This window comes from Equus przewalskii, chromosome 1, assembly GCF_037783145.1.
Source record: "Equus przewalskii isolate Varuska chromosome 1, EquPr2, whole genome shotgun sequence".
Taxonomy (NCBI): Eukaryota; Metazoa; Chordata; class Mammalia; order Perissodactyla; family Equidae; genus Equus; species Equus przewalskii.
Window position 1 is genome coordinate 91,824,404 of NC_091831.1, and position 126,107 is coordinate 91,950,510.

The following is a 126,107-nucleotide window of genomic DNA, read 5'->3' on the forward strand; positions in this document are numbered from 1 at the left end:
CTTTATTTACAGTCATACACTGCATAATGATGTTTCAGTCAACAACAGACCACATATACAATGGTCATCCCAAAATAATCAATAGATTATTTTGATTATATTGATACTAGATGTGGTATTTTTCCACCTCTGGATGGTATTGCCAAAATTAATTTCATGACACAATTGGAAACATTAGTTACATTACCAAGGCTTGAACTGGAATATCATGTTTGAGAGAGATGTACATAGACTCAGATATGACCAGACAACTTTAAGGAACTGAGATTAACTTTATGAAAGCCAATAAAATCCCTTTAAAAAAAAAAACACACCAGCTTGGTAACTTACTTACAGGGATCCCAACAGCCTAACCAGGTGAATAAAGAAAGTCACTTTCTGGCAGGTACTGGAACCTCAAGAAGAGAGGAATTCACCCACATCTACAGGTATTGCAGGAGAAGTCTGATGGCAAGTATTTGGCTTGGCACCTTAGCCTTGAGAAGCTAAGTTCAGTCTAGAGATTCCTTATGAAAAGTTCCAGCAAAGCAAATTTTAAAGAACCTACGTGATCAATCACTATTCTTACTCTACTTATGTAAATAAGCCAAGTTTATTGAAACTAGACTTCTTTTGCAAACAACATAGTTTTAAGTTGACTATCTTTGGTAAAAACAAGGGTCATTTTAAAGAGAAAAATTAATTTTCAGAAGAACTATAATATACACTTGTGGATATTAGATTCTAACGGTGTTAATTTTCCCTGAAGTTTTGTTATTTATCTAAAAACTGGAATAGACCCTAAATTCTTCCAGTTTCCTTCAATATTTTACTACAACTCTCCAAATTAACATTTCCAATTTCCTCTCATGTTTTTACCTTGGAATCATTAGGAAATAAAACTGCCCTTTTCCTGAAGCCCTGTGAACTGAAGCTGAACAACTTGATTAAAACTTAAGAGAGAGGGGGCTGGCCCCATGGCTGAGTGGTTAAGTTTGTGCACTCTGCTGTGGCGGCCCAGGGTTTCACTGGTTCAGATCCTGGGCGCAGACATGGCAACTCAGGTCAGGCCACGTTGAGGTGGCATCCCACATGCCACAACTAGAAGGACCTGCAACTAAGATATACAACTACATACCGGGGGGATCTGGGGAGATAAAGCAGAAAAAGGAGAAAAAAAAAAAAGACTGGCAACAGTTGTTAGCTCAGGTGCCAATCTTTAAAAAAAAAAAAGCTTAAGAGGCAATAAATTGTAACCAGGGTGAAACCTATCTGTAAAATGATCAGCATCAGAATCAGCATCAATCAGCATGGGCAGTGGGTACAAACTAGAACTTGAGTGTTACAGACTTGTGAGCTGTGTGACCATGGGCAAGTTATTTAAAAAAAGAAAAAAAAAGTTCTCACCACAAAAATAAAGAAGATAACTACATGAGGTGATGATTGTACTAACTAACCTTATTGTGGTAATCATTTCGTAATATATAGGTATATCAAATCACCACATTATACACCTAAACTTATACAATGTTATATGTCAATTATATCTCAATAAAGCTGGAAAAAAAATTGTTGAGGGCACTAAGAGTTAATAAAGAGAAGAGAGTATAAGCCAGAATTTTGGTTCCAGATCCAGAAGTGTTCCTCGTGCCATTTCTGGTGTATTGCCTGAATTTGACATTAGAAGTTGTGGCCTCATCTGTTCTGATAGATGTTCTTTGAAACAGTTCAAAGTTATCCATGATATTGAAGGAGATCAGAATATGCCACCTCAAAATACATGACTTTGGCATAAGGATTATTGCTGGAGACAGAAATTGGTACCAAGATGGGTCTGCACAAACAAATCTTACTAAAATACTCATTATTTTCCACTTGTTTCCCCATATGCTTACCTTCCCACCATTTACCACCCCTAGAAGCCCAAACTCCTCTTCCTTTGTCTTGTCACTTCTCCACATTTATCACCCTTTGTTAAAATGGTATATAGGCCCCAAGGTCTACGCTTCTTTGGGGTCTTAATTTCTTTTCTTTTAAGGCCTCGATGCATGTAAAAATTTAAATATTAACATCAAATAAAATTTGTATGCCTTTTCTCCTGTTACTCTCTCTTTATCAGTTTAATTTGCAGGCCTCTGTAATGGAATATAAAAGGATAGAGGAATAGCTTTTTCCTCCCCTACAATTTTTCTAGGTCTGCCCAAAGATAGAACACTCTTAATGAAAATATATCAAATCTGACATTACAACTATTCTAGGACATTAATTAGTAATCCAACTGGCAATTAGTTTTAATTTAGACAAGATATGAAATGCCCAAAAAGAGTTCAGTCAAACAATAGAAGATCCTCAAATGAAAAATGAATCATGGTATTTGTTGGAAAATTAAAATAATTTTGAATTTGTGCTATCCATAGTTATTTGGTATGAACTGTTGCTTGCTACTAAAATTATTAGAAGAAGTTTATTTTTAAAGACTATTTCACTTTTAAAAGGATTAATTTTTTTAATTTTAGAGAAAGTGTTTTTCTAAATCAAAAGAAATTGCATATGAAATATGCAACGAAGGGTGATGGTCCATAAAATATTAGGCTATCAGAACATAGAAACAAAAGAGGGCTTGCATGATTCTGAAGGAGAGGATTTACTTACAAACAATCCTAAAAGTAATTTCTACGGAGACCACTTTCTGGTCAAGGTCTGTCTTTTAAAGAGACATTTGAACCAATCAAGCAATATACTGCCGTTTTTGGTTTTCTATAGAATATCTCAACATTGAAAAACATTTTAAAAGAACTTAAGAAATACTATATATATCCAGATATTCCTTTAGGAGATGACAAAAATCGTGATGTTAATATTAACAATGTATGATGAAATTAAAATATTTTTATAATACATTCTGTAATAATGATCATTTTATATATGCAACCCCATTGTTGCATATCATAATATACATGATATGTAAAATTCTTGGTTTGTTTCCAAATCTAGGTATTGCTTTGAGAATATTATTGGCAATTATAGTTGTCATTGCCCAAGCAGAGCAACATTTCTCAAAATTGAAATAATTTTTTAAAACTATCCAAGAACTACAGTGACATATTACAGACATTAGTAATGTCTAATTACTAATTATTGACCCTACCACCAATAAAGTGCATGTTATGTAAATCTTGACTTTGCTGAAATGAAGGCAAGGAAATAAATGTTATGGAATAAATATAAAATAACTGATTAATAATGTATGCCTTTATTTTATTATTCACACAAACATCGCTGGACCATCATTAAACAGCCAGACATGCACAATAATAAACTCGTCATCTTTGATTTTTGCCATCTTTCAATCACATAAAGACCATAGCTGCTTATACATTTTTTAAATTTTATCATTTTGAAGTTACATTTGCCAAAGTAGGTGGGCAGAATAGATTTTATCTAACAGTCTGTTAGCTTGACTTATAACTTTTAAATATTTTCATATGATATGTGGCTTCAATTTATCTTCTTGACCTGGGTCTCACAAATATTAGGAGCAAACCTGTTTAAGAATGAGCTGAAGAGCAGTATTCTGTGGACATTTGTTTGGGAAAAGTTGATGTGTAGACATTGGCGGTCATCAGTACTGTTGCTGACGCCCTTTCCATTTCAGTTTGACTTACTGCCAACATCCTTTACTATTATTTTTCTTTCCATCAAACCTTACTTCCTCCACAGTAATTAGTTTCATAGATTGATTTGTTGACTTCTCTCATATCATCCATTATTAGCTTAAAAGCCCTTTGGTCCTATGGTGAGTTCCCGGGCAAACAGTGCTGTTCATTTATTACTCTGCATCGTCATCCAAGATCCCATGGTTGTGGCATCTTTAAGCCTCAGAGGACTTGTATGTGTTGCATGTGCCACTATTTTGTATTTGGTACCTGTGGCAGACATTGCTAACTGATCACAGAATCTTTCCTACTGGTCCTGGATGTAGTTTAAAGACGCGTTCTCCTACACAGTGTTCCAGAGAGCCATTACTAACAGGTTAGAGTTGGCACAGTTAGTGAAATCTATTTGCCATCCCCGGCCTAAAGCTTGGTCAGGTCTTCTGCTGGGCATACAGAAGTGAACGAAATAGTCTCTCCCCTTGCTAAGTTCAAAATTTATTGGTAAGTGGCCCTTAATGATCTGGAAAAGATTCTGTATACCTTCTCAAAATTATCTCGCATGCCTGAAGTCACTTTGAAAGCCAGAAATTCCCTTCACCCTTGAGGGATTTGTTCAAGAAAAGCAAACATTAGACATAAAACCACTTAAATGGGGTTGACTTCAGAATTTTTAAGCCATAGTCCAAAAACCCAACATTCCTTTTTATTTTGAAAAAAACTTTATTCAAGTATAACAATTATAAAGACGTGAAAAAACCTGTGTATAGTATGGCTAATTATCATAAAGTGAACACACCTGTGTAAATACTGCCCCAGATGGGAAAAGAACATGACCAGCACCCACAATTCCCCTGTGCCCATTCCCAATTATTTTCTCCATCTTGCTTCCCCAAGGTAACCACTATCCCAACTTCAAATACTATAGGTAAATTTTGAACTTTTTGTAAATGGAATCACACAGTATTTATTCTTTCATATGCCTGGCTTCTTTTGTTCAATGTTATGTTCATAAAATTAATCCATATTATTGCATGAGTTGTAATTATTCATCTTCATTCCCATAAAGTATTCTATTATATGACTATTCCACAATTTATTTATCCATTCTAGTGTTGATGGACATCTGGATTGTTTCCAGGTTTTGACTGTTATGAATAAGGCTTCTAAAAAAAACCCTTGCACCTGAGTTTTGTTGCACATATGTTCACATTTATATACCTAAGGAGTGAATCACTTTATCTTAAACTTTAGTGGTAATATCCTTAACTTTAGTAAATAATGATAAATTGTTTTCCAAATTGGTTCTACCAATCTATACTTCTGCCAGTGGTGTTTGAGAGTTTCAGTTACTCTACGTCCTTGCCAACACTTGTTAGTACTTTTAATTTTAGCCATTCTAGTGGGAGTGTAGTGGTAGTTCATTGTTATTCTAATTTGCACTTCCTTGATAACTAATGATTTCAGAACCTTTTAATTTGTTTCTTTGCCATGTGTCTCACATCTTTTGTGAAGTGCCTGTTCAAGTTTTTTAAACATCTTTCTTTTGGCTTGTTGCTTTTTCTTTGATTTGTAGGCATTCTTTGTATATTATGACTACAAGCCCCTTGTTTGTCTTTTTACTCACTTCTTTGGTGTTGTCTTGGCTATTCTTGCTTCTTTACATTTCATATAAGTTTTAGAATCAGCTTGTCAATTCCCACACCAAAAAAAAAAGTTCTTGAGATTTTAATTTGGTTTAATTGGAATCCACAGATGAATTTGGAAAGGAATAACACAATTATAATATTGTCTTCTAATCTATGAAAATGGTATATCTCTCCATTTATTTAGGTCATCTTTAATTTCTCTAAATAATACCTTATAGTTTTCTCTGTAGAGTTCTTACAAATCTTTCATTAGACTTACTCCTAGGTAGTTGATGTTTTTTGATGCTATTGAAATTGGTAACATTTCTAAAATTTCATTTTATAATTGTTTATTGCTGGTATATAGAAATGCAATTGAGTTTTTTTCAATATTGACTTTTTGTACAGTGACATTGCTGAATTCATTTATTAATTCTTATAGTTTATCAATAGATTCTTTTAGACTTACTACATACATAATTATGTCACCTGCAAATAATAGTGTATTTATTCTTTTCCAATCCTTATACTTGGGGTTTTTTTCTTACCTTACATCATAGGCTGAGAATCTAGTACAATCTTGAGTAGAAGTAATAGCATATATCCTTGCTATTACTTGTTCACAATCCTAGGGAAATTTCCAATATTTCACTATTAAGTATGATGTTTGTGAAAGATATTTTTATAGATACCCTTTATTCTATTAAGAAAATTCCTATCTATTCCTAGTTTGCTAATTTTTTAAATGTAAGCTGAATTTTATAGTTTTCCTGCATCTCTTGAAAAGATTGTGTGATTTTTCTCCTTTAATATATTAATGTTGTAAATGACATTGATTGATTTCCAAAAGTTAATCAACCTGCATTCTGGATTAGATTCAAATTTGTCATAATATATTATTCTTTTGATGTATACCAGGATTTGGTTTGCTGATATTTTAGTTGAGATTTTTTTTATCTATGGTGGTATGTAGCTTTCCTTTCTTGTCTTGTACTTGTCAGGTTTTGGTATTAAGATTGTGCTGGACTCATAAAACAAACTTGGAAAGTCTCTCTTTTTCTATTCTCTGAATTTGTGTGAGATTGGCACTATTTCTCCCTAAAATGTTTGGGATGACACACCACTGAAGCCATCTGGGCCTGGAATTTGCTTTGGGGGAAGAATTCACTTACAGATGAAATTTCTTTTTTTCAGTAGACTTAGGACTATTTGCATTTCTCTTTCTTCTTGTGTCAATTTTGGTAACGTGTTTTCCTAGTATATTGTCAGCTTCATCTGAAATTTCAAATTAATGGCATAAGGTTGTCCAAAATGCCCTTTTTATTATCTTAAATATCTGTAGAATTTGAAATGATGTCCCCTTTTTCATCCCTCATATTTGTTATTTGTGCTCTATTTCTTTTAATCAGTCTTGAAGGAGGCTTATCCATTTTATTAGTCCTTTTAGAAAACCAGCTTTTGGCTTTTTTGATCCTCTTTGTGATATATTTTTATAGTTTATTAATTTCTTCCCTTTGTTATTTCCTCCCTTCTCCTTTTTTGGGTTTACTTTTCTGTTCTTTTTCTAAGTTCTTGAGATGGATGCATAGATGATTGCTTTTCATCCTTGCCCCCTCAAATATATGCCTTTAAGACTCTTTAATCAGCTTTAGCTTCATCTCGCAAGTTTAGATATCTTCTTTCCTATATTATCCAATTCAAAATAGATTTTGATTTTCATTGTGACTTCTTCCTTGACTCATATGTTATTTAAAATTAGGCAACAAAAATATTTCCAAATGTTTGGGAATTTTCTAGTTTTCTTTTTGTTATTGATTTCACAGCTTAATTCCCTTGTGGTCAGAGAATATATAATGCCTAATTTTAATCCTTTGGAAGTTGTTAGGACTAACTATGAGCCGGCATATGGTCACTTTTGGCAAATATACCATGTATATTTGAAAATAATGTGTATTCTATATATATCTGGTACAGTGCTCCAAATATATCAATAAGATTATATTTATTACTTGTGTTATTCCAATCACTTACAATCTTACTTTTTTTTTTTTTGCCCACTTCTTCTATCAGTTCTTGAGTAAACTGTGTTGAAATCTCCTACCATAATTGTGGATTTGTCCTTTTCGTTCTGTCAATTTTTTACTTTATATACTTTGAGGCAGTTTTATTCATGTATACAAATTAAGCACTTTATTTCTTTCTAGCGAACTGGCTCATTTATTTTTATGTAATGTCTCTTTATAGCAGCATTTCTCTTCGGCGGCACTATTGACATGTTGGGGAGGATCATTCTTTGTTGGGGAGGTGTGGGGAGTGCTGTCCCGTGCGCTGTAGGATGTTTAGCAGAATCCTTGTTCTCTACTCACTAGATGCCAGTAGCTTCCCCACCTCCCACCCCTGTCATGGCAGTCAAAAATACCTCTAGACCTTGCCACATGTCCACTGGGGTGAAGAATCACTCCTGGTCAACAGCCACTCATCTACAGTAACGCTTTGTGCCTTAAAGTCTATTTTCTCTGATATTGGTAAAGCCAGTTTCTATTGGTATTTGCAAAGTTTTTTTTTTCAATCATTTTACTTTCAACCTTTCGATACCCTTACTCAAGATGTGTCTCTAGTAAGCATAAGGTCGACGGTCCTTTTAATCCGGTCTGACAAGCTTTTAATTGTAACTGCAGTATTTGTTCCTTTTACCTTTAATGTGATCACTGATACGTTTGGGTTTAAATCTGCGATATGACTATTTATTTCACATTTAATCCACTGTTCTATGTTCTTTTTTCTCTCCTTTCTTACCTTTTTGGGTTATGTATTATTTCACTATTTTGTTATTCCCCCCATTAGTTGAGCATTCTTTTATTATTCTTTTAATTGTTGTCCTAGAGATCACAACATGTATCTTTAACGTATTTAAAATGTAATACATTAGTACTTTTGCCACTTTCTGTATTATCTTAGGGCTTTGGACTTTTCTACTCTATTTACCTCAATCTCACTTTTTGTGAATTTTTATTTCTCTGTATATATAATCCAAGTAATTCATCATTATTTAATTTCATACAGCCAATGTTTACTTAGATTTATTCAAATATTTATTTTTTCCATTGTTCTCCATTTCTTCCTGCTTCTCCCTGCTTCCATATGGGTTCATTTTCTTTCTGCCTAATTAACTCCTTTTAGTACTTCATTTAGTGCAGGTCTACTGTTACTGAATTCTCCAGGTTTATGTTTATCTAAAACTTGTCATTGTTTCTCTCTTATTTGAAAGATAGTTTGCTTGGTTTAGAATTTTAGGTTGCTGATTATTTTCTTTGTTACTAAATCAGCTATCAGTCTTTGCTGCACATTTGAAGAGCTTTGTCATCTCTTTGTCTATGGGTTTCAGCAACTTTACTAATGTTCTTGGGTATGGCTTTCTTTGGATTTATCATGATTGGTATTCAAAATACTTTTTAATCCATTGCTTGATAGCTTTCATCAGTTTTAGAAAATTCTTGGCCATCACGGCTTCAAACATTGCTTCTGCTCCATTCTCTCATCAGGGGATCCATGACTTTTTCACCACATCTCGTAGATAGAAAATACCTAACAAATACTAACCAATAGGACGCTGATGTGGCTCTACCATGTTCTTTTCTGTTTTTTCCTTCCTTTTGTCTCTCTGGGCTTCGGTCTGCATGTTTCTCCTTTTCACCTATCTTCCACATCACTAGCTCTCTCTAGCGGTGTCTAATCTGCTATTAAACCCTGCTTCAGTTATCTCTTGCTACATAACAACCCACCCCAAAGTTCTGTGGTGCAAAATAACTGCCACCCTTTACTTGCACGATTCAAGCTCCAAGGGGACAGCTTGTCTCTGTGCCACGTGGTGTTGGCTAAGGTAGCTTAACTGGGGTTGGAGGACCCAAGATGACTTCACTCCCACGTCTAGCACATCAGTTAGGGGGATTGAAAGAGTTGGGACTTGCTGGGTCTCTCTCCAAAGTCCTTCATTCTCCAGGGCCTGTCTCCTTCCACGTGCCCCTTCCCCCTCCGTACCAGCAGGGTATTTAAAATTATTTACACGGTGAGTTGGGACCCCAAGAGGGTGAAAATGGAAGCTGGTATGCCTTTTAGTGCCTGGGCCTAGAACAAGCAAAGCATTATTTCTCCCACATCCTTCACTCCACGTCATAGCCCTTCAGATGAGTGAAGTTAAATACCCTAGCTTCCCCAGGCTTCTGCAACACTACTTCATCCGGCATGGTTTTGATTCCCTCACCATGCTCCTTGTTCTCCATGGCTCTCAGACCTAAAACAATGACTGGCGCATAGCAGTACTCAACAAATGTTTGTTCAATAAATGAATGAAGGAATGAATGCTGACTGTTGACCCAATGCACCCTTCAATGGCATAAACACTAATCTTGGAACAATACTGGCAAAGATGGCAGACAAATCTGCCAATTCTTGAAGGTTTTTATGTCATCTATATCTTGAAACACCTTCCTACAAATAGCTAGTAACTCATTCAGATTCTCCGCTTTGCTCCTCAGCCCAGGACAGGACAGTGAAGGAGTGAGAATGAGAACAATCTCAATGGAAACAGCCTTTGGACTCAGACTCTCAGGTAGGAGAATTCCCAGGACCTGGAACAATCCTTTTTCCTTCCCAAGTAAGATCCCAAGTGGCTCACGTAGTGTCTTCAGAGACCATTAACATACGTCTGAGGTCATTATTGGGGTGCTCTCTGCTTCTCTACTTGGCGGCCTGAGTACAGCTTCTGCTGTTACCCACCATCACTCTAGCAATGCTGGCTGACTCCAACCTTGATCCCTACCTTGTACCATCATGGCCCACGTTGACTTTATAGTGCCTTTGGGCAACCTAGAACTCCGATGCTCCCATGGAGGTGGGAGTTCTCTATCTCACCACAAGCAGTATCTTACAGTTCTTTTATTTGACTCTCAAGAAGGTGTCAATATCTTATAGCCCTTTCTCTTTCAAAAAATGGGAGACCAGTTCCCCTGGGACTGGGTCAAAGACTTTGAGAGATATCTTTAGGTGCAAAAGTAGTAGAAATGAACTCTGAGGCAAAGCCTAGGGAGCTCCCTTCTGACGTACTGATTGTGTGTGTGTGTGTGTGTGATTAACACCAAGTTTTCCTGACCCCTTTCCACAATTGTTGTCATCACACTATGTTAACAACAACAAAGATAACAATAGCAACTAACATTTAATGAGTGCTTACTATGTGCCAGGCACTGTTCTAAGTGCTTTATATGTATCATCTCATACATAATTTGGGGTGGAGGAATAGATTTTAGGCAAATAGATTTAAGCACCCATCATGGAATGGGTGAATTTGGGGGACAAGATTTGAAGGAACTGTTAAAAGTTTGATTAAGAAGCTGAGTCAAGATATGAAAGGGGAAGGTGAAAGCAGAACAAGGTCAGTAAAACGTGGGGATGTGTGTGAGTGAGAAGAGTGGCAAAAAATAGATCAAAGAGCCACACTCATGGAGAAGTAGGAGCCCATTGGGATTTGAGGATGCTGAAATCAAAAGTGATCAAAGGAAGTTGATATTATCACCATTTGCGAATGGAGTTCTTTCCAAGTTTCAGAAGTAAAATTAATATTCTATTTTGATACAGCAAACAGACCAGCTCTTGGGGCCACATTGACTAAAATGAACTACATCAGACTCTTTTAATGGTCTTAGCGGTATCTCTAAAGGGTTACTAATATCTGTTAAATATTTGAATAGAGCATTGTTCTGGAATAGCCACAGGAATAGTCCTTTGCATAAAAGTGGAGGAACCAGTCTGGAAGCTGGGTCTCCAGTGAAAGCCACAAGGCAATGCTTCATCCCGGGCAAAACTGTGTTGACAACATAGTCTGCATCCAACCTGGCTGCAGAGACAGACGGGCTCTTAGCCAAGCACATTAGGAGATTCCTGACGACCAGTCAGAGGGAGCCTATACGGGGATTCCGTGTGTGTTGTTAAGTCTGACTTGGTGGAGCCTGAGAGGCAGGCAAAGGACATGTGCTGGGCAGTCAGACCAGGCTCAATCGGAAACCCGAAACCCAAGACTACAGTGGGCGAAATCTCCACATTCTCAAAATAACCAAACCCCAACAATTATCCCTTCTTGGGCCTCCGTCTTCAACCACTGGATGGGTCCTTCTCATTACAATCTCAAATTTCCCCAAGCTTTAAAAACCAGCCAAACAATCACAATAGAACAACTCTTCCTTCGTGCTTTCATGCTACTCTTTCTCCGCTGCTGGGAATGGGTTGTCTACACTTCCTGCTTCCACATTTTCACCTCTCACTCACATCTCAAGCCACTGTTCTCTGGTTTCTTCCCACCACCATTTCTGGGGAACAGTTCCCAACAAGGTCCCCAGTGACCTTTCAATCACCAGACTCAATGGCCCCAGCTCCTTCCTCATCTTACTTGACCTCCCTGTGGCATCTATCTGGACACACCCCTCCTTCTGGAAATTCTTTACTTCTTTCGTTTCTATAGCACTACGCTTCTCTTCTTTTCCTGCCTGACCCTTAAATGTTGGTGTCACCTGGCTCCATCCTCGGCCACTCCTTTTCTCATCCAACAGTGTCCTGGGAACCTCCCTCATGGTTTCAGCCACCACTTGTAAATTGACGTCACTCAAATCTCTCTATGTTCAGCTTTAACTATTTCTCTCGGCCATATATCAGCTCTCCACTAAACATCTCTCTCTGGATGCCCCATGGAAGTCTCAACACGCTAAACCACTCATGGTCTCATCCCCAAACTGCCCATTCTTCATGGATTTCCTCACCTCAGTGAGTGTCAGAACTCATCATCCTGATACTTAGGCCAGAAACCAGGGAAGGGTCTTTGACTCCTCCTTCTTCCTACCCCCTTGCCACCCAACGAGTCAAGCCTTGTCTGAGCCCTCGTCTTCTCTCTCCTGGTGAGAGCCCCTCAGCTGAGCTCCTGCCTCTAGACTCACCCTCAAATCCACCCCCACACCGGCCACCAGAGTAACCCATCTAAACCCAAATCATGAGCATGTCTCTCCTCTGCTTAAAGGCCTCCCATTGCTCCCTACTGACAATCCTTCCCCTCTCATTTCTCCCCTCTCTCCTATTTCTCCCCTAGGCCCCACGGGGAGGCCAGACCACAGGGGGCAAGCAGCCAACAGCTAGGACTTTGGCAGCTGGTCAGAGGGATTTGGGTTTGACTTAAGAGGATACAGGAACCATTTGCAGGTTTCACAAGCAGGGCATGATGGCATAAGGACATAATGACAGGTGCTACAAGTGGGAGACACATTAGCAGGCTGAACGTTTGTGTCATCCCAAAATTCATATGTTAAATCCCAGGGCCCAATGTATTAGGAGATGGGGCCTTTGGGAGGTGATAGGTCATGAGGATGGAGCCCTCATGAATGGGATTAGTGCCCTTATACAAGAGACCCCAGAGAGTTCCTTGCCCTCCTCCCTGTCCAACCTCGTGGAAGGACACAGAGAAAAGACTGTCCTCTATGAACCAGGAAGCAGGTCCTCCCCAAACAGCAGAATTGCCCGTGCCTTCTTCTTGGAACTCCCAGCCTCCAGAACCGTGAATAATAAATTCCTGTTGTTTCTAAGTCACTCAGTCGATGGTATTTTGTTATAGAAGCCCAAACGGACTAAGAGACGGCTATTACAACTGAGGCAAAAGGACCTACACTAATCTACAGTGAGAAAAGAGGAAAAGGCGAACCTGGCGGCCTGGTGAGGAAGGATAAACATCTAAGTAGGAAAATCAAGAGATGCAAGGAGTAAGCAAATGCATCAGCAGCGAATGTCAAGCAGTATTAAAAAAGTAAATAGTCCACAGCAAGTCTGGACTTCAAAGCCCCGTTAATGGAAGCCCAGCGCCAAGGAGCAAGGGCAGGGGTACACACACATACACACACACACACACAATTCTACAGGGCAAGTGAGGGCGGCAGATGCTTGAAGAAACCGTAGCTTCTATAAAAGGGGGACAGGCACGAAAGCCGAAAAGAGGGGACAGACCCAAACAAAACCTTTCCTTGTGACAAGATGAAAGCCACAGAAAGTCAGTTACACTCAGGAGCTGCGCCCGCTGACCTCTTCAAGACGGCCTTCAGGGTGATGAAAGAGGCAGCATTCATTCATTCATCCGGCAGAGTCAAAAAAACGTGGTCCAAAACCTTGCCAGGATGGGAAACAAGTGACCTGTTGGAATAAGCCCCTTTCACAGATTTACAGGCCTACAAGACCCACGCATAAAGAAGCATGACCGCTTATAGACTTCGGAGTTGTGCAGATCCAGGTTCGAATCCCAGCTGCGCCGTTAGGCAAACGAGAAAAGCTCCCGCGAAGCCTCTTGCAGAGCCCGCCCTGGTGGATCAGCTGCACCGTCAAGGGCAGGCCCGGGGCGAGGACCCCCCGGGGTCGCCGGCTCCAGAGCGGGGCTCCTCCCAGCAGCCTAGTGTCCCCGCGCAGCCTTGCCGGGGCCTGCAGAGCCTTTGTGCCCCACTCACCCGATTGCGCCCGCAGCAGCGGCCCGCGGGGGGCGGCCGGGCGGGGGGCGCGTCCGCGGGAGGCAGGCGTGGACCCGGGAGGCGGGGGTGCACTCAGGGGAGCCCCCCAGGGTGGCGCGGCCGGGCGGGGAGGGGGCGGCCAGGTGGTGATTGGCTGGGCTGCGGCTCGCCGCTCGGGCCCAGAACAAAAGAGAGAGCGGGGCGGCGGGGCATCCCCCGGAGTCGGCGCGCCCGCCCGCCCGGCGCGGCTTCGGTGCTGGGGGAGGACGCGCCCCCAGCGCGCCCGCCCGCCCGCCGAGCAGCCCGGCCGGCGCGCTCGATTTCTCGGCGAAAGGCGGCCGTGCACCTAGGAATTAACCGACCGGCGCGGGCGGGGAGGGAGCGGGGAGCGGGGCGGGGGGATGCGGCGCGCGCGCGAGAACAATAATAAGATCGTGTTTGCGGTCGCTGCCCGAGGAGGAATTCGGGGGAGGCGCGAGGCCCGGCGCTCGGCGCGCCCGGAGCCCGGGGGGGAGGCCGGCGGCCGCGGCGGCATGAGGCAGGCGGCGCGGCGCCTGTGAGCAGCGCGGCGGCGGCGGCGGCGGCGAGGGCCGAGCGGCCGGGCCGGGATTCGCGGGCCGCGGCGCCCCCCGCCCAGCTCGCGCAGCCGCCTCGCCGCGGCCCCTCGTCGGAGCGGCCGGCCGGCCAGCGCGAGGCCCGGCCCGCGGGGTGGGGGGGCGGCCCCGGCAGCTGCGCGGCGCCCAAGGACGACCGGGAAGGGGAGCGGCCGCGATGGCGCGCCCGCGGCCCCGCGAGTACAAGGCGGGCGACCTGGTCTTCGCCAAGATGAAGGGCTACCCGCACTGGCCGGCCCGGGTGAGTACGCGGCGCCGCCGCCCACCATCTTCCTCGCGGATGGCGCGCCCGGGCGGCGCGGAGGGGACGCGCCCGCGCCCGAGGGCGGCCATCCTGCCGCGACGGCCCGGGGCCCCCGCAGGCCCGCAGCCGCCGTCCTGCAGCCGAGCCGGCGGGGTCGGGCCGTTGGTCACCCGGGTCCCTGCCGGACGTCGGGGCGCGCGGGGCAGATGGCCGTCCGCGGCCCGGCGGGTGTCCTGGCGAGGGCGGCGGCCCCTCGGAGGCCGGCGGCAGCCCTGGGCAGGCGTGCGCCCGGGTGCCGGCGCCTCCTTCGCCCTCCCGACTTGTTGAGCGTCCTCAGCGCGATGGCGGGCGCTCCGCCTGCCCCCGCCGCGTCCCGGGTGCCTGCATCCCTGCCGCCCATCGCTCCTGGAAGCCGACGCCGGATGGCCGGGAGCTGGCCGCCTGGCCCTGGCTGGTGGGACCAATCGGCCCCTCGTGCCTCTTCACCTCCATATTTGTTTTAGGTCGGCTCCCGAACCTCATCCTTGGCCTCCCGCTCCCGTCCACAATAGCTGCCTCCTCCCGGGTAGCAGGGTTGTCGCTGGGCTCTTTTCTCTAGAAAGCATCTGCGTGCAACACATAGCAGGCAGATTTCTCATTAGGCCCTGTGAGTGAGGAAGAGATGCAGCACTAAGCGTGTGTGCTTTGTGTTTCAAAATAAATCCCTTTGACTTTCAATTCTATAATAGTTGGTAGTTAATTGCTTAAATAACAAGGATCGTGGAAAAGGAGGGTCAGGACGTCTTGGAGACGACGTTGGTATCCTCGAGGAATAGAAATAGGCTTGGGAAATAATTGGCATAAATAGGAATGTGAGCTCTAAAATGTATCACAGTCAAGTGAAGATAGCAAGACTGAAAAAAAAATACAACCATTCACAAAAGGAAGTGACATCATGGGTGGCCAGACTGAAATTTAGTGAAGTTGAAGTAATGGATGGGCATTATCACTTTTTTTGCAAAATGGAAAGGACACTGGGCCAGGAATTGGGGGACCTGGTTATCTGGTCCGGGCTCATCATTTCAACTGTCTGAATATCCATTTCTGCAACTATAAAATGATCATGGTTAGGGTTCCCTCCAACACTAACAACCTCAGATTTCAAGTGGAAAAAACAGTTATTCAGGTTCCATTAGGCTGTGCAAATAACTTTCCTCCACATCTGAACTATAGGTTGTCCTCAAATAAGGCAAAGTTTTGATGGTAGCATAGCTGGTTATTTTTATACGATAGTGCCATATTGCTTAAAGGGGCAAGATTTGTGACTTTAGGGGTCCTTTATGGAATCCTTGAGTATATTTGTCAAGTGAGAAACAGCTATAAGGCGCTTATGTTTATAGATAGTCAAAAGTGATTTAAGGGTTATCATTACCAGTTGGTCATTTCCTTGTGACACAGTGCCATTGTTTAATCTTACCTTTGAAAAATGTCTTCCTAGAGTCAAAAAGAAAATAGACTTAAAAATTTCAGGAACATGTTGTTTGCATAGTTTGGCCACCTGTACTAATTTTGGAACAAAAAAGTGCGGCAAAAGTGGTCCTAGTTGTATGTCTAATTGTACATAAAATTTCTAGAAGTTATAATTCCAAACCAAAGCAAAATGGAAAATAAAATGAGCAGATGAAGTCAATTAGATTGTTAGATAAGATAGAATAAATACAAGAAAGAAAAATCTCTGTCTGTTTACATTTAACTTGACCTCCTCAAGGAAAGGACCTGTCTCTTTAAAAAAAAAAAGGGGGGGGTTATTTTATAGTGAGTGGCATGTTGCAATTTCCAAGGAAAGGTAAATGTTGGAAAAAGAAGAAAAAGATATTTGAGTCCTTCCTCTTTGTTAGTTACAGTACTGTATGCTTCATATATATTCTCATTTTCATCCCAATTCTGTGAGACATTATCCCCATTTTACACCTAGCTGTGGCTTTGTAGATGATAATCTTATAAAATACTCAGAAAAAAGTCTTACATAGTCAAATTTCAAATATTGTCACTTGATAACAAGGCCAGTCATGTAGGGGTTCTGTATGGCCCCAAGGAATACAACCCAGGAGGAAAAGCCTGGGGAGACATGTCAGTTCAGGCTGTGGGGAGGAGCTTTCTCACAGTCAGAGCCGGTCCATGCTGGTCCATGCTGGAATAAAGAAACAACTTCCTGCCCTGGGGAAGAGGTTTAGTCCTAGGCAGCCCCTTGGGGGGAATGTGGGCCGAGAGGATTCAGACCTCTAGTAAGTTCTGTCAGGTTGGATTCAGCTTTTGGCTGTCACGGCGGGCATGCTCTGAAGTCCTTCTAAGTTTCAGTTTACTAGTCTATAAAATAGGGGTAATTCCCGCCTCACAGATCAGTGTGTGTAAAAGCACCAAGCAGTGATACTTGCATGTTCCTACCTTTTTTCCTTTCTAAATTTCTCACTTTTCCCCTGGATCGCTACACTATTTTAAATTTTCAACTCTTGAGTAGATTTATTTTTTCCAACATTTTATCATGAAAAGTTTCAAACGTATAGAAAAGTTGAAAGAACTGTACAGCGGTCACCCATGTATCTACCACGTAGATTCTACAATTAACATCTTACTGTACTTGCTCCATCACGCGTTTGTTCCTATATCCATCCCTCTGTCCATACAGCAGTCTGTCTTATTTTAATGCGTTTCAAGTGAGTTGCAGACATGACTCTAATTTACTCCTAGACACTTGACTTCAGCATGCATATCATTAACTAGAGGTCAATATTTTTTATAGATCTTTTTTTTTCCTTTTGAGGTAAAATATACATAGACTGAAACACATTTACGTTAAATGTACCATTCAATGAGTTGGACAGATGTAGACACTGGTATAGTAACAAACCCCTACTGAGACATAGGATGGACCAGGACCTGCGAACACCTCCGCCTGCTGCTTCCCAGCTTATCCTGTCCTCCTCCCTGTTCACATGCGTTATTTTAACACTAAATAGCAGCTATTTCTAGTGGAGTATACTTTATTATATATAACTTTAAAAATTAGACGTTCATCTATGCCTCAGGATTACCCAGCTTAATACTCAAAAATACTTATATTAAAACAAGAGGCTCTGAGCCCTGTTGGTAAAAAAAAAAAAAATGTGAGCATGTATCCCACATATGTGTAAATTTACTTTAAAATTATATATATATGTGCTTTGTACTGTTACATACATTATAAAATAAATACAAAAAGGAACTAAAAGGGATGACATGATATAAACTTTTATGTTTTAAAGTTCTTATTGGCAAAATATCATTAATAGTAATAGGTTAAGTCCATATTTTTAAAAGTATTAATTTGGGGGCTATTTTCTGCCTGCTTCTTGTGTGATCTGACTAGATGGTTTCTATCTTTCCTCATGTGCTTGTGCTTATATTATTAGTATTATCTTTGTAGGACTCCTTTTAGCCACTTGTTCATTTGGCAAGAATTCACTTAGCAGTGGATGTTCCATAATTCTGCTCACGGGCACACAAATGGCAGTAAATCACAGCTTGCCCAATGTGAATGAATATAACCGTCTGAATAAGGACACTAGTGTCAATTTATGTATTAAATATTAATGAAATTTACTTTTTAGGTAAAAGAATAAGGAGCTATTTCTTCCCACACTCACCGCCCCCTCAGTCATTTTGTGTGTCCTCTGAGGTGGGAGCACTCTGCCTTTGTTAGCCTGCTCTAAAAGATGGAAAACAAAAAGTGATGCAGAAAACCCAAAAGTCTCAGAACTCTTGTGTTTCAATGGAACTTGTTTTTGTTGTTTTTTTTTGTTTTTTGAGGGAGATTAGCCCTGAGCTAACATCTGCTGCCAATCCTCCTCTTTTTGCTGAGGAAGACTGGCCCTGAGCTAACATCCATGCCCATCTTCCTCTACTTTCTATGTGGGACGCCTGCCACAGCATGGCTTAGCCAAGCAGCGCCCTGTCCGCACCCGTGATCTGAACCAGTGAACCCCGGGCCACCGAGAAGGGGAACGCGTGCACTTAACCACTGCACTACCGGGCCGGCCCTGGAAGAGCTTTTTTAAATTTAAAAACTTTATATGAGAACGCTCAACGTTGCTAGTAGGAGACTAAATTGATAGACTCACTTTGGAATACTAGGCTGATCTACTGTAGTTAGACACGCCTACCTCATGGCTTAGCAGTCTGTTCTAGGCATATACCCAAGAGAAATGAGTGTTTTTGTCCACCAGAAGCCTTGTACAAGAATTCTCGTACATAGCAGCTTTATCCATGATAGCGGAAGACTGAAAACAACCCAGATGTCCATCAACAGGAGAATGGATAAACAAATTTGTAGTATATTCATGCAGTGGAGTACTACTCAGCAATAAAAAGGAACAGACTACTGATGTCCACAAAAATATGGATGAATCTCAAAAATAGAAGGTTGAATGAAAAAAGCCAAACACAAGAGAGTACATTCTGTGTGATTCCATGACAGTCAAAAACAGGCAATACTAACCCGTGGTGATCAGTTTGTGGGTGTGGAGGTGGCGGGGTGGGGGGCCCCTGACTGGGAGGAGGCACTGGAAATGTCCTGTACTTGAGCTGGGTGGAGGTTACGTGGGGTGTCCACATGTAAAAATCTGTCAAGCTGCACATTTAAGATCTCCCCTCTACTGTATGTGAGTTATACCTTGATTTAGAAAACACACGCTTTGTATGAGATGGGGACGAAGAAGCAGCTAGGACTCCAAGCTGCTTCATGGGTTGAATTTCACCATTCTTAGCTTTCAGTGAGAAATATTTTTCCTCTAAGCCTTCAGTCTTACCAAGCTGCATCTTCCTGTTCCGTTTCGACTATTTTAGAGGCTTCATTTACGACTTTAGAGCTTTCTCGTTAGGCTTCTTTTTAGCTCTGGTCTCTGTCTGTCTTGCTTACTGCCTTAGTCTTCTATTCCTTTCATACCAAATCAGTGCTCAGCATATTTTTGATCTATCTTCAACCTTTCACTTGATGAAACAAGAATAAAGCATTTGACTTACCATTCTATGACAGCTGGAAGAGCTGGACTCTTCTTGAGCTTTTATTGAGCACCTGCTGTATGTAAGGCACTGTGCGAGGTGTAGTTCTCACTTTTCTACCAACAGATTAAATTTGCAGCAACTTAAAAATATGATTATAATTAAATAATTAAAGTGTTTATGTTAAATTAATGTAAATTCTGGTTGGGAATCCTTGGTTTCTGATCCATAGCGCTTTCAATTTTTCTTGCCTTTGACAGTAAACTACTAAACTATGAGGCTTTATTTCTCAAGACCAAACTATATATTTTCAGGGAATCACTTGGGACTGAAATTCTTTTTCATCTCAAAGTAAGATGTTTATAATCTTTGTTACCTTGGCCTGAATCCGAAGCAGTCCATCATTTGTTCACTCCTCAAGTAGGTGGCACAGCTCACGTGGACTTTTCCCCAGGGACTATATTCTTGTTGTCACAGAACTAGCACATCGTCTCGTTTTCTTCCCTTTAACCCTGGGAGCAAATACTTAAGCTATCTGCTTAAAACTTCAACTCTCAATTCCAAAATGTACGTTTACCATTGCTCCCATTTCAACAAGATGGATCTGTATTTCTGGCACATCCCCTTTGGAATGCCCTAATGACTACTATTTCCCCATGATTTGGAAAATATTGTTAATTCTCTGAAGTCAGGTTTCCTGATATGATTGTTTGATTCTTTTGGAAAATGACTGATGGCTTAAAATTATATGTGACTTTATTGAAAATATCGTTAGCATTAGAAAAACATTATAGACTAGTAAGTACAGTAAGCACAATAGAGGAAGAGCCCTGTTTAGTGGAGAAAGTGATCATCTATCGTGGAAGAATCTCCAGATGTTAGAGTGGAATCTAGCCCACTTGATACGGTTATCAGCTCGCTGCACAAAGGCTTCCTAACCATTTTGAGCAGAGCTCCTGAAGACATGGTCTGTGACTGTTACCTGTCAGTAACAAGATAGGTACAGAAATTGAGAGTAAGAGTTTAGAAATTTTTTTTAGCAGTTTGATAGAGTAACTTCAGGTCTTGGAATCTAATCATTAAAAAAATGAGGCTTGTATTTGATATGTCTTATTTTTCCAATAATTCATCTTTAATGTATTTTATAAAAATGTCAGTCTGCAACAAATTAGAAAATAAAACTCGTCCTTGAGCACAGATAGAGTCGCAGTGCTGACTGTGGAGGACTTGAAGGTCAGCAGTGGTCCTTGCACCTCAAATGGTTTGCTCATGCCGTAAACTACTTCAGCTGTCGTTGACTATTTAAAAGGGAGGATGGATTGACATTCATGCTATAAATATTAATTTCACCTGTGTAAAAAATGTGTTACACAAGTAATGTTCATTGTAGAAAGGTTACTATCCCCGTAGTACCTAGTTAGAAACATCATGAATACGCACCTATATTTGTAGGTATGCAAGTCTTGTAATATATACAGTTTTGCATTCTTTTTTCCCCACTTAAACACTATGTCATGACTTTCAGTAGTGATGAATACATTTCTATATTATTTGTAACAGCCATCTGGTAATTTATGGTATGGACCTATTTATTATAAACAGTATCCACTTCCTATTGGAGAACATTTAGATTATTTCCAGTTTTTTACTGTAAAATAATACTCTGAGAAACGTTCTTTTAGCTAAATCATTAGTTATTTCCTTAAGACAAATCTCTGGAAATTATATTTCTGAGTTAGGGGGCATGTGCATGTTTTAAAACTTTGGATTTATATTGTTACATTGCCCTCCAGAAAAGTTTGACTCTCTTACCCAGTAGCAGAATAAGAGAATATCTGTTTTCTCCCATAGTCATTAAAAGTAGATGATTCAAATTTTAAAGAATCTTTGTCATTTTAGTAAACACAAATATTAATTGAATTAATTTCTTTGGTTACAAGTTAGGCTGAATATATCATGTGTGATATATATGAAATCGTATATACGTGTCTTGATTACAAATTAGGATGAAGATATATGATAAAACTACTAAGAGATATATATCCCTGTAAGAGAACCAAGATTTAGCTTAAAAAATTCACCTAAGGTCACACACTTAATAAGTGTCTAATCTCAGACTATTAAGAATGCCACAAGAATGTAAGAAATGTGACATCAGATTAGGTGAAAGGACTGAAGAAGCATTTGGCAGTTATGTAAGAAGAGCATGCATATATATATATATATATATATATATATATATGGGGTAAAAGTTGCTGTAAAGCTGGCAATCCTAAGTCAGAGAATGTAATTTTTATTATGTAACATTTATTATATTATCTTTCTTTAGTCTATATCTCTTTGAAAGCCATTTGACACAAGGCAGTATAAAAAGAAATAAGACAGTTATGCAAATGGAGAAAGCAGAGACCCATTGAAGTTGGTCTGAGTGAAGAGCGTGGTGTTGACTTAGACAGAGGTTCCAGATCATTACGTGTGAGAGAGCGCAGCACCTCGACCCTCAGGGAGGGGAGTCCTGAGAGTCGCTGGTTCAGTGGGGCCTGGAAGCTCCGTCAGAACCCCCCCTCTCCCCTGTAGCTTTCCCGTCTGCTGCATTCTCAGTCCTCATAACAGCATTCTCCTATGTTCTTTCACAGCCATTCATGTATTTAATCTCCTTTCGGCTGGTTAAAATAGAGGTAGTAATTGAATTTTTCTATTATATCTTCTTACCTAAACAAGAATTTGCTGCAGCTAGGTAAATAACCATGTGTGGTCACAGAGAGCCACATGGAGGTAAAGAGAATGAATAGTAATGATTGGTAAGCACAGGCCTTTAGAGTGACCCCCTCCAGATTTCCAGGCAAGATTCCCGAGATGTTGGAAAGACAACTAGACCAGGAGTTGGAAGACAAGCACCTCATTCCACCACTGCTTGGTTTGTTTGGTTTGGGCATCTTTTTTATTGCAATGTCTTTGTAAAATAGGAAGGATGGTAATTCTTACTCTTTTCCTTCTTTTTTCCTAGAGATCAAATGCTAAAATGTACATGAAAGAACTGTTTGCTAATTAAGTCCCTAATAATTACCTCCCAGCAACACCAGACTCTGTCTTATAGAATGCTCAGAATCTAGTCAAGTCGCAATATAGTCAGCCCTCGGTATCTGCAGATTCGACCCTTGGCGGGTCATGGACATGGTACACGATCCGCAGTTGCTTGAATCTGCGGATACAGGCCAACTAAGGGACTTGAGCAACCACAGATTTTGGTATCTTCAAATTTTCGTGTCCACGGGTGGTCCTGGAACTAATGCCCCTTGGAGAGCCAGGGACAACTGTAAATGCTTTAATGGTTTGGCGGGGTCTTTCAGCAGTTTCCTTGTGGCTTCATAATAGTGAATTGGCTCTAGGCTCTGGGAGTTATGGGGATTTCCCATTGTGCCCCTCCTTCAGACTCCTGAGTGTGGTGGGCCATTTCTAGAGGTTCCACACATCTTCGAGATTTGGGGCCAGGCTAACCTGGACTGTGTTGGCATACGAAGGGGGTCCGTGAATAAACTACTCTTCCCACTTGATCACTGAGACTCGAGCTCTGATTGGATGCTCTCTGATTGTAGTCTCCAAGGCCACCCAGACGTGGAGGTCCCAGTTTTCCGAAGCATAGGGGAGTCAATAGTAGCAACACTGCCTCCATGGGGACTGGACAAGTCTTGATAACGTAGCAGTAACTTCTCAGTTTCTACTGCAGAATGTGTTTAAGATGAGAGTTGTAGAAGTGATAGGTTCAGTCAGATTCAGGAGTGGTTAGCAAATATAAAAATGAGTTTCACAGAGGACTCAAAAATTTTTACGTAGAGAGGAGCGTCAAAAAGTAAACTCATGGCTTTGGATTTCTTTTTCCTTTTTCTTTGTCACCAAAGTAGAACTTTTGTCCTAATAGCATCTTTAGTTTTGGAGGAAATGCATATTCAGAGCGATATTACAAGTTCTCAGTTCATTTTTTCAGAATGAGCATTTGTGGAATGGATTGAAAATTAATTCCCTCTAAAACTCTGCTTGACTTTTAAAATGAGACCAACTATTTTCAAACAAGGCATAACTGTTCTTCTCTCCTTCACTGGACCGCTCCGTGAGGGTTAGGTCAGTAATTTTGAAAAAGGCTTTAGACCTTGGAAATGAGACGCTATTGCTGATTCTGATGCAGACTAGTCTAGTGGCTTTCAGACTCTTTTGACTGTAACTCAGTAAGAAATGAATATTAATTTCATACACACACACTAGAAAAATGTTTTCACCAAACCGTACTCTATGCAGTGCATTCTATTTTTATATTTCATTTCATATAAAATCAGGTTGCAACTATCTAAATCAGTTTCACTACCTACAGTATGAAAAGCACTGGTTTGGTCTCTTAGGCCAAAGGGTTAATCTCTATGAGTTGTATGTGTTTATATAGAACAGTAGTTGCATTTTTGAGATGAGTTAACAGTCTTGAGCTTTTTATTCTGCTGTAGCCACAGTCTTACTTGAAGGTCACATGGACATAAAAAATGAAAACTAGATTATGTTAGGTCATTTAACCATCCAGGCCAGTATTTCCCTTGATCTCAAAAGGCTGGGTATATAGATCAAATATTTCTACTCTCATCTTTCTTCTTATCTTTGAACTGCAAATGTATGTACAAGTTTCTTGAAACTAATTATAGTTTCATATATATGCCTTCTTGAGGCTAATAAGCTCCGTACGTTTGCTGACTACCCAGCTGTGCACGCTGACTCCGTGGTACTCCCTGGCTGAGGATGCTGAGGCTCAGGGTTCTTGGGTCTGTGAGACTGGACTGTGGAGGTCTCAGGATTGAGGGTGAGGGGCTTCTGTGAAGTCCAGAAGACTTCTAAGTGGGGCGGGTTTGTGGTACCCTCTGAGGCAGATGTAAAGTCATAAGCCTAACACATTTCTAATGGTTCTTCATTTCCTTTTTAATCGCTTTTTGTCCGACGAAGAGAGATTTCTCTGCTCTTATCAGATACTGCGGTTTCAGTAGAGAGAACCTAGTATTGATGATAGTCAGGCTTTCTTCAATTTCTGAAAAAGATACATTTCTGAAAAGTTATCGTAAGCACAGTTTTATATCTCACATCTGACTGATTGACTCACACAAAATAAGTATACTTCTATTAGAAAATAACCCCATTATACGAAGTGAAAATATCTGGGAACAAGAGGAATAATATTAGATTAATCTTTGTGTGATGCCAGGTGTCCAGGAATCGGGTGGTTGTCCAGCCCAGCCTTTGGTCGCTGCTCTTGCTCCCTGGCCCTGTCTGTGTTGTGTGGGGTGGCAGGGGGAGCACAGAGCCTTTGATAGAGTCATGAAACATGGTGGTCTCCACTCTTCATTTTTAATAAGCTCCTTGTCTGGGGCAGAGATGTCTTTAACTACAAGGGATCAGGTGACCCAGAACAAATGTGTCCCTTGTTTTTATATTGTCATAAAAGCAAATTGCAGAAGTAGAACAGGTCCACAAGAGGGGCAGGTGGAGAAGTCGGTTGAAGTGAAGTGGAGATGGCAGTGGTTGGAGACTCCTGTGCGCCACCATGACTGCTTCTCATTCAGTATTGCGGTCAACTCTGAGTGAGCGCAGGACTTCTCCACTTTCTCTTGGTGTGCCGCCACCTCCTGGCTTGCCCCCTTCCTTATTAGCCAAAGTCGACTCACGTGATCACTTGAACGCTTCTCCTCCAGTCTCCTCGTTACTTTGATGCGTTCACCCTACAGACGCCTCCTGGGTCATTCTTACAGTCTGTCTTCTCTGCTCGAGCACATCGTCCACGGGGACCAGCTGGCCACAGTCACAAAGCCGCGCGGACTGGGGCTGCTCCAGGATTATTTCACCCAGGTCCTCAACGCTGCTCGGCAGTCCTTGTCCTTGCCCTGGGTCAGCTCCTTGTCCATTCTCCTCCCGTGTCAGTACATAGTTTTACTACTCTCTTCCAACTCAGCTTCCTGCCCCTCATTTTCAGTGGATTACTTGACCTTCATATTTTATATGTTCATCTTCCAGATGCAGTGGAAGAGCAAGAGCTTTGTGGCAGATGAAGCCATGCCTGCATATTGCCGGGAGCCTCAGCAGATGAATGACCTTAGTTAGATTGCCTAATCTCTTAGCCTCACGGACTCATCTGTGAAATGGAGACAATAACGCCTTCTTTTCAGGGTCATCTCAAGGATTTTGAGCCTGGAGTTTAACAGAAGATCAAAAAATGTTCATTTCCCTCTCCTTCACCTCTTCCCCATAGTCCTTACTAAGACCCTCCTCCTCTTGCTTGACCCCTCTCTTTTCCTTCTTCCCTTCAACAGTCAGTAAATGCTTTTTGGATGTTTGCTATGTCCCAGGTACTTGACTGGGTGCTGGGGTAAAGAAGTGGCCTAAACAAAATCCTTGTTTTCAGATACTTTAAGTAAGTCACCAGCCTCTTCCCCTCTGCGGCTCTCTCTCTTCAGACTGGAAATAATCCTCTCTCCCATCTTTCAGGCACGGCTCTCTCTGCTTTCCTTGGTAGCCAAGCTTCTTAAATAACTGACCTTACTGTCTCTTTCTTGCCCCTCTCCCAGAGGTCAGCGTGACCTGCCAATCCAAAGAACACATTTCAGTCCTTATTTTGCCTCTGTGTAATTTAATACTGCCTTTTCAAAATTCTCTTCCCTTGGCTTCCCTCATGTTTCTTTTCTTTCTTTTCTTTTTTTTTTTTTTGAGGAAGATTGGCCCTGAGCTAACATGTGTTGCCAATCTTCCTCTTTTTTTTTTTTCTCTCCAAAGCCCCAGTACATAGTTGTATATTCTAGTTGTAGATCATTCTAGTTCTTCTATGTGGGATGCCTCCACAGCATGGCTTGATGAGCAGTGTGTAGGTCCATGCCCAGGATCTGAGCCAGTGAACCCTGGGCTGCTGAAGCAGAGCACACACTTAACCACTCGGCCGTGGGGCCAGCCCCCCATGTTTCTTGTCTTGAAAAGTTCTTCCTTCTTCCATTTCTCTGACTGTGCCTTTGCAGGTTCTTGTCTGACTTCAAGTTACCATTCTTCAGAGTAATATCTTTCAAACCTGGTTCAGGCCCAGAGTCACCATTGTGAGCTTCAGATCCATCCGTCCATTTACCTGCTAGACAGCTCCATCTAGCTGTCCGTTGGGTACCACAAATTCATTGTCATAACTAATCTAGCCGCCACTCCCCACTCAAGTATTCCTGTTTTAGTGAAAGATTACTGTCTAGTCCGTCACCCCCCAAAATAAAGACCTCAGATTATCCTAGATGCTGCTTTTTCTTTGCCTCCTACATCTTACTGATCACCTAATGATGCCAAGATGGGCTGTGCAAATGGAGGCTGGTGGTAGTTCTGCTAGAGAAAAGTGGTGTGAAATTTGATTTGTCACACGGCCCAGGGCAATGTAAGGATGCTAAATGCAGAAGCACCTGAGGCATATTCATGTTGTAAACAAGATATAATTTCAGCAAAACCCTATGACATTAAATTAATATTATTAATTGGGGTTTTATTGGTGTCATCGTTTTACTTCTACTTAGTATATAAATTTGCCTTGGTTTTACATGTGATTATAATAGCACTATTGTTATATTTGTGTGCATTTCAGAACATGATAAAATTTTATAACAGCAGGGGGTCTGCAAGATTTTAGTCCCTTTAAAAATGATTACTTTAAGATGCCACAGTTTGAGACCTCAACGAACTAGAATGAGTTCTCGACAGTGAGGGATCTAGAAACAAAGACATAGAAGGAGATACTTAGAGGTTTGAATGTCTCGTCAAAGAAGCAAAGATGAAAGAGCTGTGACATTGGTCTTCAAGTATGTACAAGGCTCTCGTATGAGAAGAACCAGGAAGCATGGGGAGCAGGAAGAGTGTGTGCTTTGCAGCCAAGGAGGTGTGGTTAAGCCCCACCACTTCCTGACTATGCCATCTTGGGCAAGTCACCTCCCCTCCCTTAGCCTCTGCAGCCTCTTGTCTGAAATGGAGGCGGCCTTACCCACCCACAAGGCTGTTGAGAGAACTTAGTCAAACCAAAAAGAGAACTTAGTTAAAAGTACCTAGCACATGGTTGAAACTAAACAAATACTACTTCCTTTCTTTCTTTGACGGTTTTTAAAAGGGTAGAACTAGAATTAGAGGATAGAAATTTTGAGGGAACTGATTTAAGTAAGTTTATTTTAAGGAAGAACAGTTAAGAAGGAGAAAGTCTTAGATTTAATTTTTCGGAGCTTATGTGCCATTAATTCATTTAATCATCACTGTAACCCTACGCTATAGGTATTTAACTCCCCTTTTACAGATGAAAACACCTGAAGTGTAGAGAGGTTTTAAGTATCTTCCCTAAAATTGCCCAGTTTCAGTAAATGATAAACCAGGGGCCTGACTCCTGAGCCCATACTCTGAACCAGTGCCTATATCATGGGCTTTATCTCTGGTAATGCACGTTTATTTATCCCTTCCGTCCACAGCCACTTACTGAATGGCTGCTCCCCTCCAGGCACTGCCCAGTCTGGAAGCAGAGTGCAGAGCCTGACAAAGAACCTACCTGCGAGTGGTCTTTCTCTAAGCAGGAAGATGAGTGGTTGAGTGGTAGGGAGTGCTGGCGGGTAGAGCATGTAGAGAGGGTCTCGCTGAGTTTTGTGTAGACTGTTCCGGAAAGCCTCTCTGATAAGACGGCACTGGGACAGAGACCCGAAGGAAGTGAGGGAGAGCGCCACGTGCACGTAGGCAGAGGGAAAACAAGCTTCTCGTAATTAATCTTCTTGTTAGAATAACTTTTCTTACCTGTCTTCACTTACTTCTTTTTCTAGGTTGACTTCAGTAGCTCCTTGAGTTTCAAGACAAATCTCAATGGGACTTTAGTTTGCAGTGATTAAATTATAAATTAATATGAGGAGAAATGACACTTTTTCCAATATTGAGGCATTCCAGCCAGAAAGATGCAATGTTCTCTTTTTTTCTATCTCAGTAAAATTTTACAGTTTTCTTCATAAAGGATCCACACTTTGTTTTTTTAACTACTAAGTGTTTGCTAGTGTTGCTGCTTTTATACATTGAATTTTGGTTGGCATCATCCTTGACTTGGTGGTTTTTCTTACTCTCCAAATCTTGGTGTCCTCTCTGACTTCATAGTTTTTCTTAATCCCCAAATCTAGTCTGTTGGCAAATCCTGTCAATTCTGACTTCGAAGTTTACGCAGAATCTAACCACTTCCACTGCCACCATCCTCATCTAAACCACCGTTATCTCTGAACTGGGTTATTTTAGTAGATTTCTCACTGATCTCCCCATTTCCATTTTTGCCTTCTAAAAGTCTCTTCTCCACAGAGCAGGCATGGTGATGCTGTTAAAGAGGAGTATAGATCCAGCTTCCTCTCCTCCTTGCTCTGCTCCGACCATCGTGGCCTGCTTGCTGTTCCTCGAACATGCCAGTCATACTGCCGCCTCAGGGCCCTTGCTCAAGCTCTTCCCCAGATATCTCCCAGCCCTTTCCCACATCTTTATTCAAATGTCTCTTTCACAGTGAGAAATTTTAAACCATCCTGTTTAAAATTACAACCCTGTCTTCATCCTTGACTCTGTTTTATAGCTCTTTTTACATTCTCACATACTAAGTAATTTGCTTGCTTATTATAGTTATTTACTGTTTGATTTGCCCCCTGGAGGGCAGGGGTTTTTGTCCCTTGTTCATTGGTGTATCTTTAGCACCTATAACAGTGCCTGGCACACAGAAAATATTCAGGAAATATTTGTTGAATGACTGAATTCTATCTTTTTCTTTTATATTTTCAATCTAGTCTTTGGTGATCCATGCCAGAGCTTTTTGCTTTTACTTATTTAGTCATCCTGCTGTACTTTCATTCTGTTTTTCTAATAATTTACTTTTTTTTAATCGTATGCAAATAATGATTCTTTTGTTTTCTCTGTTTCAATATTTATGTTTGTTGGGAACTGGAGTAGGAATTCTCTTAATACATTAACTAGAACTTTCAGAAGACTAAGGTTAAGCATTGGAGATAGCTGACAACCTTGTCTTGTTCTTGCTTTTTAAGAATACATCTCATTTTGTTACTATATATGATTTTGGCTGATTTCAGATAGTCATTGTCATGTTGAAGTATTCTTTTATTCTTGTCTTTCTAAGAATTCTTATCAGAAATGGAAGCTAAATTTTGTCAAATGCCTTTTTTACCATCCATTGTAATAATCATGTAAGTTTTCCTGTTCGGCTTTTGTATTAATTATATAAATAGATTTTATAATTATAAATATAAAATTATAATTATAAATATAAAATTATAAATAAAAAATATAAATTATATAATAGATTAAATAGTGCTCACATACCTGCAACACAGCTTACTTTGTCTCAGTCTGTGTGTCTGTGTGCACACATGTGCCTATACATAACACATTTCTCTTTTTGTTGAGATATAATTCAGATAACATAAAATTCACCCTTTTAAATTGTACAATTCAGTTTTTTTATTATATTCACAAGGTTGTGCAACCATTACCAATATCTAAATCTAAATCGTTTTTATCACCCCAAGAGGAAGCGCCGTATCCGTGAAGCAGTCACTCCCCATCCACCTCTACCCCGACCCATGGCAGCTGCCCATCTACTTTGTCTCTGTGAATTTGCTTATTCTGGCTATTTCATTTAAATGGAAGCATAGAACACGTGGCCTTTTATGTCTGGCTTCTTTAATTTAGCATAGCATTTTCAGAGTTCATTCGTGTCGTAGCATGTGTTAGTACTTCATTTCTTTTTTGGCTGAATAACATTCCGTTGTATAGGCATTCCACATTTCTTTGTCCATTCATCGGTTGATGGGTATTTGGGTTGTTTCCACTCTGGGCTGTTATGAATAATGCTGCAGTGAACATTCGTGTACAATTTTTATGTGGACTTAGTGTTTTCAAACTCTTGGGTATTTACCCAGGGATGGAATTGCTGGGTCATATGGTAACACTTTGTTTAACCCTTTGAGAAATTGCCGTGCTCTCCTCCGAGGCCGCTGCACCATTTTACGTTCCTAACAGCCTAACTGTCCTGGCTACAGCCTTCAGTCACTGTTGAATAGAGGTGGTCAGAATGAACATCCATATCTTGTTCCTGATCTTATGGGAGAAACTTTGTCTTTCACCATTAAGTGTGATGTTGGCTGTGGGTTTTTCATAGATGCCCTTTATCAGGTTGAGGGCGTTTCCTTCTAGTCCTAGTTTGTTGAAGGTTTTTATCATGGAAAGATGTTGGATTCTGTCGAATGCTTTTCCTGCACCTGTTGAGATTATCATGTGGTTTTTGTCTTTTGTCCTATTAATATGGTATATTATATTGATTGATTTTCATACATTAAACCAACTTTGCATTCCCAGGATAAAGCCTCATAGTCATGGTGCATAATTCTTTTTATATGTTGCTGGATTCTGTGCTAGTATTTTGTTGAAGATTTTTGCCTCTCGTCATAAATGATGTCAGTCTGTAATTTCATTTTCTTGTGGCGTCTGTATCTGGTTTTGGTATCAGTAATACTGGCCTCAAAAAATGAATTGAGGAGTGTTCCTACCTCTTCTATTTTTTGAAAAACTTGTGAAGGATTGGTATCAATTCTTTAAATGTTGGGTAGGATTCACCAATGAAGCCATCTGGCCCCAAGTTTGTTTTATGGCTAGTTTTGGGTTTTTTTTCCCAGCTTTATTGAGATATAACTGACATAAAAGGTTGTGTAAATTTAAGGTGTACAATGTGAAGATTTGATACACTTATATATTCTGAAATGATTACCACAGCAGGGTTAGTTAATGCCTCCATCACATCACTTAATTACCATTCCTTTTTTGTGGTAAGAACATTTAAGATTTGCTCTCTTAGCAAGTTTCAAGTATGTAATACAGTATTGTTAACTGTAGTCACCACACTGTGCATTAGATCCCCAGAACTCATTCATCTTATAGCTGGAAGTTTGTATCCTTTGACCAGCATCTCCCCATTTCCCCCACCCTCCAGCCCCTGGCAACCACCTTTCTGCTTTTTGTTTCCATGAGTTTAATTTTTTTAGATTCTTTGTGGGTAGTTTTTGGATTACTTGTAGTAATTTTTTGATTACTAATTCAATCTCTTTACTTGTTACAGGTCTACTCAGATTTTCTGTTTCTTCTTCAGTTGGTTTCAGTAGTTTGTACATTTCTAGGAATTTGTTCATTTCATCTAGGTTATCTAATTTTTTGGCATATAGTTGTTCATACTATTCCCTGATAGTCTATTTTTATCCGTACGGTCAGTAGTGATGCTCCTCTCTTTCCTTCTTGATTTTAGTAATTTGAATCTTCTCTCTTTTTTTTCTTGGTCAGTCTAGCTCAAGATTTGTCAATTTGTTGATCTTTTCAAAGAGCTAATTTTTTGGTTTCATTGATTTCCTGTATTTTTCTATTTTATTTATTTCTATTCTAATCTTTATTTTTTTCTTCCTTCTCATTGCTTTGAGTTAGTTTGCTATTCTTTTTCTAGTTTCTTAAGGTAGAAGTGTGATCCTTTGTAATACAGGTGGGTGTACACAGCTGTAAATTTCTCCCTAAGCACTGCCTTCACTGCATCCCATAAGTTTTGGTTTGTTATGTTTTCGTTTTCATTCGTTTACAAGTGTTTTCTAATTTCTCTTGTGATTTCTTTGCCAATTGGTTATTTAGGAGCATGCTGTTTAATTTCTACGTATTTGTGAATTTTCCAAATTTCCTTCTATTATTTATTTCTAATTTCATTCCATTGTGATCGGAGAACATGCTTTGCATGACTTCACTCCTTCTCAGTTTGTTGACACGTGTGGTCTGTCCTGAGCATGTCCCCTGTTTACTTGAGGAGAATGTGCTGTTGGAGGAGGTGCTTTGGAGATGCCCACTGGGTGTAGTTGGTCATGGTGTTGTCCAGGGCTTCTCTTTCCTTTTGGTCTTCTGTCTAGTTGTTTGATCCATTATTTCAAGTGAAGTATTGAAGTCTCCGTCTATTATTGTTAAATTGTCCATTCTCCTTTCAGTTCTGTCAGTTACAGTAAGTCTGTGGTCTGAGTGCTTGTTGCAGCCTCGCTGGTTTGGTGAAATGTGTGGTGAGCTTTCCAGTTCTTAGATGCTCTAAAATAGTTGAGGTGCTGTAGTGAGCAGTTATCAGTGACTTGAAAGAACTCACCTTAAAACCACATCGGGCCTGGACACCTTTTGCGGGTTTTGGGGGCACCTTTTAAATTAATTAACTGGTTATTGGTTTATTCACATGTTCTACTCTTTTTGGATCAGTTCTAGCCATTTTTATTTTCCTAGAAAACTGTCTATTTCATAGATATCATAAACCTTCTAGTGTAGAGTTGTATATGTACTATTCTAATTTTTTAAGTCTCAGTTACTATAGTTACATCGTCTCATTACTAATTTTATATATGCTTTTTTATTTTTGTCAGAAAATTACATTTGCCAAAAGTATGTCAGCTCTATTGGTATTTTTTCCCCAAAATTCTAGCTCTTAATTTTTATTTCTCCCTTTTTTTAAGTAATCAATTTTCCTATTTTTCTGCCACATCATTAATTTCTGATTTTATCTCCATTACCTTTCCCAAGTATATTTTTCTTTTCTTCTCTTTTAAACTTCATGAAATAAATTCTTAGTTAATTTCTTTGGAATTTTTTTTTGAAAATGAAAAATTTTAAAACTATGCATTTTCACATTTGACTTCAACATATAGATTTGGATAATTGGTGTTTTCTAGTCATTTTCGCAATAGATTTTAATTGTGATTTTCTTTTCTTGTATGGCCCAAGAGATATTTAAGAGAGAATTTTAGGAGTAATTGGTTGAAAGTTTTTGTATAATGTTTTATTGATGTTTTTTAATATGATTACATTGTAGTCAGAGTATGTATCCTTTAAAATTACTTTTTAGGGGCCAGCTCAGTGGCCGAGTGGTTAAGTTTGTGCGCTCCGCTGCGGCGGCCCAGGGTTCGGATCCTGGGCACGGACATGGCACCGCTTGTCAGGCCACGTTGAGGTGGCGTCCCACATCCCACAACTAGAAGGACCTGCAACTAAGACATACAACTATGTACGGGGCGGGGGGTTGGGAAATAAAGCAGAAAAAAACCAAAAAAGATTAGCAACAGTTGTTAGCCCAGGTGCCAATCTTTAATAAAATTATTTTTTAACTTATCGAGGTTTCTTTTGATATGTGATCAACTTTTTAAGAATATTCTTTGTATTCATGAAAAGAAAGCTTCTGTGGGATTCAGTACTTAGAGATGAAGAGGTATCTCTACCATACCTATTCTATTTTTACGTATCTCTCGTGATAGTTTTTACTATTTATTTAATAAATTTCAGGGCCTCATTTGGCACATAAATGTTTATGACCTCTAACTACAGGGCGGAGCGTACCTTTTGTCACAATACAGTCATGGTCACCTGACAGCAAGGATCCATTCTGAGCAATGCGCCATTAGGCGTTTCGTTGTGCAGACGTCAGCGTGCACTTACACAAACCTGGGTGGTACAGCCTCCCACACATATAGGCTTCGTGGTAGTAATCTTCTGGGACCACTGTGGTACGTGCGATGCGTCATTGACAGAAATGTTTTTATACAGCATATGGTTGTATAGTGACCCGACCCACTTTGTATTATTTCATACTTTTCTAGCTCGTAAGTTATAGTACTTTTTCTGATATTAGCCTTGTAACCTGCTTTTATTTTTGTATACATTTTGCTGATGTATCATATCCAGCCTTTTACTCATAACTTTTCTGTTCTAAGATGTCAATTGTATAAACAGTAAATATGTAGCTTAATGTTGGTTTTTGACCACCCCTAGGAGATTTTCCGCTTTTCTAATTTTCTGACAGTCTTCTTCAAGATTTTATCTACTTTTTTGGGTAGTAGTCATGCTTCCTGGTTTTAAACAGATGGTTGTGTAACATTTCTTAATTTTTGTCATTGAAACTTTCCTTTTTTTATTTTTCCAGTTATCGCCGTGTGAATGGGGCTGTGTGAATTGGGTAACACTAGTGTTCTGCTGTCATAATCCCGTTACGTGTTTACGGAGTATATACTCTGGGTTAGTCTCTCAGGTGGACTTAGCATTATAAAAATGAGTGAGACATGACCTGACCTTTATCGAGCTTGAGCTGGGTTAGGGAGCAGAGCATAGGTGGACAGAGGAACAGAATAAGAGTGAGATGTGTGTAGACAGCGATGAGCAGATTTTCCTGTCAGAAGGCAGCTAGACTAAATGAACAAGAAGTAACTGAGACTGACCAACCCAGAAGGAGCATGAAAAAGAAAATATAGATGGAGACCTTTTTTATTGGCATTTCATTACAAAAATGCTGCGTTTCAGCCCTTTTCTGTCCTGGGACCTTGACACGCAGGTTTTAGAACTGCCTCTCTACTCTCCTGTTATTTGTTACAGGACTGTGTGGTCTCGCTCGTTAGAGGGAGAAGACGCTGCATCCTGAGCGAACCTTCCTTTACGTTTTGTGCTATTGCTGCTTCTCTCCTTGCAGACAATTTTGAAGTCTTTAATGAAAAGTTAAACGATAGTACCTCCTGAGACATAAGATTTAAGGTGAATTCCAGTGTTGTAGTTGTTATTTTGGGGAGATGGATGAGAAATCTAAAATGACTTGCTCAGAGTGACAAAGGAAGTTAGTAGAAAGAACTGCACTAAAATCTGTTGCCCTTTTTACTCACCTCCATGAGGTGAGAGGGATAAGTGAAAAGAAATACAGAATTCACGGTAACCATTTTGACAATGAGACAGAAACCTTGATTTAATTTAGAAGCTTTAAAGCTCAGGTAAGAGAAGACTTTACACCAGCTTGGGATGAGTTATTTATGTGCTCATGATAAGTTTTTTTCTTTTTATTTGTGGCAAAATCAATAAATTAGCCAAATAGAAGACAGACTTTGAAGAGCATATATATAAAGCAAAAGAAGTGGTTTAGAGACAAATATAAGGGAAGAGATGATAATTAAACATCAAGTATATTTCGGAGAGAATCAGCTTGCTAATAGCATGAATTCTGGAAGAAGAAAGGACAGATGGTTCAAAATTGATTATCAGAAGTATAATAAAGGACATTTTCTAGACTTTAATTTTTTAAAAAGACCTAACGTTGGAAATAGATAAGACATCACATTTTAGATTCTGAGACATTTTGGTTAAAGTCTTATATCATATATTAAATTTATAATTCTGTATGCTCCCAATCAAGGAGTGGGGAGCAAACGGTATATTAGTTTGTCGAGATTCACAATAAACTGTTGGGGTTTTGATTGGATTTGGATTATATCTATGGATTAATATGGGGAAATTGACATCTTACAATATTAAAGTTTCTAATCCACGAAAATGGTCTGTTTCCCCATTTATTTGGCCTTTCTTAAATGTTTTAATATTTTCTGTACCTATATTAGATATATTCTTAGGTGTCTTATACTTTTTGCTGCTGTTAGAAATGAGTGTGTGTTTTTAAGTTATGTTTCCTTTTTGTTGCTGTCCTTTGAGATGTATACAGAAAGGCAGATAGCCAAGACAAGACATTTCTGAACAAGAGGAATAAGGTGGTGGGACTTGTCTCATCAGATATCAAAACACAGAATTGTTCAAATAGTAATTAATAGTAAATTAAGACAGCATTTGGCTCAAGGAGAGAGAGGTTCACAGCACAACAGAAAGATTACTCAGAAACTGGCCCACAGATACGTGGAAGTGTGATATGTGACAAGGGTGGCGTTGCAGATGGGGAAGGGGAATACGGGGAGGCTATTTTTAAACCATGCTAGCATGATTCATTATCCATATGAGTTAAATATCCAAATGGGTTAACCATATAGTACCTATATGAAATCAGATCCCTGTTTTACACTATATACAAAAATCAGTTCTAATAGATGAAGTGTTTTAGGGCATATGGGGGAATACATTATGTCCCTGGAGTAGGGAAGAATTTCCTGTTAAGACACAGAAAGGACTAGCCATAGAAGGAAAGATATATAAACTGGAGTACATTAAAATCAAGTGCTTCTGTTCAGTAAAACAATTCTTTAATGAACTTGCAAATATATAAGACACAAACCAGGAGAAGATGCTTACTATACACAGAACCGACCAATCTTTAGTATACGAATGAATAAGAAAAAGACAAAACAGCTCCATAGAAAAATAGGCAAAAGATGTGAACAGCCATTTCATAAGACCCATAAATATATGAAAAGACGCTCGACCTTATTAACAGTTAGGGAACTGCAAATTAAGATCATAATGAGATTGCCCAAAATTAAGAGATTTACCAGTATCGTATGTTGGAGAGCATGTGGATCAGCAGGAACTCATATATACACCTGAAGGAGTGTAAATTAGTCTGGCCACTTTGGAAAGCACTTGAACTTGACATTGTGAAGTTGAATTTTGCATACTTTCTGACTTGGCATCTCTAATCCTAGTTGTACATTGTAGGGAAACTTACATGTGTGTACCGGAAGATGTTTACAAGAATATTCACACCAACACTATTCATAATGGCAAAAGAAACTTGAAGATAACCCAAATGTCCTTTGGCAGAGAATGGAAAATTAAATTGTGGTATACTAACATAAAGATATTCAACAGCATTAAAAATGAATGGACTACAGTGATGTCTTGGTTACTTTCAGTGTAATCAGGCTAGCTTTGCAATGGTCAGTGTCAAAAAATAATAAAGCAACGTTCACTCATTCTTTGAGGAAAAATTTGCTGAATTCCTGCTCTGTGCCAGGCCCTGTTTTGGGGGAGGGGATTTCATGGTGAACAGGATGGGCGCGTCTTCTGTCCTCACAAAGCGTATATTTTAGTCTGGGGCGGGCAGGTGAATAAGTAAGCAAGCAAAGCAGTCCGTGATGGAGTGTAACCACAGGAGCTGTGAAATAGAAGCAGAGTAGGAGGATGGCGTATGATGTGATGCTGTGTGCTTGCATGTTTCTGCGTGATCGTCAAGGTTTTTCTGAAAATGACACCTGAGCAATTGAATGTTCTGTGGGAGGGAGTGGTACAGCTCTCTGGGGTGAAAGTGGGAATGAGATGGCATAGGCATGTCCAGGGAAGAGCAGGAAGGCAGGTGAGGCTAGTACAGACTGAGCGAGGACTGGGGGGAGGGGCGGATGAGTCCAAAGAGACAGGCACAATTCATATCGTGGGGCTTTATACTTTTAGTAATGAGTTTAGAATTTTTAAAAATATGGAAAGTCATTGGAGAGTTTTGAGCAGAATGACATGATCTGACTTATGTTTAGGGTCTAAAGAATTGATTTGTTGGGGGCAGAGGTAGTGGGTAGGGAGGTGGAGGCACAGGGCCCATTTCGGAGGCTGTTGTAGGAGTTTAGGCGTTAGAAGATGATGGAGTAGATGAGAGGGCTCAGCAGTGGATGTGGAAAGAAGTGGTTAGTTTGGTGATTTATTTGGGGGCATAATTGAAAGGACTTGGTGATGGATGAGATGTGTCTGTGTGGGAAAGAAAGAAATCAATAATGACTTCCAGGTCTCCAATAGGAGCAGCTGGTTGGAAGGTGATGCCATTACTCACATTGGGAACACTGAGAGATAAACAGGTCAGGCCACAAGATGAAGAGTTTGCTTTTAGACTTCTTAAATTTGAAATGCCTATGAGACACCCAATATGTGAGTCTGAAGCTCAGAGGGGAGGTTTGGAGTTTGGCGGTAGAAATGTGATAACTCAACATATAGATGACATTCAAAACCATGGAATTGGGTGAGATCACCAAGGGAATAAGTATAGAGAAGAGGAGCTATGAAAGGAGACTAAGAAGTGGATGGTGAGAAAGGAAAAAAAATATCAGGAGAGTGTAGTGTCCTGGAACTCAAGAGAAGATGTTTCAATGGACTTATTATATAGTGGAGAAATATATTTGCAGTAGAAGTTATAGACATCAGGTTAATATTTTACAAATGAATATAGTAAAAAGACAGAACCCTGTAGAGAAATGCAAAAATGATATGGATAAGTAGTTCACTGAAGGGCAAATCCTAATGGCCAATAAACCTTTGAAAAGATGCTTAACCTCACCTTAATCAGGGAAATGCAAATTTAAAAGAGCGATAATACCTAATGCTGTCAAAGATTGGAAGGGTGGTCATTTTCATACCTTGGTAGAAATGTGAATTATTAAGCCTTTTTTTAAAGCAGTCTGGCAATATCTATTAAAATGAAAAATACCTCTAATCTATGATGCAGCCATCTCACTCCTGGAAATGTAGCTCATGGAAATAGAAGCACCAGTGCATGAAAGTCTAAGTATGTTTACAGTAGCCTTTTTAAAGGGCAAAAACACTAAAAATAAGGTAAATACCCATCCCTCAGGGAAAAGTTGAATAAATTATGAGTTATCCAATCAGTGGATTATTATACAGTTGTTAAAAATAGTTGTTAGATGTATGCCACTTGACTTCAAGGACTTTTCATAATGCAGAGAAGTTGATAAAATATGATTCATTGTGTGTGTGAGAGAGAGAGAGAGAAACACAGGAGCTCCCCTCCCTCCAAAAAATCTTTTGCCTTGTATGACACATTTGTATATGAACATAGAAGCATATTTTGTTAGAAATAAAGATCACTTGGGGAGAAGTAAGTCAGAGGGAGGGTGTGGGGCACGCCTCCACTCACCCACTCGCTCAAACACACACACACGTCTCTGTTTAAAAGAAAAAGGGTCTTCGTGATAAAACAGCTTCTGTCGCATATCCCATTTATGTAAAATATATGTGCATGTATATAAAAGACATGAAAAGATAGTCACCAAAATGATAAGCCAAAAGTATAATTAATTTTAAAAATAAAATGCTAAAGTGGGATCTACTTGTCACCATTTTTTTCTCCTTTCAGTGCTGGTTCAGATGGAGAATCTTGATATTGATCAGATAAATTCAATTTTCAGATAGAATAAAGACAATTTTAAATGAATTTACAGGATTTTTATAATTTTATGCTCTTCATTAACTTCTGTTTCAACATCCATGTTCCTTTTGCTATCTTAGCTTTAGTCTTTAATCAACAGTTTGTTTTGGCTATAAACCAAATAATATGAGACTAAGAATAAAAATTAGAACAGATGAGTAGTCAAATTCACAAGCAGCGAGCTGTGTTCAGTTGAGTGATAAACCTACTGAATATCGAATCATAAACACACTTACCTGATATCTGTTACTACACATATTTGCTTAGTGGGTACAAAGAGGCTCATACTGTTCATTTTTAGAGAGAGAGTATTTAAATTGTTGTATTTATTGATTTTTAAATTGAAATGGAAACAGACATCATGACTGTCATTGATAATGCAAACTTCTCAGGAGACCTGTGGGTTTGGAAACCGCCGTTTATGAAGTGTTGGTCTTAGCCCAGCTGCTTTTCTCTTAAGCCTTGTGCTCACGCATTGCTCGGTACTCATCTTGACCTGCCCCCACCTTTGCTCCTTCTCCCTGTGATTTAGCTGCTCTGACTTCTTTCTTTCCTCCTTTTACTTTTTTGAAGCTTTGTTTTGCCTGTACTCTCTCTTCAGGCCATTCTGTGACCACAGCATTGCTCCTGTCCCTTTGGATGAAGTCCTGTAACTGTTGTGGTCACTCTGTGCTGATAAAAAGTCCTCAGATCAGCTCTGGTCACAGAAGCAGACTAACTTCAGAAGGTCGTGTGGTCAGTCCTCTGTATCATTCAGAACTTCTAGCTGATGCCAGAGCGTCTCCCTCCCAGAGAAGCTCGCACCTCCTGAAGGTCAGCCACCACAGTGGGAAAGAGGGGTCAGCTAACTTTCCTGAGCTCGCCTAACAAATCGACCGCTCTCCCACTATTCGGCAGCCCTCTGGGCTTGGAGTGGGGAGGTGGTAGCAGGAAGGCTCTTACTCCACTGAGAGCTCTGGTGAGCCAGTGATGCTGTCTGGCCTTGGCAGTGTTTAGAGCTAAGTGTTCTGCTCATGAACTCTTTTGTGGTTCCTTTGGAGCTACCCCATATTAATTATCTTTTGCTACATAACAAATTACTCCAAAATGTAGTGGCTTGAAACAACCCATATTTATTATTTCACAGTTCCTGGGGTCGGCAATCCAGGTGTGGCTTACCTGACTGTCTACTCTGTCTCTCTCTCAGCATCACAGTCATCTTACAGCTTGACTAGGGAGTGGATTTGCTTCCAACCAAGGTCACTCCAGTAGTTGTTGGCAGGATTCAGTTCCTCGTGGGTTATTGGCCTAATGACCTCATTTCTTCAGGGGCTGTTGGCCAGAGCCCTGCCTGGGTTCCTTGCCTCGTGGGCTTCTCCATAAGCAGTTCCTGTTATGGCAGCTGGCTTCCTCAGAGCAGGCAAGCAAGCAAAACGGCAAGAGCCACAGATGGAAGGGACAGCCTTTTGTAACCCAGTCTTGGAAGTGGCCTCCATCACTGATGCCATATTCCATTCATCAGGAGTAAGTAACTAGACCCAGCTCAAGAAGACAGGATCACACAAGGCCGTGAATACCAGGAAAAGAGCATCATTTGGGAGCCACTTTAGAAGCAGCCTACCACTCCGTCCCCAGTATTCCTGGGATTATCCCACCTTCACTTCTCTTGATGGAGGCAAATGTATCTCTCTTCTGAATAGTCACTTATTACTCCCTCCTCCCTGGACATCTTCACGGTACATTTCCACCTTCTTCCTGCTGTGGTCCCCTCGCCTCCAGATGGCCCTCTTGGACAGGATTTGAGACCACCCCATACTGTCTCTAGTTAATGGTCCCTGGAAGACTTCATCTTTTACCGTGAGACACTCCAGGAGTGTAAACCAGTCACATTGTGGTCACCACCCATCCCACTCTGTCATCAGAGCACCTAACCAGAGGGTCCTGTGCCCTTCCTCAGGATTTCTCAGATTCGAGTCAAACGCCCCTCTTCTGTGACTCCCAAGCTCTGGAGCACGGGTCTTAAGCTCTTCACGTGGTCTTGTTGAAACTTCTTTCCCAAAGTCAAGGTACTTGGGGAAGGGCAGCTTTTTCCAAAAATCCTCTCCTCATCTCCATCTCTTCTCTTGCCTTCTCCAACCTTTGCTGCTGTTGTTACACTAGATCTAAAGTTTATACGGGTTTTTGACCACACTCTACAAGTCTGGCCTGGTGGTTACCTCATTTTGGAGTGTGTTATCTGTTGTCTTGGCTCGTCAGCTGAAACTGACACTCAGGTAGTTCCATATCAACATCCTGCTCCGTCCGCTCTTTGCCTTCTTCCTGCTCTGGATAGTTGCTTACAGTCACTCTAACAAGAAAAGTGATTACTACCTAATTCATTAAACCGAACAGTAAAACACAATGAGAAAAGATGAAAGATTAATAAAGAATGGGAAAGAAAAGAAGAGAGGGAAAGCACTAAATACCTTATTTTGTTTCAGATTGAAATAGATAAATATTATCTTAATATTATTGTGTAGATACTCTTGTTTTAATAGTGTTCTTGATATATTTGAAGTACTTTTAGAATTAAAAATGAAGTATTTCACTTATAATTCAGAGAAGAAAGGTAAACAATGAAGAGAGAAAACAGATATAAAAAGGTAGACATTATATTATGAGCATAAATGGTCTTCATTTGGATTGATAAATAAAATCCAACAATATAATGTTTATAAGAGACTGAGCTAACGCAAAATAATAGAAGGCAAAAATTACCCCCAAATTGGAAAGATCTGTTTATCAAACTTAAATAAAACAAATGGAGAGATGGTAGGAATTTATATCAGACAAAATAGAATTTAAGAGGGAAAAGGCAGGTATTGCATGTCATTTTATGTTGACAACATAAAGCCCAATGAATGAAATTAACATCAAAAGTAAAAGATGTGCCCAAATTGGCAGAAATCTTGTGAACTGGATTCACAGATACCTGAATTTAGTTTACATTATTCTCTTCCTTGAAATTTTTTTGGTGAGGGAGGCAGGGTTTGGAAGATCTGAGTAAGGCAGTGAAATCTCTCCCCATTAAAACATACTGTTTAACATTTTGCATCTAATTAAGGAAATTTCCCTGGAGGAGGGCCAGCTAAGAATTCCTACAGGGGAAATGGGAAAGGCTAAGATTCCTCAAAGACAGTTTCCTAGAAATTCAAAGAAGGTTTAGAACTGGAGCCTCATCCCAGACCCCCTCTGCTGTAGCAAGAGGTGCTCTCTGTCCAGTCGGGCGAGGCTCTCCTGGACTGAGGCCTGACAAGGCCGGCTCTCTTAGGGAGAGTCATCCTCGGCGGATGCAGACGGCAGGGTCCGATAAATTTAATCATCCAGTTGTTCTTTACTTAATAAAAATTCCGTTCTGCAGTTGTTGTTGTTTTTTTGAATCAGACTGGGGCAAGCCGTATGCATCTGTATTTTTCTTTTTTTTTTTTTTTTTGAGGAAGATTAGCCCTGAGCTAACTACTGCCAATCCTCCTCTTTTTGCTGAGGAAGACTGGCCCTGAGCTAACATCCATGCCCATCTTCCTCTACGTTATACGTGGGATGCCTACCACAGCATGGTTTTTCCCAAGCAGTGCCATGTCCGCACCCGGGATCTGAACTGGGGAACCCTGGACTGCTGAGAAGCGGAACATGTGAACTTAACTGCTGCGCCACTGGGCCGGCCCCTGCATCTGTATTTTTATTGGTTTACTTTTTAAAAAAATAATTAAGATTTTGTTTTTAATTTCAGAAGAAATATATTTTTATAACTACCGTTCCTACTCCACTGAGGTAACTAGCATTGATAGTTTGGTGTGTACCCTTCCTGATGTTTTCCTGTGTTTATACAAGTGCTTACACACACACACACACACATGGTTTTATGGAATTACCATTTTTTATTCTACAGCTTGCTCTTTTCACTTGTACTTGATATATTGCTAGTTTCCAAGTAGATACATGTAGATCTTGCTGTGCATATGCTATAGTATGGCTGCACCATAATTTAATTAACCATTTCTGCACGGATGGCCCGTTAGTTGTTTCCTTTTTTGGCAGGAGAGCTTCAGTGAACATCTCGGTTGTTTGTCTTTACATACTCGCGCTCTCCTTTCTGTAGGATAGATTGGTTCCCAGAAGTGACATTGTTAGGCTATGTGGTATGTATTTAATTTTATATGATATCATATCAACTTCTTAAATGTTTGTAGCAATTTACATTCCTAGTAATCATTTATATGGATGCTCATTTCCCTACACTCACTATTAGGTACATTTCTAGCTTAAAAGTATAATTCCTTAAAACCACAGAAGTAATATGAGGGAAAATATGGGAGAATTTTTTGGTAATCTTGGAATAGGAAAGGCCCTTTAAGCAAGGTGCAAACCCATAATCCACAAAGGAAAAGACTAATAGCTTTTGCTATATAAAAATTAAGGATTTCTGCTGACCAAAAAAATGCTGCAGATGAAATCAAGACAAATGATAAATAGGTAAAAACGTTTGTAACCTATGATGGAAAAAGGACTGATACACACACACAAAAAAAATGAGCTTTTACAGATCAACAACAAAAGACCAACAACCCAGTAGAAAAATGGGCATTGGGTGTGAAAAAGCAGTTTATAGAAAACATAATACAAGTAACTTTTAACATATGAAAAGATGTTCATCACCATCTGTAATTAAGAAAGTACACATTAAATCACTATTTTTCACATAGCAAATGTAGATGAGGCAAGTTGATAAAACCCATTGTTAGAGAAGATAGAGGGATGCTGGGACTCACGTCGAGGGAAGCATCAGTGGTGCAGTCTCTGTAATTGACAACTTGGCGGTTTAAAAATTCTCTTTGGAGTCATTTTTACCTAAAGTATTGTATGTAGATAGTTTTAAAAATCAGCCTCAGCTTGTAATGGAGCACAGCAGTCTGCCGTCACATCTGAATTTACTGACTGGACGGTATCAATAGACTTTGCATCTTAAAAGACAAAGATATAACCAACTTGTTAGATTACTCTCATCCTCTCTCTCCTCCTACCTATTTTTACCAAAATATTGTTAGGAAAATTTTGAAACACACAGAGACGTTGCTGTAGAAAGCAAATGCCACACGCCCACTGGCTAGATTCTACAATTAACATTTTGCTAGTTTGTGTTATCACATTTCTGTTCATCTAACAATGTATCCATCGATCAATCCATTTAATTTTTTATGTATTTTACATTAATTTGCATATATTATTATATTTCACTTTAGCCTGCATATAATTAACTAAAATTTAACATTTATTTAATTTTTGAGGTAAGTTACATACAATGCAGGCATAAATCTTGTGTTCCATTTGATGAGTTCTGACAAATTTATACCTATGTAATCGAAACTCCTATCAGGATATGAAATATGACCATCGTCCAGAAAACACACTCATGCCTCTTCCCAGTCAGTCACCACCCCCGCCCTCCCCCAGAGGGAATCACTGCTTAGATTTTTTCACCATAAATTAGCTTTTCCTTTTCTAGAGCTTCATATAAATGAAATAATGCAATATTCCATTTATACAACATTGCAGTATTACTCTTTTATGTAGGGCTTCTTTCATTTAGCATAGTGTTTTTGAGATTCCTCCATATTTTTGTATCATTAGTACCTCATTCTTTTTTATTACTGAATAGTGTTCCCTTGTATGAATATCGTACAGTTTGTTTAGCCATTTTCATGTTCATGGACACTGGGCTGTTTCCAGATTTTTGCTGTTATGAATAAAGCTGCCAAGTACATCCTTGTACAAATGTTTCTATGGACAGATGCTTTCATTTCTTCTGGGTAAATGCCTAGAGCATTGTAACAGTTTGGTATGTTAAAAGATATCCACAATAAAGATAAACACATAGATAAGGAGACCAGATGAGTGGTTACCACAGGAGAAGAGGACGAGGGGAGGGCAAAAGGGCTATAAAGGGACACATATGTATGATGACAGATGAAAACTAGACTATTATTGGTAGTGCACATGATGCAGCCTACACAGAAACTGAAATATAATAATGGACACCTGAAATTTATTGGCAATGTTAGAAGCCAATATGACCTCAATAAAATAAAAAATAATAAAAAAAAGATACCCACAATAGATACCACTTCACACCAACTAGAATGGCTAAAATTAAAAAGACTAGCCATACCAAATATTGGTTAGGATGTACAACAACTGGAACTCTCATTCTTGCTGGAGGGAGTATAAAATGGTGTAACCACCTTGGAAAACAATCTGGCAGTTTCTTACAAAATTAAACATATGTAATGTTATTACCCAGTAATTCTACTCATACATATTTATCCAAGAGAGATGAAAGAATATATGAAAAAAATGTACAAGAGTGTTTATAGCAGTTTGATTCACAATAGCCAAAACTGGAAACAGTGCAAATGTTCGTCAGGAGGTCAGTCGGGGATGCAGGCAGTGGCATACTACTTGCCAGTATAAAAGAATTAACTGTTAATAGGAATTCATCTCAAAAACCACTTTGAGCAAAAGAAGCCAATGACCAAATACCTATCCTTTTTTTTTTTTTTAATTTTAAGTTCACGAAGAGGCAACACTGATCTCTCGTGATGGAAATCAGGAAAGAGGTTGCCTGTGGTGGGTGGGAAATACTGGCAGGGAGTACGAGAAAACTGTCACGTGACGTAAATACCGTATTCTAGATGAGGTGTTGGTTCTGTGGGGATATGCATGTATCAAATTCTCATTAAATAGACACTGATCTTAAGTGTATAATTTTGCCTCAATAAAAGTGAAAACCCTAAAAACAAGTGTATTTTGTACCTGTTGAGAGTGTAACCTGTGTGGACAATGGTTTGGAAGACTGAAGGGGTGGGAGGAGTTGGGGGAATATGCCAACTGTGTAGACATTTCAATGTAAAATGGAGGTTTAAATGAAGATCTTATATGAAAATCATAAACCAAACCCCTCACCTTTTACTGTTCAACCTGAGTTTTTCCAGTTGTCAAAGACTGGCTCTATCCGAGGTGTACCCTGAGGATGAGTTAATGCTCCTCCAGAATCAGCAATATAACATACTAATGAGGGACCTCAGTAAATCATCTGGCCTATCCCCTACATAAAGCCTACAATAAGTTAAAAGCACTGTGTTCTGAGTATATCATGATCTCTCAAAATTATGTATAATTCTTTTAAAGATAAAAATGTCAAGGTTTTCCAAAGTTTTGTTGAGTAAAAAACAAATTTTTTTTTTTTTTCCTGAGGAAGATTCGCCCTGAGCTAACATCTGCGCCAATCTTCCTCTATTTTGTGTGTGAGTCACCACCACAGCATGGCTGCTGATGAGTGATGTAGATCCACGCCTGGGAACAGAACCCAGGCTGCTGAAACTGAGCACACCGAACTTAACCACTAGGCCACAGGGCCAGCCCCCAAAATGTCTTTAAATATCAACTAAAAGGTGATGGTTTTTCTATACTTGAAAATAATTAGGGACTGGTTTTCTAGAGATCTTTCGAACTGTTATTTTGGAAGTTATTTCCACATGGTCATGTTTGCTGTTCTTTTAACAGAGTGTTACTTTCAGATATTAAGTTGGTCAGTTACCTGTTTATTAAACTAAATGTGCTTGCAGTTAAGAAGTTGCTCCCTTTCTCCTGTGTACATTTCCTTTTCCACAGTGTGCTTTCCCCCTACCTGCTGGAGATTTGTTGACTCGTTTATAGACTTCTGTCTATCTAAAGCCATTTTCCTAACAAGATCACAAGCTTTTTTCCCCCTCTGTGATTTAACCTCACCTCATTAACTTTTAGAGCTAAAATGGGCTCTTTTTCTCCCCATTTTTTGTCAACTAGCCCCAAAAGCCCTTCTCAGCATATTCAGAGAGCAGTTTGCTTGGCTTTCATGTTTTCTTTTCTTAAGCATAGAGCCTCCTTTGTGTACTTACTTCATGGTAGTTTTCCTGGTGGTCTGTCACTGAAAGTGTCCCGAGGCACACCCTTCTCCTCTCCATCACAGCTGGGTCTCAGTCCTCCCCGTGTGCCAGGTGTGGGCTCCTCAGGTGCTGGGCCTCGGGGAGCGTTGGCGTGTACCCGGCCGTCAGGCCCGCTCCACACAGCAGGGCTGCTGCAGAGCCCGGAGCGAGTTCCCTCCCAGAGCTCATGTTCTGCTGCGAAGGGAGAGTGACGAGAATCAAAGCAGAGCAGGACAGGGAGGGGTGCTGCTCTAAGTTGGCTGTAAGGGCAGCTCTCGGACGAGCTGCTCCTGAGCAGAGACCTGACAGAGGAACTGACATTGCCGAGGGAGGGACCGTGGTGTCTGCCTGCCTCTGGCCCCTAGGACTTCTCACCCTCCATACCACCTCACTCCCGATCACCCAGACTCCTGCCGTGAAGGAACCGCACAGACATGTTTGAGTCACCGTGTGGAACCCCCCACCCCCGGACCCTGACCAGATTCCCCTGATGTTGTTGCCTGTCGGTGTTTTGATCCCCTCCTATTCACCCTATCCATGAAAGAGGGATTCCCACTGTATGGTTATGGGAATGGCTCAACACACAACACTGCCCAGATGAGATGCACACAGTGTATTAGTTACAGAAACTGACATCCCAGAAGAGGACACCATGGGCCGCGTGGGGTTGCACTGAGGATCAGAGTGAACAGCCACAGGCAGTGGGAGGCAGGCTTTGTAGCATCAAGGGGGTGGGGTTCCCACAGAGGATGTGACGGCTTGTTTGAATAATTCCAAGGGCTGGCAGGGAACTGAAACCTGCTTCTTAGGGATAAGTAGAAACTGTGCCTGGTCCCTTTTTGATAAGGAGGATGTTTTGGCTAGGGACCTTATCCACAGGAACAGAGAGAGCAAGAACACTTGTGGGTAGGCCATTCAAAGCCGTCCTGATTTTACTGGCTATCAAGGCAGCACATAATGTTGAGCTTTAGGCCTTACACCACAATCTGAGCCAAACCATTTGTTTCCCAATGAGAACTCTGAACTCAGCAGCATCACGAGAGTCATCAGAGAAGACTGGATCACTCGATTAGGATAGGAACTTAGATATTTGAGAATAATGACTTAAAGTAACAATATAATGGTTTAAATTAACATAGAAGATGATAAACCAATTTTTTTTAAAGAACCTTGACTGTTTAGCAAGGAACTTTTGTAGTTTGTTTAAAGACAAGTTTAAGGATATGACAGTCACCATCAAGTCCAGAAGTCACTCTAGTGAGATATGGCATCTCTGCTGTCTACACAGATTATTCAGAGGGTTAAGAATAACCTTTTACCACCTTTTGTTAAGAGCAAACAGAATACTCCAAGACCAGTTTGTTATTTTAGTAGAGAAAAACTAAATTCTGGTTTTGTATTAATAAATATTTGACCTTAATGGATTTACAGGCTTTCCCTTTTTAATCCTATGAATAAATCCATCAAAACTGAGCCCGCTTGGGCAAAATTTTAGTATTTTGTTGCTTATTTTTAGACTCTTACTTGCAATTATAGTCCACGGCAAATAAATTTCCGTTTCCACAGACCTTCTGTAGCTTTCAGTATTCACCCAGGTTTTGTTCTTCATTATCCTCTCTCACATTTTAGAACAACCCAGATACTTTACTTCAAGTACAGAAGTAGTCTTCCCCGTTAATAAACAAACACGCGTCCTGTGACCTTGCACACATAGTCGCACTTCTGTGCCATGACTGTGGTAGCCTCAGTCTCCGTACTGACTATAACCTCACTGAAGGAGCTGACTTCTCTTTCACAGAGGGTGACAGAATGGAGAAATTTTTGTCATGTACAAGTGTTTTAGCAAACCAGCCAGGCTCCAGGACATGCATCATACCCATATCCTTTCTCTGCCTTCTTAAAGTGGCAAAAACAGCCACTATATAACAAATAAAAATTAAAATCATATATATATTAAACTACACTTGGTGACCATTGTTTCAGTGTTGCCTTACTTAGAAATTATTCATGGATGCGAAGATTATCCATTAATTAACTCAATTTAATATTAGTCCAAAGTCTTAAAGTTAACCATTGAAAATTATGTTTAATCTAACATACCACAGGACATAATTACTCTTGATAGAGAAAAGTTTGTCGGAATTCAAGTTTACGTTTTCCTTAATCTTAAACATTATATGAAAGTAATATTAGCTTATTGGTAGCCCTATTTAAGAAGTTCAGAAGTAATTAGTGTCTTTGTGAGAAAACAAACCCAAATTTTATTTAAAAAGACAAAACATTTACCCTCATACACTGCTGGTGGGAATGCAAACTGGTGTAGCCACTATGGAAAACAGTATGGAGATTCCTCAAAAAATTAAAAATAGAACTACCATACAACCCAGCTATCCCACTACTGGGTAGCTATCCAGAGAGCTTGAAATCAGCAATTCCAAAAGTCCCATGCACCCCTGTGTTCATTGCAGCATTATTTACAATAGCCAAGATGTGGAAGCAACTTAAGTGCCCATCAACTGATGATTGGATAAAGAGAATGTAGTATATATACACAATGGAATACTACTCAGCCATAAAGAAGGATAAGATCGTCCCATTCACAACAACATGGATGGACCTTGAGGGTAATATGTTAAGTGAAATAAGCCAGACAGAGAAGGACAATGTCTGTATGACTCCACTCATATGAGGAAGTTAAACATGTGGACAAAGAGAACAGATTAGTGGCTACCAGAGGAAAGGAGGGTGGAGGGTGGGCACAAAAGGTGAAGGGGTGCACCTACAACATGACTAACAATAATGTACAACTGAAATTTCACAAGGTTGTAACCTATCATTATCTCAATTAAAAAATAAATAAAAAGATGAAACATTTGCTTTATTACAGTCTACAATGATTAAATCCAGACACAGAGAAATAGCTGTTTTTAAGCCAGAATTAGTAACCATTTGTTCAAGAATTTACTTTGATTACTTAAATTTGGATTCTCATGTACAAATGCATCTGATGGCTTCCCTGGTGGATTCTACCAGACATCCCAAGAAGACTTAATCCCCATCCTTCTCAAACTTCCAAAAACCAAAGAGGAGCGGAAGCTTCCTAACTCCTTCTACGAGGCCAACATCACCCTGATGCCAAAACCAGACAAGGACAAGAAAAAATTACAGGCCAATATCACTGATGAACATCGATGCAAAAATCCTCAACAAAATACTAGCAAATTGAATACAACAATACATTAAAAAGATCATACACCATGATCAAGTGGGATTTATTCCAGGGAAGCAGGGATGGTTCAACATCCACAAATCAATCAACATGATGCATCACATTAACAAAACGAAGAATAAAAATCACATGATCATCTCAATAGATGCAGAGAAAGCGTTTGACAAGATACAGCATCCATTTATGATAAAAACTCTAAATGAAATGAGTATAGAAGGAAAATACCTCAACATAATAAAAGGCCATATATGACAAACCCACAGCAAATATCATTCTCAATGGAGAAAAACTGAAAGCTATCCCTCAAAGAAGAGGAACCAAGGATGCCCAGTTTCACCACTCTTGTTTAACATTGTATTGGAAGTCCTAGCCAGAGCAATCAGGCAAGAAAAAGAAAGAAAAGGGATTCGAATTGGACAGGAAGAAGTGAAACCCACTATTTACAGATGACATGATTTATATATAGAAAACACCAACGAATCCACCAAAAAACTATCAGAAATAATAAATGAATTCAGTAAAGTTGTAGGATATAAAATCAATGTATAAAAATCGGTTGTGTTTCTATACACTTAATGAAGTAGCAAAAAGAGAAATTAAGAATACAATCCCATTTACAATTGCAACAACAACAAAAAATTTCTAGGAATAAACTTAACCTAAGAGGGGAAAGACCTGTACGCTGAAAACTATAAAACATTGTTGAAAGAAATTGAAGAAGACACAAAGAAATGCAAAGATATTCCATATGCTTGGATTGGAAGAACTGACATAGGTAAAATGTCCATACTTCCTAGAGCAATCTACAGATTCCGTGCAATCCCTATCAAAGTTCCAACATTTTTCACAGAAATAGAACAAAGGATCCTAAAATTTATATGGAACAACAAAAGACCTGCATAGCCAAAGGAATCCTGAGGTGAAAGAACAAAACTGGAGGTATCACACTCCCTGATTTCAAAATATACTACAAAGTTATAGTAACCAAAACAGCATCGGACTGGCACAGAAACAGACATACCAATCAATGGAACAGAATTGAGAGCCCAGAAGTAAATCCACACATCTATGGACAACTAATTTTCAACAAGGGAGCCAAGAACACACAATGGAGAAAGGAAAGTCTCTTCAATAAATGATGTTGGGAAAACTGGACAGCCACGTGCAAAAGAATGAAAGTAGACTATTATCTTACACCATACACAAAAATCAACTCAAAATGCATTAAAGATTCAAATGTAAGACTTGAAACCATGAAACTTCTAGAAGAAAACATAGGCAGTATGCTCTTTGACATCAGTCTTAGCAGCAAATTTTCAAGTGCCATGTCTGACCAGGCAAGGGAAACAAAAGAAAATCAAACAGGACTGCATCAAACTAAAAAGCTTCTGCCCAGCAAAGGAAACCATCAACGAAACAAAAAGACAGCCTAAAAATTGGGAGAAGATATTTGCAAACCATTTATCTGATACGGGTTAATATCCAAAATATATAAAGAATTCATACATCTCAACAACAAAGAAACAACCCAATCAAAAAATGGGCAAAAGAGGGGCCAGCCCAGTGGCATAGTGGTTAAGTTCATGCACTCTGCTTTGGCGGCTTGGGGTTCACGGGTTTGGATCCCAGGCATGGACATGGCACTACTCCTCAAGCCTCAAGCCACACTGTGACAGCATCCCACATAAAATAGAGGAAGATTGGCACAGATGTTAGGTGAGTGACAATCTTCCTCGAGCAAAAAGGGGAAGATTGGCAACAGATGTTAGCTCAGGGCCAATCTTCCTCACCAAAAAAAAAAAAAAAATTGGGCAAAAGATCTGAACATTTTTCCAAAGAAGATACACAGATAGCCAACAGGAACATGAAACGGTCTTCAACATCACTAATTATTAGGGAAATGCAAATCAAAACCACAATGAGATATCACCTCACGCCCGCCCATCAGAATGGCTATAATTAACAAGACAAGAAATAATCAGTGTTGGAGAGGGTGTGGAGAAAAGGGAACTTTCATACACTGCTGGCAGGAATGCAAACTGGGCAGCCACTATGGAAAACAGTATGGAGATTCCACAAAAAATTAAGAATACAAATACCATATGATCCAGCTATTCCACTGCTGGGTATTTATCCAAAGATCATCAAAACACGAATGCATAAAGATATATGCATCGCCTCTATGTTCATTGCAGCATTATTCACAATAGCCAAACTTGAAAACAACCTAAGTGCCCATCAAGGGACACTACATATATATATATATATACACGATGGAATGCTACTCAGCTATAAAAAAAAGATGAAACCTTGCCTTTTGTGACAACATGGATGGACATTAAGGGCATTAGGCTAAGTGAGATAACTCAGACGGAGAAAGTCAAATGCCATGTGACCTCACTCACAAACAGAAGGTAAAAACAGCAGACAGAAGACAGTTACAGAGGTCAGATTGGTGGTTACCAGCCAGGGCATGTGTGTGGCAATGAATGGTAATTAGTCTTTGGGTGGTGAATGTGTTGTTCTCTACACAGAAATTGAATATGATGATGTACACCTGAAATTTATATAATGGTGTAAACCAGTGTTACCTCAATAAAAAAAAGTGCATGTGAGCTAACAGTTTCTGTGAGAAGGGTTTTTCCTTAAAAGGCCACCACATTTAATATGGTATGGTACTCCTTTAATAAAAACAGAAACTTTCATATTTATATATATTTTTTAAATATTAGGAAAACAAACAATGCACTGATGCATTTTTGCAACCTTCATGCAAAAATCCTGCAGATTTAGAGAGACTCATGTTAATCACAAGAGACAGAGGCAACCCGTCAACAGGAACCACAGCAAGAGGGTGCGATGTCTTACAATGACTTACAACCAGAGTCAGCTGGAGGCTTCTTAAAATGCTGACTCTTGGGCCTAACCCCAAAGTGAGTCAGTCGGTCTGAATTCTGGACTGAGAACTGGCATTTCTTTTTTTTCTTTTGCAGGGAAAGATTCACCCTGAGCCAATCTTTCTCTTTTTTCTATTTTTTTTCCCTCCCCAAAGTCCCAGATGTGGTTGTGTATCTTAGTTGTAAGTCGTGCTAGTTCTTCTCTGTGAGCCACTGCACAGCATGGCTCCTGACAGACGGGTGGTGTGGTTCTGCAACCAAGAAGTGACCCTGGACCAGTGAAGCCGTGCGAGCACTGAACTTTAACCACTAGGCTATCAGGGCTGGCTCAGAACTGGCATTTCTGAGGAGTCCCCAGGTGACAGTGCTGGTGAAGGTCCAGGGAGCCTTGAGGATGCCTCCCTCCAGGCCCAAGGCCATGGAGCCGTGGCCTTGTGGACTCCCAGGGCTGGAGCCTCGGGTTCTAAGTGACCTGCCCTGTGTGTCTCTGCAGTGAGCAAAGCAGACAAATAAAGAACAATAACAAAAAGGGCACCGCATTTAAAGTATTCTATATTCACTTTTTTATTTCCTGAGGATTCTTAGGTTCCTTTAGGTTAGATTTTTGTAAGTCTTATTAATATCTATAAACCAATAAAAACAGAGCTCTTTTAAGAGATTTATATCTAATTTGTTAATACCCTTTCTAGAAATAGGACAATGTTTCAAACGCACACAAGAGGGTGAAGGCTCTCGAGTGTGGACCCACAGGGAGCTTGCAGCCTCAGGTCTGAGAGTTCAGCTACAGGTTAAAGAAAACAGAATACACGCAGGGATCTGGCCATCGAGGGCTTTTCTTCTTGCCAGTAGAAGCAAGATGTATTCTACAAACCAAAAGATTAATGCATGGGTTCTTCGCCGCGTCACACCCAAAGGTCTCCATCACCCCGTCCTGGGGAAGAACACTGTCTGCGAACCAGAAGCAACCACACATAGCCGAGAGCCAGAAACAGAAGTCAAAACACAAAGTCGGGAAAACAGAAACAGTAGCAAAACAAAAACTCTGAAGATAAAGTTCTGTTGCCACTGGTGTTCACTCTAGGAGCCAAAAAAAGACCCACCGGCTCCTGAGAGGTGCACGCTCCCCAGCTCGGGAAGCTGTCTCCACTGAAGAGCTCAGCACAGGTCCCGGTGCGTCCAGGCATAGTCTTCAAAGAAGTTAAAGCGAAGCAGTGAAACATGAGGTGTGCACGTCAGCACGTCATTTAACACCTCCACGAGGGAACCAGCACGCGGATAAGGCCAGTTACTGGGTTTGACGATATTTATTATAGGGCGCGTGAACTCAAACACCCCGAGGGGCCAGGCCCGCAATGTAAAGGAGGAGAGCGGTCGTTTACAGCGTTGTCCAGCCAGGGTGAGGGGCACACACCTGTCTAAGGTGTAACTGTGGATCTGCTTGTGCTAATTGTTGCCTTGTGGGGATGCGGGCTTAGTCTAGCTTATCCCTATCTTCAATATTTTTTTCACAGAAGCTGTTAATCTGTATTTTAATGTGAGTCTTCCAGTTTTAAAGCGTTGATAACTAATTCAATTTTTAAAAATCACTATGAGCCAAACAACACATGTCTTCAGGCCAGAAATTGTCCGAGGGCCATCAGTTTGCACCCTCTGCAGTGGACATTAGTTATGTGACATTATGGCAAAGGAAGATTTAAGCCGAAGTTGTGTTTTTGTTTGAAAGAAAAGTGTGAAAAGGTTTTTTAATGTTCACTTTTAGTTTTCTCATAAGAGTGAAGAAAACATGATGCGATGGTGTTTTGTCAACTAGTAATTCAGTGTCTACCACATACATAAACTTACCCCTTTGCATTTTAAGTTCTATTTTTTTGTTCATTTAAAATATGTTCGTTTTCTGGAGATCCGTTTCACAATGATGCGAATATTCTTAACACTTCTGAACTGTACATTAAAAATAGTTAAGATGGAAATTTTGGGGTTTTACCACAATTATACATATATAATTGAATTTATTCAAAATGAAATTATTCATTTTTCAGTTGTCTTTGTAGGGTAGCGTTGATTATAACACATACAAGGTTTTCACAGAAGTTGTGTAGTAGGTAACGGGAAGCCTGCAGACAAGGAGCGACTTTGAAAGGCTGGTGGAATGGCCTTGTCAAAAGATCGGGAGCACTGGAGTAACGGAACTAAATACAGTAATGGGAATAGTGATTAATTTGAGAGACATTTCAGGAGCTGAATTGGTAGAATTTGGTGAAAAAATGAATATGGGGCTTGAGGAAATAAAAAGATTAAGGTTTCTTTCTTGGTAACGGAATATACCAATAAGTAAGATAGAAAACAAAAACAGATTCAGAGAAAATTGGTTCAGTTTTAGACAAGCCATGGAATTTCAGGGCTGAAGGAAACCTAGAGGTTTCACATATTACAGATGTGAAAGTCAGGGCCCCAAGAGATTGTGACACCTTCCATGCCACAATTGGAATCAAGGACGTGACAACAAGTTTCTAGACTCCAAGGCCGTCTTTTCCCAGTGCCCCAGGCACCGCTGTGATGCGGCTCGTTCAGCTCGGACATGAACTTGTGTGTGCGGTAGTCCTCGGGCCGCTGCCACTGTTCATTAAGAAGGCCTGCAGATTCTTCACGAGACTGGATACCAGACCTTTTCCTTGCTCTCTGAGCTCCAAGTCTGCCTCTTCTGTCTGTCTCTTGCCTTTACTTTAAGCTGCTTGTAGGACCTGTAAGTGGAGATTGTGTGTAGATGTTTGTGATTTGATGCCTGAAGTTCAGAGGAAAGGTTGGGGCTACAGATGGAGACTTGGGAGTTAAGGACCATTTCTTGAATCATTCTCAGGAGTAGTGTGTATGTGGCCGTATAACTCATTAAGGATTTGGACCTCATCCTGGCAGAGGCTCTCAGCCTCACTGTGCGTGAGCATTGGCAGGTCTGGGGAGGGGCTGAAGGCTCTTGATTTTTTTTTTTATTATTAATGTTATGATAGATTACAACCTTGTGAGATTTCAGTTGTACATTTTTGTTAGTCATGTTGTGGGTACACCACTTCCCCCTTTGTGCCCTCCCCCCACCCCCCCCTTTTCCCTGGTAACCACCGATCTGATCTCCTTATCAATATACTAACTTCCACCTATGAGTGGAGTCATATAGAGTTCGTCTTTCTCTGACTGGCTTATTTCGCTTAACATAATACCCTCGAGGTCCATCCACGTTGTTGTGAATGGGCCAATTTTGTCTTTTTTTATGGCTGAGTAGTATTCCATTGTGTATATATACCACATCTTCTTTATCCAATCATCAGTTTCTGGGCATGTAGGTTGGTTCCACGTCTTGGCTATTGTAAATAATGCTGCGATGAACACAGGGGTGCAACGGACTCTTGAGATTTCTGATATCAGGTTCTTAGGATAGATACCCAGTAATGGGATGGCTGGGTCATAGGGTATTTCTATTTTTAACTTTTTGAGAAATCTCCATACTGTTTTCCATAGTGGCTGTACCAGTTTGCATTCCCACCAACAGTGTATGAGGGTTCCTTTTTCTCCACAACCTCTCCAACATTTGTCGCTCTTGGTTTTGGATGTTTTTGCCAATCTAACGGGTGTAAGGTGATATCTTAGTGTAGTTTTGATTTGCATTTCCCTGATGATTAGCGATGATGAACATCTTTTCATGTGTCTATTGGCCATATTCATATCTTCTTTTAAGAAATGTCTGTTCATGTCCTCTGCCCATTTTTTGATCGGGTTGTTTGTTTTTTTGTTGTTAAGCAGTGTGAGTTCTTTGTATATTATGGAGATTAACCCTTTGTCGGATAAGTGGCTTGTAAATATTTTTTCCCAATTAGTGAGCTGTTTTTTTGTTTCAATCCTGTTTTCCCTTGCCTTGAAGAAGCTCTTTAGTCTGATGAAGTCCCATTTGTTTATTCTTTCTATTGTTTCCCTCAACTGAGGAGTTATAGTGTCCGAAAAGATTCTTTTGAAACTGATGTCAAAGAGTGTACTGCCTATATTCTCTTCCAAAAGACTTATTGTCTCAGGCCTAATCTTTAGGTCTTTGATCCATTTTGAGTTTATTTTGGTCTGTGGTGAAAAAGAATGGTCAATTTTCAATCTTTTGCATGTGGCTGTCCAGTTTTCCCAGCACCATTTGTTGAAGAGACTTTCTTTTCTCCATTGTAGGCCCTCTGCTCCTTTGTCGAAGATTAGCTGTCCATAGATGTGTGGTTTTATCTCTGGGCTTTCAATTCTGTTCCATTGATCTGTGGACCTGTTTTTGTACCAGTACCATGCTGTTTTGATCACTGTAGCTTTGTAATATGTTTTGAAATCGGGGATTGTGATTCCGCCGGCTTTGTTTTTCTTGCTCAGGATTGCTTTAGCAATTCGCGGTCTTTTGTTGCCCCATATGAATTTTAGGATTGTTTGTTCAATTTCTGTGAAGAATGTTCTTGGGATTCTGATTGGGATAGCATTGAATCTGTATATTGCTTTAGGTAGTATGGACATTTTAACTATGTTTATTCTTCCAATCCATGTGCATGGAATGTCTTTCCATCTCTTTATGTCATCGTCAATTTCTTTCAAGAAAGTCTTGTAGTTTTCATTGTATAGATCCTTCACTTCCTTGGTTAAGTTTATCCCAAGGTATTTTATTCTTTTCGTTGCGATTGTGAATGGGATTGAGTTCTTGAGTTCTTTTTCTGTTAGTTCATTGTTAGTGTATAGAAATGCTACTGATTTATGCACTTTAATTTTATACCCTGCTACTTTGCTGTAGTTGTTGATTATTTCTAATAGTTTTTTTATGGATTCTTTGGGGTTTTCTATATATAAGATCATGTCGTCTGCAAACAGCGAGAGTTTTACTTCTTCGTTACCTATTTGGATTCCTTTTATTTCTTTTTCCTGCCGAATTGGTCTGGCCAGCACCTCCAGTACTATGTTGAATAGGAGTGGTGAAAGTGGGCACCCTTGTCTTGTTCCTGTCCTCAGAGGGATGGCTTTCAGTTTTTGTCCATTGAGTATGATGTTGGCTGTGGGTCTGTCATATATGGCCTTTATTATGTTGAGGTACTTTCCTTCTATACCCATTTTATTGAGGGTTTTTATCATAAATTGGTGTTGGATCTTGTCGAATGCTTTCTCTGCATCTAATGAGATGATCATGTGGTTTTTCTTTTTCATTTTGTTGATGTAGTGTATCACGTTGATTGACTTGCGGATGTTGAACCATCCCTGTGTCCCTGGTATAAATCCCACTTGATCATGGTGTATAATCTTTTGAATGTATTGCTGTATTCGGTTTGCCAAAATTTTGTTGAGGATTTTTGCATCTATGTTCATCAGTGATATCGGCCTGTAGGTCTCCTTCTTTTTGTTGTCCTTGTCAGGTTTGGGGATCAGAGTGATGTTGGCTTCATAGAATGTGTTAGGGAGTACTCCATCTTTCTCAATTTTCTGGAACAGTTTGAGGAGAATAGGTATTAAGTCTTCTTTGAATGTTTGGTAGAATTCTCCAGAGAAGCCGTCTGGTCCTGGACTCTTATTTTTGGGGAAGTTTTTGATTACCGTTTCTATTTCCTTACTTGTGATTGGCCTATTCAGATTCTCCATTTCTTCCTGATTCAGCTTGGGGAGATTGTAGGAGTCTAGGAATTTGTCCATTTCTTCCAGGTTGTTCAATTTGTTGGCATATAGTTTTTCATAGTATTCTCTTATGATCTCTTGTATTTCATTGGTATCTGTTGTGATTTCTCCTCTCCCATTCCTAATTTTATTAATTTGCGATTTCTCTCTTCTTTTCTTGGTGAGTCTGGCTAGGGGTTTGTCAATTTTGTTAATTCTTTCGAAGAACCAACTCTTTGTTTCATTGATCCTTTCTATTGTCTTTTTTGTTTCAATATCGTTTATTTCTGCTCTTATTTTTATTATTTCCCTCCTTCTACTGACTCTGGGCTTTGTTTGTTCTTCTTTTTCTAGTTCTGTTAGGTGTCGTTTGAGGTTGCTTATGTGAGCTTTTTCTTGTTTAGTGAGGTGAGCCTGTATTGCGATGAATTTCCCTCTTAGGACTGCTTTTGCTGCATCCCAAATGATTTGGTATGTCGTGTTCTCATTTTCATTTGTCTCCAGATAAAATTTGATTTCTTCTTTAATTTCTTCAATGATCCATTGTTTGTTCAGAAGCGTGTTGTTTAGTCTCCACATTTTTGCACCTTTCTCTGTGAAGGCTCTTGATTTTTAAAAAGCTCCAGAGGTTTCAGATGCACAGCTAGAAGCTATAGAATGATCTGAAGCAAGGAAGTGACATAATGAAATACGCATTTTAAAAGGTAATTCTAGCTTAAATGGGTGGAGAGAGTGACTTGCAGTAGTCTAGGCAAGAGACGATATCTTTTAATGACTACATAATATTTTGAGTTAGTTTTCCATAATTCCTCTATCTTGCAACACTTATGTTTCTAGGGTTGTGCACGTGTGTGTAAAATTCTCTGTTATCCCCAAAAAGTGCATCTTTTTGTTTCTTTTTTAATTCTTTTGCATTATTTCACTAGGACAGATTCCAAGGAATAATTCTATTCACTTGAAGGAAATGAGTAGTTTTGTCTCCTGATTATGTATTACCATATGGTTATAATCAATTTACAGTGTTACTCTTCATGTCATGGGCCAAATGTGACCTTTAGAATCATTCTGTAATGTTCAAGAAAAGAAAAACTATTGGGATTTTGGTTAAAGTAATTTTATTTTGAAATTAGCAATAAATTATCAGAACAATGTTTATGTCATGTTTATGCCATTTTACCTGATTTAACTGAATATTTAATAACTAATTTATCCTTAATAGATTGATGAACTCCCAGAGGGAGCTGTGAAGCCTCCAGCAAACAAGTATCCTATCTTCTTTTTTGGCACCCATGAAACGTAAGTCAACAGAACAACTTAAAGTTTCAACAGCTCTGGTTTGACTCTGCTAGACTACATAAGATCTGTAACATCTCGTGTTGTTAAAATTGTCAGAATCAATTATAGAAAAATCCAAGCTTAATAATGTGTTTTTCTTAATGTAAAGATTTTCCATTCATTTTGATTTTGAATGTCGTTTCTATTTCTGCTTAAATGTTGGGTATCACCCAGAAGTCTCCTTTAGGACACTTTTAAGTCCTAGGGTGATCCCTGGGCCACTCCCATCATTTCTTTTGTAGCTCTTGTATATCTCCCTTTGAGAAATTTCTTCCCTTCGTATTTCACAGAACAAAGTTATATTCTCTCAGTCTCTTTCAATTGGTTGGACCCTGAAGCAAACATACCACCTTTTTAAGATTTTCTAATTCTGTTGATTAGAATACAGGCTAAACTGTTGAATAAAGGAAGCTGTAAATACCATGTCTCAAATAATATAGAAGTTTCTTTCTTCCTTTTGAAACAATCGAGAGGCAGGCAGAGGGTTCGAGGTGGGTAGACTGCTCTGCTCTGGGGACCCAGGTTCCTGCTTCACGTCCTGCCCTCCTTGAGTGCTCCCCTTGTCTGCTTATCTGAAAACAAAGCGAGCTCTGGGTCAGCCGCACCTGTGCGTCCTCCAGGCCGACAGAGAGGAAGCGGCATCCATCACCGACACTTGCATTCGTTCCAGCGGCAAGACCTTGCTCAGACGGCCACGTCTGGCTGTAAAGGAAGCTGGAAAACACAGTCTCTAGCTGCACAGCTCTAACGGGGAAAAATTGAGAGGAATAATCTCTTAATGAAAGAAAGAAGAAAATAATGGATGCCAGGGGACAGTTGGCAGTGTTGACACATAAGAATGTATACGGCTGATTACGACAAGGACACAAGTGGAATAGGAATTGCAAATGTGAGGAAAAGTTAGAAACTGTCACAAAATCTTAGAAGTCTTCAAACTCAGGGTCGCTCCTTATGTTCGTCTGAGTGTGAGTAGAGCCAGGCATGGACTTTTCCTTAGCCTGCTGTCTCTGCCACTCTGACCTCTTCCCCCTTCTCGTCTTGAAAGAGAGCTGGCCAGGAGAGGGCCCTTAAGACATATTTCTTTCTTGCCTTCATGTCAGAAATAGTTCTGTTTCTTTTAGAAATTTAGTTTTATTTTGTTTTGTTTTTATCTAATAGACACTGTGGACTATGCAACTTACCATGTTTTCCTCAGAGGGTTGCCAGAAAGCTTAGAAATACATGTTTTACCTGTAAGTGCACAGGGCTTTGCAATATGTATTTTTGTATTTGCCTCATTTGTGCCTCCATTTTATGTCTATACCACTATTTTGCTTTTTCTTGAGGACCTGTTTCCAAGTGATCTGGTTGTATTTCTAGGATAAGGCAGAATTTAATAAACAAGATTATCACATTTCAACTATATACACCCAAATCAACCATTTACTAACATTATATGGTCACTTTCATTCACTTAGTGAACATTTTCCAGGCATTCTTTAAGGCATTAGAAATAAAAAGATGTCCTTAAAGAGCCTACCACCTGGTGTACTGCTGGTGAACGTAACAGAATCATCCTGGTGAACAGCGTGAAGGGTTTTACAGAGCTGTTTGTTACGGCGTCCTTCATATAAGTCAGCAGCATCCTTCCCAGGCTCAGTTCAGTAAAGGTAGTTCTACCAAGGAGCAGTGTCATAGGGCCCCTATGTGAGCGTTTTGCTGGTTTGATCATCCAGAGTAGATTTGAAAACATCTAGAGCTGTATGAACTTCAAAAACTTCAAAAATGCCATAACATTGTTTCAGCTGAACGTTTACTTGATATGGGTGTACCTGAACCTGAGACATACACCCTGGCGAGTCCCTATGCTGTGCCTCTCCATGAAGGCAAAGAGCCTGCAGGTGTCACCCAGCAGAGTCCTGGTGAAGGCAGAGAGCCTGCAGGTGTCGCCCAGCAGAGTCCTGGTGAAGGCAGAGAGCCTGCAGGTGTCGCCCAGCAGAGTCCTGGTGAAGGCAGAGAGCCTGCAGGTGTCGCCCAGCAGAGTCCTGGTGAAGGCAGAGAGCCTGCGGGTGTCGCCCAGCACGGTCCTGGTGAAGGCAGAGAGCCTGCGGGTGTCACCCTGCACGGTCCTGGCCCATGGCAGGTGTTTAAAGCATAGCCCTTGAATGAATTTAAATTAATTAAATGAAATAAATTAAAGGGGGAAAAAGTTTGTGAAAGGTGAGTAATTCAGCAAGAAAGCTGAGTGCAGGTCAGCCAAAGGAGCACCCCCAAGCAGGACTGGAATTTCCTCAGACCATGGCCTTGAATCAGCAATGCCCAGACAGATGGGTGGATGGAGCCAAGTCCTTCTCCATGTAACTCAACCTTGGTTAACTACTAACCCCAGTGGTTGCAATCTGGACCATTATCGAGGCAGCCTTGGCCAGGAAAAGGAAAAAACATCTTCCTTATAGCATGTAACTTTGAACAATTTTATTTTCTGACCTACCTTTTAATAAGATTTGTAAAATATGCAGTAAACGTAACCAATTGAGAGTGGCTTTGATTTGTGGAATTATCTATAATCCAGGGGAAAACAAGTTGTCTATCAAAAAGAAGAACTTGTTTTAGAATAGCTCGTTCAGGCTCCCTCTTTCTGGCAACAGCTAACGTGGCCACCTGGACTATTAGCCCAGCCTCCTGTGCCGTCATTCAAGTACACACAAGCTCTGGTTATCGTCAGCAGCTGATGGTGACCCTCAGGCAGCTCAGCCCACATAGAGTCAAAGGCTAGAAGGTCAAAAGCCACAGTCTAATAATGCATGACAAATTTCTCTAAAAGTGAAATCGCCATACCCAAAGTCCATATCTTTCTCGTGTTCAGTTTGTTGCACAAGACACTGACATGCTTTTGATTAAAATGTCTGGTAACCTAATAAACTATGTCTGGACTCAGTGAGGTGGAATAATGCTGACTGAGCAGTTAAAGGTGAACCATCAAGGGAGGTGATTGGGGTCAGGAAGCTTGCTCAGGTGTTTTTATCAGCTTGAGGTTTTTGATCAGCCTGGCAATGTGAAGGATCAGTGCTAAGACCCTGTCAGAAATGGAACTTACTGGGCCAGCCCCATGGCCGAGTGGTTAAGTTCACACACTCCACTTCGGCAGCCCAGGGTTTTGCCAGTTCGGATCCTGGGGGCAGACCTAGCACCGCTCATCAAGTCGTGCTGAGGCGGCATCCCTCATAGAGGAACTAGAAGGACCTACAACCAGAATATACACCTATGTACTGGGGGGCTTTGGGGAGAAGGAGAAGAAAAAGAAAGATTGGCAACGGATGTTAGCTCAGGGCCAATGTTTAAAAAAGAAAGAAAAATGGAATTTACAAATGTCAGCAGTAAACTATTAACCTGTAATCCCAAGGCTTTCAATATCATCTCTGCTGATAATTTCCAAATACGTTTCTCTAGCTCAGACCTTTCCCCTGAATTCCAGAATCACCCCTCCAGCTGCCTACTTGACATCTTCACTTGTATGTCTGACCAGGATTTCAAACTTAATATCCAGAGCTGAGCATTTCACCCTCAAATCTCGTTCTCTCAAAAATCTTTCCATTTCAGTATCAACTCCATTTTTCTGATTTCTGAGTCTAAAACTTTGGAAATATCCGTAACTCCACCCTTTTTCTCACATGCCATATCCAGCGCATCAACAGATCATCTTGGCTCTTTGTCGAGTGAATTCAGAATCCAGCCACGTCTCACCAGCTGCACTGCTTACACCCTGGTCCAGGGCCCCATCGGGACTTCAGTAGCCTCACTCACCTCTGCTTCTACCCTGACGCCCTCTGCTTCAGTCTGTTGTCAATACAGCAGCCAAAGGAGTCTATCAAAACAAAGTATCACTTCTCAAAACCTTTCATGGTTTCCCATCAGACTCACAGCCTTTATAGTGGCCTCCAAGGCCCTGCCTGAGCTGGGCCCCACCCTCTCACCTCCCTGACCTCATCCTGGACTGCTCTCCCCTCACTCGCTCGCTCTGGCCACACTGGCCTCTCGTTTCTTAAGCACACTAGGCGTTCTCCCACTTGAGGGCACTTTGTGCTTGCTCCTCTTCCCCAGGTACGTGCATGGGTCGTTCCTTCACCTCCTCTAATTCTGAGATGCTCCCCTTCAGTGAGGCCTTCCTGGATCTGTGTATCTAAAATTGTAAAGTCCACCCCCAGTCCTTGCCATCCCCCTTCTCTGCTTTATTTAATTTTTTCTATCACACAATATTATGTATTGTATTTATGTTTTTTATTGTGCAAAGCCCAACCCCCACTACTAGAATGTATGTTCCGTGAGGGCAGAGCAGCCCCAGCTCCTCTGGAATAGTGCCTGACACAGTATAGATGTTCAGTCTAATGTGTTGAATGAATGAGTAAATGAATCTTAGTTTGAAATGTAAGCTTCATGGGTGTCAGCCAGGATGTGGGCCTCCCCCACCTTATTCCCCAGGTTAACAGCATAGATGATAATGCTGAAGACTGGTTTGAATGTTGGATCTATTAGTGAGCCCCAGGATTCATTCTAACTCATTTTCTTTTCATGGTTATGATTAATTTAGGGTAAAGTTTAAACTGGATAAGATTCTATCTACTTTGCCACTTCTAATTTTTTTCTTGCTTAGTGCCTCATTAAACACTAATATAATCTTTTTTCCTGGTTTTTTCTCCCCAAATCCCCCCAGTACATAGTTGTATATTTTAGTTGTGGGTCCTTCTAGTTGTGGCATGTGGGACACCGCCTCAACATAGCCTAATGAGCAGTGCCATGTCCACACCCAGGATCCGAACCCTGGGCCGCCGAAGCGGAAGGCGTGGACTTAACCACTCGGCCACAGGGCCAGCCCCTAATGTTTTAATTTATGGAAATAATGGTCAATAAATATACTAATGTGGTATATAGAGTTAAAATCATTTTTGTAATCTAGTGTTTTTACTTTTATTGTAAATCTCACGAAAGCCTTACCTATAGAAGACTAGCATAGATAAGTCTTAGTTTAAGACGATGATTTAAGTGGCCACAGTAGACATCTTTAAAACTACTCGTGTAACTGAAAATCAATGTCAAAACAAAAAGAAGTTGGTAGCAGGGTCTAGGGTTGCTGGCTTATATAGCCAGCAGTGCGTTTTTCTGCCTTGAAGTATATGTGTAAAACGTCCTGTGATATGTGCATAACTCAGAGGGTTTATATAGACTTTCAGTTTGTTTCCTAAATTTGCTCTGACACTTTAGTCGATATTGATATTAAAAACATGTTACATTTGAAGGTCAGGGTATCAATTCTATTTCTAATATATCTCTGCAGTGCATTTCTAGGTCCCAAAGACCTTTTTCCATATAAGGAATACAAAGACAAGTTTGGAAAGTCAAACAAACGGAAAGGATTTAATGAAGGCTTGTGGGAAATAGAAAATAACCCAGGAGTAAAATTTACTGGATACCAGGTAATGGTTTACTTCATTGTCCCTTGCTATATCTCATTTCTTTGGTTTTAACTCTTTCTTGGGTCTTTCTTCTATGTCCTTTGTACTAATTGTTACCCTCCATGCATTTGAAGTCAGAATTCTTTTTGGCTCCAGTAGCCTTTTGGATTAAATGTAATTCTGTTACACAAGGAGGTTCGAGTCAAGTGGTGACTGGAAAGTTGAGGTTGACAATCCTTTATTTTGAAAATCTTAGGAGTAAGCTGAACCCTTTCCAATTAAAATAGAATGATTCTTTTCACAGTCTGTGTTCTTTGCTATTGTTTCAAAAATGTAATTAGCTAATATTTTATTATTTCTTAGGCAATTCAGCAACAGAGCTCTTCAGAAACTGAGGGAGAAGGTGGAAATACTGCAGATGCAAGCAGTGAGGAAGAAGGTGATAGAGTAGAAGAAGATGGAAAAGGCAAAAGAAAGAACGAGAAAGCAGGCTCCAAACGGAAAAAGTCATACACTTCAAAGGTTACTGAGAAACTTTCCCCAGTGCTATTAATGTTATACGCATATTCATTACAAGTTTTTAGATTATTTTTAACTCATTCATTGGACACAGAGAAATCTCCTAATTCTGTGGAGCCTCTGCCTTTAGAGACAAGAACTCAGCTGAGGGGAGTAAGACAGACAACCTTAGACTCTTCAGGGCTGATTCGGCCCTGATAACACCACCTTCTCAGTTGGGGGAGGGCTGCTCTTGAGCGATGAGAGCAGGTGTGCTTCCTACACTAACCTCCCCCATGAGCTCTGAAGAGCTCAGGAATAGAGGAGACTCAGAACGAGTCAGGATCGTGTGTATGTACCATAGATGTAAATACGAAGATGGACTCACTTGTCTTTCTGCTTTAAAGAATGTGCGTTAGCGCTTGATTTGTTCAGCTCCTCTGTTTTCTGATCACTGTTCTCTGTCAGACTCCTGTCCTGGTGTGCGGTGGTGAGCAGATCCAACCCTGTCCCTGCCTCGTGTGACTTATGACACAGCAGGTTGGGAAGAAGGGCACAACACAGAGGAAACCAGCAGACCACAAATAGAAACGGAGAGGACTAGGAAGGAGACGAGCGGGAGCAGGGAATGACAGGGTGAGGTCCCTACTTCAGACAGTGACCAGGCCTTTCTGAAAAGCGAAGCTTGTGCTGAGCCCCAAAAGGAAGGTGTGGAAGGAGTGCCCGTGTGGGGCAGAGCAGCAGAGGCCCGAGGCAGGGAGAGTGCGCGTCCCGAATTGGAGGCGCGCAGATGTGGTTGGAGAGTCGTGATGAAGAGGAAGCGTCAGGCAGAGGCTAAACGATGGAGACCTGTGTGCCACATTAGCGAGTTTGGACTTTATTCCAGATGTAACAATTTATTACAGGTTTTAAGCAAAAGAGTGACATGATCCTAGATTTTCAAACTGGGAGTCTAGGTTTTTCACACAGGAATTCAGAAATACAGTTGAAAAAACTGTGAGATTGTGAAAATTGCTTACCTTTTAGAAACTGAAAGTAAAATGAATGGCTCTTTGAAGGCCGAAGGTTGGTTTCACTCTAATCGGTCTGTCTCACAATTGAATACTTGGATAAATTACTTCCATCTAGATTCTGGCATTAAGTGGCTGGATATACTTAGGAAACTCTTTAAAACAAGTACAAAGAGTTTATCAGGCTATCAACAATTTATTTTACAGTCTATAAAGTCCACCCACTGGCATACAGATAAAATTGTATGAATACTTATTACTTCCTGTGCACCTAATGAAAAACAGTATTTGCCTTGGATGGGAATAAAGTTTGCCACTAACAACAAAATAATGAGAATTTTCCCCATCAGACTATATCTTCCGTTGCAGTTATTTTTTAAGCTGAATTTCTTTTAGCATTTTGGACTTCACAGAAACACCCAATTTAATTGATTTTATTTAATTTACAATTTTCTGCTGAGCTCTGTAATGTGTTATACCATCCTAAATTATCTAACTGCCTAAGATAGCCAAGGTATTTAGTAGTGTGGACATGTGGCTTGTTGTGAAGACCAGAAGAAATGGGCTCACACCTGGAGGGGATTTACAATCTAAAGCAGTGAAGGGGTAAAGACAAACTTTACTTACTTACTAAGACTTATCTATTTTAAAGGATCATTTCCTTTGCCGTCTTTCAAGATCGCGACTTGCATGATCACTTAAGAACTATGATTTTTGATTTTTCATATCAGTGGAGTAACCTGCTAACACAGTGGTTCTCAAACTTGCACGTGCATCAGAATCACCTGGAGGGCTTGTTAAAACACAGATTGCTGAGGCGCAGCCCCCAGATTTCTATTTCAGAAGGGCTGGGGTGGGGCCTGAGAGTTACATTTTCAGGTGAGGCCAATGCTGCTGATCTGGGAACCATGTAAAGAGAAGCACTTACCTAGCGTAACGTCATTGTCTCTGTGGCTTCCCCAATGTGTCCTTTTTTGTTGAATATGGTGATCTTTTTACATCTATTTCTTAAAGTTGAATAATCTTCTTTGCCACTAAAAACCAGTGATTCACAGACTTTTCTGACTGCATCCCATTTAGGTCGAGGAAAGGACGCACATCACCTCTATCTCACCTAACGCCGTTTTTCTGTGAAAAAAGTTCAGTAATCATAATGAAAAGCCATAGTATGAGCAGATTTGAGAGAGATTCTGTATGTATCTTTTCAGCAGTAAGTGTGTGGAGGATTCATATCTGAGCCATAACAGATACTGAAAAATTATAGGTCAAAAATATTTTGCGTGAAAATTATTTATGGTATAAAGTAGGGCTAAGCAACAAACTAAATTGGTGATGATGCTAAACCACTAGTAATCTGAGTTACAAACAAAGATGGCCACAATTAGGCACAACCAACTCAAGACCAGACTGATGAAACAGATAAAGGGTCCTTCCCCAACATGATAGGAATTGCGATGATCTGAAGATGCAGAGTGAGAGGTTTTTCTAGGTTACCAAATATAGCTTGGCAATATTGAAGTGATTCTTTAGCAAAACTCTGGTAATCCCATCATTCTAGTCCACGTGTACCAAATTATAATATTTATAAACTCACTCGTAGGGTTTAAGTGTCTTTTGTAAGCATCATAAATTTTAGGGAATTGTGCATTATTGTCTATAAGAACTCTAAGTCAAAGACTATTATTTGAAAATTACTGTATAAAACAGTTACTACATTTCAGTAATTACTGTATTTACTGGAAGAACAGAAAGTATTTACTTTGTCTATTGTCGCACTTGATCCTACTTCAGACACTCCACAGTTGATGTAAATCCCTGCTTTCCCCTCGTGGAAACGGTAGAAATGACCTCATTTTAAACTGCTGTTTGGGGCTTGGTTGGTAGCTTTAGTAAAGTAAAATAGAAACATGTACTTCTGTATTCTGTATTCTGTCACATGGCTAGCAGATATCTTCTCTTTGGAAGCTGTGTTTTAAAATGTTGGTTGTCTGAAGAAGCTGAAGCTTGCTGATTCGTTTCTGGAAGACCGAAAGTGACTTGGCTCAGTCAGTTTTGCCTTAGCTCTTATTTGCTGTCTGCTTAAAGATTCTTAAAATTCCTCAAAGAAGAAATATTAGTGAAATGCTACATTTTACTTTTGTAAAGGTGCACGGTGGGGCCAACTTTGGATAATTTTAGTACTGTTCTGCAGAGCAGCTCTGGCTGTGAACTGTAATTGTATTTCCATCTTCCTCTAGTTTATCTTGAATTCACATGCAAGATGATAAGGCAAAAGGGCTAGCTCACCATCTGGCCTTGGGTTCTTAAATAACTACCCATAACTTAAGAGATTAAAGTTAGTTATATCACATGGTGATATCAAAGTTTTGTCAAGGTCATTCCATATGTGCCATTAACCAAACAGCTTCGGCAGGTGTCCTGACACAAGCATACATATATTATCTGCGATAGTTCACCTCGCATCTCTGGACCTTAGTTTCTACTGTAAAATGATGAGGAGGGACAAATGGCTTTCAGGGTGCCTGCTGCTCTGTAGCCTCCTAGGCTGGTGTCCATTCAGCTACATTCATTCATTGGCAGTGCTCTGGCTACACGAATCTTTATTTTCTGCTTTTAACAGCACACTGCTGGAAGAACTTAAAAGATCATCTAGTCCACCTCTACTTCCTTTCCAGCTAGTTAAACTGAGGCCCAGTGACATACAATGACTTATCCAAGGTCACCCAGCCTTGGCACACTGCATGTCGTATCGGAATATTCTGTATCAAGCCACAAAGGCTGGGTGTAGGTCAGCCGCTTCTGCGTTTCTTACTTGTGCCTTTAGATTTCTACTTTTGACTACAATTTTTAACTTTTGTAAACATTTAGAAATCCTCTAAACAGTCCCGGAAATCTCCAGGAGATGAAGATGACAAGGACTGCAAAGAAGAGGAAAACAAAAGCAGCTCTGAAGGTGGAGATGCCGGCAATGACACGAGAAACACAACTTCAGACTTGCAGAAAACCAGTGAAGGGGTAAGGATGTGCATGTAATTTCTCTTATCTTCTCTTAACTTAGAAGACATTTTGCTTCAGAATCAGGATCCATGTCAGGCTAAGGCCTGAGTAAATGTTGTCTTAGTGAATGGAGCAACATTCTCAGCCTGGTGTGCGTATCTGCTCTCAGTTCCTGCATAAGTGATTCGATGCTGCAGTCTGAGAAGAAAGGACAGCCGGTGGGAGTTAGACCTGGCCATCAGTTTGGAACTCTGTGAACAGGTTTATTCTTTTTTACACCATCTTCAGCAACTAAGAGAGTCTTTAAAGTAAGGTGTGAAATACTAAAATTATGAAATGCCACCTCAAAATTTGACAGTTGTATTTCTTTGATTATAAAATGAATGGCATGTTCAAAATAGGGATTTTGTGCTGCCGCTTCTTTCCTAGCAGTGTGTGATGTAATATACCCACGAGGACTTTAAATCTTCAAACTATGTGCACGCTGATATTTAAAGCACCCAAGGGGAAAACTTGTCCACTTTGAATCCTATTAACTTTTATTAACCCTGTTAACTTCAAAGTCACAGGCAAGTCCGCCTGCGTAAAAGTGTTCTTAGGAAATGCAGGTTCTGCCCCCGGTCATTTTCCGCGCGTCTTTTCTCTATGAAGACTGCTTGGACAGTGGCAGATCATTTTAAAATAATAACCCATAACATACATTATTATGATGATGATGATTACTCTTCTGTTAAATTCTGATTTCAGCTGAGTTCTTGTCTGTTCTTGTCAATACTGTGTACCTCTCAGATCTCTCCTTCATCCAGTTATCCACAATTACTCCCAAGTTGTTACGATTCTAATTGTTCCCTTATTTCTCTCACCCAGCTCAGCTTTACTCTCCTTTGCCTACCTTCCTTCTCTTGACCTCTTTCCAATAAATAGTCGTCTGTCATCACTTGTGCCTACAGCCATCCCAGGGACACAGTCCTGCCAGCAGTCACTGAAGGCTTGAGTACCTGACTCATTTGATTTCTTTTTATTCCACCGTTGCCTTCATCCCAGGTAGCTTCAATATGCATGTAGCAAAAATTCCCACAACGTCTCTCTCCTTTGCTGCCTGTTTTCTAGCTGCACTTTACTTCCTGTGACAGAAGAAGAGATAGTCTACACCCTTACTGCTCAGAGCGTGGTCTGTGGACAAGTAGCATCCACATCACCTGGGAGCTTGTTAGAAATGCAGAATTTCAGGCCCAGCCCCAGACTTCCTGAGTCAGAATCTGTATTGTAACTAAACCGCCAGGTCATTCATAGGCGCATTCAAGTCTAAGAAGCATGAAGCGGCACCCTACAATTTCCAGGGTCCAGAATGTTGGCTCCTCTGCTTTCTCCAAGGTCACACCCCGTCAGCTGTCTCCTTTCTCTCTTATACCCTTATCTTCTTTTCCACTGGCTCCTTCCCCTCTGCCTATAGACAGTATCAGATCTCCCTTAACCTTGAAGATACCTCCCTTCCTCCATATAGTCTGTGCTTTCCACACTTCTCTTCATCTCTAAACTTCTTTAAAGAAGTGTAAACATCTCTAAACTTCATCTCTAACAGTTCTCTTTTCTCCCAGTGTCTCCCTCCATTTCTTCACCTCCTACTCATGCCTCAACCCATTGCATTCTTGTTTCTTTGACCATTTCTTTGACACTGCTCTTGTAAAGGTCCCTAGTGATCCTCTCATTGCCAAATCCAGTGTCTCCTTTAATCTTTATTTTACCTCTGCAGCATTTAATACCACTAGCCACTTCCTCCTGCTGACTTAGCCTCCAGATCACAGTCTCTTCTGCTTCTCTCGGTTGCCTCTTAGCCTCTTTCCAGAGCTCCTTTCTTCAGTCTGTCTTGGTGCACTTCTTTCTGAAAGCGTCCCCGTGCCATCTCATCCACTCACATGACTTCAGCTGTTAGAGATTACTGACGACTTCCCACTCGGTACCTCCTGCACTGTAGATTCATTTCTCTAACTGTTAATGAAACCATTTCTGCTTGAGTATCTTGAAAGCACCTCAGCAGATAGTTGTTACCAGAAGTGGCAACAGCAGCAGGGTCAGAGCTGTAGCAGCTCGAGTTTTTACTCTGTGTCACGCGCTCTGCTAAATGCTGTGCCTGCGTTACCTTGTTTAACCCTCACACAAATCCCAGGAGGGAGGGCAAGTATCATCCCCGTTTTCTAGCTGGGGAAACTGAGGCTGAAAAGATTGGCCCAGGGTCACACAGCTAGTAAGAGCCTGAATGTGAAGCAAGAGGCTGAGATCCTTTTATTTTTAACCTGTTTTCAATAATAAATTTGTTATATACAAAAGAACATATATATGATGTAAATATAAAGTAATAAACATAGTATTCTGATGAACACCAGTGATCCTACCACTCAAGCCAAAAACTAGAACAGAACTTGTATCTGTTTACACATGCTTCCCTGTCCCATCTTCTTCCTACCCAGAGATGACCACTAGTGTTTTATTTCCTTTCATTTTCAAAATTTTAGCTCATACCTAACAAATGAGTATATACTTAAATAATATATTGTTTAATTTTGCTGGTTTTTGAGCTTTTTTAAAAATGGTGACATTTATTCACTACTGTGCTTCCAAGATTCCTTTATGTGGTTACATGATGTTTATTTTTCCCTGCTGTATAATACTCCGTTTTATGAGTATACCACAATTTATTTATCCAGTCTCCTACTGATGAGCATTTGGGTTGTTTCCAGCTTTTTGCAATTATGAACTGTGTTGCTGCGAACAGTCTCATAGTTGTCTCCTAGTGCACATACGCAGGAGTTTTGTTAGATCTGTCACATGCTGAGTCATGAGTTTATGGTTTTAACTTTACAAGATAATGCCAAATTATTTTCCCAAGTAGTTGGACCAGTGTACACTCCCACCGTCAGTGTACAAGTTTCCTGTCACTAGCTTGGCATTCTCATGCTTGAAAATTTTTGTGAGTGTAAATTATAGTCTTAATTTGCAGTTCTTTTATTAATAATGAAGTTGAGCTTCTTTTCACATGTTTATTGACCACCCATGTTTCTGTTTCTGTGCAGTGTTTGATTTTGTTTTTTTGCCCATTTTCCTATTGGACTTTTTCCTTATTGATTTGTATGACTCCTTTACATATTCAGGATTCTTCCTGGCATGAGTGATCACATGACTTGCAGATATCTTCTGCAAGTCTGTGGCTTGTCTATTCAATTTCTTTATGATACCTTTTGGTGAACAGAGTTTCTTAATTTTATTATAGTCAAATGTATCAAACTTTTCTTTTTATGGTTAGCATTTTTCTGTCCTGTTTAAAAACATCTATTCCTCTCCCAAGATCAGAAAGCTATTCTCCTATATTTCCTTTTAAAACTGTAAAGTTTTATTTTTAACATTTCAGTGTTAAGTCCATGTGTAATTAATTTTTATATGTGGTATGAGGTAGGATCCCGTTGCCTTTTCCCCCGTAGCATAACCATTTGACCCAGCACCATTTATTAACTAGTTCTTCCTTTCCTCTCTCATGTGCAGTGTCATCCTTCAGATGGGTTCTCTATTCTATTCCTTTGGTTAGTGCCATATTTGCCTAGTCGTAGTAGCTTTAAAATGAGTCCTGATATCTTGTAGGGCTAGTAGCCTAATCTTAAACTTATTTTCAGATACTAAATAGTCGTGGTCCAGGAGAGAAGGTCAAGAGGGGCTTTTTTCTTGATGGGAGAATTTATAGCACTTATGCTGGCAAGAGTGGCCCAAATGAGCAATGATCACAAAATGATGTAAGAAAGAATTGCCAAAGCAGTGCCCTTCAGAAAGTAGGAGACATGAGCTCTAGTGCGCGTGTGGAGGGGCTCCCTCGGTTCATCCACGGGGGCGGGAGGGAAGGCAGCATTTGGGCCCAGAGACAGGGAAGTGGGCACTTAGGGTGAGAGCTGGTAAAAGTTCTCATCTCATTGCTTCTGTTTTCTTAGGAAGCAAAGTCAACATTGGAGAGTGAGAACAGGAAGAAGTGTTGGAAGTTTCGAGAGAGGAAAAGGGATAAAACAGTCACTTAAAAGAATAGAAGAGTGAACGGACTTGGGAAATGAGGTTGAATGCCAGGCAGTGGTGAGGGCCCACTGGAGGTTAGTGGTCACGAATTTAAAGTAAGAACAGTAGGATGGTTGTGTGTTTCTCTCTATGCATATTTGATTCTGCAGCCACAAAGAGGTGAGGATTGAATTTAACTAGAAGTGGGGTTTGCCCAGAGAGTAAAAGAGGTTAAAAGCAAGGGAGTTGGGGGTGTGTGCAAGGAAGGGAGCAATTATAACAATGGACCGTGGAATCCAAAATCTGTTTGGAGGGAATAAGTACTTGAGGAAGGGACAGGATCAACAGATTGTGAGTATCAAAGAATTGTCGGAGGACCAGATGAAAGGAGTGAACTGGAAAGATGAGTGGGGACAGAAGAGGGCAGTGTGAAGTCGGGTTACAGGAGGGTTGCAGTAGTTGCTGCTGACAGTGCAGGTGCTACTGGCTTTTTGAATGGGACAGATCTTCACTGTATAAGCACTGTCCACACCACAGGACATTGAGTACCTTTGGCCCCTGCTCATTAAATGCCATAGAATCTTCAAGTTCTTATGACAACCTACAATGCTCCCATTATCTTGCCCCCCAAAATAGTGACTTGGAACAGTATTTGCATATACTCCCAGTGGTTGAGAGTCATCTGTCTAAGAAATAACCATGGGAATGAGTGACTGAGGTAGGGTGGAAGACGAGATCTTTGAAGGAGAGGAAGTCAAGGAACTGAGAGGCCGGAGTGTTGGAAAGACAATCTACATCCCAGCATTTATGAGATTGAATGACACTGGGCCAGAGTTGAAACCTTCAAGGAGTAAGGGGAGCGACTCAGGGAGTCTGCAGGTGACTGTGGCGAGGAGGGTCATGGTTTACAGGTTTGAGAGTCAAAAGCTAGGAGGGGTTTTTTTGGGGGGGGTGGGGGTGGGGGCACAGAGGACAGGAAGAACAGCTTAGAAATAATAGTAAAGATCAAGGACATCTTCCCCACCTCCAGGGCCAGTAGTACAAGAGCTGTGGCAGAGAAAAGAGCTACCGTTTGAGAGGGCTGCAGGAGAAGCTGCAGCCCTATCCTCAGGGGAGCCAGGTTTCAGTTGGAACAAGCTGGTGAGTAGAATATCTTGGAAATGCAATTTGGGAATATAGGAGATTTGCTATAATTTCCAAGGGGCCCAATGGAAGAGATTGAGGAATTGAGATGGGGGATGGAGGATGGGAGTGTTTAAAAGATGAGGCTGTAAACGAACATGTGCAAAGCTGACTGGGGACAAGAGTCCAGGAAGGGACAGATGCTCTGAGCCTGTCTTGTGGTAGCTGAAGTAAGCAAGGATAAAGGGCAGAAGGATAAACGGCCTGATGATCTCAAGACAGATGGTGATGCTGAAGTTAGGAGTGATTGCTAAGGGAAAGAGAAAAGAGGTTCTTACGAGAACCCGCAGAGTTCTGGGGCCCCCTTTGCTTCCAGAGGCCCTCTGACTACATCCTTACTCCTGCCAGTGGAAGCATGAGGCAGAAAGGGGCAGGCTCCAAAACTCTTGGAGCTCCCCTCTGTTCACGTGGGTATAAAGTAGAGGTTACTAATCTTTGTGGCCAGGGCACAGTGTACTGTTTGGCGTGGGCCTGCTGTGTTATCTATTTCTATGTAACAAATTACCCCAAAGCTTAGTGGTTTGAAACAGCATTTATTATCTAGCATTTTCTGTGGATCAGGAATCCAGACAGGAATAATTTCTTGAGTCCTCTGTCTCTGGGCCCCCAAAGCTGCAATTAAAGTGTTAGGAGGGGCGTATATCATTTTGAGGCTCAACTGGGGGTTGGTCCTCTTCCAAGCTCACTCAAGTAGTTGCTGGCAGGATTCAGTTCCTCACAGTTGTTGGACTGAGGGCCTCATTTCCTCCCTAACTGTTGGCCAGAGGCCTCCCTTGGTTCCTTGCCACATGAGTCTCCCCATAAGGCAGCTCCAACGTGACAGCTGGCTTCATCAGCAAGAGAGTGCTAGCAAGACAGAAGTCAGTCTTTTGTAATCTGACCTCAGAAGTGACATCCCATCACTTCTGCCTCATTCTCTTAATTGGAAGCAAGTCGAAAGGTCCAGCCCACACTCAAAGTTGGGGATTAAACGAGGGTGTGAATACCAGGAGGTCATTGGAGAGCATGTCAGAAAGCTGCCCATCCCCCAACCAACCACTGATAAGGCGGGGAGGGGGTTAGAAGTGGGTCGGACCAGTCAGGTTCTACCCATCCCTGGAGCTGGAGTCACGTCCCCAAATCACAAGGCTATCCCATAATTGCTGGGGGGGGGGGGGGCAGCCACACTGTGTACTCTAGCCGGTAGCCAGTGTCCATGCCACTATTCTTCTGACCGTTTCTACAGGACAGTGCTGCCTCCTCCTGTCTCCCACTTACCCTCGAGATCAGTTCCAAATTCCTTATTTCACATATAATGGCCTCTGACCCTAATTTATCTTTCCAGCCTGTTTCTCACCATTTACTCTCATTTATTCTAAGCCATCAAGCTTTTTGGTCTCAGGACTCCTTTAATACTCCTAAAAGTTATTGAGGATCCCAAAGAGCTTTTTTTATAGCTATTGATAGTTACTTAATTAGAAATAAAAACAAATTTTAAGATACTTATTAATACATTTTAAAATAATAATAAACCCATTACTTAATATAAATAATACATTTTTATGAAAAATAACTACATTTTCCCAAAAAAACCTTTTTTTAGAAAAATGACATTGTTTTATATTTTTGTAATCTCTTTAATGTCTGGTTTAATAGAAGACATAAGGATTCTCATATCTGCTTCTACATTCAGTCTGTTGTGAGATGCTATTTTGGTTGAAGTATATGAAGAAAATCTGGCCTCACATAGATATGTAGTTGGAAAATGGAGATACGAGTATGTAATAGTCCTTTCAGATCATTGTGGATACTTCTCCTTGATACTACACCAGTTCTGTAAGTGGCAGTTTCTTAAAGTTTAGTTGCAATGTGGAATCAACTTTTTTGTATTGTTAGGTTAAAATCCATTGGACTGTCTGGCACTTTGGATAGCTTTTACCCATTTGGAAAATACTGGTTCCCTGAGTTATTCAGGTTTCTCAAGTATGACATTAAAATATTTTTAATCACATTTTTTCATATCACTACCTGTTTTATCAGAGAAATCTTTTAAGTATTGGGAAGCTGTCAATCATGGAGGATTTAAGTTTTCCAGAATTCTTATTTTCACTTAAAAGCTCAAATTTTATCATTGATAACAAATACTGCCAGTTGTTTTCCTTGAAGTAATAGACTCATTTCATTTATTTTTAACAAAGTGCCAGATACCCAAGTCTGAATAACCATAGTTTATCTGTCATCATTTTTTCAAGTAAAAATGGTGCTCCCTGAAAGGACCCTGTGGCTTCCACTGCCTCGTAACTTCTGCTTCCTTATAACTTATGCAGCCACTGCATAGGGACTGCTTCTGGCGGTTAACTTGGAGGGGACTTCCGGTCTACAATCACTCAGAATACTTGCGAATTATCAAGATTTTCTGTGTGTGTGTGTGTGTGTGTGTGTGTAAGTTTAGCCCTGAGCTAACATCTGCCGCCAATCCCACTCTTTTTGCTGAGGAAGACTGGCCCTGAGCTAACATCCGTGCCCATCTTCCTCTACTTTATATGTGGGATGCTCGCCACAGCATGGCTTGATAGGTGGTGCATAGGTCCGCACCTGGGATCCAAACTGATGAACCCCGGGCCGCCAAAGCAGAACGTGCGAACATAACCCCTGCACCACCAGGCCAGCCCCACATATTTTTTGATGCACAGATGCAGGTACAGTCATGTGCCGCATAACAACATTTCAGGCAATGACGGACTGCACATATGACAGTGATCCCAAACAGAACCATCTAGCACAGGTGTGTGGTGGGCTATACCACCAGAGTTTGTGAGAGTACACTCTGATGTTGGCACAATGGTGAAATTGCCTAACGAGGCATTTCTCAGCAGTGTCCCCGTCGTTAAGCGATGCATGACTAGCGTGTTTATGGTAGGAAAAGTAAAAATAGAAAAATTTTAGATTGATAATTTGCTTTTATAAGCACCCATTTGACAGCACCTTGATTAAAGACCAACAAAGAAAAAGCATGTCCTTAAAGTTGTGGTGACATTCCAGTACTGCCTTCACCTTGTTGGGGCATTAATAATATTCTGAGGCTGCGGCGGCACCATCTGTTCCAGAAATATTCTTCAATGTGGATTGAGTAGTTCTAATCTGCCAATGACTTTTCTGCCAATGTAAACATCAAATTTATTGCCTTTCACATTAATGTTAATAAAAAGACCTTATTAAAGAAGTTTCTTTGGTTGATTAAGTTTTTCATTGTTTTAATGGATGTCTTTCTCCTTCAAAAGGGAGGAAAATCCTCCAAAGTCTGTCAGTATACTCTCATATCTAGTATTTTTATTTGTCAATAAATAATTAGCAATCACCAGTAGAGGCACTGCATTTTGCAAACTCACAGATTTTAAATGTGCTTTTTTTTTAAGATTGGCTTTGTCATTTTGGTGGGAACAGAGAAGACTAAGAAATGTATTTTTGCCATCTCGAGGGGATGGTAGGTTTAGTAACCTTTCCTATTCGAAGGTCCTGGAATTACTTACGTATGGTATTGTGTAAGGTGCAGAATGGCTTTTGGCTGTGTAATGAGAACATCATGACCACGAGCGAGCGCGTGTGCGCTGACAAACAGCTTCATTCACTCAGTGAAGGAAAAGGCTGTCTGTAGAAGAAATATCTGGGGCCTGAGTTCCCTCTTTCATTCATCCCATGTATTTGGGTTAATGATAAAGAAAACAAAAATAGCATCCCTGTGGGAAAATGTAACCTGACACGGTTTAAAGTGGGACCCAAATGGAAACATAATCCTTTTAGGAAATGGAAATATTCATTCTTTGTCACATGGATGCCACCTAAATTTTAAGAGAAATCTAGGCTTCCTTTCTGTTTATACATCTTGATTTTAACTCATGTTTCTTTAAGCCATTTGTCACAAGTAATTAAGTTGTAAATATTATACAGATTATACAGAATAATACTGCTCCAAGTGCGTTTTGAATTTTAAGCAGCTTACCTGTTTTCCTGACACCACAGTCCTCACAAAGATGGATTATCTGTTTCTCCATTGACTTTACACATCCCAGCAATACACATGGTCCTAGAGTCCTACAGAGGGCACAGAATGGACTCTGTGTCCTGCCAGACAGTAGACAGAGTTTACTGAGATTTTCCCCTTTTTTTAATGGAAAAATGCCCTAGAAGTTCCTTGAGCTTCTTGCACTGATGGGTATAGAGCGAAGCCTCACAGGCTTCCTTGCTGAGTGTCGTTGCCGCAGTGCAGACTAAAACCTCAGGAAATCCAGTTGTTACACTGTATAGGTGTGGAGAGCTCTTATTGTTAATATCCTAAATCATCTAAAGGCTTGTTTTCTTTCTTTTTTACAGACCTAACTGCCATAATGAATGCTGCATATTAAGAGAAACCACAAGAAGGTTACACGTTTGGTTGTCCAATATTCTTGGATTTGATATGAACCAACACATAATCCTTGTTGTCATTGACAGAACCCCAGTTTGTATGTACATTATTCACATTCCTCTCTGTTGTGTTTTGGGGGAAAAAAAGACATTTTAGCCTTTTTTAAGGTTATTGATTTAATTTCATGTTATTTGGTTGCATGAAGTTGCCCTTAACCACTAAGGATTATCAAGATTTTTGCACAAATTTATACTTGTCTAGGATCCTTTTATCGAGGCAGTTATGCTCATCATTCTGCTGCCTTTACTCCACCATCAGCAAACACTCAGTTCAATAGGAATTAGCATTTTTTTCAGATGACCACTCAACATAATGCTTAAGGGATTTTCTCTCTGTGACAGAACCCAAGAACCAATTCCTAGATACATGACGTTGGCATATTGAAGGTGAAATTAAAATTGCCCTTCAGCTTTGAGGCCATGTATAAAGTTGAATCATACTGTAAAGTACCTATTCCGTATTAGAAATAGCTAGTTGACGGCTTCTACTTCTCAAGACTCATGTTGTCATGTACACAAACTCAGTTTCTATATGTGAAGTTGGTGAGTCTTTTGTGTTACTCCAAAATAAAGCAATGATTTATTTTCTCCCAATGCCGGTACAATTTGAGCTAATCCCTCAAGGTGGGTACGTTACGTTTTAAAGCCGGAGGCAGCAGTGGCCCTGTGGGAACCAGACAAAGCATCGACTTTTAAACATCGACTTTTCCAATGAACTTGTTTTCTTTTGGAACTAGAACTAGAATAGTTAACATTCATCCACAAACCCATGATTATGTGTACATTATTGTTGCTATTGTGATAATAGAGAATTTTATTTATTTTTATGCCAGCTTATATTGTGAGGACACATTTAGTCAGTTTGGGTTTTATCAATCCTGTTATGCTTGTCCTTGGACCATCTTTCGCGTATTCGAGGTTTGTAGTTGAAAAGTTTACTGTAAAAAAAAAAAATCAAAAACAAAAAAATGTATTGTTTTTACAGAATAAATTTATTGGAATGTGTACTGGGAGTAAGATTTGAGGTTGTAAACTAAGTTAGTGTAATTTGGCTTCATATATGTAATGTGAGGTATTAATGTAATTCATATATTAAAGCAAAAATTGTTAACAGCAAGTTGACAATAGAATCAAGTGCAGGTGAGGGTTTTCTTTTTTTCTTTTTTTAAAACATTCTCTGGGTTTTAGGTTTCTGGAGGGAGGGAGAGGAGTGGCACCTGATCACTTGCTCCTCTGAGATAATATTTACCAGCCTCAGCAGAGCCTGAATTCACACAGTTGACATTATCTATGCATTGATTTGGATCTCGTTTTCTTTTGGTTTTCTTATTTCAGTGAAGAGCTAATAAATAATATGAAAGAAAATGTGAGCAGCTCTAAAAGCCAGGGCCATTGGCGATGATGGTGATGGGGTGCTGGCCGCTGAGGGTCTGAGACCACAGGTCCACTGACCAGGGCGCTGAGAGCCAGCTGGATCGTGGGTGTGCTTCTCTCATCTAACGAATACTGATTTTCTCAATTATACTCATTCCTAATTCCAACTATGAAAAGGTCATTAAAAGATAGTAGAGGTGCCAATCCAGTTCTTTTTCCTTGAAAGGTACTTTTAATTGTAAGTATTTTGGTTTAATTTAAAATTAAGGAAATTTAATTAATTCATCAAAGGGCCTCTTCATTGTTTACACTAAAACATAAGGAGAACGTAGATGACATTTTGAATTGGAACATGTAACTGACAGATTTTTAAAATAAAAAGCCTAATGACTACAAAACTTTTTCTGGGAAAAAAAATATATATATAATGTTTTAAATTTAATCAGATTTATCTTCATAAAAGGCCAAAAATAATTTTATTAAAAATGTACACAGAAATACAATAGAAATATTTCCAGTCACCAATAAAACAAGTATTCATTAAAGGTAATAAAGCTATCGATCCCTCCTTATCTATTTCGACACAAAAAAATTTTAGTAAGCAATTTTTAAAACAGCAGTAAATAATATACTTTCCTTGGGAAAACATTTTTCAAACAACATTTTAAAATATACTGATGATTTGCTCTTTATAGTGAGGTTGATAATGAAGCATATACATCTTATATGCAAAAAATATTTCTCTAATCTGTAATTGCTATTTTGAATTTTTTAATATGCATAGACCATATTCACTTTTGAATAGTTTCATTTTCATGCTCACTGTCATAGGAGCTAAACTATGATTTTTCACACTTATATTTAATATGTACAAAGAGAATATTGAGATAGATGGTCAAGTTTATTTACATTTAATTTTGAATATATTTCTTTAAACAAATTGTTTCTCAACAACTTCAAATTTTCCTTCAAATAAAGAAAATTTACCCACACAATACCATATGAGAGCTCACACATACAGTGCAGAGCACGAATTTATATATTCTTAGGTGTTCCTGTACAGGAAGGGAGTGAAGTGGGACAAAATATCAGTACCAGGATAACAAAAGTCAGTAATCTCGAGAGAAAGAAACATGAAATAATGTTTTTATTCAACTTTTTCATCTGCCTTTGTTTTTATGAAGAACTCTGGTTTGTAGATACAGCGATAGGCCAAGAGCTGAGGAAGAACTCCATATGCTATGTTTAATGCTAAAAAAAGGATTTTCGCTTCTTCGGGGACTCTGTAGACATAAGCAGTTCTAGCATGAAGAGAGGCACCGATGTGAGAAAACTGAGCCTGTTGCATTGAAAAAGGGGGGTAAGCGTGAATTCTCTGTTCATTTGGATGAACGATGAGTTCTAAATGATTCATTCAGATCACATTCCTGTGCCCTCAAAATCAGTACTTTCAAACAATGCAAGTCTTCAGCATTTCACTGAAGTTAGGGCCAGTCTAAGACACACAGCTGTTCAAAGTATACCTTGTTGAGTGTGGCTGTATCGTGCCAGCTGTTTTCTAACCCATCCAGTGCCCCATAACCAAACATTAGTGACTCAGTTGAACAGAAAAACCTGAATAAAATCTCAGTTTTTTTCTGATGCGCATTCTGGAAATCCTATATAGGGACTCAGTTGGAGCTCCCAAAATGTGTTCCAGTAAAAGTGAAGAAAGTACAGAATTTAGAAAGCTAAAGTATTTTTAGCATACTATTTAAAGAAAAGCGCTGAGGACCTCAACTTCATTTATCGGTCTTTCGCTTAAAACTCCTTGGAGCTGGAGCTTGAACCCCTTCATTATGTACTTTTTGTTTATTTATTCATGTATTTTTTTTATGCAACTTAAAAAATACTAAGGGTTGTTTTGTAAGATAAGGTTGTTACCAACTTGGGTGGGGGTGGTTGCTCTTTCTAAAATGTCAAATGTACATGCAGGCAACCTTTTCAAGTAAAATTATAATTTATTTAGAGTACAGCTTGTCAGCATAATCTGAGTTTACAAAACGGAAAAGCAGGCGCTTCCCATTTATACTTATAAACGTGTCCTTGTTCAGAACATGCATTTAGAATGTGCCAGTTGGTCTCTTTTGATGCTTCTCATAAACACAGGGGAAAACTATTGGAAAAGGCTTCAGTGAGATTTCCTTGGGATCCTTCTGTCATTACAAAATGCAACCCTGGAGTCTGCATTTTCACATCTTACAGAAGCTCAAGATATACACGAATGAAGGACTGGGAGTCTAAAGGTGGAAGTGGTGAATTATTAGTTCATCAGGATCAAAGTGAAGAGACAAAAGAGAGTACAGTCTAAAGAAGGCGCAGAAGGAACAAGAATGAGAAACTGTAAATAATTTGCTTTCAATACATACGAGTTAGATTTCATCCACATGAAATCAGTTTATTCTGCTAAGGGGCTAACGGGTAAAAGTGTTCTCAGCACTAGACTTCACCTGACGGGAGAAGGGCGCCTTTCTGAGCAGCGTGTGCCTGCGTGTGCCACGTTTGGAGAAATTACTGATCCACTCTGGGTGCCTCCAGTACAGCGGTGCTGCTCTCTGGAGACAGACATTAAACACTGGGGCGTGTCGCCAGGAGCAGCAGGTGACCGTCCGGCTGCCTCTGCACTGTGATCCTCAGGCCCTGCGAGCGCTCTGCCCTCAGACACACCTCCCCCGCGGACGCCTGGATGCAGGCAGCCCGCTCTAAGCTTGTCCTCTCTGGGCTGTGAAGACAAAAGGCCCTGAGAGGAAAGGGCGTTTGAGAGGCTGCCCTGAGGGGCTGCTCCTGGGGCAGTCTAGGAACAGGAACGGGAGCTTGGCCCCGTCACTGTTTCCCCAGGGCCTGTTTTGAATAACGGTGTTTTTCTGAACAATATAACCATTCTTTTTCTTCCGGACTAGAGGCCAGATTTGAACCCTGGTTTTCAGAAATGTAAGTTTGGTGTCTCTATCTTTATGGACACTTGTACACATCACAAAAATCACCAAATTTAGGGAAATGCCACCCGTACTTTGAGAGAATAAGTAATATGAGCAATCCTGCCTGCTTGCCCAGGGAAACCTGCATCAAAAGTCCGTGATTCCGTGGACTTTCCTGCGCCAGCCAGTGCAGTTAATACCTCACTTTCAAAACAGCAAACTCATGGCAGCATGACAAAGCCGTCACGTCCTTAGATTAGATTGTGAGCCCCCCAGGCAGGTGCCGCGTCTGATGTTTTGTGTGGCACGTATCACATTGTTAGAGCTCAATAAATGTCCGACAAGAATGGGCTTGTGACTGTCAAAATACGAAATGGTTCTACAAAGCATTTCTCTACTTATATACCTATTTTAGTAGGACTTTTTCTTCAGAATTACTTGACAAGGGGCAAAGATTTATATTTCTAATCGAAGGAGGCCTACGTAAGAGAAGAAGCCTGAGCCATCTTTTGTGGTTTCGGTCCTGCTTGCAGTTCTGATGGGTGTATTCACGTTGGCCACCCCTCCAGCTGTGAGCACCCAGCCACAGCTTGCAGCGCACATGCTGTCCACTTTCCAGGGGTCTGAAGTTTCAGAAAAACCCCAGTGCCGCCTGCGGAGGTCTACTTCCCAAGCACAGAGCTGAGGGCCGCACCGTCTGCTGGGCACTGTCCCACCGGCACACGGGTCCCGGTCAGACCCAGAGAGCTCAGCCTGAGCATGGTGCCGGCTCGGGCGGCTGCTGACGGACGTGTGGCCCAGGATTATAGCTACAAGTTATGGATCCCAGAAATTTCTCCAAAGTTCAGTGACGTGACATTGAACCCCTAATAATTTTTCCTCTACTTCACTCTAAATCTTTTTCACCTTAAAGAAATTTAATTAAGAGAGATTCTTTTTTTCCCGAATGGATGATTGGGATGGAAAATGAGGCAATAAAGACAAAGAAAGGTTAAACTGTAATAGCTCTGTTTTCTTATATTTAGACAGACAACCTGGAAAGGATGACTGAAAATCAGTCCTGGCCCCAGAAAGGAGAACTGAGAGAGTGTTATGTGTCCATGTAAATACTTTAGGCAGAAACTAATGACATTGTGGGCAGTGGCCAGGCTGTTTGGCCCATAGTGTGAGTAGCTAATCCAGAGCCGTGTTATCATTTCTTAGGGTCTCCTCAGGTTAAGAACACTGAATCTGGCTCCACACAGACAGCTTCCCATCCCAGCTCCACCACGAACCAGCAGTGCAACCGTGCGTTAAGCGTGTGCCCTCTGGCTCCCTCCTTGTGAAAGCCTGCTAGTAACGGAGCCTGCCTCACAGGGTTGTCACGCGGGCGCAGCGGGTTGATCTGTGTGAAGCGCTTCACACAGAGCCAAGCAGCTGGGGCTCTTCCACAGACAGACACAAAACCCAGCTGTGTGCCTGTTCCCGCTCTGGCACTCGACTCTGCTGAAAACCGGGCTTTTTGTCCTATATCCTCTTGCCGACCTTTTGACAATTTCAAGACTGTCTGTCTCCAGCAGAGGATGCTAAGCATGTGAAGACATTAGCCCCAAAGTTTAGTTTCCACATTAAATAAAGGTGGTCAGTGGTGAGGCACACCAGAAACGAATAATTAAACTGAGATTTGCGTTAGTATCCCAATTATCCGCATTCTTCCTAAACCTCGACCTTCAAATATTCTTTAAAGGTTTCGATAAGGGGAAAAATGTACTAAATTCGCCTCCGGTAGAATCAACTCTTCACAACCAGATTGTCCACAGATCCCCCTCCAGGCCCTTTGTGAGGAAGTACGTGCACCTCATGGCCAGTGGACGGGACGGGGCCTGGCTGGACCCAAGTGGAGCTGCTCCGCGCCAAACCCACTGCATCTGTCCCAGAGCTTTCTCCCCGGTTCCCTGATTTTTAGGTAATTATGTACAATACACGTAGCTACAGATTAATTAATGAATCTTCTGAGCAACAGAAGGCATTTCTCCAGGCTCTTATTGAGAATCTTCTGCCAACAACAACAACAACAATAATAACAGCAAGAAAGAGGTCCACAGCTTCTTACCTGCCAGGCACTGGCCGAAGCCCTTTGCATACATTGCCTCATTTAAGCCTCACAGCAGCTCTGTGAGAAACGTACTGTGATCATCCTTTCTGTGCAGAAGAGGAAACTGAGGGGCAGAGAGGGAGTGACAGGGTCCCTGAGCTGCGCACTGACAGCTGACATGTGAGCCAGGCTGCCTCCAGAGCCCACGCTCTACACCCACTATTGACTGTACTGGCTCTGCTTGTGTTCTTTCAATTTTCAATGATATGTTAGCAGAGAAAATTCTTCAATTGATAGGAAATGCCAGTAAGTGGACCTCGGCAGCCTGTAATACTTTTCAGCCTGGACTCCCAACTTTAATCCTGTGATGAGGATTCTATATGAAAAGACTCTGGGTGATGAGTTAAGTCCCCGATGGAACTCTGGTGTAAAATGGGTCCTGGTTTTATTTTATTTTATTTTACTTTCTGATTGATCTTTGATTTCTGAAGGCAGCAGATTTGGCAGACTCCTACATGGTCTGAAATCAAGACCTAATAACCATTTAACATGTTTTCCATTGACGGTACTGATCTAGGACTTTCTTAAATATTTTTTTTTGCTATTAAATCACATCGACTCTTGGGGGTTCCCTAGGTCTTTCAATAAACACAAGTTTGATAACGTTAGTGGGATCATGAATGCCTAAAGCTCCTAGATTAGGACTGGCAGTTTTGACAAGCGAGGGTGCTGGCAAGGCTATGGATTCTGTGGTGGTGGGTCAGATACCCTCCAAGATGAGAATCCCTCTCATGAGCAAGCCCTCGCCAAGGAGGAAACATCACATCACTCGAACTCGGCATCCTCCTCATGTGCGGTTTGCTGCCGTGTGACTTGTAACCTTCTCAGTCTAAACGCTCTGATAGGTAGGTCCTCAGGCCCAGCCAAGAACTGTGGGAATGCCAGTCCCGTAACACTCGGATTGTACCATTCTTCTGCTGGGTTGGGAGAAACATCCTTCTGACATTTACAGGACCTAGTCCTTAGGCTCAGGCTTCCTTGTCAAATTGGGCAGCGATGGGTGAGCGCAAGGATTCCTGCAAGGCCTGGGGTCTGGCTGGAGCTGCCACGGCTGCTGCGATGCTCCACTGTCCACACTGCCCTCCCAGAACCGCCTGGCCGGAGTCACAATGCCGTCCGCAAGCTTAGCCCCACCAGCAGGTACAGTCTGGGGTTAGTCTTCCTGCTACCGTTTCAAGCGCCTGTTTACCCTCCAGCCACGACCTTCCCAAGCCTCCTGACTCTGACCCTGTCTGCACGACCAGGCCTTTGCCTCAGTTTCCCTGTCTAGTTCTCCAGTTGTCTCCTGAGACTCAGCCGGGCCCAGCACCTGGCCTCACTCTTGCCAGCCTCCTAGCTGATGACACTCAGTGTCCCTGCATCGGGCCCGGAAGCAGGGCAGACCAAGGCACGCGGCATGCAGAGGAGGGCGGACTGCAGGCACAGCACACAGCTAATGAGCAGCTGTCGAACTCTGAGCAGTCGAACCCACTCAAGAGGGACCGGGAAGAGTGGGGTGAGTGGGAAACCCTCTCCTGGGAGACAGGAGAATACGGCAGGGGAACCAGGCCAAGAAAACACAAGCCGAGGCTCGCTGCATACCCTCTGACCCGCTGCTCGCCCCAACACTGAAACGCTTCCTCCATCTGATAAGCCCCCTCAGCCCACAGACCCAGCTCAGCGTCACTGCCTCCCCGACCCTGAGGGTTCTCCAGCTCCCCGTGCCGCGTACGAAGCCTTTCTTTGTGCCAAGGGCCTCTCCACTATAGCTGATGGTTTGGGTGGGAGAGGGCTAACAGTGGACGGGAATATGGGCTTTGGGGTCAGACAGCATTGCATATCCCTGTTCTGTCTTTTAGTAGCTTTGTGACCTTAGGCAATTAACAAGCTGCTCTGAGCCTCAGCTTTTTTTTTTTCCCTTGATGAAGATTAGCCCTGAGCTAACATCTGCTGTCAATCCTCCTCTTTTTGCTGAGGAAGACTGGCCCTGAGCTAACATCCATGCCCATCTTCCTCTACTTTATATGTGGGACGCCTACCACAGCATGGCTTGTCAAGCGGTGCCATGTCTGCACCCGGGATCCAAACTGGCAAATCCCGGGCCACCAAAGCAGAACGTGCACTCTTAACTGCTGCACCACTGGGCCAGCCCCCCACCTCAGCTTTCTTAAGTAGGGCTTTTAAAAAACTCGCAGAGACAATGCTATGTGTTCATCCGCTGTTTCTCCTGTGGCACCTGGGAAGACCATGTTCATCAGCCTCCCTTGCAGCCGGGCTGGTTCCAGGCCTGGCTCTTGAGAATATCCCACATGATCTTTGCACAAGCAAGAAATGAAACTTCATTGCATGAAGCCACTGAGTATTTGCTACTCCAGCAGAGCACAGAGCCTGTCCTTCACAGATAGGTGAGTAAAACACAGCAGGGCTTGCCTCCCATGTAGCAAGGGAATGGGAGCTCAGACTAGCGTAGTGGCAGTCAGGCTCGAAAGAAATGGGCAGATTTGAGAATTACTCTGGAGACAGAACTAACTGGACATAGTAATGGGCCGGGTGCGGAGGGCGAGGGAATGAGAAGTGGAAAGAATTACTCCAAGTTTTTGACTTGAGCTGCTGGGTGCAAGAAGGGCTATTTACAGAGATGAGGGAAAATGGAAGAGAAGTGGGGAGGACCAGAGTCCTATTTTAGATATTAAATCTGAGATGCTAGTGAGACATCCAAGTGGAAAGACTGCGTTTAGAATTAAATTTAGGAGTCGGAACAGTTCGGGCTAAAGATAGAAAACTGGAAGTCATCAGCTTATAGCTGATATTGAAAGTCATGGAAATAAGGACCCAAAACCAGGGCCTTAGGAATCAGTATTCAGAGGTCTGCAAAGAAGGTAAGTGTTAGTTCTCTTCCCTCTTAAGCCCTTCAAGGAAAGGACAGGAGCCGTTACTTCCGGGACGCTGCATCAACTGTTTTGATAGTAATATTCTAAATCTCTAATTAACGAAGTACCTCACACTGGAAGGATTAGCCCAATGTATTAACCCGAAATGCTGTCACTGTTTTTCAACCCTGTAAATTCCAGTGTCTTTTCCCGTCACAGTCACTATAGCATGAGTACAATCAACCGCATATGCCTAGAGCTTCTGGGCGAACCTCACATTACGCCTGCTTGAAAAGAGCAAGATGAAGATAATGATTTTAAAGATCAGTTCATTTGTTTTATTTACAGTAAGAAGAAAAACCCATAAAATTACTTAATAATTTTCTTCCTTGTTCATAAGATTGATTTGTTTTGCTAGATGTTATCTTGTAAAAAATGGACTTTGCACGATAATACGGTTCCACAGGTGACACCACCTCCAGCTCGGGAGGAAGCGTCCACCCAGCAGCAGGGCGGGGGTGGGATGCAAGCCCTGCTTCCCAGGAGACCTGTGCCAAAACCAGTCTCTCTGGTTCTGTATGGCACAGTATAGTGGAATTCTGAAATCTTCAAGACAACAGCCCTCAATTCTGTTTTAGTATAAGCCATAGTGATCAGAGACTGGGAAATAGTACTGTAAAACAGCCATGCCACTTGGTCTGCCGGGCATGTGACCTTGGACAAATCCTTTAGCCTCCCTGGGCCTCAGTTCCCTCATCTCTGTAAGTGAACGGCACACCTCCCAGACAGCTACTGTGAGATTTAAATAAAATGTCTACGCAGAAGTGTCTTCTAAAGAACTGTAAAACAAAAGGAGACAACACGCCTGCCCTAACACACGATGCAGAGATGTTTTTCAGAAACTCAGCAATGACAGCCAAACCACCCCTCTACCCGAAACCTTTCTCCACGGAGCACGTGCTTAGTACCTGAGCTAGGCCTCCAGCGTGAATCAGTGTTATGTCGGGCATCCAGGAGCAGCCGGGGACCACTAAGCCATAAAGTGCAATCACAAAGTAAGGGACAGAATAGAACAGATACGCCAGCATCTGTGATGAACAGAGAAATGACATCGTCAGCAAATTAACAGTTAACCTGGCCTGACAAAAAGCACAGGAAATTTTACATTTTCATCTTTAAAAATGTTAATTCCTATTTCCTACATAGGAACACATTTTCTCATTCTTTTTTTTTTTTTCTGAGGAAGATTCGCCTTGAGCTAACATCCATGCCAATCTTCCTCTATTTTGTGTGTGGGGGTGGCCACCACATCGTGGCCCCTGATGAGTAGAGTAGGTCCACGCCTAGGAACCCAACCCGGGCCACCAAAGCAGAGCATGCCAAACTTAACCACTAGGCCATGGGGCCGGCCCCTCACATTTTCGCATTCTTAAAGAGAGAAAATTAATTTTAGAAAAATCTTAGGCTTCATAACTACTTGACCTGGATTTTAGGATAAGCCGCAGGATCCTTCAGGTAGGGCTCCTGAAACTGTGTATAAAGTCGGCAGAGCTCAGCTGGACAATCCAAAGCAATCTGAGAACAAAAACGAATTCATTATAAAGGTACAGTCACATCTAGTTCTTAGGTTTGCTGATAAGGCTAAAAGTGCCAGGTTCAGTCACAAGCTGCTCTGCTGTTTAACCAAAACTCTGTACTGGAGAGGCTCATCAGTAAAAGGGGAGGAAGAAAGATTCTGCAGGTTTACTCAAAGGAGACGAAGCAGAGATTAATCGTGGAGCCGGAAACGGAGACAAATGCTCTATCCTTGGGAACCTTTCAAGGACCCAGTTTGTCTCTGGGTTCCGCTAGCCCACGCGCAGCCGGCTTTAGACGACCAGTCTCACTTTCCCTGGGAGTAACTAGCCAACTATCCCCTGCAGGAGGAAAAGCACATTTCTGTACCAAATTCATCTCAGTATGCCTCGCAAGATTCAAAAATAGCATCCTCCTCTCTCCAGGGCCTCACAGAGAATACAGCCTGTGGGGGTCGTGGAGGAGGAGGATGTGAAAGCAGAGTCCTCTTTCTTGAAGCCACCTCCCATGTCCACTTTGAAAGAGAGCAGAGCAGACTGAGTCACGGCAGACTAGACTCCAGGCCACAGAGAGACAAAGTGTGTCTTTGGCCCATCACTGGGTCCCCTCTGAGTCACCTCCCTCAGGCATCACTCCTCCTGTCCTTGGCCATAAATGTCACCCCATCCAGATAACATAGGCGGACACAGACCAGTGGCAGAGTTGGTAAAAATGGGCCCGAAGCTAAAAGCCCCACCCACCAGGTGTGCACACCCCACATTTCCCTTGTGTGCATGGGGGAGTGGCCATGGCGATAATGCAAGAGCACAGCTGGGGCTCACTGTTGTTCTTTCAACTTTGGGAATTAGAGTAAACTAACCACAGAACAGTTTCCCCGCTCTGTGGTCTGAGCAGAGCCTGCGGCCCCACTTCCTCCTTTACTTCCCTTCCCTGTGCCACTCAGCCTACTAGCCGACCCTCCTCCAGAAGTTTCTGACCATCTACAGACAGAGACAACTCTTGCCACAGCTTTTCACCGCCAACCCAGCCCGCCGCGCGGGCCTCTTACAGTTAAGGGGTCAGCTCCATCAGCTTACACTTTGCTGCCCAGCAGGCTCAGAACAGTTAGTAACTGACACTGAAGCTGAAGGTAAGCCACCATATAATTTTGGCTGCTCAAATTTATTTCTACTAAGAATAAATCACGAAACTGGGGCACTGTGAAGCATCATTGATCGATAAAAATAGTCACATCAGTCATTTATTGAGCACTTAGTATGTATAAGGCGCTGTACAAGTGTTTAATGTTCATCTTATGTAATCTTCAAAACAATACTATTAGGTAAGTACCACTATTCTACAGAGGAAGAAACTGAGGGTCAAAGAGGTGAAGCAATTTTTCCAAGGCCCCGCAGCTAGTAAATGGCCAGGATGCTAACTCCATACTCTGATACCCCTTCCTCAGTCCCGTTCCCCTACTCCTGAGAGCACAAGGATGCCCTGAGCCACAGTTTCACTGGACTCAAGTTATCACCTTTACCAAAGATATTTAAATTTAAATCAGAAACATCAAAGGAACCCAAAGAATGAGACTCTAATGGCTAATTTTTCAGCTGCCCTGAAATGGGAAGGAAGACACTTCTGGGCACAGCTTGGCCTAAGCCCCTGCAGGCGGTGGTATGAACGGCCCAGACTGGACCGCCCCTTTGGGAGGGGCACGGGGTAGGAGTGAGGCAGGAAGCAGGTCGAGGCCTCCAGGCTCTCACAGCAGGGGTACTTTGTTAGTGTGCTAAGAAGTCTGATTGAGAGAGAGAGAGATGTATTATTTTGTTATTTTGATCTGTTATGCTTACCAAGCCTCTAAACAGGCAAAAGCCAGTGGCCAGGAGAAGACCCAGGACCAACATTAAATCAAACGGTCTTCTCAGCAGGTCCTTCGCTTGGACTTCTTGCACGACCTAGAACAGAGTTTGGAACCCATGAGCAGGCCCGGGGTGCCGAAGAAGAACCTGAGATCTACCGAAACTAAACGCCGTGATGACGGGCGACGAGAGAACTCTGCAGTCACAGGCGTCCCGTCACCACCACGTAACCTTAGCAAAACCGTTTTCCCCTCGAGCCTCAGATTCCTCACCGGGGGAAGGAGGGCACCGGGCCAGGTGATCTGGAAGGGCCCTCCTAGCTCTATGAGTCCATGTTTTTTCTTGAAATAGCAAAATCTTTGTGATTATAAATGTAAGATACACTCATTTTAAAAATAAACCATACACCCATCACACTACTATTAATCGTTGCTATATTTTCCTGGATATATATAACTATATATATATAAAATCTACATTTATTTTTCACAAAGTTAGGACTTAATGTATAAACGATTCTGTATTTGTTCTTTTGACACTCAACATCTACCTATATTATAAGCAGTGTCCCACATTATTAAAAATTCTTCTAAAACAATATCCTATGGAAGCACCATATTTTAGCTATTCTCCCATTGTTGGACATTTAGGAATTTTCAGTGATACATTTAATATGATGATGAGCAACTTTGTACATAAATCTTTGACAGCATCTCTCTGATGGCTTTCTTAGGATAAGGCCCTAGAAGTGGGATTTCTAGGTTAAAGGGTTAAACTTGTCGAGGTTGCTATCACTGCCAGATTGCGCTGTCTGCAAAGCGGTTCTGAATTTATGTTCCTATCAGCCCTCTATGATAATGTCCATTTCTCCCTGGCCCTCACTGTGTTTTAACATTTAAAAAAAATAATAATAGGGGCCAGCCCGGTGGCACAGCAGCTAAGTTCATGCACTCCACTTCGGCGGCTCAGGGTCTGCCGGTTCAGATCCCGGGTGCGGACCTACGCACCACTTATCAAGCCCTGCTGTGGCAAGCCTCCCACAGATAAAGTAGAGGAAAATGGGCACGGATGTTAGCTCAGGGCCAGTCTTCCTCAGCAAAAAGAGGAGGATTGGCGGTAGATGTTAGCTCAGGGCTAATCTTCCTCAAAATAATAATAATAATAATAATAAACAGTTGTGTTGTGTGTGACTCATGACATGGACACTCTGCTGATACATAGTTGTGGACCCTTCAGAAGCAGTGCAGTGAGGACCAAGGCTATGGTGACTGTTCGCTTTTTTTTAATGACCACCTCATTCCTCAGAAGGATATGAGGCAGTACCAGTTGTCCTTGTGCCAACCTGAATTTACATAGCAGGTGTCTCTGTTCACAAATGAAGTGTTTGTAAATTAAAATGTCTTTTAATGGATTCTATTGTAAATCTCTTTGTAAAATGAATAATCATCTTCTGATTATCTCTAGTAATTCATATTTTCACATAGCAGTTTTGCTTAAAGGATCTTGCTTAAGGATCTAATACCTATAAAAGGAGGAGAAACTCAGATGTCACCAGCTTGGAAACCAAGGCCTTAACTGAGTACCTGCCCAGCCGGTGTCGTTTCACCTTGACCCCCCTGGCTGTGAATGGAAGGGAGATGTCCCAGATGACGTCCTGTGGCCAGTCTCCATGTGCCTGGACTCCTGGTAACCAGACCCTAAGGCTCTGTGTGCTGCTTTGAACAGCAGCATCTCTCCAGCCTCCCCTTGGGGCAGCAAATGCATAAGCATCTCTGAAAGAGGTGCCCAGTGCTCAAACTCCAGGCCATTAAGAGCCCTGGACAAACCACACACCAGCACAATAATGCAGAGTGTGACAGACAGAGCCAATGGGACCACTAGCACAGGGGAAGTTCCAAAAAGGACGGCCTGGCCAACCAAAGCAGATGTATTCAGACAGATCATCCGTTTGTACCACCCCATCTCAGCCCCGGTAACTACGGTGTGAACCAGGGCTGCAGAATCAACACAGGGACACTGGTTAACGCCCGAGATGCTCCAGTCCACGAAGGCACGGTTCAGTCCAGCAGCCAGTGGGTGTGAGCGAGCCCTGGGAGCTTGAGAACAGGTTACATTTAACTTAATAAAATCACCTTGGAGGGATAATTATAATTTTCTGATGGCTGATTATAGATTCTGAAACCAGCCCAGATGGGAAGACAAGTGTATGGTATGCTTAAGAAAAAAGCAGGGCAAATGCGTGTTCCGTACTTCCCTATTTAAAAGAGAGAGAGAAAGAGAAAGTCAAAAGTTTGCCAAAAGTAAATCAAAGCACAAGTAACATTTCGGATACCTCCCCATCTCAAGTCATCTAAAATTTTGCTATGAACCAGACAATACTTTTAATGAGACCGAAAAAAAGGTCAATTTAAAACTATTACATGTTTATTAACAGGCATGTCCTATCTACAGCATTTTAAAAGTGTATTTAATATAATATCCTGACTTCTTACATGCATTCTTAATTTTCAAGTGCATTTATCAAGTTCCCATAGTGTGTCAAGAGTTAAACATAATACAAAGAGTTGTAAGAAATATTTGCACATGGAATGTAGCCACAAACACAATACTTAACCCCCCTCTAGATCCTTCTAAAAGTCAGGAATCACTGATATTAGGCTGTCTAATTGTTCAAAGTACATGTCTGAAAACTGCTCGAAAGCATTTATTAAAAGGTGAGCTTAAGGAGGCGAAAAGGAATGATTCTGCAAAACAGCTTTTGGGTAAGCTTGGAATTTCTCGGTTCTATCACAACCAAAATAGCTCCTCTATTTAAAAACAATCCCCATCGTTTCAGAAAAGGAAAGTCCATTTTAAGATGAAGTTTCTTACCTACAATGTTTCCAGGCACAAAAACAACAATGCTCATGATGATAGACCCGACCCAATACAGGCCAATGGTTCTGTAACTTTCCCTGTAAGGAGAAAATCTCGGCTCAGCGCACTTGTCTTCAAACACCGTTAGCAAAAGATGGTGCACAACACTATCTTTACTCTAACTAGTAAAGCACATAAATTGAAACTTACTGAATCGAGAATAAGAAATCAAACACTGCTGACCAGACTTCATTTCCATATGTGACGCACCAGACCCTCTGCGTGTCCTCTGGAATATAGGATTATGCCTGCTACACTGATCTTTAAACTACAACGTGCTTGTCGCTGTCAGGAGTCCCACATTTCACTATTGTGTACGAAACTCAGGACGTGAAAGGAAAAAGAAGGTTCAAAGAAGAAAAGAAATCGGACCCATATTTTAAATCATTCTAAGTATGAGCAACAGGATGTTAAATGGACTTTCCGTGGCGTCACAGAACTTTGGCCAAAGCTCCAAAGATGAGGATAGTAAGCGACACATTCCTCATGTTCTGCAGGAGCCGCTGGACATGGACCCCTCATCTTCTAAAGAGGCGATGTTGACAAAAAGTTCTTTCCACTGATGACCCCGAGAACCCACCACTACAGGGGGCTATGGGAAATTCAAAAGGAGACTCTCTGAAGGGAAACCAGTGGAGAATACTGTGTGCTTCCTGCCCAGCCCCAGTGCAGCAGCTCCCAGGAGGCCCCTTCACAATGGCCGGGATGGTGGACCGGAGGACAGACAAGAGGCGTCTTCCTCAGCTGGATGCTAACAGAGCCACAGAAACTCTAGCCCCCTGGGCAGCCTCCAAGCAGGCCCACGCATTCCCAAAAATGACCTTGGGAACATGCGTGAAGAGGTAGGCTGGTGCCTAGAAAAGTCCAAAATGTAGCCAGAGCTGTCCTTGAGTTCGTGATGGGGGGTGGGGGTCGGGGGTCAGAGGGCAGGCAGTTGGTCCAGCTGAAGTTCAACCTCGTATGGGGCAAGAATGCATGACTTTCTCTAACGTGGAGCCAAGGGGAGGCCTAGAAGGCAGCTGGGCTTGAGCCGTCCTGAAAGGATGCTGCCTCCTGGGTCCCAGGGATCCCGGCAGAAAGAAGCTGTGGGTGGACCCCCAGGGCAGGGAAGTCACACAAATGCAGCCAGAGAGAGCACTGCTGCCTTCAGGGGTCGGGACAATGCAAAGGTTCCTATGGGAGAGCCTCTGATCCCACACATGTGCCCTGCAAGACAGACCTAGCATGTCATACTAGAGGGAACTGATCCCCAGGAAACAGCAACTGTCAGGTAAGACTCTGCCCCTCTTCCTTCAACTCCAGGTATGTACACACATGTTCCCAGGGCAGCCGGCTGCAGAGTGAGCTGAGGAGGAACAAAAGGATAGACCGGATCCCCCAGCCACACTGCAGGCCCCCAGGCCTCAGGGCTACGCGTGAGCTGGGGAAAAAGAGAGCTTGGAACTGAAATGAGATGGAAGTTCTGAATCAGGACGTGCTGAACATAATCAGCAAGTTAAGGGGTCCGCACATGCTGTCACTGTGGCAGGGGATAAGCCACAATGGGATGTGTGCAAAAGGCCGTGGTGCAAGGACAATAAAGCCATCTGACCTGTCTCCATCGAGCACGTATTCCTGTCCGGGTGCACCTGTCGGTGTATTTGCCTCTACCCGCGTTCGCCTTACACACCCGCTGATGGGCTGCTGAGGCGGCAGAAGCGCACACACGCACACGCGCGCGCACACACACACACACACACACACACGGGGCAAGCTGACTTACTCCCACGCGATGGCCGCCACCATCACCAGGTACATCAGATAGTGCGCAGAGCCGTCCCAGTAGCAGATCATGTGCCCATACGCGGTGTTCAGATACGGTTCACCCTGAGGAGAACGTGAAAAAGAAGACCGCTTGACAGACGACTCGGACGCTCCGACGCAGAACACCAGACGGTGCAAGTAAAACAAAACAGCGGAAATGACCTGTGTAGACTGCTAAAAGGAAACGAGTCTGAACGCTCTAAAATTAAACAACTGGTAGGAACGTGAAAATATAACTACCCTGGAGCTCCCAAAACCAGAGTCCGTTCCGCGGGAAGGAGTTAGAGGACGCCTGGCCGCTCGCTAATGCGCTGGGTCTACACAGTGTGTACAGGGGTGCAAAGCGGGCGGCGTCCTGGGCCCCCCCGCTGCACGGCAGACCCACTGAGGCCGAGTCAGTCTGCTACTAAAGCTGGTGGCTTTGGCCAGAGAAGACCCAGCTCCCAGAGCCCCTGGCCGGCCCTCCTAATTCACGCTGACCCCGAGGGTCCCTGGGCCAAGTGGGAGGAAAGCAGTCCATCCCCCACGGCACAGGGGCGGGCGGGCACTGCACTCGGAGCCTCACACCCCACCCCTCCTTCACAACCTATGGCACAGACGCGACTGACTCTATCTTACAGATGAGGAAATCGAGGCTCCGAGAGGCTAGGAGACTTTCCTAAGGTCACACAGCTATTACACAGCTCTGCTGCTTCTCAAGAACAGCCAGACTTGTCCTGAGAAATCTTTAATTTTATGAACATGAGACTATCTGATGAACTACATTTCCCTTGTCCAGGTGGCTGCTAGAAATTACTGTCCAGGGGCCGGCCTGGTGGCGTAGTGGTCAAGTCCGGCATGCTCCACTTCAGTGGCCCAGGGTTCGGATCCTGGGCGCAGACCTACAGACTGCTCATCAGCCACCCTGGGGCGGCGTCCCGTATACAAAATAGAGGAAGATTGGCACAGATGTTAGATCAGAGCGAATCTTCCTCTGCTTGGGTTTTTAGTGTCACTCTGGCTCCGCCTCGTTTCCCTTTCTTCTTTCTCCCACTTCGTGCTCTCCTGCCTCGCGTCACAAGTCTTCTAAGATGCCTGAAGCCCTTTCCACATCAGGGAAATCGACCAGCCCATCAATCGACCAGCCCAGAGGGGCTCTCTGAAGCTCCGTGCTCCCCTGCTCTGACGTCTCTCCCCACAAATCAGATCAATGAAATCACAGAAGAGGAAGAAGCGACACGAAAGGCGTGCGTCCGCCCGTGCCTGGCCCACGTCTTTCCTCTGACACTTCTCTCTGGCTGTGACTGGATCACACCACGGGGTTAGTCATTCACACTATACACCTGGCTCTTGGAGCCTGTACTGGCCTCTCCTGGTGGCTTAGTGGCATCTTTAACCAGGTGGCCCGTGCGTGGGTCCTGCACACTCCCCAGCACTCCTTTACTCCTCAGCTTCTCCCCCCAGCCAAGCCCATCAGGCCTCTCAAAATTAACGGCCACACCGCTCAGCTGACCCGGGCCAAAGACTATGGGGTCTTTTTTATTCCTCATTCTTCTAAGCAGTCCATTGGCAACTCCTGTCAATTTTATCCCCATCACATCACCCCAGCAATCCTCCCTCTGCATCACGGCCTAGTCCAGGCCCTCAGTGCCCCCTGGACCATCCCCAGTCTCCCTCCGTCTCCCCTCTCCTTCCACGCCCCACGCTCCAGCTGCCCCGTGCAGACTCAGCAGGCCCTGCTCTTACCATGTCGCTCTTCTGCTCAGAAAGCGCCCACAGCTTCTTGCCGCCTGCAGGACCAGGCCCCACCGCCTCCATCTGGCAGCCGGTCCCCAGCGCCTGGCCCTGCAGACCTCCCCACGGTCACCCCCCAGGCCCCTTCTCCTGTCCTGTCTGCCTCCCAGCTCGCCACTCTCCCCAGCTCGGCGTCCCGGAAGCCCGCCCCTCTGCACACAGTAGCCCCTGCTCTCTGGGTCCCCTCCGCCTCTTGGCTGCCCCCACAGTCACTTCAGAGGCTCCTCTTCTTCTGCCGCGGTCTCCGAAGTTCTCCCCTCGGCCCTCTCCCCTCTCCCCCTTCTCCTGGGCAAGCTCCTCTCCTCTCAGACCTGCAGGTACCAACTTTACTCAGGCAGCCCCAAATCTCTCCGCCAGGAACCCTCCTCAGAGCTCGAGGCCTGCCAAGCTCTGCCAGCTGGGACATCTGTCAGGATGTCCCTGACCGCCCAAAACCCCACATGCCCCTCAATGAACACAGCAGCATCCTTGCAAACCTGTGCCCCAGTTGGCAGTGGGGAGACACAACGCTATTTCTCATCTCCAGTCCTTTGCCCAAGCTGTGCCCTCTCCTTGGGATGCGCTCCCCTCCCCAGTCTATCTGGAAGACATTTATCATCCCTGCCATTGCCATTCTAAAAAAATGCCACAGCAGTGGCACCCGCTCGGTGGGGCCTCCCCTGACCGCTCCCGGTCTGTCCTTCCTCTGTGCACTCCACGCCTCGGGAGTCTCCGTCACCACGCCTGGGACACTGCCATCCCCCTGCCACCTTAGACCGCTCCCTGAGGGAGGAAGCAGGCCTTAGGACCCCCGAGTCTTCTTTGACAAATGCCCGTGGCACTGACGTCCCCCCTCGTCCCTTTCTGGTGTCATAGCACCAGCATTCCTCCAAAAGCAGGACGCACGACGTCACCTGGACCTTCCTCTTCCCGTCACCCCCGCCTCACCCGGAGTCCAGCTCCTTCCAGCTGCTCAAATTCTCTGAAGTGTGTCCCTCCTCCCTCCTGCCCGTGCCCGGCCTCCATCCGGGCCATCGTCCTGCCCTGGCTAGCCCTGCAAAAGCCTCTGACCCCCTGGTGTCCCAGTTCATGGCCTTGACCTTCCCTTCAAGGCCATCCTTCCCGGGGCTGCCTGCATTGTTCCCTGACTCAAAATCTCCTCACATAGGGGATAAAACCCAAACTCCCTTAGCTTGCACACGAAGCTCCCCATGATTTGAAACACAGACGAAGACTACACTTTCAGCTCTGCTCCTTATTTCCTCTGTGACCTTTAGTAAGTTACTTAACCTCTCTGGGGCTGGATTCATCACACCATAAAATAAGAAAATCGGACGAACTTTCCGGGGCACCGGGTAGCTCTGTCATGCTGAGATGGGGGTGCGGTCATCACAATCAAATGGCTTCATTAACTGCCTCAGCATTTGGTACTTTACACATGTAAGACTGACTTGAGCTTCAGATACAGTGATGTTTAATAATAACAGATACAAAATTCTTTTAAAGTACCTCATTTATATTAAACACAAGTAAAGGAGAAAGGAAGGGGGTCAGGGGTGAGGGAGGAGTTGTAAGACTGAACTTTGAGAATTGCCTCCTGCCATCTATCCCTAACCTCCCGCTTCACTTTGCACATGAAGAGACGGCCTGTGTCTCCGGCAGGGGAGGGAACACCAAGTATGGCACCTGTTCACCCTACGGGAAAGGATTTCATCTGAGCCACGCGGCCAGGGTGGCTGGCCCTCTGCGTGAGGCTCCCCATGGGTAAGCGCCCCGTACCTCTCTCAGGTAGTGTGTCACAAACCCGTCGATGATGCCGTCCTGCTCCAGTCCTATGATGAGGTTCACCACGCTGGTAAATCCAAACACCGCATACACTGGAGCAAAGAAAACAGCAGTTGAAACACCGCAGCTCGGGGACGAGGACGAAGAGCTCAGCATCGCAACAATAATTCATTGCTTTTAACAGTTCCCAGAAGATGCCGTGGACAGTCAACAGGGACCCACAGAATGCACGTCCTGCACACACAGCGGGACCTCTGCCTGTGTCACACATCGCCCCGTCGCTGCCTCAGGGGTCTCACCGAGGGGACACCTGCCGGGGGGCACAGAATGCAAAACTCACCCGCTAACTCTGTCCCAGAGGATTCTGGCAGGCCGCCCCCTCCCATCCTCCACTCCCCTCCAAGTGGCTGCCCAGGGCCACACCCGCATGCCACCTGGATGGTGGGAACAAAACCAGGAACCAGTGGCCAAGGGAGCACAGAGGTGACCCCAGGTTTAGAATAAGGACTCAGAAAAGAGAATGCATCTCAGCCATTACCACGCAGGCCGACTCACAGTGTCTCCAACGTGTTTGGAGAAATGCTGGGGATCCTAAAGACAGACGGTGGCTGACGGGCAAGCGACAACGGCTTTAAGAAGAAAGGCCAGTGGTTTTAAAAAGAGGACAGGAGATGGTACAACTGGATATTAAAGAAGGAAAGCCATAGCATCTCAGAGAATCTTACTGAGGATGTGAGGACCTCTTAAATGGGCTTAAAACCACCGGCAAAAAATAGCTAAGGAATGATATCTTTTAAACAGTGAGTGGTCAAATTTAGTGCATGTTAGTTTATCAATAAAGCTGCATTTTCAAGTTGTAACAAATCAGTGTATTAACTTATGTGATGGTCTTGGACAGTAGACAAATCTGATGCTAAATATAAGAAAAGCTGTGAACAAGAGAAATGAGAGGAGAGTGGGGAAGGTGAATTCACCGAGAAGAGAAGCTGGCCTCGCCCAGAGCCTGCAGCCAGGACTCCAGTGTTTACATTTTCCCCAAAACAGTAGAAGGTCCAGGTACCTGTTCCCTCGGACCGTCTCCCCATGCCCCCATGCACACCTTGGCCCAGATCTGATAGCGACCAGCCATCAGGAGATCAGCCATCACGTCTCCCAGGAAAGGGAGCGTTCAGCACACGATCATTCAGCATGATCACCCTACCAACAGTTGCTGACACCAACAGGAGTGTCAGATGCTGGGTCAGAGACAACAGAGACAGTCTCTGCCTTCCCATGGGCCGGAGTCCGGCCTAGGGTCTGACCTTGAGACTGCAGGCTGCTGAAGGCCGGGACAGAGATGAGGACAGAGGGCTGCGGGTGTCGGAGCCCAACGCTGAGGAGCTGGGAGTGCCGCTAAGCTAAGCGTGGGCTCCATGGAGCGGGGAGGAAGTGAGCAGCGGGAGACCAGTCTGGAGAGAAGGGCGGGCCGGATCAAAGGCAGAGGAGTGGGGGGAAAAGGACACGGGCCTTGAACACTGACTGGCTGTGAAGCCTGAGGCAAGTTACATCATCTCACTAAGCTTCAGAGTGTTTTATATGCAAATTGAGAGAAATCAGAATTCTTCCTTCCCTCCCTGCCTTTGCCAAATCCACAAATAGAGAATAGTCCCCACACCATTGAGAATAGGCTCAGCCACATGACTCCCTGTGGCCAGTGGAATGTGGGTGGAAGTGACAGTGGCCAGCTCCAAGTCAAGGCCTTAAGTGGCCTCGCTCTTTTTCCGCTCCCCCTTCCTGTGCTCTGTATCTGCCACCAGAAGGGCATGCCCAGGGAGCTGCTGGTCCCAGAACAAGGAGACACATGGGAGAGCAGTGAATCCAACCCACAGCCTGAAGCAGAGTGGCCCAGCCACCTGCAGACTGTGAGCAAGAAAAGAAATGTTTATAGCCAAGATGTGGGAACAACCTAAGTGTCCATCACCAGATGAATGGATAAAGACGTTGTGGTATATATATATATATATTTTCAGCCATTAAAAAAGAAGGAAATTGGGGGCTGGCTGGAGGCTCAGTGGTTAAGTTCCCACATTCCGCTTCAGTGGCCCGGGGTTTGCCAGTTCAGATCCCAGATGTGGACCTACGCACCGCTTGTCAAGCCCTGCTATGGCAGGCTCCCACATAAAATAGAAGAGGATGGGCATGGATGTTAGCTCAGGGCCAGTCTTCCTCAGCAAAAAGAGGAGTATTGGCAGCAGATGCTAGCTCAGGGCTAATCTGCCTCAAAAAAAGAAGAAGAAGGAAATCCTGCCATTTGTGACAACATGGATGGATCTCAAGGTCAGTATGCTAAGGGAAATCATTCAGACAAAGAAAGACGAATACCATATGATCTCGTTTATATGGAAGCTAAAAGAGCTGAACTCATTGTAACAGTAGATGGGTGGTTGCCAGGGCCTGGGGGGTGGGGGAAATGGGGAGATGTTGGTCAAAGGGTAGAAACCTCCAGTTATAAGATGAATAAGTTCTGGGATCTAACACACAGCATGGCGACTCCAGGAACAATACTGTGTCGTATACTCACCCACAGGGGCATCTACACTCGGACATCTTTGGTGATTGTGACACCCCGGACCCGAGCACATGTGGTTTGGACCCACACACCGCGCAGCAGAAGGCAATGTTAGCCACCGCTGCATTTTCCTTTTTCTCTTTCTTTTAAACTTTTTTTACTTTGAAAACCCTATGATGAGACAGTGCAAAATGAAACATGAGACAGTGCTGGAAGATGAGACCCTCCCCCAGGTCAGAAGGCACTCAGTTATGGGGGAGGAGCAGAGAACCCGTACAAATAGCACTGCGGCCAATGACACAGCTAAAGCCGGAGGGACGTCCAGTGGCTGAAGTGCACAAAAGTGAAAGGAAAGTGCGTGTGCCAATGCTGTACCACACACACACAATTGGAACATGGAATGTGAGGAGCACACAAGGTGTGAGACACGGGGACATTCTATCTCCCTCTCTGTCTCATCTGTATCCAGAACATCTCCCACGAAAGACTGGCCGAGACTCAGAGGAAGCACTGAAAGTGATGGAAGAAATATCAACAATCTAAGATAGGCAGAGGCCACCGTGTTACCGGCAGAAAGCGGCAATGACTTGAAATGACTTTCTAGGAAAGTGACAGAAGGAAGTGGCAAAGCCAGACTGCATTTGAGCATCGAGAAGATAAAATCGTGACCACAGCAGAACTACACAACTTTCACATGGACAGTGAAGACACGGAAATTGTTAGAGATTTTGCTTGCCTTGGTTCAGTCGCCAGTTCAAATGGAGACCGCAGCCAAGAAGTCGAGAAAGGACTGAGACTCGGAGGGGCAGCAATGAAAGAATTAGGAAAGACGATCAGGTGTAAGGAAGGGTCATTAGAGACTAAGGCCAAGATGACCCACAGCCTCGTGTTCCCAGTGACTAGGCACAGGTCCGAAAGCTGGACAGTGAAGAGGCTGATGGGAAAAAATGGACTCGTCTGAAATACGGCGTTGGGGTAGCGCTCTCTGGATACGAACAAGTGGGCAAATGAAGAGAAAATTAAGCTCGAACTATCGAAGGAGGCAAAGAGGATAAAACCAAGGCTGTCCTACTGCGTGCGCATCACCAGAAGGCAGGATTCCTCGGAAAAGACAATAATGCTGGGAAAAGCAGAGGCAGCAGGAAGAGAGGAAGACCAAATTTGAGATGGATTGACCCCAAAAGGAGGCCCCAGGCACGAGTCTGCAGAGGTGAGCAGGGCTGCTGAGGACGGGACCCTGTGGTCATCGCTCATCCACGGGGTCGCCAGGAGTCGGAGCTGACTTGACCGCAGGTGACAAACAACTGCACACTTCAAAGTTGCTAAGAGGGCAAATCTTAAATGTTCTCAGCACACGCACAAAAAAAAAATGGTAATTATGTGAGGCGAAGGGCCTTAAGTGAATAACGGCACTGCGGTAATCGCTTCACAACGTAGACGTGTATCAAACCATCACAGTGTACACTTTAAACTCAGACGATGGGTATGTCAATTATATCTCAATAAAGCCAGAAAAAGAACAGAAAAGAAACGTTGGTTGCCTAGGACACTGGGACCAGGGGCTGTGATGTGTCCCACGACTGAGCAGGGGCTAAAGGAATAAGAGGCCCAGAGTCCCCGCTCGGAGGCAGCTCTGCGTGAGGAGGCCCAGCACAGAGTGCCCAGGCCTCGGGCACAGCCTCTCTCTAACCACGTCACCCTGACTGTGTTTCTTAGCATCTCTGAGCCAGCGTCTTCATCTGTAATTTGTTGTAAGAATTAAATAAAATAAAACTGGTAGCGTGCTCAGGGCCGTACCGAGTACACAGCACGTGCTCCATCACTGGTGCTTTCCTTCCTTTAAAGTACGTGTGTATTTGCCAGGCACTGTTCTAAGCCCTTTACAAATAGGATCTTATTTAATGCCGGCACCAACCCTCCGTGGTAAGTATTACTATTTTCCGCGTTACACAAATGCGCAGACTGAGGCACCGTACGGCTAAGTTCCATGCCAGGTGGAGGGGGCCGCGCGCAGCGGGCTGCAGGCAGGAAGCCCAGGAAGGAGGTGGGACGAGAGTTGAGGTCACTGGTCAGAGCATGCGTGGCGCAGGGGACGGAGGGGTGTCCTGCCTGGGCCTGCCTGTGACTTTCCGCCAAGATGCCCGCTGGGAGAGAGTGGAGCCACAGCCGGGGGAGGTGTTGGCCTGGAGGCAGGGCCACGCCGTCCTGGAATACTCCAGCCACTCTCCCTGCGGGCTCGAGCACCCACAGCTGGCGGAAGGAGGGGGGCGGCCACGTGCTGTGCCGGGAAGCGGACACGAGCGGGCCCCCTGCCGTGCAGACCTACCATAGAACAGCGGGTCCCGGGGAGGTTTTCTCTTGACGAGGACACGAGCCAGCAGGGCTACCAGGAGCAGGATGAGGGCAGCAACCCCCACCATCGTCCAGGAACTGCAACGACCAGAACAGGGAGGCAGTCACTTATCCAAATAAACGCCTCGGTGCCAGTTTCCTGGCTGTTGCCAGCATTCACCCGCCCGCCTCTGCCCGCGGCTCCAGCCCGCGGAGTTCATGACGTTGACCTGCAGCACTGCGGGCCACTCCTGGGAATTTCAGGGACCAGTTCACCAGGGCCTCACTGTTGTGACTGTGCACAGACGGTGTGTCCGAGCGCCCTCTGCCCAACCCTAGTCTGCCCCTAACATGGCCGCTGCCTGTGGTCCTCCAGCCCCTGGTCCCTGCTGGCTGACAGGCCTAACCACTGATCTGCGACCTCTGTCAGGGCCAGCTGGAAACCCACAGGCTGATCCCCAGGGAACAAGTACACACAACTTCCATGGGGACAAGGAAGAAGGGTCACGTGTATAATCAAAGGGGCCAGAGGGTGAGGATGTCCAAGGAGGGGAAGAGTGTGGTCCATACCTGAGGCCAGCATGAAGCCAGCCGCTCACCAACAGCATCCAATCCCAAAGCCGGGAAACCGAGGCCCGGCTCCATGGGGCACAGCCCAGATCTTCTCCTGGGAGAGGGCGTGGCACCAAGGAGACCAGGGGCCAAGGCCCCTCCCCAGGGGGGCAGCACCAGGGCCTGAAGCCTGGAGGAGTTAGGAGTCAAGAGACCGGGATTCTAGCATCCAGATTCTACTCTGTCACTGCCCACCTGTGAGCCCTAGAAAAGTCATGTCATTTTAGTCTCCTGTTTATTAAGTAAAAAGCACATCAAAGAAAAAATAGATTACACACCCCTATGTGCCCGGCACCATGGATGAACAAGAGAGGTACCTGTGCTCATGGGGGACCTATCTCAGGGAGTTCTGAGCTCTCTCACCCAGCGGGTCCCCTCAAGTCCTACAGAGACACTCTCCCGCTCACACTTCCAGCACCAATGGGGCTTCCAGCGCTTGACAAAGCAGCGCCTGGCGCTCTCCGAGGGACCACACCAGAGTCCTCAGCAGCCCTTGAGAGCGGCTGCCAGCACCTCTCCTCACCAGCACCCTGCTCGCAACCACAGCTGACACGAGGACTCTCCCATAACCTTCGCCATATGCCCCTGGGACTTCTGGAAACACCCTCCTCAGTCACAGGTTCCAGGGCCCACCAACACCTACCCATAGCTGAGGGACAAACCCAGGCTGGCCACACACCTGCAGCTGCAGTGGGTGCCAGGCACAGTCAGAAATCTCTCCCCAGTGTCAGAGGGGTCAGTCGGGAAGTGATCCATCCAACCTGCATGCAGACAGGCCCCAAGGAAACTGGCCACAGGTGCAGGAAAGCAGTATGCCCAGCAGCTGGCCCCAGGCCCCGCAGAGAGTCACGAAGTGGGCTCTGGGCATCAGCAGCACCCAGATTTCCAAATGCCACCCTAGACCTACAGAATGAGAATACTTCAAGGACGGGGCATGGAAATATGCAACTCCTTTCAAGATAGCTGGATAAGTATGATGCAGAAAGTCTGCCTGAGGACCTCTGCTAAGGTGTATAAGAATTGATACATGGGGGAAGGAGGGAAGGAGGGAGAGAGGAAGCAAGGAGAAAAAAATGAGGATGGATGGTAGATGGATGGTGGATGGTGAATGAATGGATGGATGATGCAATGGACGGATGGATGGATGGATGGATGGATAGCTGGATAGATGGATGATGGACGGTAGATGGTGAAAGAATGGGTGGATACTGGCTGGCTGGATGGATGGATGGATGGAAGACACAGTTCTATGATAAGAATGAGGATGACAGTGTCAGTGTCCAGGTAACAACTGAAATAGGAGGTTTCTAGTGGTGCACATCAATGGATGCTCCAGGCTCCTCCTGTAGAGAGGAGCCAAAGGAGGAAAGGATAGTAGAGAAAGCTGACGTGCATCAGGGACAGGATGCTGGGCTGGAGCATCCTCCAGGACGATGAAGGTGAAGAGGGAAGAGATTAGGTGTGCTGGCTAAGCTGACAGGCATTTTAGTCACAAACAGCCTGTGGTAGGTGGTGGCCAGGAGACACCCCCATCCCTGCTCCTACCAAGGCCTGGGGCTCACAGCCAGCAGGATCACACAGATGGTGATCTTCTGGAGCAGGAGAGAGCAGCGCAAACTGGTTCACGGCGTCCTCTCACGCTCTCCACGTCTAGTGGGGGAGCAAAGAATGAAGAGAAACTGGGGCAGCGGATCGTCTCTGTCTCCTGGCGACAGCCAGATGCAGGACCTGCTCAGAACAGGGAGAAAGGGACGCGGCAGGGACTTCTAGGTGGGGGGCGATGGGTAAGTGCTGCTAGTCTTGGGCTGGGGGCGTGGGTGTTGTTCCTGATGCCCTTCCATGAACAGACGCCTGCTGAGAGGGGACGTGTGTGTGTGTGTGTGTGTGTGTGTGTGTGAGAGAGAGAGAGAGAGAGAGAGAGAGAGAAGGAGAGAGAGAGAGGGAGATCCCAACCCTTTCCTGACGCCTCAACCTCACTGGCTTTTTCTGTTTTTCAGGTTTTCATACAAGGTCTAGTAGGAAGGAAGCCTCCACTAATTCAACTAATTCCAGCGGCTTCAAACCTAACAGAAGGCCTGCCACGCACCAGGCCCCGTGCTGGGCAGGACGGTACCGAGGTGAGCTGCGGCCTGGGAGGCAAGTTCTGACCACAGGACAGCAACGCTCACGGGAAAGGCGCAAGCCAAGGGGGCTGAGAGGAGGGAGCGACCACACTCCCAGGGTTGGGAGGGTTGGAAAGGGAAGACGCGGCATTTTACTCCGGGGCCATAACGTCCAGGTGTGGCTGCAACGGTCAGCTACAGGGAGGAAGGCATCCAGCCAGAGGGGACAGCAGGAGCAACAGCAAGGAGGCGGGAAAGTTACTCAGTGAGTGAGGGGCACAGGACACTCCCGTGGGCTGCAGCACTAGTACGGTGGACGCGGGGCGCTGGGGCAGGGGAACCCCAGGGGAGGCTTTGTCATGGTCCTGGCCAGAGAGGGCCTGGCCAGGGGAAACCAGGAGGAGAGAAGTGATGCTAGCCTAGCCAGGGGACTTATGGGGAACAGGACAGTGGCAGGGGGAGCAGAGAAAGAAGAGCGAGGAGTCAGAGGCCCCTGGGATTTTATGTGCAGGAGGATGGGAGGAAGGGTTGGAACCAATTATTCAAAACTCTATAGGGCTTAGCAATCTGCTCAATATGCACGGCCAGACATAATCCAGCATGTCCTCCGTAAGTGCCATCACCATTATATGGGTGGCTGAGGCCAAAACCTCAGAGTCACCCTCGAATCCTCACCCCGCCATGCAACCCCTCTGCCAGCCACACTGCTCCCTCTCCAGAATCTCCCCACCCCCGCCCAGCCACATCCCTCTCCCGCCAGTACTTCCTGCCCCACTGCTACCTGGAAAGCTCTGTCCCCAGATCTTCCTGTGGTCACCTCCTGCAGCTCAAGTGTCACCTCCTCCAAGAAGCCTTCCCTGACCACCAGTCCCCTTCCCAGTCACTCTCATGTCGACTCTCCGGCCCTTTCTGGCTTGTTCATGGCTACGGCTGCGGCACTTGGAGCAGTGCCAAGCACACAGTAGGGACTCCATAATACTTGCTGAGCTGTCCCTAGTGCCATTTTAGGAGTGTGGGTCCCCCAGGCACTATATCCACAGACCTGTCACATTCATTGCCCAGAGCTGCTTCTTCTGGTAGTTGTGCCCCAAGACTGGGTCAGACCGAGGGCAGACCCTGCCTATGCCCAGGGAGCGCTCAGTATGGAGGGGGGGCGTCTGGACGAGGCATGCAGCAAGTGGTGGCCCCAGGGCAGCGGAGAGGAGGAAGCCCCCGCCCTGCAGGCAGACGTTTCCCCCGCAGCCCGAGGTCTGGGGGGTTTGCAGCGTACACACTGATGCAACTTCCTTAGTACCAACTGCTGTGGGAAACATAAGAGGTTACTTCCTCCCCCCACAGGCGGCAAGGAACACCCGCAGGCACTGAGCCTGGCACCTCTCCACTGCCGGGGCGGCGGCCACGGCCCGGTGCGGGGCTGTCTAGCCAGGGATCCCTCACTGAGGACAGGCAGGTCTTCCAACCAAACCCATATGGGCCTCCATCAGCCCCACCCATTTCCTTAGCGCTGAACTGCGCTGCCTCGCCTCCGGTTCCCCATCCCACACTGAGCCCCTCCGGAGTGTCTTTGGATCCTGGCAATAGGATGCAAATAGAGGCCATTAGACAGACCAGAAAACTGAGGCCAGGCCACACCGTTAGTGCCAAAGCCGGGCCTACAACCCAGGTCTTTGCCTGTTGGCTCAGCGCTATTTCTGCTAGTCATTCACAACAGTTTCTAAAATTAATAAGAAACGATAAGCGTGTGAGTGTCCATACATGGAAACGTTCCTGCGAAATGCGAAACGAACAAGGCACGACCCGAGATAACATGGCCACACTCTTGGCTGTGGGTGTCTGTACCGCCCCCGACCCTGCCCCTGCGCTCCTCAAGGGCAGGGGCATCGCCTTATTGACCGCTGTAACCCGGGACACCTGGCACGGTGCGGGCGCCCGGCACTTGGCCCCGGAATTGCGCCGCATGTCAAGGATGCCAGGCTGAGCGAGGCCTCTGGCCCCTGCGACCTCCGGGCGCCTCCCGCGCTGGCCGGGCCCGGGGCGCCCCCGGAGCCGGCGAACCGCTGCCCCGCAGCCGCTGCTCGAGCCCCATCGGAAAAGTTGTGGGGCTCCCGCCGCCCCTCCCACCGCTGCCGCCGCCCCGAGCCGCCGCCCCCGCCGCGCGCCCACTCACTCGTGCTGGGCCGCCAGGTGGTCGAAGACGTAGGTGACCGGGATGGCCGAGAGGGACAGCACGAACACCCCGGTGGCCGCAGAGGCACTCATCGCCGCCGCCGCGCCGCCTGCCCTTCACCGCATCCCGGCGGGCGCCCCGCCCAGCTTCCGGCAGCGCCCGCGCCCCTTGCCGCCGGCCCTGGAGGCGCCCCCGCCGCGCCCCGCTTCCCTGTGCAGCGCCCCCCGGCCGCCCGCCCTGGAGGCGCCCCTGCCGCGCCCCGCTTCCCTCTGCAGCGCCCCCCGGCCGCCCGCCCTGCAGGCGCCCCTGCCGCGCCCCGCTTCCCTCTGCAGCGCCCCCAGCCTGCCGGCCCTGGAGGCGCTCCCACCGCGCCGCCCTCTGCAGCGCCCCCCGGCCGCGGGCCTTGCAGGCGCCCCGCCGCCCTCTGCAGCGCCCCCCGACCGCCCTTTGCAGCGCCCCCCAGCCGCCGGCCCGCAGCCGCCCGGGGGCGCAGTCCCGGAGGCGCCCGTGCCGCCGTCCCGCCCAGGGCGCCAGGGCTCTGCCGCGAGCGCGGGGCGGCGCCGAGAGGCGGCCGGGACAGGTGCCCCGCGGCGCGCGCTCTGCGGGAAGGCAGCGGCCGGGGAGGCGGGCGCGGGGCCACAGCGGGGAGCCTGCCATCGACGACATGGAGAGGCCCTGGGCTGAGCTGCGGGCCGGCGGAGGGTGGAGCCAGACCCGGGTGTCAGAGCGGGAAGGGCCCGCGGGATCATCCACGTGGGGAACCCTCGGCCCAGGGACGCAAAGGGACAGATGATCCCGAAACCTTGGCACCCCTCCAGCGGGCAGCAAGCACACCGAGTCTGAATCCCGGTTTCAACCCTGGCTGCGCGCTCACCAGCTGTTGACCTTGGTCAATTTACTTAAACTCTGTGTCTCTTCCCTTCTCTATCGTATGCGGATAAACCGCATCACTGTGATCACCGTGAGGTGCTCTCCCTGCACTGCTCAGTACGCTGCTGTCGCCTGCAATTCCCTTTTGCAACTGACCCGGAGAAATGCCATGACTTAGGAGACTCCAGAGCCATCCGTTTCTATACCCGGTAGGGTTCCTGGAGGCCAGGTTACCACCAGTAGCCTCCACAATACCCTGCAGGGTGCACAGACTGGAAGACAAGAGCCCTGCCCTCAGAATCGCGTCAGACACGTGCCCTCTGGTCACCGAGTAGTAGGATATGATTACAGAATATAGGAATAATGCGTGCCAAGTATTGTCCTGCCTGCTTGACGGTGTGTGGGGGGGAGTGGCCTCAGAAAGCCCCCTGGGAGTGAGCCAGGATCAGTCTCCTGCATGGGAAAGGGAAGGGATGGGAGTTTCAGACAGAGAACAGCTCAGGCAACCAGGGGAGGTCGCACAGGACCAGGGTCCTTACAACAGCCAGTGAGCTGAACAGGTGGTGCGGCTGGTTCTAGACACGAGGAAAATGAGTCGCAGAAGGCTCTGAGCCGCTGCAGGGCCACCCAGCTGCTCCCAAGCCGGCTCTTCTGATCCCCTATCTGGTGTTTCTTGGAGACTTCTCCAACTCAGAACATAGTGATAAAGCCTTGGCCCACACTGTGACATATCCAAAGTTTCCCCAAGGGATGTCCTCAGCTGTAACCGGGACGTCACCCTCTTCCACATCTAATAAACTTCAGCACTCTCCTTAAACTCCTTCTTCCTCCCAACAACAAATGCCTCCCCTGAGACCCTTCTCTCCTCCCAACCAATCTCCACCAGTCTTCCGGGCCAGCCCAACCGCTCCACCACCACCCAGACCTCACTGAGTCAGTCTGCCTTCTCTCTGTACCTTGAACCCCTCTAGATACGTGCTCGTGCATGTTCCAGTTGAGAAATGTGCTCCTTGGGGGGCCGGCCCCATGGGCGAGTGGTTAAGTTTGCGCGCTCCACTTCGGCAGCCCAGGGTTTCGCCAGTTCTAGTCCTGGGCACGGACATGGCACCACACGTAGGCCATGCTGGGGCGGCATACCACATGTCACAACTAGAAGGACCCACAACTAAAAATACACAACTATGTACTGGGGGGCTTTGGGGAGAAAAAGGAAAAATAAAATCTTTAAAAGAAAAAAGAAAAGTGAAAAGACACAGGTGAAATTAATTTTAATAATATATTTTATTTAACCCAATATGTCCAAAAGATTATTGTTTCAAGTCATCACTGTCAAAGATATTAATTAGATAGTTTACGTTCTTTTTTTTATATCTTTAGCCTTTGAAATTTTGTGTGTATTTTATACTCGCAGTATATCTCATTTCAGACTAGTCACATTTCAGGTGCTCAATAGTCACATGTGGCCAGTGGCATCTGTACTAGACCTCACAGCTCTGGACTTACTCCTCCTATCATATTGACCTGGCTTCAGATGTGCTCTCTGCTACTGTCAGAATGGGTGTGGTAGTTAAATCACTAATAAACTTATTCAGACATCTTCAGAGACTCCACCATGTTTCCAGCATTGTTGTAGGAGATGGGCACACAAAGATGAATTACAAACACATTTTGCCCAAGATGATCACAGTTTGGTGTAAGAAAAAGACATGTAAACAAGTCCCATACAAGCTGATAAAAGATGTATGTACAAAATGCTATAGGAACCACCAGTTCGGTTCGGAGGAGTCAAGAAAAGCTTCAGAGAGGAGGTGAGGCTTAGACCAGCCTTGAAGAACCAGTAGAAGCTGGCCGAGCAGGCAAGGAATAGGTGGGGCTTTCCAGGCCACAGAGACAGCACATGTTAAAGGCAGAAATGTGTGAGAGAGCATGTCACTTGATGAACTTCAAGTCATTTGCTCTGGTTGAAAATACTGGGGCATCGTGCAAGAGGAGGGGTGGGAGGACGTGAAGATGGAGAGGTGATCAAGGGCTCAGTCTCAGAGAACCTCAAGCACAAAGCGCCTTTAAGGTTTCTGAGCTGACTCGGCCAGAGCAGCATCTTTAAAGCTCTGCCTGGTAGCTGGTGCGGACCACGGTTTAGAAAGAGGAGAGGTAGCAGGCAGGAAGAGCAATCAGGAGGCCACAACACTTGTCCCAGTGAGAGACGATGAGGCCCTGAACCAAAGCCGTGGCAATGAGAGGGACAAAGAGGGGGCAAATGTGGAAGATCTGGATAAAAATTGTGAGAGGAGAAAGCAGGGAGAAGGACAAGATGAGTTTGGTTTTGGACGTGATGAGTTTCCAGTACCCATGGGGCTCCCGGGAGGAGCTGTCCCATAGGCAATTGGGGAAACTAGTCTGTGGCACCAAGAGAGGCACAGGCTACAGATACAGACTTTGGGGTCATCAGCCTAGAGATGTGGCTTAAAATCAAGGAAATTAATTCAATGTCCCAGGAAGAGGGCGGAGTCGAAGAGAATGATAACTGTGGCCACCTGAGGGGTTGACGAGCAGCCCAAGGGCATCTGAACTCAATGGCAGAAGCATCCAACATCCTAGCCCTGAGAGCTACTCCCTCCGAGTCTGCAAGGGACCCAAGGGTCATGGCAAAGCTTTGGGGTGCTGTGACATATATTGGAGATTATATGATTTTGTTGACAACAATTTCAACGCTGAAAATATAAGCGGTCAGAATGCTTGTAGTCGAGAAGATGTTTGACAGGAACCCTCCCCAGGTTTCTGAGGAGGGCACAAACCGGTGGATCTAATCTCGTTCTGCAACACTGCGGTCCTCTGTAGATTATAAAGTCAGTCCATGGACACTGTCTGCTGTAGTCTTCACAACAGCTCTCTGAAGAATACAGAGCCATCTATGGATGAAGAAACGGGCTCAAAGAGAGGAGACGACTTGCCCAAGTTCAAGGGCTAAGAGAGAAGGTGAACTCGAGGTCAGGTTTTCCAACTTTGTCACAATAGCCATGACACCGTAGCCGACCATCGGCAAAGCCCCGTGTTGGGCACCTTAGAAATGGTGGGTGGATTTGGCCAACACTACAGATTTGGCCAGTTGACTCATTGCTCAGGAGGCTGAGGTCTGGTGTTCTGCTCCATGCAGATCAGTAACTATTAGGTTCCCATTCTCTTGAAAAAGAGTTAGATAGGACTTCAAACAAAAAGCATTCAAACAATAAAGTTGTGGCCATTTGGTTTTTATTTTTTTCAGGAGCCTCAATCTTGCAAGCTGTGAAGGCTACTATAGTAGCTGTGACATTTGACTCCAAGCTTCCTAGAAGCGAAAATAGACACATGGAAGTCTGCACACTGCCCTGCCCCTGATAAGAAAGATACAGACTTTTTGTCGTGTGGATTCAAAATAATTGACTAATCAGGAACCAAATCGAAGGGCCCTCCCCAGGCCTGTTTCTGCCACGAAGGAGAAGTGAAAGCAGACCCGCGGGGAACCTGGTCACGCGGGAAGTAGGAACTGAGAGAGAATGTCGCTGGGCAGGGCCTGAGGGTGGCACAGTCCTGCTTTTCCAGGAGAGGAAAGTAGAAGTCAGCCTGCAGTTCCCTCTCAAGCCCCCAGCCCAGTGCTCCACTCTCTTCATGTGCATCAGTGTCCCACGTTTTTATCCTTCTGATAAAAGTGGTGTTCGTGTTCTCAGGAAGGGCTGCTCACTCTAGGTGGAAGTGCGAGGGGCAGACAAACAGATGGATCCTTGGGGTGTACAGGGACAGAACGATGGCCTGAGAGTGAGCAGGGCAAGGGTGGTGGGCCTGAGTGGGGAGGCCACTAAGATCCTGTCTGGAAAAGGGGCCAGAGAGTGACCAGTCCACCCAGAGAAATGCTAAGCTACTCTAAACACGGAGTGACATGAAATACTAGATTTTTCTTCAGTCACCATGAATGCCCTGATAAGGGCTGTGATATTAACACGGGTATTTTGGGGTGATGATGGCTGTTTGTCCAACACCTAACATGGGGCCAAGCTTAGAGCAGATGCTCAATAAATGTACACCGAGGAGAAAAAAGGAGAGAGGAAGAAGGGAAGGTGGGTTTGGGGAAAAAAAAAAAAGGAAGGAAAGAGAAAGAGTAAGAGGGAAGGAAGGAAGTCTGCAGGAAAGTGACAAGAAAATAAAATGAAGGAAGAGGTAAAATTAATCTGTTAACATGTTTGTCAAAAGGTCTTGTGCGGCCGCTAGATGAGGTCTGCACCATGGCCCTGGGTTTCCTAGCAACCAAAGCAAGGAGGGAAACATACTGTTAGCACATGCACGGTGTCCATAAGATAAAAACGGATCCCTTGCTCAGAACTCTCACTTGGCTCCTCTTAAAGGGAACGCTGTCTTGTATAGTGTGACCTCAGCAACTTTCCTGCAGTAAATATAGCATCTGATTCTGAACAGTTGTCTCTCAGGACATTCTCAGTGCAGGTAGTTGGCGTATTGCCAAGAGCCACTCAGTCCCCTCAAGGAGCCAAGAGAATTTCACACAGATCAGCAACTCTTGAAAGTTTGGCTTAGTTCAGTGATACATTTTACAATATCTGGGAGCAGGGGTGGAAAATACCTTCCTAGCAAGCACCTCACTTCCAGTCCAAGCCCGGGGCGGACATCACCAGTGACTACTGAACTCCCTCCCACGGAGATTAGACATCACCCCAAAGACCTTCCCAAGGGGCACACGGATAGGATTGTCCTTGACTGCCAACTTGGACCCATCCGCCAGCTCCCATCAAAGGGTTTTTGTGAATATCCTTTGGGCAACGCCCAGTGAATGTTATTTCATATAATAACAGCGTTACACAAACGAGGCAATAGGGAGTTTGAGATCATAGTGACTGGCAAGAGAAGAAATATTCTCTGTTGATAAGTAGGGACAGACACTATAGCATAACAGGAAGACAAATGGAGGGTAGTTTGACACTCTGGATGTACAGGCTGAGCACTAGGACAAGGAGTAGATCCAGACTCAAAGTTGTTGCATTTCAAACGGCTCCTGAGCTATAACAAAAAGACCCCACGTGTTAGGATTTGAGTTAGACGGAACTGATTTTTCGCTAGTTCACCCTTTCACCAAAAGTGAATGTCACCCTTAAAGGACCTAGGTCTCTGCAGGGATGTTGGTTTCAATGTTTTGCATCCAGTGAACTCAAAGCCGGTCTCCTACCCGGTGTAGACATAAGAAACAAGTTTCCAGGTTATTGAAATGACAGCCTTCCTGGAGTGGCACCACATCGCTCATGGACTCCAGGCCCCAGAGTGCAGTTTTCTTAGCCCCTGGGATTTCACTCCCCTTCTTGCAGGCTTGGCTGAGGGCTCAAGTGATTCTGTCGTATTTTATCCAGCATTTTTAGCTGTTTTTTAGTGGAAGAGTTTTCAGATTAGCTAGTCCCGGAAGCTTAGGATTTAACTTGAAAAAATTAAACTATCAAGTTGTGGGGGGAGGCATTTTCAGAAATGCAAGGTCTCAAAAAAATCTACCTCCTTGGGCCTTTTCTCAGAAAGCTACTGGAGAATGTGTTCCACCAAAACAAGGGAGTGCACAAGGCAGAGGAAGACATGGGATGCAGGAAACAGGAACCTGTTTCCAGGAATGGAGCTGAGGGATCCCCTGGGATGATGGGGTGATGGCTGTGCAGCCGCAGGCCTGGAGAACAGGCAGTCCAGCTTAGGGCAGGAGGAAGCTACTCCAGGAGAATTGTCCCTAGGAAAGATGAACGTGTTAGGTTATCTAGTGTGTTTGAAGGTATTAAGAGATGAAAAACTTTTTCACCAGAGAGTTCGGGACTAAAGTAGGGAGAGGAAATAGAAAACGAAGGAAACAGCCTCATCTCCCATAGTAGGAACTCAGTAGATAACATCCAAACCAAAAAAATCAAGAAATATCAGTGTAAACATGTTATTTAGAAATATGGGGGCAACAGCAGGCATTGGAAAGTGTTGCTTTGGGGGCCAGAAATCAGGAAAAGTAGGGCAAGGGACTCCTGTTTTTATTGCTAGCCTGGGAAATCTGCGTTTGTCATTTTCATTAAATACATGTATAACTTTGGTAAAAATAAATAAGTGAATAAAATGAGCATGCGTAATACAGCAACACTCATTTCACTTTTGAGGTTGGCAGCAAGATTCAAGGCAGGCGTCTCTGCACAAGTATTCAAGAGATGATGAGTCAATTTTCCAAAGGCAGCTCTCAATCCCGAGATACTCAAATTACTGTCTTTGAAGCACTTGTCGACTGTTCATCCTCGTCACTTTGCTCTTCATTTGTGAATTAGTTTTATAATCAAATTCTCATGTGTGGATAAGCCATTCTCCAGCATCACTTTAGTCAACTTCATGAAACTCTGCTGTCCAACAATTCAGGAGAAGCTGACCACTACTAGAAAAAAGCCGTTGACCCAATGGGCAGGGAAAGACTTTGGGGCTAGTCCAGTGGGGACTAATTTCATAATTGACCGGTTGTTAGTGAATATGTTGGGTGGTTGATGACTTTTGCTACTTTACATAAACTCAAACTGTGGAATCTTGAGTAACAAATACTCAGACAGTAAGAATTCTGTTTATAGTAAGTTGACTGTCCCAACGGTCACATTTCCTCCTCACTCATTGGTTTATCACCTGCTTGCTGTCCAGTGTGGAAGAAAATGGCATAAAGGCAGGAAGCAGAGAGAAGTGGAAAGGAGAAACAGGATGAGGAGGAAATAAGCTGTACATTTTATAACCAGCCTCTAGGTCCTAGAGAGCCAACTGAATTTCTATCCAAACAATCAAACTTAAGACTCATGCATTCAATACACACTTATAGTCATGCACCACACAACAACGTTTCAATCAACAACAGACTGTATATACAACAGTGATCCCATAAGATTAGTACCATAGAGGGGCCGGCCCGGTGGCACAGTGGTTAAGTGCACACATTCTGCTTCAGGGGCCCAGGGTTCGCTGGTTTGGATCCTGGATGTGGACATGGCACCACTTGGCAAGCCATGCTGTGGCAGGCGTCCCACACATAAAGTAGAGGAAGATGGGCTCAGATGCTAGCTCAGGGCCAGTCCTCCTCAGCAAAAAGAGGAGGATTGGCAGCAGATATTAGCTCAGGGCTAATCTTCCTCAAAAAAGATTAGTACCATAAAGCCCAGGTGTGTAGTGGGCTATATCATCTGGATTTGTGTAAGTGCCCTCAGTGATCTTCATCCAATGATGTAATCGCCTAGCAACGTCTTTCTCAGAATGTATCCCGGTCAACAAGCAACACATGTCCATACTTATTGAATGAACACAATGTGCCACATACTGTACTAGGTACTGTGGTTATAAAAAAGGGAAGGGTGACTAAGTTCCCAACCCATTCACAATCTTCAAGGGACTCAGACATGTAAACAAGTTATCACAATCACAGTTGTGATTGAGAAGCACAATAATAATAAGATTCTGTAGAAATTAATAAAAGAAACCTTAACTAAATCAGAATTAGGAAGGCCTGTACAGGGAGCTCTCACGTCCTGTTGCACATCTTCAATTACACCAAACTGGAAGAAACGGATGCTTGCATCTTGGTCAGGAAGTAAAACTACCTTACTACTCAAGGAAGATTTCTCTCCCCATTGGGCAACAGCCCAGCCAATCAGAAATGCCATGGCTTAGCCAATCAGAAGCTGCTGCCACTATAACTGTTACTTTCTCCCAGTGGACTTTCTTTCTTTCTTTTTTTTTAAAGATGGGCCCTGAGCTAATCTGTTGCATATCTTTTTTTTCCTTCTTCTCCCCAACGCCCCCAGTACATAGTTGTACATTCTGGTTGTGGGTCCTTCTGGTTGTGCTATGTGGGACACTGCCTCAGCATGGCCTGGTGAGCGGTGCTATATCTGCGCCAGGATCCAAACCCGCAAAGCAGGGTGGGTGAACTTAACCACTCGGCCACAGGCTGGCCCCTCCCAGTGGACTTTCACTTAGCCCCTCCCTACTCCCCCTTTTTCTCTATAAAAGCAGCTCGCCTTCTTTATTTGCTGGATCTGCCTGTGCTTTGCCATAGCACGCACATCCCAAAGTGCAATTGTTTTGGCTATTCCTGAGTAAACTCGTTTTGGGGCTTTTTAAGTCAACAGTTCAAAGGTGCACAGGGAAGGGAGTGATTAATTCAGCCAGGGAGGCAAACAAGACAAGGAGTCTTCTCAGAGAAAGTGACCCCTGAAGGACCGGGGCAGAGAAGGCGTTTCAGAAAGACATTACCCAGAACCTGTGGAATGGAACAGAGGCTAAAACACCATAACACAATCTAGGACTGCCAGCCACCCCCACGGGGTAGAGGAGCTGGGGAAAATTGTAAGCTGGAGAGGGACGTGGTCAGCTTGGCCCCTTTAGAAGCTTGTTGCGGTCAGTGTGCAGAGGTTGAGGTGAGGCGGAATGACACAGTGGGCAAAGGGAAGAGAGGAGCCAGGGATCGAAGCGAAATAAAGGAGTCTGGAACCAGGCAGCTACAGTGAGAGGAGAGAGGAGAAGCTAATGGGGAATAGAAGCTACAGAGCTCAGCCATTAACTGGAGGTGAGAGCATGGACCAGAGAAGACTTTCGGAAAGGCAGCTGGCTGGGGAGAAGGAAGGGGACAGGAAACCAAGGAGACTAAGATACATTGAGATACCATATTGAAACCTATTGTGGTTTTTCTCTGAGGCCTGGAGACAGGGTCCGCCTTTCTTGCTCTCGTTGCTGCCCAAATAAACTCAAGTATTCTAAACTAGGAAAGAGAGAAGAAAAAACTGTTGGGTAGTAGATGTAAGGAATATTGAAATCCATTATATGCTTGGCACGTCACATTCAGGGTCTCTCTTGATTCTCAAACAACCCTACAGGGTAGCATTTCAATGAGGAACTCAGAGTCGCAATGAACAGAATGCGTAACTCAAACTAGGCTTCAGTAATGAAGACGTTTGGAAATTCAACATAAGAATTCTGGAGAAAGAAGGTTCCCCTTTAGCTGCAGTGGCTCAAAGATGCCATTAAGGACCCAGTTTCTTTATGAGTTCCTAATCCACATCCTCAGCACATGGGCTTTTCACCCTTAAGCTTGTCAGCACACAGCTTTTCCCTCTCTTGGTTTTATTTATTTACTTTGCTGAGGAAAATCGTCACTGAGCTAACATCTGCTGCCAATCTTCCTCCACTTTGTATGTGGGATGCCGCCACAGCATGGTTTGATGAGCTGCATGTGGGTCTGACCTGGGATCTGAACCCACGAATGTGGGTCACCAAAGTGGAGCAGACAGGACTTTAACCACTGGGCCATGGGGCCGGCCCCTTGGCTTTTATTCTTAACTGGACTACAACATCTTTCTCAAAAGCTTGCTCCCAGACTTCTTCCTTCTTACTGGCCAAGACTGGATATGTGCTCAGTTCAGGGGAATAGCTGAACTTTGACCAGTGATGGCCTGGGGATAGCTCCTCCTTTCTTGTGGGTATTGCTACCCAAATAAAATCAGGTCTTTCAAACCAGGAAAGAAAGAGAAATAACTGTTAGGTAGTGATTATAAGTCATGTTTCCTACCCTCAGAAGCCTGGGGCAGAGGGGACAAAAAAGACAGAAATGATCCACGTCAACTTCTTTCTAAATACCTCTTGATGATATTTACAGTCAGAAAGATAACAGAAGACCTTATCTATGCAATGTATTTAGCAGGATATAATCGGTCTCTTTATTCCTCATGGAAAACATGCCCGGAATGTATGCATTTATGGGGCCTAACCTGCTGAAAAACATTAGCATCAGCTATGTAACTTCCAGAGTATAAAACAAAGATGTTTCCTGACCCTTTGTGTAAGCAATGCCCCACATGCAGCACATAAAGACCCCATATGTTCATTCTGAGCCAGGGTGCATCCTTGGGTGTTAAGGAAGGACCTGGAGCTGCATGGGTCATCCCGACTTCTTCATGCTTTGCCCAAGCCTCAACACCATGTGTATCTTTTGAATTACTAGTAAAGGCCAATACTGGGTAAGATCTCTGGTTCTTGTGAGTCTGATTGAACAATCTGACCATCTGTTTTATCTCAGGTAGATAAACAACAAAATTATCCTCATTTGACAGATGAAGAAATGGCAGCTTAGCAAGATTAAAACCTCACCCATGCTCACCTCATTAGTACTGAGCGGACCAGGACAGGAACCAGTGCTCAGTGACTTTCCACCACAGCGTGTGGCTGACTGGTTGGTGGAACCATTCCCTGAGACAGGAATGTAATCACATGGCTGCCCTCATCTCTGAATACAATTTTATGACATACAGAACACAATTCTGTTGCATTCTGATATAACTGATCTGCTGAGGCCAAAGGCTAGCATCAGACAGCCAGACATTCTTTCCACCTCACTGCCAGGATTTCAGCTGGGTTTTTTTTAAGGTAGCAGCAATTTGCTTTATAGGGAGATGAAGGAGGTTCCAGGGAAGGAGATGTGGTCAGCTCAGTTTGATGTGTTTGTGGGACTCCAGCAGGAGATTTCCGGTAGACATTTGGATATCCAAAACAAGTATTATGCTAAGAAAAATTATCAGGTCTGGAGTTGTAGATTTGGGATCACCAGCATTAGCCGAAATTATGGGAATAGATGAGATGGTGCAGAAAGTGTGTTTGGAGGGGAAAAAAGAAGGGAGCCAAGGAAGGAACCATGAGTAATACTGTTACCACCCAAGGGGGGTCGACTGCCCACTGCAAGACCTGCCAATGGTCAAGAGGCAAGGTGGTAGGAGAGAAAGGACTTTATTACAGCTTGCTAGCAAGGGAGAAGATGACCAACTAATGTCCGAAAGAACCATCTTACAGAACAAAGACTACAGGCCAGTTATATAGGGGGCTGGTCGCCAGGTGGGCAGACGTCTGGTCTTAGTTCCTGATAATCTTTTGTTTTGCTGGATGTGCATCTGAGACTGGAGCAATACCCTATATCCAGAGCTTTCAGTTGTCAGTGATGATGCCTATCAGCATAGACTCTGCTCGGGAGTCACCACATTCCTAAGGAACTCAAAAGAACAAACGTACCAACTTATTACAGCTGGGAGGGGCCATAAAATCTACAGAGCATGTACATCTCCTGGAGGGTTCATATCCAGCTGGGTTGGTCAATCAAAGTTACAATATGGTTTCTTTTCTTCAATATGGCTTCCCTTATGTCAGCCTGTGTGGCACAAGTATCAATACCAATGCTAAAGGGTGAGGACAAACGAGGAGCTCGTCATGTAGGAAACTGAATAAGAGAGGTTAGAGAGGTGTGAAAAATTACAAAACTGTATCACAAAACCCAGGCAAAGGGAGTGTCAAAAAGTGAGTGGTCAACCATCACACTCAGTGAGGTTAAATAAAACAACAGAAAGAGGCTTGTTAGATCTGGCAGGAAAGAGATCCCCAGCCAGTGGCCTTCGAGTGCTCAGGTGAGTGGTGGCCAAAGCTTGACTATCATTGCTTGAGGAGTGGCAGGAGATAAGGAAGTGGAGTGAAGATACCCTGACAGGAAGGAAGAAGAAAGGGGCACACTGAGGCTGACACAGAGTTGAGGACATTTTTTCTGTTAAGAGAAATATTTATATATTTGTGGGTACCAGGAAAAGCTGCCAGTAGAAATGAAAAGATTGAAGTCAAGGTTCAGCAAAAAAAGAGAGAGAGAGAGTACAGCAAGATAGTAAGGGAATGAACTCAAGAGCAAAGGTAGAAAAATTAGCCTTGAAAAGAAGGGAAATTTCTGAGGTGGCTGGGAAAGAATAAGCAGACCTACTTATAACTGGGTTGATCTAGTTTCTGTTGCTGGGAAATGAGTCGAGATGGGCAAAGTTAAATGAAATGTGTTCACATAATCAGCCCGGTCTATATTTACTTCCCTGTAACCAGAGAGGCAGCATATTCCAGTGATGGGGACTCTGAAACCCAAGCTGCTGCTTTGAATTTCACTTCTGGCCATGACATGCTTTTTCGTGGAAGGTCATATTCACATCACTGCAGCAGAATCACGGCAACTGTGCCCCGTCACCATGGCTTATTTCAAAGACTCAGGACATGTGGGACAGATAATTCCAGCACTTCAGTGTCCTTGGAGCCCTAATATTATTTTTATGAACATGACAACAGCCTTGATAATGTGGTGTAAACTGGACTAAGTTTAGTTATTTACCTTATACTTGATTGCATCAAAATAGTGTGTGAGACAGCTAAGAATGAAAGTACAACTGGACAGTTGAAATAGATTAAAAAGGGAAAAACCACAAATTTGTGTGGTTTTTGTGACGCAATTTTTGTGACAAAAATTTGAAAACCCTTTAGGCTCCACAGTAATCACATAAATGTAAATAATCAAAAGCAAAGCCAAATTATTAAATCAATGTGGGGTAGACATTGGGAAAAGAGTAATACTGAAATTGCCAGCGAATATTGAAGATCGTTCAGTTCTTTGACTAACTGCTAACATTTATGGAGCATTTACTCTACGTCAGCCACTATTCTAATGTGTATTATCTAATCTTCACTTAACCCTTTGAGGTAGATCGAGTCACTATTATCATCCCCATTTTCCAAATAAGGAAACTGGGGCACAGAATGGTTAAGGAAGTTGTCCAAGGTCGCGGACTGAGTAAGTGGCCAAGCTGTGATTCAAACCAGGTGGACTGATTTCGAAGCCCTCACTCTTAACTAATACTCTACGCCAGCAGGACCTCCTTACATTCTTAAAAATTATTGAGGCTTTCATGATAAAAACACTCAACAAACTGGGAATAGAAGGAAACTTCCTCAACATGATACAAGGCATTTATGAAAAACCCGGAGCTGACATACTCAATAATAAAAGACTAAAAACTTTTCCCCCAAGATCAGGAACAAGATAAAGTTGCCTGCTTTCACCACTGCTCGTCAACAATACATTACAGGAAGTCCTGGCCAGAGTAATTAGGCAAGAAAAAGAAACAAGGGCATCCAAATTGGAAAGGAGGAAATAAATTATCTTTATTAACAGATAACATGATCCTATATATAGAATATTCCAAAGAATACACAAAAAAACTGTTAGAGCCAATTAACGAATTCAGCAAAGGTGGAGCATACAGGATCAATGCAGAGAAACCAGTTGTATTTCAATATACTAGCAAAGAACAATCTGAAAATAATTTTAAAAAAAACAATTCCATTTATAATAGCATCAGAAAGTACAAAATACTTATAATAAACTTAGCCAAGTTGGTGCAAGACTTGTACACTGAAAACTACAAAACATTGCTGAAAGAAATCAAAGATCTAAAAAAATGGAAAGACATTCTGAGTTCATAAGTTAGAAGACTTAATATTGTTAAGGTGGCAATACTATCCACTGCGATCTACAGACCCAGGGCAATCCCTGTGAAAATTCCAATGAACTTTTTTGCAGAAATTGACAAGCTGATTGTAAAACTCATAAGGAATTGCAAGGGGGCCCTGAATAGTCAAAACAATCTTGGAAAGTAAAAAAAAGGAGGACTCACATTTCCCAATTTCAAAACTTACTACAAAACTACAGGAATCAAGACAGTGTGGTACTGACATAAGAACAGATAGATAGATTATTGGAATAGAACTGAGATACAGAAATAAGTCCAAAAATCCATGGTCAATTGATTTTCAACAGAAGTGCCAAGACCATTCAATGAAGAAAAGAATAGTGACTTCAACAAATGCTGCTGGGACAACTGGCTATCCACATGCAAAAGAATGAAGTTAGATCTCTACTTCATACTGTATATAAAAGTTCACTCAAAATGGATCATAGATCTAAATGTAAGAGCTAAAACTATAAAACTCTTAGAAGAAAACATAGGGATATATCTTCATGATTTTGGATTTGATAAAAGATTCTAAGAAATGACACCCAAAACACCAGCAACAAAAGAAAACCTAGACAAATTGACTTAATCAAAAATTAGAAACTTTTGTTCATCAAAAGACACTACTGGGGCTGGCCCGGTGGTGCAGCAGTTAAGGGACCCAGCCTGTGGCTGAGTGGTTAAGTTCGCCTGCTCACATTTGGTGGCCCAGGCTTTAGCCAGTTCGGATCCACAGTGCAGACCTAGCATCTCTCA

The 126,107-nt window shown here is 43.5% G+C and overlaps 2 protein-coding genes, 1 long non-coding RNA gene and 1 pseudogene across 8 annotated transcripts; 3 read left to right on the forward strand and 1 right to left on the reverse strand.

The window, feature by feature from the left end:
* The first annotated feature begins 6,613 nt into the window (after positions 1-6,613).
* Positions 6,614-6,948, forward strand: LOC139075240 (KANTR integral membrane protein-like; annotated as a pseudogene).
* A 7,415-nt stretch (positions 6,949-14,363) lies between these two features.
* Positions 14,364-81,364, forward strand: HDGFL3 (HDGF like 3). The gene is made up of 6 exons (XM_070570170.1): positions 14,364-14,643; positions 60,653-60,729; positions 66,080-66,218; positions 66,561-66,719; positions 70,574-70,720; positions 80,267-81,364. The coding sequence occupies exons 1-6, from the start codon at positions 14,560-14,562 to the stop codon at positions 80,270-80,272; spliced, it is 612 nt and encodes a 203-aa protein (XP_070426271.1). The 5' UTR covers positions 14,364-14,559; the 3' UTR covers positions 80,273-81,364.
* Positions 76,430-111,423, reverse strand: TM6SF1 (transmembrane 6 superfamily member 1). 5 transcript variants are annotated; one of them, XM_070570147.1, is made up of 11 exons: positions 111,106-111,325; positions 106,220-106,323; positions 101,340-101,437; positions 97,768-97,871; positions 95,961-96,043; positions 95,222-95,343; positions 93,081-93,185; positions 91,156-91,248; positions 90,642-90,761; positions 79,896-79,987; positions 76,430-76,528 (listed from the first exon to the last, which is right to left on the reverse strand). In XM_070570147.1, exons 1-10 carry the CDS (start codon positions 111,195-111,197, stop codon positions 79,919-79,921), a joined length of 990 nt encoding a protein of 329 aa, XP_070426248.1. In that variant the 5' UTR covers positions 111,198-111,325; the 3' UTR covers positions 76,430-76,528; positions 79,896-79,918. The 5 variants fall into 5 exon arrangements, with proteins under 5 accessions (XP_070426248.1, XP_070426238.1, XP_070426255.1 ...); XM_070570137.1 differs by having other exon boundaries at positions 76,430-76,762; XM_070570154.1 differs by lacking the exon at positions 76,430-76,528 and adding an exon at positions 78,836-79,051.
* Positions 84,383-93,508, forward strand: LOC139075243 (uncharacterized). 2 transcript variants are annotated; one of them, XR_011525418.1, is made up of 2 exons: positions 84,383-89,208; positions 93,156-93,508. It is a non-coding gene; the product is annotated as an uncharacterized lncRNA (long non-coding RNA). The 2 variants fall into 2 exon arrangements; XR_011525423.1 differs by lacking the exon at positions 84,383-89,208 and adding an exon at positions 92,240-92,377.
* Positions 111,424-126,107: the final 14,684 nt, after the last annotated feature.

Excerpts from the sequence above, each read along its gene's own strand:
- HDGFL3 (XM_070570170.1), top strand. The coding sequence starts at position 14,560 with ATGGCGCGCCCGCGGCCCCGCGAGTACAAGGCGGGCGACCTGGTCTTC. Across the intron at positions 60,730-66,079 it reads TTTTTTGGCACCCATGAAAC|TGCATTTCTAGGTCCCAAAG; the intron begins GTAAGTCAACAG and ends ATATCTCTGCAG. Across the intron at positions 66,720-70,573 it reads AAAAGTCATACACTTCAAAG|AAATCCTCTAAACAGTCCCG; the intron begins GTTACTGAGAAA and ends GTAAACATTTAG.
- TM6SF1 (XM_070570125.1), bottom strand. The coding sequence starts at position 111,197 with ATGAGTGCCTCTGCGGCCACCGGGGTGTTCGTGCTGTCCCTCTCGGCC. Across the intron at positions 90,762-91,155 it reads CGGCTTATCCTAAAATCCAG|ATGCTGGCGTATCTGTTCTA; the intron begins GTCAAGTAGTTA and ends TGTTCATCACAG. Across the intron at positions 83,073-90,641 it reads ACGCTGGAGGCCTAGCTCAG|GCTCAGTTTTCTCACATCGG; the intron begins GTACTAAGCACG and ends TCAATGCAACAG.